At 33.8% G+C, this 106,942-nt stretch overlaps 4 protein-coding genes and 1 long non-coding RNA gene across 7 annotated transcripts in view; 2 read left to right on the top strand and 3 right to left on the bottom strand.

Moving 5' to 3' along the window:
* The first annotated feature begins 9,975 nt into the window (after positions 1 to 9,975).
* Positions 9,976 to 41,183, top strand: LOC114180169 (regulation of nuclear pre-mRNA domain-containing protein 2-like). 2 transcript variants are annotated; one of them, XM_028066509.1, is made up of 9 exons: positions 10,001 to 10,177; positions 10,270 to 10,509; positions 15,437 to 15,554; positions 18,007 to 18,254; positions 28,636 to 28,791; positions 28,896 to 29,052; positions 38,028 to 38,179; positions 38,263 to 38,298; positions 39,907 to 41,183. In XM_028066509.1, exons 3-9 carry the CDS (start codon positions 15,476 to 15,478, stop codon positions 40,675 to 40,677), a joined length of 1,599 nt encoding a protein of 532 aa, XP_027922310.1. In that variant the 5' UTR covers positions 10,001 to 10,177; positions 10,270 to 10,509; positions 15,437 to 15,475; the 3' UTR covers positions 40,678 to 41,183. The 2 variants fall into 2 exon arrangements, with proteins under 2 accessions (XP_027922309.1, XP_027922310.1); XM_028066508.1 differs by lacking the exon at positions 10,270 to 10,509 and having other exon boundaries at positions 9,976 to 10,177.
* An 8,665-nt stretch (positions 41,184 to 49,848) lies between these two features.
* On the top strand, positions 49,849 to 55,834 carry LOC114189547 (ELMO domain-containing protein A). 2 transcript variants are annotated; one of them, XM_028078144.1, is made up of 10 exons: positions 49,849 to 50,044; positions 50,665 to 50,832; positions 50,949 to 51,051; positions 51,921 to 52,033; positions 52,682 to 52,750; positions 53,228 to 53,343; positions 53,861 to 53,915; positions 54,896 to 55,016; positions 55,257 to 55,399; positions 55,491 to 55,834. In XM_028078144.1, exons 2-10 carry the CDS (start codon positions 50,695 to 50,697, stop codon positions 55,587 to 55,589), a joined length of 957 nt encoding a protein of 318 aa, XP_027933945.1. In that variant the 5' UTR covers positions 49,849 to 50,044; positions 50,665 to 50,694; the 3' UTR covers positions 55,590 to 55,834. The 2 variants fall into 2 exon arrangements, with proteins under 2 accessions (XP_027933945.1, XP_027933952.1); XM_028078151.1 differs by lacking the exon at positions 49,849 to 50,044 and adding an exon at positions 50,313 to 50,331 and having other exon boundaries at positions 55,491 to 55,798.
* A 17,356-nt stretch (positions 55,835 to 73,190) lies between these two features.
* Positions 73,191 to 73,559, bottom strand: LOC114190337 (uncharacterized mitochondrial protein AtMg00860-like). Its single transcript, XM_028079182.1, has one exon. The coding sequence runs from the start codon at positions 73,557 to 73,559 to the stop codon at positions 73,191 to 73,193; it is 369 nt and encodes a 122-aa protein (XP_027934983.1).
* Positions 73,560 to 80,577: 7,018 nt separating this feature from the next.
* LOC114176140 (protein DETOXIFICATION 21-like) lies at positions 80,578 to 83,149 on the bottom strand. The gene is made up of 8 exons (XM_028061081.1): positions 82,734 to 83,149; positions 82,083 to 82,624; positions 81,823 to 81,909; positions 81,653 to 81,709; positions 81,317 to 81,555; positions 81,058 to 81,176; positions 80,883 to 80,969; positions 80,578 to 80,773 (listed from the first exon to the last, which is right to left on the bottom strand). The coding sequence occupies exons 1-8, from the start codon at positions 82,995 to 82,997 to the stop codon at positions 80,696 to 80,698; spliced, it is 1,473 nt and encodes a 490-aa protein (XP_027916882.1). The 5' UTR covers positions 82,998 to 83,149; the 3' UTR covers positions 80,578 to 80,695.
* Positions 83,150 to 106,597: 23,448 nt separating this feature from the next.
* LOC114177846 overlaps positions 106,598 to 106,942 on the bottom strand; it is a 655-nt gene continuing 310 nt past the window's right edge. Inside the window, exon 3 of the long non-coding RNA XR_003603230.1 lies at positions 106,598 to 106,857. This is a non-coding gene — a long non-coding RNA (uncharacterized LOC114177846). The remainder of the gene's footprint in view (positions 106,858 to 106,942) is intronic.

Below are 106,942 nucleotides of genomic sequence, written 5' to 3'. Positions count from 1 at the left end.
CGAAAATGATACGCACATGTTAAAATCTTGCATCTAATATGTTATATAATATTAATTTAATTAATTTTTAACAGAAAAAAAATGCCATTTAACACGTGTCAACACGTGTCTCAATCTGAATAACCATGTGTTGCAACATGAGGAGTCTACTTGGAACGCCGTTTGCCACGCACTCACAGACTTAACGCCGTTCACAAATTAGGGACTAAAATCAGTAGTTTCAAATTCATGAGGACCAAAATGGTTTAACGTTTGCGGGAGGGACCATTTCCAAAAAATGATAATAGTTGAGGGACTAAAAACATAATTAACCCTTTACAAAAGAGTGGAACTCCTCAAAAGAACATAAGTCATTTTAGATGACTTACGAGATACCACACTTCTATCCGGTAATGGATGCATTGTACATTGACATTAAAATTTTATTTTAAGTAAAATTATTAACTTGTTATGCATGAAAAAAAGGTATTGATTGTTATTTTAAAAAATGACTGTTGTCAATTGTGCTCAAACTTCTACATAACATTATTTAGTATTGTACAAGATATATACAAATAATATTTTTTTAATATAATAATTTTTTAACATACTGGAAGTAACATATTTAAAAATAATATATTATAATATAAAAATTAATTATTAATATGTTTCAAATATGATATAACAATTTATTATTTAATATATTTTTAAAATATGATAATATCACTACAAAAAAATATATTTTTATTAATGATTAATTTCTTATGGCCAAAATAACATCGTTAAAATTAATATTATTAATTAGTGCCAGTAAGATAAACCTACCAATTCCTTATATTGTATTAAGATTTTTAAACATATTTTAATAATTTAATCAATCTAATTATCAAAATAATTTACCTTTAATCCTTTTATTACTCACTAAAAGAATATATTATTTATTAGCGATTTTGTTTTTGGCGGTTACAATCAAACGCTAAAAATAAACTCAAAATAATTATGTTTCTGTTAACTTTTGTTAACTGCCACAAATTTTAATATTATTTTAATTTAAAATTACTTATATTTTAAATTAGTTGTTTTCATATTACATTTATCTTTAAACAAAACTGTCTACAGTATCTCGTTTCTATTATTGTTGGCAGTCCGTGGTGTATTTTCAAGTAATATTTTGGAATGTTAAAATTTGATTGAATTTTTTTTGTCCATATTTTTTTCAAAATTATCAAATTGGTTATCTAGAATTTTTGTCTCAATTTCATCCGATTTTCTAAAAAATGATGCAATTTAATTTTTTTTTGTTAAAATTCTTAAAACAGAGCAAAAAAAATTCATAAAATTGACATGAGAATTATCAAAATTGACATGAGAATTATGTCAATTATACCAATAAAACAAACCATCCTTTTTTACAACTTAATTTTTTATGAAAAAACATTGTCCCGATTCAATAAATTAACGAAAAAAGAACAAAAATGCATCATTTTTTCAAATATCGAAATCAAATTGAGACTAAAAAAACTGGAAGGCCAACTTAATATTTTAGAAAAAAAAAACAGGAATCAAAAGAGTAATTTCAAAACTTTTATATAAACTAGTAAAAACATTGTATCTACTTCTTTTATAATAATATAAAATTATAAAATTAAATATAAATAATTTTTATAATTTTACTATAATTAATTTTTATTTATAATGATTAAATTTAAAATAATAATCAAATAAAAAATAGTTAAATTAAGCAAATAATCATTTAAAAGATAATATTAATAAAATAATTATTTTTGTTTAAAAATTATTTAAAAGGTAAAATCAAAAAATTAAAAAATAAATATGGAAAAAAGGAAAATATTATTCCTTAAATATATACATAAAATGAATAAAAATTTATTAAAATATCAAATATATTAAAAATATTAAGCTTTTAAAAAATATATCAAAAATTATATATTAAATATATAAATGTAAAAAGAAAAAAAGTGTGGTGGTGGGGGATGGCATGCTCTTAAGGTCCGCCGATGCTTAGAGCAATGCTTCTTCATGAACAATCACTTGCATTATTACTTCAAGTGAACCTTAATATTACAACTCTAACATTCAGAAATTTATATTTAGTCATTTCAAAAGCTTTAGAAACCCATTACCATTAACTTATTTCGGCATGTGGTCGTATTGATACAATTCAAATAATGTTCTTATTAACTTTGATAGTTGATAAATGTTTCAAAGTTATATAAGGATGATTGCTTTAACATTTTAAATGTATGTATCGTAAGGGCAGTCTACAAAACCAATGTCGATCGGTACCCAAAGTAATTCGTATGGCACTGATCGCCGCACAACAAACACGAGTCTAGAGAACAAATCCTATCCATGTGAAGGTCGAAGCAACAAACGACCAATTTTTCCTAGACGCAACAATCACTCTAGAGATCATGGAATTATGTCAATGAATGACCAGCTCTCCATGGACGTGGCTATCACTTTAGAGATTATGGAATCATGTATCAACGAGCGACTACCCACAAGCGATACCACGCGTATGACACAGTGAGTGTTGGGATCCATTATTGACCATATGAAATTATGGGTCCACACCGAGCGACTCATAGTGTTAGGTTAAGGTTTGACATAAATATGTGTTGTTTTTTTATGAATTAGACAACGAAGGGCAACCGACACAACCGAACAACATCTAGCGTAAATGAGTCAACTAGCAATTAAGGATAGATAAGACATTAATTAAGTTTTAAAAGCAATTGGGCCTTGATTAGATCAACCCTAACCAAAGGTCCGTGTAGAAAACTATAACTATAAGTCAAAGGTAATGTGGTTGAAAATTTTTCTCTTACATTTATTACAACATTAATTGTTATCACCAATCAAATTATCGCTGACTTAAGCATCAAAGCCTCTTTAGAAAGTACACAGATCGGTAGGAGCATCGAATGAAGGACAGGAACATCAAATGAGCGACCAAAGTGAATACTAGAAGATTGGACAAGTTGTTTAAGTAGACATTAGGCCCCTACACCCGAAACATTTTGGCGTCCTTCGTGGGACCGAGCATATGTTTGATAAACTCTTATGGTGACCACAAGAAACATGATGAGCAACGCAGAAGCAAGAGATGCCACTAATGACCAAGTGGACACCCGAGAGATGCTAAGGATGATTAGGGATGACAAAGCGGGAAAGCCCGATCCGTTTTGACCTGCCTCGCATTTTGGCCCACAAAGTGCGGGCCGGGTTGGCCCGCCCCATAATTTAATTTCGCGTTCACTTTCCTGGCCCGCCCCATCCCGCTGGCCTGCGGGCTGGTCCGCATTTGTGATGAGCGAAATATTTTTTTGTGTTGAGAAAAATAAAAACTTTTTTTTATTTTTTCATAATAATTGATATTCATTTTCTATCGAAATATTCCAATTAGTTTACCTAATCAAAGAGAAGAAAAATAACAACAAAGATTATAACTAAAGTACAATAACAATATGTCACCTTACAAGACATGTACCTTAAAATGCATAAAAATATATTCCATATTCAATAACTAAAATCATTATCTTATATACAATGATTATACATAAACATGATAATAATAATAATAAAAATAAAATGGACTTAAAGAAATAACGTGATGAATGATGTGAGAACTAAAAAAATAAGAACATATAATTTTATAAGCGAGCCAATGGGCCAACCCGCCACACCCCACCTTTAGCCCGCGCGGGCTGCGAACCTATGCGGGGTAGGCCATTACGGGCCAGCGGGTTCAACATCCTAGCTTGCCCCGCGTTTTTTTGTGCGAGCCTACGGGCTAGCTCGCCTGGCCCGTCCCGAATTGTCATCCCTAAGGATGATGCAACGAAGAATGGATGAAATGCAATAGAATTATGAAGCGCAAATTCGAATCTTGAAGGAGTAGAATGTTGTCATAAGGCAAGAGAGGCAAAAAGTGGATCATATGCCCTCAACCCTAATAATCCCAAACCCCCTCAAGGAAGAGTCGAGTTTAAGCGATCGGGGCAGAAGAGCAACCTTGTCCTTCTCGAGTGGAAAGATCGCAACACTCTAAGGATGAGCCCACTCACACAATTGTGGATAGTTCAGGAGCTAGTAAGGGGGATCATTTGTCTATGATGGTAGTCCATACAAAGGAAGAATTCCATTTCACCCCTTTCATACCGGAAACCCCTTTGCCAGAGTGGTGGAACATGTTGAACTTTGAAAAATATGATGGAACCACCAACCCAGACAACCATGTCAGAGCTTTCTCCAACTAGATATGATGTTCCATGCAGTTAATTAACGACTCTATCGGGTGTAGAGTTTTCTCCTCTTCCCTTACTAGAAAAGCCTTAGAGTGATTCTCTGAGCTTCCCTCTAACAACATAAATTCTTTTTCCATTCTAAAGACGTGATTCAACACTCAATTTGCCTCTCTCCGACTAGCTGCCTTGACGGTAGTCGCGATTGTCAACGTTCGGTAGGGGAAAGACAAATCACTAAGAAGCTTTGTAGATCGTTTCAATGGAATGTCAGTCAAAGTCAAGGACCTCAATTGTGAGATCGTTATACACCTCATCTCCACCGGCATACAACTTGGAGTCTTCGCTGATAAAATTAGCAGGAAATCGCCTAAGACCACGAAGGAAATGAGAGAATGAGCGACGCATTTTATGTAGATGGAAGACATGCATAACTTCTGGAAGCAATCTCAGGTCAAGCCTCAGATAGTGGATAAGAATACCCCCAAGCCTCATGTAATACCTGTGAGAATTAATTAATAAAAGCAGGTAAGGGGAGCCTTTATAGCATTAAATATTGTTTGATGTGATGTGGAAAAGTACTAGCTCAAGTGGTTGAGAGTACTTGGTTTGTGTGAAAGGACTTGGGTTCGAGTCCTATGTATGTCATGTATGTGTTGTTTGTTTTATTATTAAATTTAATAATATGTTGAAGCATGAGGAGTGATAATGTAACCATGTATTTATGGGAATTATCACTGAAGGCCTTTAAAAGGCAAATTTTGAGGGAGAATAGGGGTTTTGAGAAAATTGAGAGTGAGTTGAGAGGATTATGGCAATTGAGTGTGGAGTGAATTAAAAGGCAAATTTTGAGGGAGAATAGGGGTTTTGAGAAAATTGAGAGTGAGTTGAGAGGATTATGGCAATTGAGTGTGGAGTGAAGGGAAGATGTTAGGCTGCCTAGTGATCAAGGAGGGATTCTCAACAATCTGCATTTTTCTAAGCAAAGGAAATTTCAGGTTAGGGGAGCTGAACCCGAAATTGTATGCTTTTGGTCATATTGCATGTTTTTTATGATTATATGCTATGGATTCTGTAATGTACCTAAGGTGAATTTGTGGTTTAGGGTGTTTTAGCATTGGTTATAGGAATTCTTACCTAATGGTATGATTATAATGAGATTATGCAATGTATCAGTTAAAATTGTGCAAAACATGGATTTTTGAGGTCTATATTATGTCAAAATTGTGTTCATATGTGCGTGCACTACTTTCCAAATGAATGGTCTGAATTGGTATGAGTTTTTGGCATGGCTGTTGCTGCGTGCATAAACAGGGTTAAAGTCTGCAACTCTCGCTCAAGCGAGCCAAACTCGCCTAGGAAAGATTAGTAGAGGATTGAATTTGTTTCTGCTCGCGCGTCTCGCTCGAGCGGAGGGCTCTCGTCTTGGGCGACAGACTATCTCGCCTAGGCGAGTGTGTCTCGCCTAAGCGAGAACTCGTAAGTGTTGGGGGTTTGTGTTGAACATCTCGCGCAGGCGGTGAATGTTGTGTTGGGCGAAAGGGGCGTCTCGCTCAAGCGAGATCTACTCGCCTAAGCGAGTTTTCGAGGACTATTTTGGTACGTTGTGTGGCTCGCCGCCTAGGCGAGGTACCTTAGCTCTAAACGAAGGAGGGTCTCGCCCAAGCGAGAAAGAGCTCACTTAAGCGAGACTTCATGGGCTGCAACTGTACTAAAGGCTCGCTCAGGCTAGTGGGCCTAGCTTAAGGGAAATAGGCTGGACTGTTTGGACAAAGGCTTTTAGCCTAAATGACCTATGGTGCTTTTGAGTGTTCAAAGCAAGTGTTACTACTATGTCAGATTGGATGTGTTGGATTTGTAATACATGGTCTACTAGGCTTCTAAGATATCTCAATGGTGGGCTTGCTGGTGTTCTTTGGGTTGTGGCCCGGAACGTATCTTTGAGTTGTGGCTCGGGATAGGGGTTAAGCACGTGACATTCTATAGGTTGTGGTCCGAAATGACTTCCTTTGAGTTGTGGCTCGGGATAACAGATGAACACGAGAAACTCTTGAGTTGTGGCTTAGGTTGGCGAGTGTTGCCGGTGTGAGTGTGCTGGTTGTGGCCAGTACGGATGGGTCCAAATGGATTGCCCTCCCTAGTGTTTAGCGGACGAGTTTGGTAGTCCTGGGACGTTACGGACTATGTTTGTATTTGGGAACTCTACCTGACATTACGGTGTGTGATCCGTAGCATGGTTTCCCGCACATGCTTTATCGGTTGTGGTCGATAGGTGTGGCAGCAAGGCATCTTGAGGTACTCACAGGAAGATGTAGAACACGGTTAACATGGTTGTGGCCATGTGGAAGAAAAGGATGGGGTTCCTTTGATGCGAATAGTTATCACACATGGTTGTGGCCATGTGGGATGAAAGAAAGGATTTCTTTTATGTGTTTTGTTATAGGGTTAAGTATGTTTTTAGTCCCCGAACTTTGACTCAAAATTGGAATTCGTCCCTGTTTAAAACTTCGATATATTTTGGTCCCTAAACTTTAGAAATGAATGAATATAGTCCTTTTAACCCAATTATGTTAACTTTTTTTGACGTGTTTAACGCTTTTCATATTGATATTGGAGTTTTTTACATTGTTTGACACATTCTTGGTTCAATATCTACGGAGAAATATGTTTGAAACTTCAAAAAAAAAATTAACGTAATTGAGTTAAAAGGACTATATTCATTTATTTTGAAAGTTTAGGGACCAAAATATATTGAAGTTTTGGACAGGGACGAATTCCAATTTTGAGTCGAAGTTTAGGGATTAAAAATATACTTAACCCTTTGTTATATGTATATTTGATATATATGTGGTTATTATATTAGCTCACCCTGCTTGTGTTTGACGATGATCGTGTACGCGGTACATGTGAGCAGAGGATATTGCAGGTGGAGCTGATGAGACTTAGAGCCGGAACGAGGCTATTCGGGGATGAAAAGTTTTATCGGCAGTTTTTAAATGTTTTTGGTTTTAGTGATTTGTAAACTTTTCCTTTCTCGGATTTTAGTTATGTATTGGATTTACACATATAATTATGAATTGAGGTATTTCATTATTGCGTATTAAGTTTTAAATTTCCCACGTTTTGGGAAATGATGCTTTAATAAATGAAACTAATATAATATTTCTTTACTTTTTATTTAAAATCCGTAATATCTTGACGGGATGTTACACCTCAGGCAGGCATTGTTGGTTTTTAAGTCTTTCAAAAGAATCACTAGATCCAACATATGCAGTTCTAATAAGAAATCTTTGTTGGGATGAGAATGCTTTTGGTTTCAAATCACTTGATTTCCTTGGCATTTTAAAACAAAAAATTTCTTTGGCTTCAAATCACTAAAATGTAAGAGCTTGGTGAAAGTTCAGCTGAAAGTGATTTTGTGATAAAATGTGATGGTGACCATGTAGTTTTATATTGCTTTTGGCATGACATCAATTCCTTTGAGATGATGGATTTGAGGAGGAGTGCATGAATGAATTTGAGAGCTTGGTCAACCTTTTAATATTTTTTGTTGTCCTCGTAACTGCCTAAAGACATTTATACTCCCCTCTACTAAAACATTAAAATTGCCAAATTGATTAAAAAAATTGTCAACAACTACAACTATAATTGTCTTACTTACTGTAGACCTTGCAAAACCTTAGTTCTAGTTTTTCCTTTTTTAATGCTTACCTATAAGAGGTCTAACAGACTATCTAACACCAAGGTTTGGATCAACGTTTCCAACACAATTCAATAGTTTTTACTTTCTTTTACTATTACTTTTTATTAATAATAACATGTAATATTAGTGATAAATAATAACAATACATTAATTTTTACTATTAAGCAAAATAGTAATTTTATATTTTAATTTATTTAAAAAATTACCTATCACATCAGTCAAATCACTCACAAACTTCACCCTAAAATGTATTCACTTTCACCTCCAAATCTCTTACAAGAAACAATACAAACTTTACATCTACTTCCACCTAGAATTTCTCCTTGAAATTCTATAAGCCAAATATCTTTCCATGATCTCAGAAACACAAGAAAATATATCTATATTCATCAATTAGGTGTAGAAAACACAATAATCCTTAAATTTTACACTGGTTGATATATTGTCGAGCCTGGAACACTCGTCTAGCGAACACATCCTCTCGTTGAGCGAAACACGCATTTCAACCAACGACCAGATGGTTCGTCCAACAAGTGTCTCATTGAGAATAGGGAATTAAATCCCCAATAATTCAGCCAGCGAGAAATACTCGCCTAACGAGACTCAAATTAGAGATATTCTTGCTTTGAAAGTCGTCCAATGAGAATTACTCGTCCAACAACTCTCACATCAGTGCATTCCCCTTGATTCATAATTCGCCCAACGAGTTAGGCAATTTCTAAACAATCTCCATTACAAGTTACACACAAATTTTATACATCATAACATCAATAAACAACTCAATTTCACACATTAAACCTCATTTCAATGATGAAATCTATCAATTAACAATTACACAAATTCCAAGCAGTATAATTAACTCCGTTAACTGTTATCCTACTTAAACAACTCTATAAATGCCAAAACACCTCTAACGTCACATGATGCTTTATCTACACATAGAAATATTACAAGAACGATAAGGACATGCCATTATGATTATTGATTAACAAAGACTCACACTGATGATTAAAAGGACGCATGCAAGCTGAAGAGAACTAACATGCAACATGAAACAAAAATAGATTAACAAGAGGGTGGATCAATCCTACTGTCTCAGTTCTTCAATCAGACGACCAAAAAGACAAAACTCTTAGAGAGAAGCTTTAAAGAGATAGTGTATTTTAAAATAATAAAACTCATTTATAACAAATTTATATATACTAAAACTTTTTAATATGAATAATCGAATCTCACTGTAATTAAACTACTATTATTTTTAAAATACAATTTTCTAAAGTCTTACACTTTCATACTCTAATTTCTTTTATTTATGGTATATTTATATAGATTAAAATAAAGTACAATTTGTGTAAGTAAAATTTAGTCATGAAACTATATAATTTGTTAATAAGATATAAAAGAAAGTTGGAATTATTATAAATATAATACCAATATTATTTAAAATTTTATAATACTTAAAACTATAAAATCTAGTTGAAATCTAATTATAAAACAATAATTTGGATTAATTTCAATTTTATATTAAATTTATCAAAATTAAATCTAACAACATTTAGTTTTTATATTTAATTACAATAACATTTTATTAAAAAGTAAAACTAAATCATAATTTAAAGAATTAGCAGTGGGGTAAAATTGTACTGCAACAAATTTATTCAATTTCATATTAAATTTATCAAAATTAAATCCATCAACATTTATTTTTCATATTTAATTACAATAATCATTTATTAAAAGCTAAAACTAAATCCTAATTTAAAAAAAAATGTGCAATGGGGTAAAATTGTCCTGCCAAAATCAGCTTTAATATATTAATATATTAATATACATATTATTATTATAGTTCATTGTTCTTGATACCCAACAATCTATTGTCACTTCCTGAATTATCCTTAAGTTATACAATTTTTTTATTTTATAGTAAAGTAAATATTCAAGTAAGTATAGCAGGTCTCAGATATTTATGTACAAAAATATTTAAATTAAAAAAAAAACAGAGATAAGATCCAAAAAAAACACAGGAAACGGAACCTTGTATCCAATTTGCTGTCAATTCCAGTATCCATTCCAGTATCCAACACTGCAACAGCAATAAGTTTGGTTAAAAATAAATAAAAACTATCCAAAAGAAAAATAAAACCCCAACTTCCAAACCTCTTCCATCTCGGCGGCGGAGGCGGCGGTCGTGCACGGCGGTGCTTCACCTTCGAGACTTCTTTCATCTGTAAGTATATCGGATCTATCGACTCCTCGAAGAACTCTCCTTCTCACTGTTCATCGTGAGCCGCTTCTCTTAATTTATTTATCGCATGCTAGGTTTCGAGTTCTTCAAACAAATTGAATCGACAAAGTTTCTCTGTGTGTACTGGCGCTTTTCTTCAACCAAGTTTCGCATTTCTTGATTTTGACCAAACCATTTTCTTTACCCATTTTTTTGGTTATCGACATTATGATAGAGCCGAGACCCGAATGAGTCTTATAGCTTCCACTATGGAGAAATATGGGTCCTATTCGGTCGGTGTTATGTTACATGCGATGCATTCACATCCCTTTAAGGTTATTGCACTGTCTTCTGATTCTTAATGCATAAGGAAATACAAGTGGTGTTTCTATCACTTGCGGTTCTCAATTGTTTTGTTCGATTTAGAAATTATTATAATTTTTTGACTATTTTACCGTTCAGTTGTTGCGGATGTGCTATGTTTGCTGGTTTGTAGTTGTAGTAAATAGGGCTTTACTAGAGCGTGAGAGTGAGATTTGGAGGAGGTTGTGGCATCTTGCTATTGCAGTGTGTTGATGACTAAATCTTATTTCTGGAAGAGTCAACTGTGTTGTACTAAATTTTTGAATATCCTTTTCCCTCTTCATTAATTTCATGTAGACCTTCCTAATATTCTTTCCCTCGTATTTTTAGCTGTGTGCCATATTTTGTAATTCCTTCTTGCTTATTTTGAAGTTCCTAATCCCTTGACCTTGAGCTTTGTTAAGTGCCATGATCCTGGACCAAACAACAAATGATTTTGAAGCAGGAATGATTGGAATGTTTTTTAATTAATGAATTGATTTATTTTTTCACAGAAGGTTGATGTATTAATGTTGGTGATGTGTGCTCAACCTGAAATCTTCTTTATGTTGTGGCTCTTTGTCCAGGTTGCTTAGAGGCTATAGGAGATAAGGAGGAAATTTTAGATCTAATAGGTTTTGTCTGTCGACATGATTGACAGTAGAACATTATAGTGTTATTTGATTGATGTTTCCAATTTTACCTAGTAGGAATAAAAGCTTAATTGTTGTTACTGTTGTTGAAGTGGGAGAAAGTGAAGATTCATCTGTTTATTGAATGATTGATTTGAGTGGTAAATGTTCCTGGGTTACTAAGGGAAAGTCCTTCACATATGTTGGAAATGGGTCTAATAAGTCACACGATTGTCCAGATTCATGTAGCTATTAGGAAAATGTATTTAGTGCACTTTAACTATTAAATGTAAAACTCTAGAATCAATATAAATATAAGGTTGCTGAGTTATTTTTTACTGTAGAATTCACTAAATATTATTGTTCAACTTTGTATTCGAGTGGGTTTGATCTTGCTTTGTCTGTCTGCTCTTGTGGTCAAGTTTCTTGTCCAGTCTGCTGTTGTTTGCTGCTGCTGCGACCTGGGCTGCTCTCACTGTTCATGACACTGCTAATTAAAGTTGCTCACTGTTTATGTTCATTCATGATGGTTCACATCCCTTTCTGTTGTTATTCGTTGTTCTTTTCTTTACATTCCTGACTTGCCTTATGCTAAAGTTATGTCACATGCCGCTTTGATATTAGCTTGTCTTAGTTTCTCCATTTTTTCTTCTCTGTTGTTATAACTGAATTTCTACAAAACATATCTATTGGCCCTTTTTTTAGCACCATTCTTTCTTTCTCCCCTTGAGGTAATTAGGTGTGGAATTTTGAACTTCTTCTCAGTCATTATCATCAACTGCATTATCTATCGGATTTACAGAGGTGGCTTCTTTTTCTCTAACTAATTTCCAAAACTTTTCATTGAAACTTTTGCAAGTCTTGGTGCAAGATGCAACACTATCCTTTGCCTTTAGATGTTCTTTGGTTCTAGTAATTCCCCTCTTCATAAATGTTCACAATTACTGACAATATTGTTCAAGTCAGTTTCATCCAATAAATGTCAATAGTTTCAACCCAGGTTATTCTTGTTAGATGTTCTTGAACTATGTACTTCAATTGCCATTAGGGTGCTGGAAAATAAATGTAGTTTGTGTTTCAAATTTATATATTAGAGAATAACTATTTAGTAGAAAAGAAGAAAGAAAAAGGGGAGGGTGTGTGGTGCAATAGGCAATGCTGCTCTGCAAATAGAGGAAAAAGGAGGACAAACCATAATGGGTGGACCAAGGCGCATAGCAAAGCGATGGTGATGACACAGCTTATAGTACGAACAATGATGGGAGGCTCACTGTAGCAGAATGATGAACTAGACAATGGCGATGCTAGTGCAACAGGATGGAGGCATGAAGGGGCAAAATCGAGAAAGGAGATGCAAGGAAGTAAGGAGTGGATCATGTTGGGGGTGTTCTAATTTCGTTTGGTTTTGGTTTGGGTTGTGATTTGTATGACCCTACCTTTTTACACAACAGTGCAAAGTGAATGTTGTTTTATTTTAAATAATTATGATGCACATGTCATTTTTAAGTTAGTGCTTGAACTTAACCACTTATTGTTAATTTGATCTCTAAAAGTAGTTTTGAATTTTCGATTATGTCCTAGTTGCACATAAATTATTAACAAAGACATCACCATCTTCTTTCTTTCTGTATTTTTTTCTCATATTTGGTACCCTCCTTTCACAAAATGTATGTTCATCTTGACTTTCGTGTCATCCATCTTTATATCAAGTTCACCATTTAATATACAATTCTTACTGCCTTAAGGTGTATTGAGCACTAGCCTTAAGGCTTAATGTTTAGTTTGAGTTACTTTCTTACCATGTTGTAGTTTCTTTGACCAAATAATATGTGAAGGTAAAGGGTTGATATTGTTTGTTGTGCTAAGGAAATGACTATATTTTGTTCAATTAAAGTTAAAATTAGAAAAATCTTATAGCAGATCTTAAAGTTGAGTGCTGCCTATGTATCTAAAAAATTTGCTTGATATGTATGTATTTGATCATATTAAATTAATTTATGATTGATCACGTATAGTAGTAGTTATTTACTAAATCCAAAACAACACTTATAATATTTTATACCAAATCTTCTATCTGAATCAAGTTAGTAACTTATATATTATTAATGTGTGTAAAATTTTTATAACCTACTTTTTACACTCTTATGATATTTAAAATCATATTTTAAAGCTTACATTGGATATTGTGAGCATTTAAATTTTAAATGGTAAACTTGGTATAAAGATATATAATATGAAAGTCAAGGTGGATCATAAATGATTTGAAATGATTGTAGAAAATATGAGAAATAAGAAATTGAAATGGGGACAATGGCCATGTCTTTGATTGAAAATTTGAGTACAATGTAGGACTTAATTGAAAATTTGAAAGTACTTCCAAGGATCAAAATGACAATAAGTGGTTAAGTTTAAGGACTAGAAGAAAATAACATGTAAGGATGTCATAATTCTTGATAAAAACAACTTTCACATTGGACTGCCACACCATTTACTTGTGTAACTTCAATTGTTGTGTAGACAAACAACGGGCGACAAATGTATAGACATTAACTTTAATGGACCTCTTTTAGTGGCAGGTCATATTTGAGTAATTTTTTCACATTTATGGACTTTTTGATAATTATGTTGTTGTCAAGGACTAAAATGACAGACCACACTTTTAGGGACGAATTTTGTCGTTTACTCATTTCCTAGGGGTAGAAGTTTCAGAATTGAAGTATAGGGTAATCTCCTAGAGGAAGTAGGCTCTTGACATCCAGGAGGAAATTTGCATATTGAATGATAAGTTAGTGGACACTCCAATGAATCCTAATATCAAATTACTTCCTAATAAGGGAATCCTTATCTGATCCTGAAAACTATAGTTGATTGGTTGGTAAACTAAACCATCTTACATTCACTCATCCATATATTTTCTTTTTTGTGAGTCTGGTGAGTAAATTCTTCAACTCTCCTTGTCATGACCGTTGAGATTTAGTGTGTGTCTGTTTTAACGTTTGGGAGCCCATACGCAGGTTCACTTTGCATTGAAAGTCACACAATGATGTTTGACATTTTTTTTTTCTGTTTCATTGAGCACTAAATGTGGGCTGCTTTCAAAGCAACACCCTAAAGCTTCTCCATTGAATGAGATTTTCGTTTCATTCAACCAAACGTAATTTTTTAACTGCAATCCAAACTCACCCTTAGTGATTTGGATATTGAAGTACATGAAGAGTGCTCTAAGCAAGGATCTAATTTACTAAATCGAGGGAAATACTCAAGTAGTTGGATACTCAAATGCAAATTTGGTTGGTTCACTTGGTGATATGCCTATCCAATTTTGGATATTGTGTGTCATTGGAGGAAATTTGATATCATAGAAAAGTATGAAGCAAAATGTTGGAGCAATATAGATTGTTGAAGTAGAATAAGGACATGTCTATGGTAACTTTTGAACTGATATGGCTAAAACAATTGGTTAAAGAACCCAAGTTGGATGGGGCTAAAATGACTGTGATTTGTGATTCTAATAATTGGGTTTATGTCCTCAACTTTACAAAATCTACTTGTAAGGCGATGATTGCCCCCATTTATACATTATAATTTGGCCTTATTCCTAGTTGATGTGAGATCTCCAATATATTCTCTCATGCTAAGAAATGAATATCATGAACATGGGATTAGATATGCGTGGATGGTTTAGCAAGAGCCCTAAACTTGACTGTGACAGTAGCTTTGATATCATCTTAGTAATTGTGGATTTGTACTTTACTCAATTTCACAAAATTAGCTTGTAAGGTAAGAATTGCATCCCACTTCTATATTATATTTTGACTTTATTTCTAGTCGATGTGAGATCTCCGACTCTAATAATTAACCAACTTTGTATATTGCTTCTAATCCAATATTTCACAAAAGGACTAAAGATATTGAGGTTGATTGCCATAGTTAGGACACATTGTTACAATCTCAGTCAATTCTGCTGACTTGTTGGTGCATATGATTTATATGCTACAACTTGAGTGAGGGTGTTGAAAATAAAAAAATTATGTGTATTATTTAGTCCTGTAATCTTTATTTTAGCATGTATAATGTCCTCTGTTCATGCATTATAAATTTGAGTCTATAAACAACTTATATCTGTTTTGTATTCACAAACATGGTATTTTGTCTGATGTCTCTATGTTCTCTAGTTTAACATAAAATGATTGGCTTTCCTTAATAGTTAGATTTTGAATGTTTATTTTTTGTTTCAATATACACATTAAGTTCCGCCTGTTACTGATATCCCACTTGTAAATTATAGGTAATTCTCCAGGATATGTGAAACTTTTCAAAAGGCAGTATGAGTGACGACATATTTGACGGACAGTTGTTTGCTGAGCAGTTGTCGAAAGTCAGCAATACACAACAAAGCATTCAATGTATCCTTCATTGATCCCTATTTTTTGTATTGTTTTTGTTTTTAATGGCAATTTTCTGTTTGGTTGTATATGCATTATCAGATTGCCAATACATTATTCATGCAACTTTGTATGGCATGATTTATTCATTCCATGAAGTACAATTGCAACAACACCTCAATGTGGCTTTTTTGGATTTAGAAAAATAGATGTAAAGAAATGTTGCCTACATAGAGTTAACATTTGTTTTTGAATTAGGATATGTCTAAATTTTGGCAGACAATGGATGTGATGTGACTATGATATAACTTTGACTTGCAGTACCTATAGATTGTTTTTTTTTTTTTTGTATTTTATGTTAAAAAAGCCATTACACTTTGGTCCTGCTTGGACAAATTTCTCCATATGGCCCCTAGGAGAAAAATAAAATATATTTGTTAAATTAGCTTATACAAAAAGAAATGAGATTTTAGAGAAACTATACGGAAGAGTTCTACAAATTAACTTATTCATAAACTAATTTTAGCTTATGGAGAATGTTATTTAACTTTTTTCGTTTTAATTTAATTTCTTTGAATTGTTACGGAGAAATTTATCTGAATATATATTTTTTCATTTACTTTTTTGGTTAAGTACCATGAGAAGTATTTCTTAAATTTTAGTTGTGTTTATTGTTGGGGAGCTGGTATTTTGGTTCTTAAACAACCCTCTCTCTTATCAAATCATAGGAGGGATTGTTGCATCTTGTATTATTATTCATTTGTTAAGCATCCCTGCTTGTGTTCATAGTGAAAGAAAATTGTTGCTGCTATTGAGGCTTTCTCTATAGACGTTTTTACAGGAAATCTGTGATAATTTTTGGTAAAGATTTTCATTATATGATGGTACTGTTTGTTTCACTTGAAATAAAAACAGGTGATTGTCAGTCTTTTAAACCTCTGACTTGTTTTTAACCCTTACCAAGTACTATATTTGATCCTTTGTACAAGCAACAAAGTAGTGCATTTTTTGTTTCTCATTATACGAAATCTTATCCATTTTTCAAATATATTAGTTTTAATATCCTTTTATACCCTTCATGTATTGTGAAGTGTATTAATGAAACACCCAATACTCCCAATACGTGCAAGGGCATGCATTCATTCGCCTATTAACAATTTAAGCCACACTCATTGGTAGAAAAAATATTCATTGGATTATAGTTGTGCCATTAAATATAACTACCCTTAATTCATTTAGTTCTATGGGTTTTTCTTGAATAAAATTTAAATTTATCACATGGTTAGTTAAAATTGACTATTTCAATTGAACTTGATGAATTAACTACTTGTTATATATGATTGGAGGTAGTATAAAGCAAGAAAATTTATAAGGAAATCACCAGCAGCAAAGAAATAAAGACTGAAGAAGCAATGCACTAAGAAAAAAATTGTCAGTACAGACAATGATGGTATTTGGTCAACTGAAACTGAATTGAAGAGTGTGAAGGGGACTGGATGAAAAAATTCTGAATGTTATAGTCATATCTTTTCATGGTGCTGAAATCATCCCCAGCCTGAACGTGTAAAGAATGTTCTTCATAACACTAGATACTCTGTATAGTATGCTAATTTTTCATTAAATATTTATTGAATTTCTGGGTGGAGGGGTGAAAATTTGGGGGTGTCCTCTCGTGTAGGATCTTTTCTTGGTAACATGTTTATGAAGATTTTTTAGTATTTGCTGTTTATGCAGTTATATATTGAATTTTAGATGGGAGTAATTTATTTTTGAAAATGTCTCTTCGCTCTTCCTTTTTATTCATTATGGGGACATAAGTATCTTTTTGGCTTCTATTAATTACCCGACTGAAGTTTTGTTTATGGTTCTTGTGATGGACTTGCTAAATCTATTATGAAATTGGGCTGTAGTTTTTTTGCCCTGTTAGTTCATTATTTTTTTCTTTTGTAGAAGTTTCGTCCCCTTCCCAGTGTTTTTTTTTTTAATATTCGCATTATTTATTTATTTCAATAGCTCACAATAACATTTTTTTCGTACAATTTCTTAAATTTTTCGATGGCATTTTAAGTTTCAGCTATCATTTTGATGATTATGATGAGTTTTTATTCAGAGAAAGAGATGCGTATGAATCAAGGAGACAGTGAATGCTGTAAAACGAAATAAAGCAGCAAAACAAAAGAACTAACAGAAGATTATTTGTCCCTTTACAAATCCCTAAGAGAGGCCCCTCCCCCATCCATCCCAAGAGACAGCGAGCATATGGTGTAGGGAAGCTAAACATAACTTGTTTAAAAGTTTGTTTGAGATGTATTTGTGCCTGTCTGTACCAGAGTTATGAATAAGCTAGTAGCATTTTTCTCATTTTACTTCAGTTGTTCAATCTAATTTCCTTCACATTATTTCTCCTTCCTCTTTCCGGTTATCTATTAGTGATATTTGTATTGCTATCTGTATTTCTTAAGAAATAATTCAGCCTTGTCCCAATCGTGTATTTCTCACCAGAAGAGAGCAAAAGAAATAGTTGAAACTTGGGTTAAATTATTCAATGCTTCCCAGAGGGATCAGCGTATCGCATATCTACACTTGGCTAATGACATATTGCAAAACAGTAGACGAAAGGGTAGTGAGTTTGTCAACGAATTCTGGAAAGTTCTTCCAGAAGCTCTAAGGCGTGTCTGTGAAAGTAATGATGACTCTGGAAAGAAAGCAGTCGCCAGACTAGTAAGTCTCATTTTTACTTTATACAAAATTTCCAAATTAATTGTATAAGACCACAGTATAGTTATTCTCTTCAATCTTTTATGCTTTACTTATATTATAACTGTGTAGAATTGTAGGAGCCTGGTTTCGGTGATATCTTCTTGTTCCTTTCTATTTTTCTGGGAATTGTCCCTTTTTATTAGAATGAGTACACTGAATTGTAAGGTATATTGTTCAGAATGTTAAAACTGTTCAGGTTAAAGTATCTAACTTGTCTATATTGTGCTGTAGTTTTGAATTCAATGTTGTAATTGGTATATATTTCTCCTGCATCATATATCAAACATTTCTCCTTCCAGGTGTGGGTTTCTTTTCTGGGAATTCATTTATGCTAAGTATAATCCACTAAACTATCCTATTCTATCTAATTTTAACATGTGTTCCCATGGGATGTTTTGAAAACCCAGACCAGTCCTTTATTTGGAAGGGGATGATGGTTCAATGTTTTAACTTCCAATTTATGTACAATTGATTAAAATAGAATAATCCTCTTTTCAAAGTTCTTCTCTGTGCAAGTTGGTATTAGAGCCCTCAATTATGTGCCCTTTGTTTTTGTTGTTGTTCCTAGCCACTGTTGCAGTGACGAGTGCTAATACTAACCTAAGCAATGCAGTTTGCAACTTGCAGTCGTTGCCAAACTTGGTTTCTGTCAATCGTGCATGTAATCCACATGTGACCATATGGTGGTGTTTCATCCACTGTGGATAACTCCCCTTTTGTAGCATGAGGGCTCAGTTTCATCTTACCTTTTCTTTTGGTGACTCTTCGAAAACCATTCTTTTTTTCTTTGAACAGAATGCCATTGACTCTCATTTCTTGCTATGGAAGAAAAATGAACAGAGTGTATGTTATTGACTGAATTCTATGTTAACAGTCAATGGTAAAATTGTTGTAACAGACAACTACTTAATAAATTAGTTACATCTAACTGGTAACTAACTACTATACTAACAACGACAGTTTTATTTTGTACAATGAAGTTATACACTCACGTCTACCTGCAAACTCAAGATGACCAAGTTTGTACTGAAGAAAAGAAAATCTAGTGACAAAGGCTTAGCAAATAGGTCAGCCCAATGATCTTGATCAGGAGTGTGCTGCACCACCAGTTGCTTATGCTAATGAGATTTTTTGTTTTATGGGCAGCACATTAATAATTATGAAGAACAAGTTGGATATTAAGATTATAGGCTAACTGAAACCTAGATGTACTAGAGCTAGAAATGGTCAAACCTTAACCATTACTAATGAAGATCAGGTCCTTCCAATAGTGAGGATTTCTGTATATTTTGTGAATTATTTGTTACATGATAAGAATCAGGAAACCATGTAGAAGCTGTGGAAGGAGCAATGCTAGCAACATTGACTTAGGAATCTGGGGCGATTGAATTGCTGTGAGGATCACGACAGTCTAGGGACCAGGAAAATTAAAGTAAGCAGAGTTAGCATAAGGTGGTTGGGGAGAATTGCACTGATTTGAAGCTGGATGACACCACTGCCAAGATTCGTTCGAATCACCATTGATCAATGGAGATAGCCTCAAACTGAGAATTAAATGTTATAGCAACTTGGTGCACTATGACCACAGTCAAAATTGCACTGATTTGAAGCTGGATGATACCACTTCCAAGACTAGTTTGAAGCACCGTTGGTCAATGAAAACAACCTCATTATGATGATTGAATATGTCCATAGTGAAAATAGACTTTGTGTTGGGCTTTTGCCACTAGAACCACATGCATGACCAAAATTGCCTTTGTGAGCACCTTGGCGGTTAGAACCTATGAAATTGGATTTGTAACGTTAGGGTTTATTAAGATGCAATATTTGTACTAACATGATTTTCACTGTCAAAAGTGAGGGTTAGATTTGTAGTATCAACATGAGTGAAATTGATAGGTGTGTAAAGACATTGGAAGCTGAATTGAGAGTTTGTAGTATTCATCGTGCTTTGTAAGGAAATGAAGAATTGTTTCATTGATAACAACAACACGAATTACATTCCAATAATCCTTGTTTGTAATAATTAGATTCTTTAAAACAAGGAAATAAAAGTATGATACAATGAATTGGAAGATCGTAAACATATCTTTCCTAATCACTATGGAGATGTTGAGAATATTTTTGTCCTAATGTTGAAAGTAGTGAAATTTAGGTATACCATTAATTCCCCTGTGTATAAAAGACACATGGTAATATATTTATAATGAAGAATAATAGAGGAAAATATGGGCTAAACCCAAATACACATAATATTGTAACTAACGTAAGATATTCTAACTATTAATATCTTAACAATATCTAACACTTCCATCAAGTTGGTGCATATAAATCATATGTACCAAGTTTGTTACAAATATAATCAATTTCAGGTTCGCGTAAAGACTTAGTGAAAATATCTGCTAATTGATCACTTGAGTTAAAAAACTTAGTCTTGATGTCTCCATATACAAACTTTTCACGAATAAAATGACAATTAATTTCAATATGCTTGGTCCTTTCGTTAGAGCTAAGATGAAGAGCAACCTGATTGTCCCATATAAGTGTCATTTGAGTGACATCTAAAGTGCAATTTTTTAGGTAATTGTTTAAGTCAAACAAGTTCACAAGTGATTGAGGCCATAACTCTATATCTTGCTTCTGCAGTAGCCCTTGCCACAACACTTTAGTTCTTCCTCTTCTAAGAAATCAAGTTACCTCCAATGGAAACACAATATCCAGAAGTACATCTTCTATTCGAAGATCCTGTCCAATAAACATCTGAATAACAGACAACTTTAATATGGTTACTGTGACCATATAGCAAACCTTTTGCAAGAGATACTTTAATGTACTTTAATATACGAATGACTTCATTCCAATGATCTAAACATGTGGAAATAAGAAATTGACTCATCACACTAATTGCAAAGGAAATGTTAGGACAAGTAATAGTGAGATAGTTCAATTTTCCAACTAATCTTTTGTACTTCTGAGGATCTGAGAAAGGCCCCCTTTTATTAGGTAGGAGTTTGGTATTGGGATCTATGGGTGCATCAACAAATTTTGAGTTCATCAACCCAATTTCCTCAAAAATATCCAATGCATACTTCCTTTGAGATATAGCAATACCATTGTTGGATTGTGCTACCTCAATCACCAAGAAATATTAAAGTTTGCCAAGATATTTGGTCTAAAAGTTATGACAAATGTGTTGATTCATTTGAGAGATGCCACAATGATCACTGTGTAAGAACAATTCCATCAACATTTACTATTAAATAGATACACCTGATACTCGAGTGACGGTAAAAGACTAAATGATCTGCCTCACTGAGTGATACCAAACTGTTGAACAACACTGGTAAATTTTTTAGACCAAGCCCTAGGAGCTTGTTTCAGACCATATAAAGATTTACATAGACTACATACCAATCAAGAAGACTCCCCTTGAGCAACAAAACCTGGAGGTTGCTCCATATAAATTTCTTGTAAATCTCCATTAAGAAAAACATTCTTACATCTAGTTAGTAAAGAGGCCATTGTTGAAGACCAACCATGGCTATAAATAAGCGAACAAAAGCCATCTTTGCCCAATAATCCAAACAAAAAATTTGTGTGAAACTTATGGCCAGAAGACGAGCTTTGAAATGATCAATAGTACCATCAAGACCAACTTTGATAGCAAAGACCCACTTGCAACCTACAACGGATTTCCCAGACAATAATGGGACGAGCTCCTAAGTTCCACTATTTGAAGATTGATTTCACAAGCATGGTCTGATGCTAACTAGTATGGGCTAAGGAATCAGCTACAAATTTTGGAATTGAAACAAGTAAAATAGACGAAAGGAAGGTATAAAAAGATGGAGATAATCTATCATAACTCAAGGCAGTATAATGAGGAGATGGAATACAAGTAGAGCATATACCTTTTTGAATGGAAATTAGAAGTTCAAACTCAATTCTCAGAGCTAGAGGGATGGAGGATTTGGCACTAGAGATGAGTCATCTAGTGAATGATGAGAACGTTGTCGACTATACACCTGAAGAGTTGAACTAGACACAATAGGAGGATCACAAATAACACAAATACTGAGTGTAGTAGATGAAGACACTCACAAAGAGAAAGTAGACTTAAAGTAAAGAGAAGACTCATTAAATGTGACATTAGCTGAAATAAAATAACGGCGAATAGAAGGAGATAAACACTTATATCCTTTTTGTGATATGGTGAATCCTAAAATGACACATTTGTGTGACCTAGGAGATAATTTATCAAGACCAAGACTAAAATTATGAACAAAACATGTTGATCCAAAAACTTTTAGAGGTAAGGGATGAAAAGGTTCATGAGGAAACTAAATAGAATGAGGGATTTTGCTATCTAAACCTGAAGATAACATGCGATTAAAAAGATAACATGCCGTGAGAAAAACATCATCCCAAAAATACTGAGGAACCTCACCATGAATTAAATTCTACAAGATGTCTATTCTTGCACTCTATCATCTCATTTTGTTGAGGTTTCTAAGCACATGAGGTTTGACGAAGAATGCCATGAAAAGCCATAAAATGCTTAAGAGAATGTGAAAGGTATTCATGACCATTATCACTGTGCAAAGCTCGAATCGAAATCTCAAATTGATTTTAACTTCATTGTAAAAGGATTGAAATATAGAAAACAACTCAAAACGATTTTTCTTTAAAATTAACCGAGTACATCTCGAATAATCATCAATAAAAGTAATAAAATACTGAAAACCCTAAATTAGACTTAACACGGTTGGGCCCCAAAATGTCATAATGAACTGAGACAAAATGGGATGAAGAATGTTGAGATACTACGAGGAAATAAACTATGATTATGTTTCCCTAATTGACACGGCTCACGACTAATTAGATAAAGTGGACAAAATGGGAACAAATTGCTGCATTTTGGCAAGACTTGGATGACCTATTGATTTCGAGATGGAGCATTCAAATCGTGCCAATGTGTGTAGAAGGTCATAGATGATTTCGACCTTGAGACTCACATCTGGTGCCAATTATCTATCTTGAAATTTGGTCTTCTAAAGAAAAAAGATATTTGGTAAAAGAAATAACACAATCAAGGGAAAGCGTGAGACGACTAATGGATAATAAATTAAATGGAGATTCAGGGACATAAAGAACATTATCAATGAACAAAGAAGGGAGAAGATTAGCAGTACCACACCTTGAGATAAGACCGTAGATCCATCAACCATGGTAAAGGAAAAAGATTAACAATACCAACACCATGGGATAAGACCTTAGATCCATCAACCATGGTAACAAAAGGTAAATAACCTATTGAAGATAGAGAAGAAAACAAAGATTTGTTACTCGTAATATGATCAGTGGCACCTGAGTCAAGAACCTAAGGTCCAAGGGAAGTAAAGTGATTTAGGCCAACAAAAGATCTACTTGAAAGTGCAACAGAAGCCGTGCAACTAGGTTTTTGACGATCTTCATACCATTCGAGAAATGCAGTGAGTATAACAGAGTGTCCTGTGTTATTAGATGAAATAGGATCATTGTGAGGGAGGATTAGTTTGGACCATAGATCGAGGAGGATGACCATGTAAGTCATAACATCTGTCAATCTTATGACCGAGCTTGTGACAATGTTCACACTTGTGACGCTCTTTGCTCGCTTGCGAGAGCAATTATGCTCACTATGTTGAGATACTAAAGTAGAGTAATCATCAACGGAAGCAGGAATGCAACAATCGATTTACTTGGTACACATAAAAGGGTGGAACAAGTAGAAGAAAAATTGAGGGCAACAGGGACCCCAAAATTTGATCACAAACATGAGAATAGTCATTAAAAAGTCAAGTAAAGCCAATAACATAAAGAACTTTGGTCGTTGTTCTGGTTCTTGAGAAGGAGTAGAGGCTGGAGTAATAACTCATTAGAGTCATGAAGGAGAGAATGAATTTTACCCAAATATTCAGCCATTGGAGCCATGATGTTTCAGAGCAACAACATCAATAAGATTGTGACAAACACCAGAAGGATGTTGAGTGTCATTGTTGTATAACAATTTTGCCTATTCTCAAATTTCTAAACATGTTTCATAGGTACGAAATAGTTGTTTTCAATATGAGTAACTAGTGGGTTTGAGATTCATACATAATTGAGCATAGTTTTCAACCCACAGGAAGCTTCAGTTGCATCAATAGAAGTCACACGCTAAGTGAGATAATCAACATACCCCTGACTCTTTAGCCAAAATTTAATGTCTGATGCCCAAGTCTCATAATTAGTGCCAGTTAATTTGTCAATGGTTAGATGCTCATTAACATAATTAGTGTAGATTGACAGATCAAACGAAATGGTAGCAATAGGGAAAGGTAGAGGTTGAAGTCGTAGAGGCCATAGATGAAGAGGAAAGAGAAAAACCCTAAAATCCAAGGTTCTCCAATCAAGGTAGCAAGCACTAATATAGAAAGAGGAGGAGACGATCTTGATGCAGGTGATCGCTGCCGGAGAGGAGGGGTAACACACCATCACACGTGGTAGCAAAAGAGAATAGCTATGCGACTTCGAGAGGTGCGTGAGAGCGCGTGGTTGCTCCGACGGTGACGATCTCTATAGCGTGGTGGTTGCCTATCCTAGACGATTCGATTGATGGATCGATCTCAACGACGGCTTCGGTGGCATCTCCTACGGTGTTGGTGGCGACTCCAACTTTTGTGGAAAACAGACATAGGATAATATATTTATAATGAAGAATAATAAAGGAAAAAATAGGCTAAACCCAAGTATACATAATATTTTATATTTTAACTAACATAAAATATTATAACTAATAATATCTTAACAATATCTAACACCTAACAATCTGTTATTTACATCACTCTGCATCCTGTTGTTAAATAAATATTGGTCCTTCTCAACTTGCCTATGAGATTTTAGTCCGAGAAGGCCCTTTAGTAAAAATGTCTACTATTTGAAGTCTTGTCGAGACATGGTTTGTAAAGACTGTTGTAAAGAATATCTTTGATGAAGTGTCTACCAATTTCATTATGTTTGGTCTTACCATGCTGGGTTGCTCTCATGGATGAGTTGTTATCACAGTAAAGTTGTATATGGATATTAACCTTTATTTTAAGCTCATGGAGTATGATGTTTCTCAAATATTAGGGTAGAATGGAATAAGTTTATTGCTAAGACTACTTCATATTCATACAAATACACACATAAAAAAAAATGGAAAAGTAATTTTGAAATTTTGAAACATAGCTTTTAATCTACTCAAATTTGTATGATTTAGGGATACAATCAGATCGTTATTATTCAGAGATATAATCAAATCCCTATTATTTTGGCTTAAATTAGATCCTTATGATTTAGGGATATTTACATTATACAGTTTAATTATAGTATGCTAAATATGGAATAATAAAATATGATTGCTGACACTCTCCCTCAAGCTAGTGAATATACATTTTCCATTTCTAGCTTGCAAACAATCCTTTCAAAGTTGTTGGTATTCAGACCCTTTGTTAGAAGGTGTACAAGGTTGTTTTGAAAGGAGGCATACAGAATGCAGATTTGACCACTATCATTTTTTTCTTTGATACAATGTGGATCAATTTCAATGTGTTTGATTATATCATATTGCATTGGGTTATGGCTATGCTAATAGCAAATTTATTCTCATGTTAAAGTCTCATTGGTTTATCCAATTCATTCTTAAGTCTTCCAAGATGATTTTTAGTCATAGTAGCTCACAGATCCCCTGTGCCATAACACTAGATTTACTACTTCATTATTTTTTACTCTTCCAAGTACAAGATTCCCACCAAGGAAAGTACAATATCTAGTAGTTGATCTCCTATCCACAAATGATCCAACATTGTTAGCATCTATATATACTTTGAGATTTACATTCCCATTTTATTTGAACAAAATTCCGTCGGCAGGAGTCTCTTTCAGATATTGCACAATTCTTAGTGCAACCCGTTAGTGAATCTCCTTTGGTTGGTTTATGAACTGGTTGACTAGACTCACTGCAAATGAACATCAGGTCTACTGTGAGATAAATATGATTCAATACTTGACAAACATATGGGATCATAAGTTTCCCCGTGGTTAGTAGTGCGTGGAATGTAGTGGCATGTCGAAGTGCTTTTGAACAAAGACCACTAAGGCTGGGTCATGCTCTTTGAGGCCTAGTGGTGGATGGTGACACAATAGTGGTGGACTTCACAATGACTGCCAGAGATAGTGGACAAAAGAGGGCCAACAACAACTAGGGCTCTTAATACCAACTTGAAAAACCATGGGATGTATATTCTCACCCAGTGTGCATATATATTCATAGTAACAAAAGAAGTCTTGTTCGCTCAAATTGGGAGTTTTTTTATTTGTGTTCTTGATGTGAATCAATTAAACTCTACTAATTTTACATAGCGCAATATATCCATTTTTTACATTTGTCTTATTTTTGTGTTCGTGTTATTTTTTATCATGTCTACAAATTTGATGATGTGTATTGTAGTTGTGCTTCTTAGGTTGGCATACATAGTAATTGAAAATAAGTGTATGGGGTTTGGTCATGGAAGGGGTTTGTGTATGTGTTATTAATCCTTAAATCAACTTAAGTGAAATATGTCCTCTTTAGTGAACTAATCACTATCATTTCCACAATCAAATTGAGTAGAAGTAGATAGTCTAATGGGCAGCTCGCCTACTCCTGGAGTATAGTCTAATCCTTGATTACACTATCAAAGCGATCATCTTTTCTATTGAAAATGTTAGTACAAATAGGATTAGTTGACTCAGTTGTCTCCCAATGCATTCAACTGAGACTTCACTGAATTAACACTTAGAATGTCTGTAGAAAGCATAAAATCAGGCAATAACATTAAAACGTGGGTTTGTTGTATACCATGTAAAAATAGAACAATTATATGAAGACAAATGGATGTGAGTTCATCTTATATTTTGAATGAGTGTAAGGTGTTTGTGTTAATGTTCCTTAAGAAAGCTCTAAAGAGATTCTTACTGAACATTAAGATAATAAAGTTATCTACATGTGAAAATGCACCTCATAGGAGCTCAAAAGAGAGAAGAGATAGATTCAATTAAGAGAATGAAAAGAACACAAGATGGTAAAAACAACATTAAAAGGGCGGGAGAACTTGAAATAAAGAAGTAGACTTTAAGCCTAACTCAACCTCACAAAACTGGCTTGTAAGGTGAGGTTTGCACCCACTTATATACTATGAAATCGCCTTATCTTTAATTGACGTGGAACTTCCAACATACTTCCCTCGACCTGAGGTATATACATCTCATGCGTGAGACTAGACATTAATGGGTGGTTCGATAGTTGGTGAAATGATATGCTTAACAAACACAAATCTTGCTAGGATAGGCTCTAGTCTGACTCTGATATAATGTTGAATAGTATATGTTTTGAATGTATTGTGTGTCTAATGTAGACCACATAGTATATATTTATACTATTTTACATAATCAATTAGAATAAAAATATTAATGCAATTAAATTTGATCTTTTTGAAAGGAAAATTTAAATAAGTTGTGCTAAAATATAAATTTTAAAAACATAATCATTTACAAAAATAACTTCAATCTCATACGTCTAAATAAAAAAATAGAAATATTTGAAGTCAAAATTTAAATGATTCTTCCATGATTAATATATTTTTCACTAATAGTTTTATTTTGATCACTTGAAATTAAAAAAAGAAATACTCAAATAAAATTCTTTAATAATTATTAGGGTATAGTGGATACCTACAGGTCGGATATCATGACACCTTACTTGGCTTATCAAAAAGCAAAAAGCGAGTAATTAAATATCCATTCCCATTACCTGTGGATATCCATTAAAGATATGTATTTAGCATCACTCACATATTTTACCTTCGGAAATATGCGGGTATGAATTTTTTTTGTCATCTGTAGGTGTATTTAAGGTCGTCAGCCAAACATCTAGCATTTACCATGGCTCTAAAAACAGATTTTAATCAATGATTATTGTTAGAGCTCAATTAATCCTAATTGGACAAATTCTAGTTAAAATAGTGAATTTAAACTTAATTATAATTCAAGAAATCTAAAATTAAGTGTTTTTAATGTGATTGAAAGTGTACTCATACTGAACATCCATTAGAGGGTCGGGGCTTGGTTGTAATCCATTAATGTTTGGTTGTTAGCCATAAGTTACTAACCCTTAATTTCTAAATTTTTTTTGTCATTCATCTTATCAATTAGTATTTTTTAAGATGACATTTCATTCATTTATATTTCCTTTTTGTTTGAATCTTTTTTGATGTTGGTGTGTTGGATTGTATTTTAATAGGTTCAAGTATGGGAGGAGAGGAAGGTTTTTGGTTCACGACTTCAAGGTCTTAAGGATGAAATAATAATAATGGGTAAGGTTCCCCCTCCATCTACAAGCAATGGAAAGATTTCAAATTCTATCAAGATAGCGAAGAGGGATGCCCACGTGAGAATAGTAAGCAAGTTGCAATAGCACGTCTGAGTTTGATCTGTTGCCTGTTTGATGCTTTGATATTTCTGATTTTGAGATGTGTCAATGCTTGGTCATCTTCAATGCAGAAACTGGCTGTTGGGTGTTTGCCAGAGAAAATACTTTCTGCCTTTCAGCCTGTTCTTGATGAACATCTTAATGAGGAAGCTGCTTTAAAAAACTGCAGTGCTTCTGTTCATGGTGTGGGTAAAGTTGTGGAAGATGTTGAAAATACATTGTCTCAAGGTAAGAATATTTCTAGAGTGACTCAATATGTTCTGCCGTCTACTCTAGCTTGACTGATGGAAACATTTCTGTTAAATGGATGAAATTTTTCTAAATTACTTGCATCTATGAAATGATGATGAATCTTTTTATTTTTATTTTCTTGGTATAATTCTCCAGGACTAACTGTAGATGGTTTTGGGAGAAGGGTTATTATAACTGAAATACTAATTTTAAAATGTAAAAATATTATGTAGAAAATTTGAATTCTTAGGTTGTACTTGGTTGTGACTGAAAGAATAAAGAAAATTAGAAGTAATAGGCCTTGAAGGGGAATGGATTCCCTCCTGTGAAAAAAAAAAACAGAGATTCTTAAGTGTGATTGTAATACTTCATATTAAAATGTTGATTTTAACACTTGACTTCAATGGATAACCAACGCTTGGTGAGTTTTTTTTTTTTTTTCGTAGTTGATGTATATTATGTTGAAAGGATTGCGCATCCTTTATTTATAATATTTCAAAGTATAATATTGGGAGACTTAATTATGACCAATAATTGAGAATGTCTCTAATTATGGGTTATACATATTTTCCTATTTACTAAGATAAAATCATATTTTTTACATATTATATACTTTTGCGTACTACGCCTCAAAGATTAGAAAACAATATAGAGACAAAATGTAGACTAAGACCTTTTTTTCTGTGTTCTTTCAAGAATTGTCAACTCTGAACGCAAACATCATCTTACAAAGGAAAACTCTTCCTTTCACACAGGGCATTTCCTGTCTTAACAACTAGACTTTTTTACCCAAATGGTGGTTTAACAAATAAATTACGAGAATGGGTAAATTTTATTTTTATTACAGCTTTTTGGGTGAGTCATGCATGGTGGGGACAACTTTAGGTTAAGAAGTCGTGCCCATGCAAACGATTCCAAAGAGTGCTGAAAGTAAAGTCTTGTCTTGTCTTGGGAGAACGACTCTATTTTTTATTTTCTTTCTGAAAATCAAAAGTTGTTGAAGGGGAAGACGACTTCAGAGTAGAAAGTCGTCGTGCACTAGAACAACTTTCAATTTAGAGTATAAAATTAAAAGTCGTGCTATATATGACAACTTTGGCAGAAATTTTCGGATGAAGAAGTTGTGCCCAGGGGGGATGACATTCATTTTAATGTGATTAATCATAAGTCGTGCAAACCGAAGACGACTTTAGGACAATGCTTTTTACATGGAAGTCATCCCCAGGGGTCAATGATCTTCAATTTGGTTTTATGAAATTATAAGTCATCCCTTTGTAACACAACTTTGGCTGAAACATGCAATGAAGAAGTCGTTTTGGGTGGTAATGACTTTTCTGTATTTTATTTTTAAAACCAAGAGCTGGTCTGTAAAGGTTTATTCTTTGATTTATTATATATGAAAGTTAGGTGGAAGTTATTTTAACCAAATATATTTAATAAGTAAATAGTAGGGGAAATTTTAGGAAGAGTTCGTGACTCACTGTGGGTGTAACTCGGTGTTGGAGACTGTGTGAAAGGGTGCCCATGGTGGTGTGGCCTATGTATGCAGAGCAAAAGCTGAACAAGGTGATTTTGGTGGAGGAAATGAAGGTGGGTTTGGGTGTGAAGGTGAGTTTTGGTGGAATGAATAATATTAAGTTTAGCAAAGTGTGATTCAGCATAAAAGCTGCTGATATCTTTCTGAATAAAGAATGAGTAGGTGTGGTAGTTGCTGTAAATTATTGTATGCATATTTCCCCTTAAATCATTTTCCACTTGCACGACTTCTAATTAGAAATACGAAATTGAAAGTTGTTTTCCGCTGTAAAGGCTTTCTTGTTTTTGAATCTTCCCTGAACTCGTGCACATGCAGCACGACTTCCAATTGCATGAAAAACAATTGAAAAGTGTGATGACTATGGACAACTTCTTCAGTTTGATGTTCCAACTACATAACTCGTGTTGATGGGGCACGACTTCTAATTTCATACACTAAATTAAAATTCGTGTGCAGCGCGCCTTCTTCGCATATACAGTTTCACTCAAGTCGTCTTTCTCTTCAATGACTTCTTTGAAATCGTGTGCATGGGGCACAACTTCTTTACTTAGTAGTCCCTCCCATGCACGACTTACCCAAAAGCTGTAATAAAAATAGAACATGCCCATTCTTGCAATTTGTTTTGCAAAACTGTACCATTGAGATAAAAAACCCGAACTAAAACTCTCTTAACCAACACCCCACACTATAAGACTACATATATACTTTCTCAAAATGTCTCACCTCCCATAACAACCAACTTCTTAATTTTTTTTTATTTTTAAATTTCTTTTTGTTAGATATATTATTGCATTTTATGTTAAGTACGGAAACATGGATATTGTTTGATATTGATAGATACTATTGATATTGTTTGATATTGGTAGATACTATTGATATTGTTTGTAATAATATTTTCTATTTACCATATTTATGTTTGGTTCCCATATATACTTGTATCATTATTCATTATAAATATATTACTCTATGTGTATTTTAGACATAATGGAGATTATTCCTATGCATAGTTTTACTATATTTAACATGGTATCAGAGCCATGGGTTAGAGCCTGTCATAGTGAGATTTGCGTTTGTTAGGCACATCATTCCATCTCTTATCGGGCAACTATCAGACCATCCAGTAATGTTTAGTCCCACGCATAAGATGTATATATCTCAGTGTGGGAGTGTGTTGGAAGTCCTATATTGACTAGAGATAAAACCAATTTAGAGTCTACATGTGGGTGCAAACCTCATCTTACAAGCCAAATTTGTAGGGTTGAGTTAGGCTTAAAGTCCACTTTTTAACACACTTTTCATCCCCTCTCATTACTTCCCTTCCTAAGATACCCTCTGCTATTGGAACAACCTTGTCCCCAAGGTTGAATTCTAGAAATTGGTCTTTTATGGTGTAAATATTTTTCCATGTGGCCGCTTTGAAACCACCCACCTACCATTGCACTAGTACCTGTTTATTGGCTCACCTTGGTGTTGGATAGTCTGGTAGACCTCTTATATGTAAGCATTATAGTAGTACTTGTTGACAATTTTTTTAATCAATTTGGCAGTTTTAATGTTTTAGTAGGGGGAAGCATAAATGCCTTTAGGCGAGGACAACATAAAGTAGGAAAGGGTAGACCAAGCTCTCAGTAACTTGGGAGGTGCATTGTTCATGTTGTTGTTTTGTTTCAGTTTCGGTGTTCTATGTAATCTAGTATTACAGTACCAGTCCTAGGGAATAGAAGTTAGTACCTATTTCTATACCAATTGTTTTTTATCAATTGGTATCAGAGCAACCAGTTCTAGGGACCATTGATGGTGAAAACGCAGAACATGGAAGGGTGGAGGCAAAGTTAGTACCTATTTCTATACCAATTGTTTTTTATCAATTGGTATTAGAGCAATCAGTTCTAGGGACCATTGATGGTGACAACACGGAACATGGAAGTGAGGGTGGAGGAATTGGAGCAGGGGGCTTGAAGGCTTGTTGGCGATGTGTGAAACTATAGCCAAGACTGCTGAACAATTAAATGAGGGAAGTGTAGTAAAACCTTCTACTACTTCTTGAGGAAGAAGTTTTAGGAGTCTCATTGATGTAGAACTCTAGGAGAAGTCTCGATAGGGGTTGTGTTTTAGGTGTGATGAAAAGTTCAATCCATAGAAGATGTGATGATCACAGAATCCTTCCTGAAGGAAGGGTCTCAAATTTCCCACATTATTAGAAGAATGAAATTGAAAGGGTGGTAGATGATATGCTCAAAGCTAACATCATTAGACCGAGTATCCGTCCTTACTTTTGCCCCATCATTTTGGTGAAAAAGAAAGATGGTGAGTGGCGATTTTTGTGTGGATTATTCGGCTCTTAACAAGATCATTATATCAGATAAATTTCATATTGCTGTCATTGATTAATTGCTTGTTGAATTGGACTCACCAATTCATCAAGGACGTTCAAGGACATTATGAAGGACAAGATCACTCATGAAGGACCTTATGAGTTTGTTGTCATGCCTCTCGCACTCACGAATCCCCTTCCACTTTTCAGTTTCTCATGAACGAGCTACTCGAGCCGTTTTTGAGGAAATTTGTTTTAGTTCTTTGGTGATATTCTAATTTATAGTAGGAGTGAGGAGGAACACTATCAACATCTAAGGGTTGTATTGGCATTACTGAAGGATAACAAATTATTTGCCAACAAGAAGAAATATAATTTTTATCAATATCATTTCGTGTACTTAAGTCATATAATTTCCAAACAGGGAGTAACAGCAGACCAAAGAAAAGTTGAATTTATGTTGGATCGGCCAATGCTAAAAGATTTGAAAGTTGAGGGTATTTTTGGGCTTGATAGGTTACTATAGAAGATTTTTCAAAGATTATGGCAAGATAACCCAACCTTTAACTCAACTGCTGAAGAAGGATAACTTTAAGTGGAAAGAAAAAGCCCTAACAACAATGGAGAAGTTAAAAATCTTGGTGGCATACTTGCCTATTTTGACCGTCCCTGATTTCTCTGAGACTTTTATTATAAAGACGGATGTTTGCAACCAAGGGATAGGGGCTGTTTTAAAGCAGGAGGGCTGGCCAATGGCTTTTCTCATTCAAACACACTCAACACGGGCCCAATCCAAGTCTGTTCATGAAAGAGAATTAATGGCTATTGTGTTGGCGATATAGAAATAGTGCCACGACTCGTTGGGAAGACATTTTATCATTATTACGGATCAGAAAACCTCAAGTTTTTATAATGGGAAAAGGGTGATGAGCGAGGAATATATCAAATGGAATTCTAAAGTTATGAGTTTGGATTATCATCCAGGCAAGAAGAATGAAGAATGGGGTGGCTGATGCTCTCTTCAGAAAAATGACATTTTTAACTTTGTCAACAATTCACTTTGACCAATTCGATGATAGGGATTTGAAATTTATCAAGACCCTCATCTCTAAGGAATTATTCAATGACCCAAGATCCAACTTCTCATCCAGGTTATAATTTTTAAAATCAGAAGTTTTTATAAGGGATGGTTAATGTTTACAAAAGGGTCTTGTAGAAATCCCTTGTTATTTCAAGACTTTCACAACTCAACTACGGGGGACATTATGGGTTTTTCAGAACATATAAAAGAATTTCAGCGGTGTTTGGAAGTCAAGAAGACAAGGTGACTCTTTTTGGGGGACATTATGCACCTGTTTCCTTTTTTTCACCTCGAGGACAAGGTGACTCTTTTTGGGGAGAGAATTGTTAGACTCTTATAAGTAAGCATTATAAGTGGAGAAACTAGAAGTAAGGTTTTGCAAGGGCTGCAGTAAATAGGACAGTTATTGTAGTTGTTGTTGACAGTTTTCTTAATCAATTTGGCAGCTTTAATGTTTTAGTCTGGGGCAAGCATAACTGCCTTTAGGCAGTTACGAGAACAGCAGAAAAATGGAAAGGGTAGGAGGAGAAAAAAGAAAGAGATAGACTGGAGAGAAAATCAGGAAAGGGAGAGACCAAGCTCGGTGAATTGGAAGGTGCATTGTTCATGGTGTTGTTTTGTTTCCGTTTCGGAGTTCTATGCAGTTTGGTATTACAGTACCAGTCCTAGTGAATATAATTCAGTACCTATTTCTATACCAGTTGGTTTTTATCATAGTCCTTCTATCCAAAATCTGACTTGGGAAAAAAAATCAAAATCTGTCAATGAGTGCAAATTTTTAGGTACACCCAATCACCTACTTTAATCTGTGATGGTTTCTTGCAACAATCAAAAAATTTAACCATCTGTCCTTGTGCTCTATCTAAATGAAATTTGAGCTGTTTGAGGGCTTCATCTCTAGTCATTACGTCCTATGCTACGTCTTCCACAACCGTTTTCACCGATAATGGCAGAGAAGAAAAATAAGCACTAGTTAACACCACTCAAGCATTACTCTTTCAAAGCAGAGTTAAAATTATTGGGAAGAACTTGTCCTCAGTGCTGCATATATGATGAATGGATTTCCCTCACATATACTAGAGAACAAAAGTTCTATTGAAACCCTAAAAACCTTTTTCCCTCACTTTTAAGATCTCAAATGGCCTCATTCCTAGAATGTTTGGGTGCACAACTTGTGTACATATCCACAACCAAATTGGGATAAACTTGATCCCTATGCTGTTAGATTTGCCTTTCTTGGTTATTAAGCAACTCAAAAAGGTTAGAAATGTTGTAGTAGCCCTTCCGCTAAAAAATTGTATATCTCCATCGATATCACCTTGGTTGAAACCAAGTATTTTTTCTCCAATGTTGGATCCAAAGAAGTTTTTTCATAATATTGTGATGACCACCTTGAAAACCCTTTGTTCTGTTATATACTCCAACTGAAGCCTCCAAAAGTGAACCAACAGCTGAGCAAATTAATTCTGGGAGAATTATAAATTGAAACTAATAATATCATTTATGCTATTGAACTGCAACTAGAAAATATGGGAAGAATTAGAGATTCAGCCCCAAGAGTTAGTTAGTACCTATAGTTTTCCAAGATTCAGCAATCCAATCCAATTTCTAAAACCTAAAACTACAGACAGAGTTGAACCAGAAACTGAGAAGACTCCAAACTCTCCAAATGACCTTGATCTGCCAATAGCCATCAAAGAGGTATTACGAACTGCACAAAACAACCTTTCTATCCTTTATCAAATTATGCATCTCCAGATAGATTATTGGCTAACCATAAGAGGTTCATTGTTAGTTTGAAGTCTCTTGTTGTCCCTAACACTGTTACTGAAGCTTCGACCAAAAAGAATGGAAAGACGCCATGAAAGTGGAGATGGATGCATTGGAAAAAAAAAAACAGTACATGTGGAATAAGGCTGATGGGTCTATTGAAAGGTACAAAATAAGGTTGGTTGTAAAGGGATACACTCAAGCTTATGGAATAGATTACTAGGAGACTTTTGCACCAGTTACTAAGATTAATACTGTAAGGATTATTTTTTCCTTAGTTGCCGACTTTGATTAAAAATTTCTTTCTCCATTGGTATTTCGTCTGGATTTGCAGGAGACAAAAAAAAAAAAAGTTGTTCAAACTGCAAAAGTCTATGGACTGAAACAGTCCCCTAAAGCTTGGTTTGGAAGATTCACAAAAGCTATGAAGGTATTTGGCTACAAACAAAGTCAAGGAAATCACACTTTGTTTATTAAACATTTAGGGAAAGAGGGGGTAACAGAACTTCTAGTTTATGTTGATGATATTATACTGAATGGAAATTATGAAAAAGAAGAAAGAATTGAAACATAGACTAGTCCACGAATTTGAACTGAGAGATAGGAAGATTACTATATTCTTTAGGGATTGAAGTAGCCTACTCTAACCAAGGAATTTTCACATCTCAACAGAAATCTTTAATTGATTTGCTGGGAGAAACTGGGAAAGTTGGGTGCAGAGTAGTGTTAAGGCTGAAGAAGGAATCAGAAGTAGACAAAAAGACGTATCAGAGACTGGTTGGAAAATTAATATATTTGGCTCACACACAACCAGACATTGCTCATTAGTTAGTGTCATCAGTCAGTTTATGCATGAACTGAGGCAATTTCATCTTCAAGGTGCTTATAGAATTCTACATTACTTGAAGGGCAGCCCTGCAACGGAGTACTATTCAAAAGAAATGGAAGACTAACACTTGAAGTTTAAACTGATGCAAGTTATGCAGGTTCTTTTGTTGATTGAAGATCAACAACTGAATGTTGTGCTTTCCTAGGTGGGTAGGTGGGAACTTAGTGGCATGGAGAAGCAAAAAACAGAATGTAGTGGCAAGATCATCAGTTGAATAAGAAATTCAGGTCCATAGCACAATGGCTTAGTTATTATGGCTAAAAATTATCTTGAGTTAAATATGTTTTTTGTCCTTCAACTTTTAGTGAAAATTAGAATTGGTCCCTTTTGAAAACTTTGAACCAATTTGGTCCTTCAACTCTGTAAATGTGTGGATTTAGTCATTTTAACCAAATTTTATTAAGTTTATTTGATGTTTCAAACACATTTCATTATAGTATTTAAGTTTTTTTACACCGTTTGACATATGTTCGCTTCAATATTAGCTGAGAAATGCATTTGAAACACCGTTTCACATATTTATAAAGGCAAGGGACTAAATTGGTTCAAGGTTTCCAAGAGGGAGTAATTTCAATTTTCACTAAAAAGACCAAAAACATATTTAACCCAAATTATCTTAGATGACTTGAAGATTAATTTGGAGGGACCCATGAAGCTCTAGCATGATAATAAGTCAGCAATAGACATTGCACATAGTCGCATTCAGCATGATAGAACAAAACATAGAAATAAATAGACGCTTCATTAAGGAAAAATTAGGAGAAGGTTTATTATTCATGTGATACATTTCGTCCAAGCAACATGTGGCTGATGTGCTGACAAAAAGAGCTGACTACTTTAGACTTCCATAATCTCATAACTAAGCTGGGAATGGAGGACATTATTCCTCAGCTTGAGAGGCGGTGTTCAAATATGGGTGTAAATATTGCATATTTAATGTACAATAAATATAGATTGATTGGATAATAAATATAGATTTGTTTGTAAGAAATACCTAAAATTAAGGATTGGGATTAGGAGTTTGTTTGGTAGTTTTGCTCCAGATTTAGAGTCTTTATGTCTGGAGTTTTATTTCCTTTTATTAGGATTTCATTTTTCCTTTAAATACCAATGTGTTGTTTCCTTTTTAGATCAAGAAAAGTAATTCGGTAATCATTGCTTACTGCCTACACATTTTTTTTCAAAATTATTGCCATACAAAGAATTCACTTTGTGCTGGTATATTGCACTTACCACCTGATTTTTAGAGCATGTCAAGGCTTGTTCCTACTTGATGACTCTTCTATATTTCAAGCAGAAGCTTTTATATGATTTCTATTGCTAGCCAAGCAATACTGTACTAAAATTAGTTAGGCTGACTATTGGTTGGATATCACATCAGGAAACCAGCTAGGATCCACTTTGGTGAACGACTTGCTCAATGACTTACAAGAGCAGGAAAAAAAGCTTAAGCAGTACATGGAGCAACTAGAAAAAGCTGAGGCTGCAAGGGATTCTTTGCTTTCTCAGCTTAAACACGCACTTCAGGAACAAGTATAGTCGTTTCTACAAGTATGCTTATGTTAAAAGACTGCAATTGATGATTGTTTACTAATCTAAATAAACTGCTTTTTCAGGAATCAAGGCAAGAGCTTGTTCACGCCCAATTGCTTGTAAGAACAGCCTGTCTTTAATCTGTGCATTTGCTTTCTTGGTGTCTCTATCAGTATCACTCTTCCTAAACAATATGATTTTAAGTGTTTGTTGGCACTTAATAACGTTCATTTCAAGCATTCTTAAGATTTCTGTCTTTTTTGGCTAGTATGTTACACTGACTAAGAAAGGGGAACACTTTTTCAATTTTGAACTGAAGACATATGTAGATTTCGTCAATATGGTCAATTGGTCACCTGACATAACACAATTAATTTTATTACTGAGATGATGGAAAATAGATAGGTTTACATATGTCTTTAGTCCTTATAAAATTTTATTTTACTTTTCATTTCTGAAAAAGTTGAAATCTGGTTTTTGGTTCCTACTATTATGCAATACTTATATGTTTATGTGTTTATTGAAAGTTAGGTGATTATCCAACTTACGCCAGTTAGTTACGCCAGTTGGTGTTTTTGACATGATGTCAACATGCAATACTTTAAGTTTTTTTATAGATCCCTAAAATAAAAATAAATTTTACGGGTCACAAGTAATTTCATATTTTGGAATGACAAAAATCAAAGAAAAATATACATAGGGACCAAAACAAAATTTTAGTCATTTTATAGGAAAATAAAAACAAATTTTCTAAATTTTATAAGGAAGATAAACATTTTTTCTAAGGACCAAAATAAAAAATACTTTTTATAGATACTACTGTCGGTTGGTTGATTGAGCCCATGTATTTAAATTATGTTAGGAAATCTGGGCAAGATAAATATCTGTGAGATATTTACTAATGGGACATGAGTTAACTAAGTGAGTCTAACTTTGAGGTTCTTCAACTTGCCTAGTTTTATAACATTTCAGACTTTTTTTCTAGTGGCACTTTTTAGGACCAGACTGTATAAGTCTGCACTTTTAGGGACTAAATTAACAAATTGCCACTTTAAGAGACCAAATTGTATATTCACTATAACAGAAAATGTGTCTCAAGGAATCTCGAACTCTTTTTGTGAGCTTATTATTACTTGAATAAGTGACTCATGAAGTCACAATTGATATGCTAATCTTCCTTTTTAAATATATTTTACCTCCCACAATTGTTTGAGATTCTATGTTCTGCTTGTTTTGAAACTTTTTTCTGTTCAGTTATTGGCCTGGTTTAATTGTAGATAAATCAAGAAAAAAATAACTGTAGCTGGTTAACATCTGATAGGCGCAGTTTAAATTTTCTCTTTACATCCATGAGATATAACTTCTTAGTAACATTTTCCAAACTCGGGTGATATTTAAAAATTGCAACTTGACAGGAAATACTTCGAAGAGAAAATTGGTACATATAAAATGACACGCATAATTAATTTAAGTAGAATCTAGATAGTATATATTAGAAAATGTTAAAGAATATTAAAAAAGATATGTATAATTTAACTAATTCATTAGATTTTGTCTAAAATGTAAAGAAAGTTAGTATGTCATTCTCTAAGATAGGGTACACTTTACTAAGACCAATTACTCATCAAAAGGGTGTATTTGATGGTTAAATGTGTAACATTTTACTACTTATAAACTGATTCACGTGTATTTTATTCATATAAATTGATGGTTTTAATATTCTGAAGGTTGCACGAGGGCAGATCGAGAAAGCAGTTGGTATTAAGAAACGGCTTAACCAAGCAGCAGAAGCTGCAGATCCATCTCAGCCTGCATTCACCCAATCAGTACCATTTGCACCTTTCCAAACTACTGAAGATGATAACAAGAAAGCGAAGGAAGCAGCAGCTGCTGTTGCTGCTAAGCTTGCTGCCTCTGCATCCTCTGCCCAGATGCTTACATCTGTTTTCTGTTCTTTTGTAGCTGAAGAAGCTGCCTCCTTGAATGGGAGCTTAAATTCTACAGGATTTTCATCGGGATTACCTATTTTCAACCCAGAGAAAAGACCCAAACTTGAAAAACCAACACCTGTTCTTGATGTCAACAGTTCTGATATGACCAGCTCTTCCTTTTATGCTGCTCCTATACAACAGCCATCACTGGCAAGTGTACCAATTGCACCGTCAGTTGGCATGCAAACTGGGTCTCAAGCCAATCAGTTACAAGCTGCATTTGCTTCAGCACCCCCTCCCCCGCCTCATTCTTCAGCAAATCAACCATCAAACCAATATGTCCAATCAACTGGTTTGATGGCTGGGGCAATTCCTTATGGATATGGACCAAGCCTTCCACCTCCGCCTCCTTTGCCTCCGCATGTGGCAATGGGGTTGTCAATGCCTGGTAATCAATCGGCGCAGCAGCAACAACAGGCTTCTCCGGGGGGATATTACCGGCCACCTGGCATAGGGTTTTATGGGCAAAACCACCCCTCAACACCACCCCCGGTACCTAGGCAGTGAGCATGATTTGAAGATCATTGGCCAACATTGTTGAAAAACCTTGTAGCAAGATCATCCCTGGGAAATTGCTGTGTAATAATGTAAATTGTTAGAATTAGATGTGGCCAGAATTAATCTGTAGTCTCTTTACACTTCTGCCTTTTTCCGCCTGCTGTCTAAAGTCTGAGTAGTAGTAGGCTTTGATAGCAATAGTTGAGATCTACCTCAGCAGTTTTAACTGTTAAGAGAAAGAACCTCTTGGTGCCTTAAGTATTTATCTGAAACATCACGGAGGCCCTTGTTACGGTGCATGTGGACATCTTGTTTGTACGAAGCTGCCTATGGGGATAAACATTGGCAGATGGTGTTATTCACCTCTAGATCATTTTCAGCGCTTCACCTTTCTAACGCCTTCGAGGTTGGAATGTTAATGTAGATTAATACCAATTGACAAATGTTGATATTCTTATTGTCTGCTTGGTGTGTTAGGATCTTTGTTTATGCTTAGAGAAATTTGATTGACACTATCTAATACTCCCTTCCTGATCCCCCCTCACTCCTGTTAGACTAGTTATGAGTAATTTTTACTTGGTGCGTCCTATTCCTAAATTTGTGACTCGTGATTTTAACAAATAGATTAAAATGTGTTTCAAAGATGACGTCAGATTCAGTGTTGGTTGAACTCTTTACAAAGTTTTCAATGAAAGGACAACCATTTACCTACACACAACTGCATGTGTTAGTTCATGAAAATAAAGTGATGATACCTCACTTTACATATTGTTGAAATTAACTGATTGACGTGAGGTGATTTTTAATTGATGGTTTCACCAAGTATTTTATTTTACCCATCATGTCTCTAGCTTGATATGAAATGTAAAAGTTGAGATGAAGTCGTAGAAAATATGGATTTGATTTTTCATATGGAAGTGTATTTTATATTTTAATATATGTATATATATAGTTTTATCAATAATAGTTGATTTTTTTTATGAATGATTGCAAATACACTTGGTATTTTAAAAGTATATCGCACTTTAAAAGTAAATTTTAAAAAAATATCTTAAAGTGTTTGTTTCAAGTTATAGTGACAAAGAAATACGGATGAGAATTAAATTATTCATTAAGGGTGCATTCAGTGGAAGATAAATATCTTTTTGTGTGTGGTCATGACTTTTGCAAGTCTTTAATTTCAATAATTATGATTTTCTTAATGTTTAATTATAACTAAATACCTTTTATACATTAAATTATGTTCTAAATGTAACATGGTATTCTTACTATATCAAAACCCCTTTCTCAATTAAAAGTTGTATTCTCAAATCTTTCGGGAATAATTTTTAAAGTCAGAAACTTCTGTTAAACAACCAGATTTGGAAGTGTTATAAGAAAAAGTCTAATACGATCTGATGCACGCTAAACAGATAAGACCTTTATCATTTCTAATTCAAAATCTCAAAATGTATGTTAAGAAATTGTTTGCTTGTGCTTTGCCTGTTGCTTGTCACAACACTTTTCAATGTTAGTAGGATATAGTTTTCTCATACAATATTAGTGTTTATTCAACGTTTTCATCACAACAATGATATATACTTGTTTTTAAGGCATATCAAAGGGTAATGTAACTGACATGAACAAAAATCATTTTCTCAATTAGGAAAAAAATAGATTGATGTATCCAAGAATAATTTTGAAACGTGAGCATCATTGTTAAAGTTGTTGAAATTCTATAAAATTAAGCACTTTATACAAACATTCACTCCAAATGTTAAAGTTGTTGAAGTGAATGACTAATCTTATTTTACAAGTCTTGCGATTAACTCATTATTAATAACTAATTTTTTATTAATTTATCTTATAATATAATTTATCTTAAGTAGTGTTTACTTATACAAGTAACACTACGACATTTACTCTAATGGTAAAACATGGTAAACAACATTGCTTAACTTTAATCAATCAAACCCTACAAACTTGTTTTTCTTTTCTCATTAAAAATCATATTGAGACTTTATGCAAAAATATGATGAAAAGAGGTCACTTTGACACAACCCCTTTACCTATTCTACAAGGCATCAATTGACCAAACAAACATAATAGCAAATGAGATAAATTATCTATTATGTTTCCTCCATTTTGCATGAAACCCCAAACATCATCAAATTTAGGAAACCCGACTCATTTTTTTAGTTATACACCTTTTCAAAGTCAATCTTGAAGGACACTAACTTTTTTTCTTCCACACTTTACCACATTAACTTTTTCATATTGTATCTTTTTTTTTTTTTTCTTTCACCAACTACTCTACATTCCTCTATGGTTGTTATTCCTTCCATGATTAATTTGTCTTTTAGGAAATAACAATTCTTTAGTGTATGTACATGACCCACACAGTTCCACCATAAACAAAACACCTTTTTTCTCCCTATCTTTAGGTATTCAGCAAAAGACAACTTTTTCCTTACACTTCCATAAATTTAGCCTTTATTTTCATAATTTTTTTTATATCATATTGATGTAAGTTTTACATTTTAAATTGTCTAATTTAAAATATATTTTTCGTTTTATATTTTAAAATGTATAGTTTAAAGTACAACTTTTTATGTTTTGAAAATCACCAATCTGAAATATAAAAATTGTACTCTGAGTTATATAATCTGAAATATATTTTTATTTTATATTTTATAATATGTAATTCAAAATAAATAAAAAAATGTTTTGAAATACAAAAATTTATGGAGATAGATATTGAAATTTTGACCATGTATGATAAAGTTGCCATGAGAAAACCCCTCTCATTTGTCTTCATTGAGATGTGTATCTCTTCACTTTTTCCCACCTTTAAAAGTTTTCTTCATCAACTTGGTCCCAATAGTTTGAAATAGAAAAAAAAAAAAAAGAATTGTTTTGTCTTTGTTGCTTTGATATGATGTTTGGTCCTCCAATCTTATTCTAACTCCTTAGAGTTGAACTTTGATTCTTTCTTTTCATGGTTACTCTCTTATCTTAGATATTTCCTCAAGTATAATCTCATACTCACGCGATAGGAATAATTTACTTATAGGGTATGTTATGTTATAATATAAACATTTGTTTCGTTGTAAATAAAGTTTTGGTAAATATTTTCAGATATTTATATTATTATATTATAATTAATTTTTTCAATAAAAACTTTAAAATTTTTAAATTATATTTTAGATTTATGGTAATTAATTGCAAGCATGATGACAATATTTGTTAGTTATTTAAAATTATGGAAGTCTAATTATAAAGGAAATAAATATGAGGTTAATGACATCAAACACTAAAAAATATATTTATGGAGGTTAAAATTATAAAATTTAACAATTAAAATTGTCACAAATAAAATTATTAACGGTTAAAATAATCATCAAAATTACATGTGTCAAAATAATTTGTGACAAAATATTTTAATTGCTGATTTTTTTGTTAAAAAAAATAAAAATTTAGTAATTAAAAATCATCATAAAATTTAATTTAATTTTATAATTTTTCATCATTTTCTAATAATTAAAAAATTATCGCAAAATATATTATATTTATTATTGTGTATCACTAAAAATTTAGAACTGTCAGAAATTATTTAATTTTTTTTTATTTTTAACTATTAATTACTTTTTGAATAATTTTACAGTGAATAATTAAATTATTTATTTTATTTAAAATTATTTTTAAAGATGATGCCAATAGTATTAATAATAAATTTTCATTTAACCTAGATATGACAATTTTTTACATACCACATATAACATTATTATAGATTATAAAGTAACTGTACTATTACATTAATTAAGAGTCAAAATATCAGCAGAAACAAGAAAGTGTCAATGATAGGAGAGTTGTGAAACAGTAAGATCGCGGATGGTATCAAAGAGTTGTTATATAAAAGTATAGTTTTTGTGATCTTTACATTCTTTAATTTGTTAAAAAATTTAGATATTCAAAATAATTTATCATAAAGTTCTTGGAAAATTATAAATATATTTTAATTATATCAAACAGAGTTTTAACAGTAAAATCTTAATACAATTATGCAAGTAAAAAAATTAGATTTTGGGTTCTTTTCATACAAAAATTATATATGAAAAGAACTCAAAATTGTATTGTACAACTAATTAAGACGTCTATTGTAAAATCCTCTTTTTCTGTTCTAAAAATTTAAAGAGCTCAGTCCTATCTATTGGGTCAGCCTAACCCATCTTATTTATGTCATTCTTGTAAAAACAGTATCTTATTCTCTCCTTTTTCCCTCAACAGAAGCTTTGCTAGGGTTTGGATCTCCTCCATCTTCAAGCTAGCTCAATTTCGTTCTTACGTCACGTAAGTTAGTCTTCAACTCGTATCCTCTCCCATCTAGTTATATTTTTGTGATTTCAGTTAGGGTTTACCGTAGTGAGCTTGTCCTAAATCTGTCGCGCTATTTTTTCCATCTTCAAATATGCTCTTAGAGCTACTGTGCTCAACTATTTGAGTGCCCGAGACCTTGGCTAGTATTTTTTCAGATAAGGGAAGGTAGGGTTTATGTTTTAAAAGTTATTTTGCTAATTTTTTGTCTGGTTGTATGGCTGTGATGCTTGAATGAGGATATTGGTCGAATAAAAATGTATGGTGTGCGTGTATCTTTGATTGATGTGGTGCTACTCTTTTTTTTATATTGCACATTTTTCGTAAAATGAAGGTTCCTACTACATTAACCGTTGGATTGAGCTGAAATTTTAACCGCAGATCCTTAACACACAGTTCTTGACTTTGACCGTTCGGATTTTGAATTGGAGCTCTGTAGTGAGAGCAGTTTTTATCGCAAGATCACTTTAGTTTGGTTGTTGATAACATTGCACACTTTTCGTAAAATGAAGGTTTCTACTTCGTTAACCGTTGGATCAAGCTGATATTTTAACAGATGATCCTTAACACATAGTTATTGACTTTGACCGGTCCGATCTTGAATCAGAGCTCTATAGTGAGAGAAATTTTTATCGCAAGATCACTGTAGTTTGGTTGTTGACAGCATTGACCTTTGTTGCTTGTTTGGTGCATAACTTTCTTTATAGTTATTCAATTAAGTTGGTTCTTGTTTAATTTGGTTCTTGATTCAATCATATTTAATTTGAATATAAATACAAAATTTTTGGAGCTTTACACAAGCTTCAGTTTTATTTCTAAAATTACAAAATCGTTTGCATAATGTGTTGTTAAGTTGGATTGCTATGTTAAAGCATGAGATGAGTGAATATGCATGAGTAAAATGGTTTATGGGTTGTGAATGATGAGTTTGACATGATCTTGGTGTGTAATGAATATGGGATGGTTGGTTATAAAAGTGACATGGAATTTGTATGAGCAATAATATTATATTGATTGATGGAACATGATGTTGGTGTGGTCAGGACGTAATTCCACGATAGTTTCAAGGTGGTGCCTCATTTGGTCAGGATGTAATTTCATGACCCCTGTTAGTGGGAGTTCGTGGTGGTGCCTCATTTATATAATTTAGTAAGGATTCAAGGTAAGGATTGCATCTTGACACTCTAAAGAGTCAGTGAGTCTCACGTAGAGCGTACTCATTCAAGTGGTGAGAGTAGCAGGAGGCCTGAAACACTTTAAGGTTAACCTTGTGCGTGGGAAGGAAACACTGTAACAATTAGCTTGGTAGAGTAGCTTGGTAGAGTAGCTCGTAGATCAGTAAAGGCCACTACAAGTGCAAACATCGGCTGAATTCGATTAATTATACTTATCTGGATAAGTCGTGTCTTCAGTCTTAGTGTATTGGTTGCGAGTCATCACATTATTGGTTGATGTATGTATCTTGGACTATGAAAATGTATGCACTTGTATGATGAAATCATTTTCTACTATAGCTTACCCTCTCTACTTGTTGTATGTTCTGTGTGTGTGGTTTTCTCTTTTTGCGATGATCATCAATTTATTGATGTGATCCTCGTGGTCAACAGGGTAATGGATATTCCATTGCATAGTCTATCTGGATTGAATTCCATTGTCCAAGTTTCTTTAGGGTTATAGCTCATGTATTGATTGCCCTTTGGACATTCATTTTGAATACTATCGATCCTCGTACTTTATTTTGTATTGGCATCTATGCCTCAATATTTTTATTTTATTACCTTAAGTATTGTAAGAAGTGACGTTATATGCCTCTTATATTATTTTGTATAATGTTTTCCTTTAATTATTTTATTACTTAAATTGGACGTTACATCACCATATATATATATATATATATATATATATATATATATATATATGTATATATACGTAATGTTGTAGAAATGAGTTCGTTATTTGTAGAAATGAGTCCGTTATTTAAGTTTTCTTTAACTATTTTTTAAATTTGTTTCTTATAACTTTTCAAAATAGTCTTAACGAAAAAATCTCATTATAATTATGTTATTTAAAACCATTTATCCAAAAATCAGTTTTTTTTAAAGAAATAAATTTTCGTCAACAACATGAATCAACTTCATTTGTTTTTTTAAATTCTCTCTGTATATACAGGGGTTCAAAGAGATTGGAATGATTAAAGCAAACTTAAAAAAAGAGTAATTTTAATTAAAAATAATTTTTTGAGTTTTTTTTATGCAAAATTATTATTTAAAAAACGAGTCCTTTCTTGAAACATGGTTGATCTTACATAAATTTTTATTATCTTTAATTTTGAGAAACTCATTTCGACTTAAGCAACTAACACCGAAATTATTAACATTATTCTATAAGTTATATATGCATTTAAAAAAAAATATTCTTTTCTTTTTATATAATTAAGAATATCAAGTGATTTATCATTTTCCACACGTATAATTTTTTTTAAGATATTTAATTTTGAAAATAAATTAAATCCATCAATATCCAACAAATTATCATGTTTTAAAATTTTTTCAAGATTTAAGCATAATTGGGTCAAATTCTACAATCTTGTCAATTAGACTTAAAAATTTTCATTAGCTTCTTGATAAATCTTTTCATTTTTCATTGTTTCCACGGAAGGCTAAGTTATTTTTACCAAGAGTTCTAACAACTGCAATAATTCTTAACAACACATTTCTCCAATGTTCTTTATCTATATTTATTTGTTCTTGAACATATTTGTCTATTGTTTTATTTTTTCCAATCTCATTTCCAAATCAATCCATTCATTCATTTTAGTAATATGCTCATTTGATATTTCATGTCTCTTTAACTTATTACTAAGATTTCTCCAATCATTACTACCTTCTTTAGCTAGTTTACTTGTATGAAAAACAACATTAAATAATTTACAGCAAAAACAAAAGACTTTATCTAAATGTGTAAAATAAATTAGGCATCTTCTTTCATATTTCTCTCTATTAGGCAATGTTTGAATATAATTTGATGAAGAAAAGTGTCTAGAATGTATATCATTAGAAAAATACATATCAGTGATCTCAATAGGACATCTTTCTACTAATAAATCTCTCAAATTTGTATCAATATTCTTCTATTGGCTTGGATCATATATATTTTTGTCAAGAGTACAATCATTATCTAGTCTCTCAATCTCCTCCTCATTGTCATAGGTTTAAAAATCCGAATTATCATCATCATTAACTATTTTTCTTTCTCTATTGTTGCTTTTACCTATATCTATATTGTTATTATATTTTTCATTCAAAGTGCACCCACCTGTATTTTCTAATTCATTTTTCTTTTATATTTTTATAAATTTATTCATAGGTCCTTTTTGTGATGCAATTAATTCCTTAAATCTTCTCTTCTCTTGGATTTTTGAATAGTCTAATTCAAATTTTCTAGTTGACATATCTATATATTTTTATATGAAATCAAAAATTATAATATATAAAACACTACTAAGAACAAGTATATAAAACAAGTGAATTAAAACAATAAAACCTGATTTTGGTTGTTAAGAAAGTAAACTTGATAGTAGACTTGTAGTATCTTGATGTCTCAAGCCTCTTTCTCCTTTTCAAGTCTCAATTTTTTCACAAACCTGTAGAGTTTATTTTAAGATTAATCATTAATAAAAAAAATTCAAAAAAAATATTGTTCTTCTCAACTCGATAATAGATGAGCAAGATATATGAAAAAAGATACTCGAAACCCGTAAATTGGAAAGTACCGAAAAACAAAATCGGACAAATGAAACACATTTATAATTCTAATACAACACCAAAACAAAATAAAGATAACAGTAACACAAATAGAAAGAAAAAACACACTAACTAGAAATGAGGATGAAAAATTGATACACGCAAACAACATGAGATCCAAGGAATGTAATAGAGTAAAACCCCTAAAAAGTGACTCTTAGAAGGAAAGAAAGTAAGGAGAGATAACATAGAGATAATAGAAGAAAATAAAATACAAAATGATTGTATGAGAATAAATATGCCTAATAATTCTCTTTTACGGAAACAAAATTATAATTTATTAATTTTTTTAACTCATTAATTATCATATTTAATATCAATAAAAATTATCACACAATACTAATTTAATTAAATTTTATTTCAAACATAAATTTATAATTAATTTAATAGAATTATATTAGTAATAAAATATTTTCTTGGAATTTTTTTTTCTTAAAACTTAATTTTATTATTAATTTAATAGAAAAATATTAGTAGTAAATTTTTTTTTGAAATCTTCTTTTGTTTAAGGCCTACAAGAAGTGTTTTACTCGTTTTTTACTCTTGAGCCGGTCACACACACATATATATATATATATATATATATATATATATATATATATATATATATATATATATATATATATGAATTTTTTCACTTAATGCATAAAAGTTATTTTTCTATTTTACTTTTAAAATATCTTATATTCTGAATATAAAAATATGATGAAAAGAAAATAATAGAGAAAACTACTACTTTATTTATTTTTTATTATTACAATCCATATTAAATGATGATATTTATTACATATTATTATAAAAATAATATATTGCCGGAGTATCACTGCATTGTAAATATAATAAATAAAATTCTCTCTCTCTATATATATATTAACATTACAAATAATAAAAATATTAAATTATTAAAATGAAATAGAAAGATAGAAAACTGGAATATAATGGGTACTGGTTTTCGTTTTACAGGAATTTATTAGTGTTACAGAACAGTTGGCAAATAGTATGTTTTCTTGAGGAAGTGACACACAATATAAATCACCGACTAAAATAGAGCATGATGCGGAAATTGATACGAGTATAAATTGGTTTTCATGGAAGAAAAATTTGGGAGTTTCGTTTCATTTCATACATGTAGTATTTCTCCCCTTTCCTCAATGCTCTTCCTAAAATTGAATCATTCGCAAGTCAAGAGTTAGCACACCCAGAACGTTACTGTTGATTTGGTAACACACCATAACACACAATCTCTCTATTAATTTCTTTATTCTTCTGTTTCCTTATCATCCACGAAAACCATTGCCAATACAATTAAGCAAACCCTTTTTCTTTTTAATTCATTTTTCTCATTCATCACCACAATTTTTATTATTTTCATTTCATTCCAAGATTCCTCCCCTTTTTAAAATTCAGGTATTTAAGAACGCCCCAATTTTTGTGTTTTACGTTTCAACTTATTCGTCTCGGGTTCAATTGAGAAGAGAAGAGTTTATTTTATTTTTTATTATTATCGGTAAATGAGACACTTTTAGGGTTTATGCAATTTCTGTTGTTATTCATTTCTGGACGTACTCTGTTATTGAAATTCAGTTCTTTTGTGGCTCTTGTATCCGGGGTTAGGGCAATCAGGGGGAATTAGCCCTTGCGTTTGTGTTTATCAGCATCTGAACCGAAATAATGCTTGTGATGTGGGTTATGGAAACAATAGAGAGCTCTAGCTGGTGTGATGCATGTGTGATGCATGAAAATTGAAATTCATGGAGTTTTATTGAGAACATTGATGATCATAATCTCCTTTAACTTGATGGTTGTGTGCTCTGATAAAGGTTACTTTTTTGACTTGTAGGCTTGAACTATATAGTAAAGAGGCATACTAATGTCTTCAAGATCGTTGAGGAGACGACTCCATCACGGGGATGTCGATGGCAAAAGGAAGGAGCATTTCGATTCTTCGGGATTAGATTCTTTGAGTGAGCCCTTGCTGGCTGATGATGATTATGCCGAGAATAAGAAGGTGAGGAACTATTTATATTAATTTTGGTGTGTGTGTGTGTTGGGGGGCGGGTATTTTGAATTCATTTTTAAATGTGTATACATTTTTGTGATGTTATGTTTTTCCTTGTCTTACAGATATGTACTCTTGAAGATCTATGGGATGACGAGAGGAAGAGGGCGCAGTTTCATTGGACATTCATATTCTCAAACATCATTGCGCAATGGGCTCAGTGGTTAGGTGTGTGGTGGATGACTGTTTTGGACCTTTCAGATGCAATTAAGTCTGATAGTATCAGTAATTGAGTTGTAGGCTGTTTCACTAATGTTAGCATAGAGCAATACTTGACTACTTTTTTCATCATGAGTGTTTTTTCATTAGCTGCAACTAATCTAATGATGTTATGTTCATTTTTTCCTATGCGAAGTTGTCTTCTTTTAGTGCATACGTTGACTGACCCATGTTTCCCAAACATTCTCAGAGGGAGCTCTGCATTTAACGTTAAACATGATTCTTGTGGTAATAGTTTACACATTTTGTGCGAAGTGCTAGTTTAATTTTTCTACCAGTGGTAATTATTGGGAACCAATGCTTTTGGTACTCTTCAAGTGAAGAAATTCAATGATCTTTTTCCCTTGAGGTCTTTCATTTATATTGGTAACTAAAAGGATCAGTCTTCGGGCTGTGAAGCATTTCTGATGGATCTTCTAAGTATTAGTTGACTGAAATGATGGAGATAGATGATTGATACTAGGTTAGTTATTGAGTTTTGGGGCAGAATCACATGTTGATTGGATCACTACATATGAGGTTTGAAATGTAAAGCCTAGAGATAAACGGGAAACAGTGCTTGGGATATTTAGTTTTTGAAATACACGAACTTTCTATCAGAGGACTGTTATTTATTTCATGTATTTTTTTTACGCTTCTGAAAAAATATAAACCTATACTGTAAGTAGTAAACATCAGGATTTCATGTATTATTATCTGTATCCTTTCTTCATATCTGACTGGTGTACAAATGGGAATACAATACATGCAGCATGTCATGATTTTAACAGTGATTTTCTGACCTTTAAGCTTTTATTTAATTCATATTGTCTTTGCAGCAAATGTTGTACTAGGATCTGGATCTATTATTGGGCGTCTTTTGTCTTTTCCTTCTTCTGCCTTAAATTTGCCAAACAATAGGATGCTTCCTTCATCACTAAGCCCTCTGCAGGTATGTCTAGGGAAATCTTATCTGGAATTCTTGTGTGCTTGCTTATGCCAAATCAAGTACCCAAATTCTAATTTAAGTCTTTGGAAAATGAATTTATACGAATGATTTTAAAATTTGTATTTCCTAAAATATAAATGTCTTAAATTTATGAACCTATCTGAAATACAGTTGATCAAAACAAATCTCCTGAATCTACCACCCCTCTTTTATGAATGAAATGATGCCAGGGAAATTCTGATAATGTAATCAAGAATTTGATTGGATTTAGTTTAATATTACTGCACGGCTTCTTGAATGTTTTCTGTAAGGCATAAGTGGGAAGTCAATATTTCTTCAAAATTTGATATTTATTTGGTTCAGTTATAAATGGTAAATTTTGCATGGAAAAAAGAAGCAAACTTTGAAATTTGAAGAAGTGTACTCCTTTTGTAATTGTGTTTTACTCAAACATCTGATCTGTGGAGATTTTTTGTTTTGTTTTGTTGAGCTTCTGTAGCCCTTTTAACCGATATGATTGTAGTTGAGGTATTTGTTTGTTTGCTGCTTGTTATATGCTATATATTGGTAGTTATTGTTTATAGCTTCTGGCTGCCTGCTTTTCTTGTTTATAGCAATTCATAGTTATTTTAACATGTATTTCTTTTTTAGGAAGTAAGACTGAGACACCTACGACAACGGCTTGAAGTTCCCTTTGATGGTTCCAAGGCTGAGCACCAAGTATTTAAATAATGCATTTTCTGTTTAAATTTTCATATCACTTTACTGACATTTGCTACTATATCCTACATCCTATCTGTTTTATTTTTAACTTGTCTTTTATTCTGTTGTTGTCTTCTTGTGTATCTTTTGATATAATGAAGCTGATTTTCTACTTTGTTCTGCAATCTGCATGCATGCTTGATATGTGATCTTATTGTGTTTGAACTGGAATGTGAGCATGACAATTTCTTGACTTGCAAATGCTTGCACACGAAGATAGATAAAATTTAAAATTAAATTCCCTCACATGGATGAACTGAAAGGTGGACAAGCAAAATGACTGTGTTGCATGTCTGTAGTATATAGTATAGGTATCTAATCTACCGATAGGATGTCTCTAAGAATGTACAATATAAATAAATAGTCAATATAATATGTAATATACTTTTTATTATACTGACAGTAGGATGCCATTTCAATCTTTTTTGGTTGCAGGATGCGCTTAAACAACTGTGGAAATTAGCTTACCCTGACAGGGAGCTTCCTCCGCTTAAATCGGAACTTTGGAAGGAAATGGGATGGCAAGGTTCAGACCCTTCAACTGATTTTAGGTGTGTGATAAAAAAACAACGCGTTATACTTTTAAGGAGAGGTTAGGAACTTGGGTATGGATAGGGTTTCATTAACAACAAGTCAAAGACTCAAAATATTATCTCAGACTGTTAACGCTTTACTGGTTTACAATAGTAAATGAGTGGTAGCATATTGACCCTCTCATCCGTTCTGTTGATTTCTGTAATAATCGCGGGCTAACACTCCTTTCAGGTTTTGTACTCTAAATGTTTGATAGTTCGATTTTTTGGAGGGGTAGTTTATCGTGTACCTTTGGGATTAATGTGCTACGTTCTCCCTACATGTTCTTATGGTAGCGTGTACTGATTCTTTTTTTCTATCCAGAAAAATGTCTCCTGAAAGACAATTTTTTGACAAGATATTTCTCAATCATAATCTTGATTTTCCAACAACAGTTTCTTTGAAGTCTCTGATCTTTAGACAGTCGATTGCATATTCTTTGTATTTTGAGGAATTATGTTTAGTTAATATTGAACTTCTAATCATGGTCTGCAGGGGTGGAGGATTTATTTCATTAGAGAATCTCATCTTCTTCGCAAAGACGTATCCAGTAAGTTTCTTCTATTGCATTTGCAGTTATGCATTCACTTCTTACTGATTTTTCATCATATTTAAAGTTATAATTTGCTTACATATTTTTCTCTCAAGGCCAAATTCTATCCCTATCCTTGTAAAGAGAGTGCTTTACTTTGTATAACCTTTGTTGATTGTACTCTTCTATCTACTTGTGCATGATAGAAATTGGCCCATAATTTATCAACTTCGATTCATAAATTACCAGATTGCTAATTAATGTCCCGTTGTGATTTAGAAAATAAGTTATTATATGTATATAGGAAGCCTTTTTTTGCCTATGGTTGATGGAGCTTTAAAATCCTGCAGATCCATATACCTTGCTTCTGTTTTCAAGCTTAGATATTTTCTTTTTCTTAGAAAATATTCTGTAAAACTGTGAAAATTTCACGGGGATGATAAGATATCCCCGTGAAAGGAGAAACTAAAAGAAAATAGAAAATAGAAAAATACTCCCTCACCCTCCAGCTCTTCTATAAGCATTGCTCTGCCATATTTTACTCCTTTTTTTCATCAAAGCCAATGCTAGTAAAATTATATGTTGCTGTTTCTGAATTAGAGTACCAAATTACTCCCGTAATTCAATTTTTTTTTTTATTTGAGAAGACTTTTAGAAATTCCTAACAGACATATAAGAAATATTATGTAAATTTATTCTTGATGACTGAACTGCTACCGGTGTACCAACTTTTCCTTGTGTTTCTGGTTTGGAATTTCTTGCAATTATATAAATTTTCAATATACTGTTGATAAAGTCGTTCTTTCCCCACTGCATTTCTGCTTTCATGTCTTTATATGAAGCAGAAGTTGATTATAAATTCATTGTGCACAATTAAGTATGTTTTTCTGCATTACAATAATGGTTTGAAAACAACGCGTATACACAATGTATTGCATACTTCAATGAGTAGAATGGTTTTGGTTAATTAAGCTCGCTTCTACCTGTCGCTGTCATAGGATTCATTCCAGCGATTATTGAATAAACAAGATGGAACCAGAGCAGACTGGGAATATCCGTTTGCAGTAGCTGGAATCAACATTTCTTTTATGTTGGCTAATATGCTGGATCTTCAAGCAGGTACCGTTATATTCTCTCTAGAAGAAATCAGTGTTCGGTTGTTGTAATGGTGCTGCTGGTTATTTCTCTCCTCTTAAGTAATCAAGTTATTGTAGAATCATGTTTCACCAATGCACACATTTAATAGATATTTTAGGGGGTTTCCTTATTTGCACTTAGTGTTGATCTTTGTTTCTTGCTCAGTCAGATACATCATATTCATATATGTAAACTCTTCTGATGCAACTATTTTCCTTTCAGGGAGTCCATCTTCTTTGTCCGGAATCCGTTTTCTCAAATTGCTTGAAGAGGATGAAATGGCATTTGATAACCTTTTTTGTATTGCTTTTCAAATGATGGATGGTCAGTGGCTAGCGAAGCGTGCGACATATATGGAATTTAATGTAATGTAGCATCAAAATTTATCTGTTCATTTCTTCATTATTTCTATTACTCTCTGATAATCTTGATTCATTTATAATTTTTTTTCACTAGGATGTTTTGAAGTTCACCAGAGCGCAGTTAGAGCGCGAGCTTGCTTTGGAAGACATCTCCAGCGTTAAAGATTTACCTGCTTACAGCATGTTGAGATGATTGACAATTGTGATTTAGTTCCAACATTTCTCTGTTTTTCTTTTGACGGAGAATATTAAGATGAAATGTGTCTAAAGCATTTGCCACTTTATCTGTATACAGAAACGGGAAAATGAAGAATTGCAAATATCAGATAAATCTTTTTTATTGATTTCCGTCATGCTTGTATTTAAGCATGTGTATGAGCATGTAGGAAGTTCTTCATAAAATTTCAGCTCCCCAATAATTACCATAATTCAAGTGTACGAGTGCCGGAATATATACTTTTAAAAATATTCAAGTCTGAATTATGTTCTCGTCGTCTTATTCTCACAAGATAATATATGATTATAATTAAACTATTATAGGTACTAAGGAATCGAGTAAAGTGATGAATTGAGAGATAAAATACTTTAAGAACTATTAGATCTAATTCTGTCATCTTTATGATCTTCTAAATTTTTATGTGGAGATTAGCTTTGTTTGGACTAAAGGACAGTGGAAAAGATGAGAGAAAGAAGAAAATAATGTTAAATTAAGAAAAATTGTGAAGAAATGTGTAATATAAACCTTTGATTTAGTTAATAATTGCTCTCTTATTTATTTTATAATATATATATATATATATATATATATATATATATTTATTCCAAGTGTGCTATGGAATTTAAGTTTGATAATTAAGTTGAGGTGAATTTGTTTCAATTGAAAGTGAAAAAAATGTGTCAAACTCATTAATATATGTATGATATATATTATTCCCTCGTACCTTTTGTGATACCCCTCTCTTTTGCCATTTTTCTTTCCTTTAAAAAAAAAACAGAAACACTCCCTCTCTTCTTTCTCATTCTCTCAAATATTCTCTGCAACCCAACCTTCTCCCTCTCTCATTTATGTGCTGCCACCTCCCTGTTTTAGCCTCTCTATACTCAGACTCTGGAAGGACCAGCCAACAGGACCCTCCGCAGTTCCTCCCTCAGCTTCCACCCTCCTAGATAGGTTATATCTCCAAATTGAGCTCAATTCCTGTTAGAATCCACTAGGCACTCTCTGAATTATGAATCTGATCATGTTAATCTTCGTCTCCCTTGTCTTGATGATGGATTCTCCTAGGTTAAACGGAAGAATTTTGCTCACTTGCTATCCTTTGACTCCACCAATCTAGTTCTTGGCCAAAAAGGTAAGGGAAGCTGACTTTAATCTAGTTTTCGCATGAATTGTGTTTGGGAGTGATTGAATTGCTTGATTGTATGTTTAATTCGTGTTTGAAACTGCCCTTGCGTGATATTGGATGTTGGATGTTCTTGAGCGAGCTTGCATGTGCAGAACATGGGGGATTTCCTGGTAGTTTCGCCTAGGCGAGTTGGTCTCGCCTGAGCGAAAATACCAGAAGCTCACCCCTGTCATTGTGTGAAATCTCGCCTAGGCGAGCTGGAGTCGCCTGAGCGAGATAGCATCTCGTCCAGGCGAGCCAGTTTAGCCTGAGCGAGAGGTCGCCTAGGATTTGTAGTTCGCCACTGTATGATGTCTCGCCCAGGCGAGATCAACTCGCCTAAGCGAGATAGACTCTCTAGCTTAGGCGAGACTCTCTAGCCTAAGCGAGATTCCCTGCAGAAGTTAGTTTTCTCACTGTTTGACTTACATGAATGCTATGTTGATTACTTTAACATGATGATAGTTGTTCTTGTACGTGATCTTTATGCATGTTAGACTGTGTGACGAAATTGAGTGCGAATTTGATGTGAATGAGAATATGTTGGAGTTAGGATCTCAAGGGAAATCCTAAGGAATGTGGTTTTAGTGAATGGAAGGGCATGAGGACTCAAATTTGGTGACATCCTGACGCTCCTAGTAACCATTAAGACTCAAGTAGAGTATGATGGATTACGTCGGGGGGAGTAGCAGGAGGTCCTGGTCTATGATTCCGATCCATCATAGAGGTGATGGGATTTACCTTGAGAGTGGTTGGGTGAATACCCCTTGTGCCTAAAACTCTGCAGAGTTTAGGAACCATCTCAAGTGCAAGTTATCAAGAGCTCCAATGCCACTTACATAATCCGGATATCGAGTCTAGAATGATGTGTGGTGTTATGGTCATGATAGATTGGATGATTTATTGGATTGTGAAATGAAAGTCTATTTTCTGCCTTAGTATGAAAATTGCATGAATTGTTCTTTGTTCAAGTTAGCTTACCCTTCTAGTTCTATTGTGTTCTGTGTGTCTTTTACTTTTGCAATGATTGTCCTTATTGAATGGCGTGGGCAGATAAAAGTGCAGGAGAAGATACACCCTCCCTTGGCAGGCGTTGATGGGGTTTCCAGGACGTTTTCCAACAGTAGTAGTTACACGTTTATTTAGTAGATACTTAGGGTGTTTTGTAACCCTTTAGTAGTGTATGGGTTGTATATGTTGATCAGCGTATGTATAGTTATTTTTGAAGATGACTGTATTATATCATACTAGCCTATGTCATCATCTGCTTCTGAATTATTAAAATTTAAATGTTTTGTTTAATAGTTTAAAAACTATGAAAACGGGATGTTACACCTTTTCTACATATATGTTTATTTTTTACTAACTATTTAAGAAGAAAATATATTCAATTTGTTCATTTTTTTTACTAATCCTTTTAAATGATTAATAATAAATCATGATGGTCAGGTGTTACTTCATAATTCTTTTGATTTTTTTTTTCAATTTTAGAAAAAGATATTTAAATGTCAATCCCACAATGTGTCATGTGTCAGAACTAGGGATGGCAAAAATATCTGCATCCGCAGATATATACGGATAAAATCTGCGACGGATAGTTACTACCCGTGGATATTTATTACCCGCGGGTAGCGGGTAGCAGGTATTTTAATACCCGCTTATAAATGGGTCGGGTACGGGTATCATACTATCCGTATCCGCGGATACCCGTTACCCGCAAAAAATTAAAATTAAAATTTAATTTATATTTTATTAAATTAAATTAAATTAAAATTAAAATTAACAGTATATTTTATTATGTCAAATTTAATTATAATTATAATTTTATTTTATTTATATTTTATTTATATAATTTTATATTAAAAATTTATAAAATATATATATTTTTAAATATTTGCGGGTATCGGGTATCCACAGGTACCCGCAGATTTTAAAAATTTTCGCGGATATTTTTTAAGCGGATACCCGGCGGGTAAACGAGCGGGTAGCGGACGGATTTTTTTTTGGCGGGTCGGGTTGCGGGTAGGCACTATCCGTGCCCGATCCGACCCGTTGCCATCCCTAGTCAGAACGAGTTTTTATATTTATTATTTTTGTTCAATTTGATCCCATTTTTTTTAAAAAAAAATAGAACAATTTTATCTCTTTTCAAATTGAGACATTTAATTTTTATATAAATTTTACAAGGTTTTTATTAAAATTTATATTTTTATTAAATATTTTTGGTTTAAGGATGAGAACTAATATCATTGGTATAAAATTTTAAACTAATTATAACCATAAACCAAATTTTTTTAATAAAATATTGAATTTTAATAAAACATCTTTATAACTTTTATATTAAAATTAAATTTGGTCTCAATTTGAAGAGGATAAAATTGTTTTATTTAAATAAAAAAAATTGAACTAATGAACAAAAATGACGAATATAGGAATTAAATTAAGTATAAAACATTAACTCTGACACGTGGCAATCACTGCTTATTACCGTAATAATTTAAACTGAGTTAACAAAAATAACCACATTGAACAAAAATTAAAACTTGATTGAACAAAAAAATAATATTAGAACTAAATTAAAAAATCTGAACAAAAATAAAGACAAATATGTAATTTAATCTTATTTAAATAATTCAAAAACTATATAAATTGAAAGAATCATCTCATTTATTTAAATAAAAACACCCTAAAAAAAATTATTAAGAAAATTTTTCACACAAAAATAGGAAGTCATTATATTGAGGACAACTTCTGAATGAAGTCACTAACCTCACACGACTTTTGAATGAAGTCTCTAATCTCCCACATATAATGGTGAACATGGATTGAATTTTCTCAAATTTCCGTCAAGATTCAATATAAATTCAATAAAATGGATTAGATCTACAATCAAAATTTATTTGATCTAGTTATAATAGATATGAAGTTTAATCTAAATCCATTTTAACTACATCAACTAAATATGGAATTTTTTTAATCCAATTTAAATTTAATTTAAACTATATTTAATCTACTTTGTCAATGATATTAAATTTGATAAGATCGATCTAGTATACTGACTATTAAATCCATTTGATATAGGCATGGTGTTAAGACTTTGGCAAGCGTGCCAAGTCGTGTAAGTAGTAACTGGTAAGACCGAAATATAATTTCCCAAAAAACTCGTGTATATTAAATAATTGTGCAATTAATAACTAATTTAAACTAAAGAATAAATCTATAATTTGAGTTTTTGTGCATGAAAGTAAGTTTTGCATAAACAAATAAAAGGTGAACTTGAATATTTGAAACTCTTGAGTATGAAAAGGATAGAAATGCAATGGATTAATATTGTTGGGATTAATATTGTTGGATAGAAACTCAGAGGTTCTGCTAAAATGCTCCCAGACCCCGGAGGCACCATAAGTCACAGGCCGAGCCTAAACCAGATGCATCTCCCACTTTGGTTATGAGGCTGGAGGTGTTAGAGGCCAAAATAGACAATCTTCAACTTTTGGAACCATAAATGTAAGCCCCCTACCGAATGGGAATGACGAACGTAAAAATGCTGAGGGGCATCTCTCTCACAATTTTATAGCTAAACACTCCTTCAGCTGAGGAGTTTGCTACAACAGTGGCTTGGAGATGATGATGATGAGGTGTCAAATGGAGAGGGCGAGGATGACGCTTAGAGTTGGAGGGATTGTACCTTTTGTAAGACTCTTTTTGTGGATAGTCCTAAGTTTATTTATGCTTTTAGATTCCAATTTTCAAATTTCATATTTAATTTTCAGTTGATAGTTGTTAAACTTTATAGCTTGGCTAGTGAACTAATATTTTGCAAATGATTTGGTACTTTGATTGAATAACTTTTGTGCTTGGGTCGGATGATTATCTGTTGTGCTTTTTGTGGGATGATGTTGATTTTGCTTGTGAGCATGAGCTTGTGGTTGCTCTCATTATGTTATAGTGATGTTTGATTTTTAATCGAGATCAATGATTTTGGCATATGTTGACAATTGTGAAACCCAAAAATACCCTGTGAAAGGTTGTGCCCCAGAGTTAAATTGTGTGAATGTTATCACTAATGAGTGGTGTTGTGAGTGTATTAAAAATATGATAAGCACTATTTTCTTAAGTATTCTATCCTTTGAAGACATTGGAATGAGTTTCGAGTCCATAAGAAAAGAGTAAAGTGATGTTTAACTTAGTCAAAAATTGCATCAACATCATTTAGTAAGGTTGAAAATTAAAACAAGACTATAACTTTTCAATCTAATGAGTGGTGTTATGAGTGTATTAAAGATAGGATAAACACTCTCTCTTCTTAAGTATTTCATCCTCTAAAGACATTTGAATTAGTTTTGAGTCCATAAGAAAAGAGTTAGGTGATGTTTAACTTAGTCAAAAACAACATCAATATCATTTAGTAAGGGTGAAAATTAAAACGAGACTATGACTTGTACTCTAATAAGTGGTGTTGTGAGTGTGTTAAAAATGTGATAAACGCATTTTTCGAGTCCTTAACAAATGAGTTAGGTCATGTTTAACTTAGTCAAAACCTCATTCAACATCATTTAATTAGGGTGAAAATTAAAATGAGATGACCTAAGATATTGTGCAAGTCACATGATAACCTATTGTAATGTGCAAGTCACATGATTACTTAGAGTAACGTGCAACTCACATGACATGTTTAATTCTCACTATAAACAAGGGACTTCACCACCATATTCAAAACTGACACATTCAATCTTCAAATTTCATCTCCTTCTGTAAATTCTCTAGAAGTATTCTTCCACTACAAGTTCAAATGGAAGGTTCCATGTTTGTTTGTGTATATGACAATGGAGAAATGGTTAACGACCCTGAAACTGGAGTGTCCTTTGCATCTACAAAGAAAATCATGATCTGCATCCGTAGAGCTTTTGGATTGTCACAGCTTCTTTAGATAATAATGGAGAAGGCAAACAAAGATCCAAGCAATGAACCTTCAGTCATCCACTTCAGGCATGTCACCTACACTAGCACTCAAATCCAAGATGACAATGACTTGGATGACACATTCGAAATGATACTGACCACCCCAAATCTAACATCTATTGAACTGTGCACGACTTATAACTTAGGTACGACAAATTCGCAACAAAATTATTTAACAGTGTAATGAGCATCACCCACAATCACACACCAAATCCACATAACAATCGTTTGACCTTAACACCACCTACCTAGGGGAATGGGGAAATGACAGGTTCATATACCCAACTATTAATAGGTCTATCAAACTCAAATATTTTTCAATCCCAACACATCAGAACACGTAATGGTTGTCTCCTCTTGCTATACAAGAAGTTGAAACACTTGATCTACCTACTGCGTCCTTAGACCCTTTTAGTGAAGATGAGGATGGAATATTTTTTTAGCAACCCGAAGAGGACAGCAAAAACTTAAACATCCACCCCACACAACAACACCCTCATACATATGTCCCATACAACTCACCCTAACACTTTCAATCATATGAAGAATTCACCCAAAACACATAGTAAGAATTTTCAAATGCATACAACCACCATACAGTGTTGCATGAGAACCTCGACCATGATGCCTCTACATTAACCCATGAAATGAGGTTCCAAACAACAGAATAAGTGGTAGATGCTCTAAACAAATATTACATAACAAAACATTGCACATACAGAACCACACACTAAAACACAACAAGGTTGAGGGTGCAATGCGTCCAACAACTATGTCCTAGAAAGTGTCAAGCAATATTACGTACAATAGACAAAGTTTGGGAAATAAGAAAAATTGAAGGTGTGCACACATGTGCCACACAACTTATTACACATAACCACAAGAACCTGAGGTCACGATTCATTTTCCAACATGTTCGTCAAATGGTGAAGTCTGACCCGTCCACACCAATTGCAACTATCATTTCTTCCATCCAAACCTCTATGGGGTACAACATCCTACATAAAGGCTTGGTTGGCTAAACAACAGGCAATTGAAGATGTCTACGAGAATTGAGAACAATCCTTCAACAAATTGTTGTGCCTCCTACAAGCCATGCAAACTCATCTTTATGAGTTTGTATACAAACTCAAAACACATACAATTACAAATGGGGACGTGGTCCTACAAAACTAGCAACACTTTGGAAGAATTTTTTAGACCTTCAAACCCTACTTTAATGGATGTGCATACTGCAAATTAATAATGCAAATGGACGGAACCTTCCTATACAAAAGATATACAGGCACCCTTCTAGTGGTTGTAGCACAAGATGAGAGAAACAAAATAATTCTCCATTGCTTTTGTTATAGTAGAGGGTGAAACAGTGAAACTTGTTTTTCTTTTCTTTAAAAACCTTTGGAGGCATGTTACGACTCAAGAAAATTTGTGATTAATGTCAAACCGCCACAACTCTATCAGTGCAACATTCAACAAGCCCACAAGTGGCTGGACTTAAGGAAACTACTTGCATGTGTATTGTATTCGACACATTGCACAAAATTTCACATAAAAGATTTTAGAATTCAACCCTGAAAGAGGACTTCGTCAACATGGGAAAGTTCTTACATGAATATATTTTTATTACCTATTATATGATCTTCATTATTCATCCTCATTGTTACTAAGTAATTTTTTTAATTAAATTTGACGCATATGTAATGACTGAGCCATGATGCAACTATTACTACAACATAATTAGGAAAAACAATCTATAAGCAATAACATGGATTGACCATATTCCAAGAGAGCAATGAACCCTTGCGTATGATCAAGGCAGAAGATGGGATCACTTAACAACAAATCTGGGAGAAGCAATCAACTTTGTCCTAAAGAAGACAAGGAATTTACCTATCTCTTCCATAGTGTTGGCCACGTACACCTGATGCAACATCTACTTCAACAAAAACGGGAACCAAATAACTGCAATGGAAAGTGCTGGTCATGTCTACTTTAAATATGCCACGAGGGTCCTACAAGATGCGGACTCAAAATCAAACACCCATAGGGTGGTTGAATTTGATAGAAATACAACAAGATTTTGAGTGGAGGAGATGGTAAACTCGAGAGAAGTACGTCCTCTAGGAAATTTTTTGTTAGACTAGATGAACGGTGGTGTGATTGTGAAAAGTTTCAAAAAAAATATGTCTATCATGTTCTCATATCTTAGCAATTTGTAAACATGCACATCACGACTTCAACATGTACATCAGTCCCTATTATAGGTTGGATATCATGATAAAAGTATACGACCATTTGTTTGACAAATTAAGGCGTGAAGAATATTGACCACCATACCAAGAGTTACAGGTTTGACCTCATCCAACCACAAAGAAAAGTGAAAGGGATCGGCCAAAATCAACTGGAATAAAATCTGAGATGAACATCAAGAAAAAACAACAACAATAAAAATGTTCGTATTGTAGAACAGCATGACACACAAAAAATAATTGTCCTAACAATGCTGAACTTAAAAGAATCAATATCTCACCACTAAATTTATCTTCGATAATTATATTGAATGAATAAATTTTAGCTGTATTAAATCATATATCTTTTATTGTTAGTTTCCATTATATCCATCTTACACTTTTTATATTTTAATCTAAATCAAACACAAATAATATTAATTTTTTAATAATAAAAAATAAATATGAATATAAAAAACTATTTTTTTGTAATAATAAAACACTATTTATTTCTTAACGTTTAATTTTTAATTTCATAATTTTTACTGTCATTATTTACTAAATTTTATAGTTTTTTATTTTGTTTAATTTTAGTGTTTTTTATTATTTTTTACTTCTTTCATATATTTATAATTTTTTTATTTCTTTAATTATATTTGTATATATAACTTTTATTTTATTTATATTTAAATTTTATTGAATATATTTATTATTTTTTTAATTCTACTACTTTTTAATAAATCAAGTTAATAATTTTTTCCTTCATTTTTAAAATAATATTATTTAATAAATTTTCAATCAATTACTTAATTTAATTTTTAATAATTTATTTATACAATATTAAATAATAAGATTATTTATTTATTTTAAAAAATTACATAAATTATAGTATTATAAATTATTACATTAATCATTATTAAATTAATTTATTATATTTCTTACATTTCTTTGTTAAACTTTTCTTATAAAATACCCAAATTAAAAAGATAAAAATAAATTTTTTAACTTTTTCTTTCCCTCCATTTAAAAAATGTGAAAAATTAATAAAAAAAATAAAAATCCAACTCTGAATTCGATTTTTCGATAATCGAATTCGGACCTGTTTTCAGACTAACCAGATCATAAACGTAATTTAGAATTCGGTTTAGAATTCAATTTTTCGAAAATCGAATTCTGAATTTAAAACAAAATCATGTTAAATTAGTAAATTTAATGTACATTATACTATTTGTGTAATATTTATGATAAACTGTGCTAAAGTGAAAAAAAAAAAAAAAACTCTAGAAAAGGAATCGCTTTGAAAATGTATGGTAGTAGGAAAATGAAAGTGAGAGTAAGAACGTAGCAGAATACCAATGGCGAAGCGTGTGATGACAGTGAAGACGAGAGGCAAGTTCCCAAACAAATGTTTGGCTTATAACATTGAGATCAAAGGCTGCTGCTCTGCCACTATCCACGTCATCTTCATCTCTTTCCACACCCTCTTCACCGATGATAATTCCTCCTATTCATATTTTTCTGAAGATGTTTTTTTTTCTTTCCAGCAACTTTGCAAGGGCAAAGCAGAGGAAGAACTTTGCGGATGACAATATAATGAAAATAATAAAAAAGATGATAAGTAGGTATGCAGCGGTAACTTGATAAAAAATTTAAGGATTATAAATTAGATTTTTTATATATAATTTTTTTTAGTTTAAAAAAAAGTTATTATTTTTTTTATTTTGTATGTTTAAAACAAGTCCCATAATAGTATATTTTAAAAAATATAATTATTATTCGTTATTATATCACGATATTAAATTATGAATACCAATTTTATATCAATTCTCGGTACTTCATCAATTTGATTGGATGAATATTATCAAATTTGAGGACATTTTTTTCAGATCGCGTTCTAATGAATTTTTAAATTCATTATATGTAATTTTAGAAATTTATTTTTCGTTGTCTTGAATTCTTGATTCTAGTGAAATTTTTCAAGTTTAGTTAACATGAATACATTTTTTTTTTCATTTTTATCACAAACCTTCATCCTTCAGAAAAGGAATCCATTATTTTACTCTTTATTATAATCTTTCTATATAAATTTAGGTTTAATTATGTCTTTGGTCCCCATTTTTGAGTCAAAATCTCAAAATGGTACCCAAATTTTTAAAAGTATCAAAATGGTCCCCTTTTTTGTTGAAACGTCTCACGTTTGCCCTTGCCGTTAAGTCAACGTTGACGCCGTTAGAGGGAGTGCCACGTGTCAGTTCCTCGATTTTTTAAATTTTGTCCCTCTCCAAATTGAAATCAAATTTAATTTTTGTATAAATGTACACAAATATTTCCATCAAAATTGATATTTCAAGTAAATATTTTTAACCAAATTAAGTTCATTTAATTAATATTTTACATTGAACTTTATTTAAAATGGTTTAAAAATTGTTAATAGAAAATAATGTTAATAGAAAAAAAATCATAAATTACCTAGTTCATGTTACAATAAAACACATATAAATTTAAAATTTTAAAACAATTTTAAGTAAAGTTGAATATGAAACATAATTTTAACTAAACTTAGCTATGTTAAAAATATATAATAAAAATATCAATTTGAATACAAATATCAAATTTAATAAAAATATTTGTATAATATTTATATAAAATTAAATTTTGTTTCAATTTGAAGGGGGACAAAATTACTAATTTTTACAAAAATTAGGACTAAATTGAGACAAATTAAAATAAAGGGACCAAATTGAGACTAACAAAATGACATGTGGCGTAATACTGACACGTGTCACTGTCATTGCCACGTGGCACAATGACAGCTTGACACGTGGCAATTTTTTGATTTTTTTTAAAAAAATAAAAAATCAAAAAAAAATCAAAAAAAAAAAAATTAATAAAAAAAATCAAAAATCGAGGAACTGACATGTGGCACTCCCTCTAACGGCGTCAACCTTGACTTAACGGGAAGGGAAACATGAGACGTTTCAACAAAAAAGGGGACCATTTTGAAACTTTTAAAAATTTGGGTACCATTTTGAGATTTTGACTCCAAAATGGGGACCAAATGCATAATTAAACCATAAATTTATCACTTCTCACCTATTTAAAAAAAAATAAAGATAAAATTTATATTCACAATTATCACATTACAAAACATAACAAAACACATAATTTATATTCACAATTATCACATTACAAAACATAAGCAACCCTGTATAAATTCAAAACTTTAAAAAATTTACCATAGACAGAAAAACACAAAATCCCTAAATTTCATAATTAAGAATTATACTAATTTGGAAAAAATTATAATTAAGGTTGATATCAATTTCATAAAAGAATTCCTAAAATCATAATTAGAGTTTATACTAATTTGAAATAAACATCCTAAGAAGAATCATAAATTTAACATATATAAATCATTATAAGATACCTTGATATGTAAGAGATCATGCAAAAAATATATATTTCAATTTTAATATATATGTTCTTCAACATCTGTTTTTCAATTTATCTTTTTGTATTTTTTTTTCTTCTCACACACTTTCACAATAACTTTGGAAAGATCTTATAATAAAAAAATTCTAATTTTTTTATAAATTAATGTTTCCATAAAATTTTTTATTTTACTTTTTATTATTATTTTTTATAATATAAACTTAATATAAATAATATGCAATTATAATTTAAAAAAGATATAAATATATATTAAAAAAATTCCAAAAATTTTAGGAGCCGGCCTCCTTGTCCGTATAATGTTCCGCCATTGTAGGTAACAATCTTAGTTTTGCTCTTGCATGAAGCGAGAAAGAGCCATCAGAGACGTTATAAACAAGACAACTTCTGTGTATCACTAGTAGATAAAATGAATGATTTCTATCACCTTTTAGATTTTCTATGTTGTTTGTTTGATTCTGGGCCGTGGGCTTGCATTTGTGCATTTTTGAAGCCCGTTTGGTACTGCAATTTCCTTTTTTATTGGTTGGAAGTTGTGTAACATGCATGTGATCTGAAGCATAAGTCTTGTCCATCGGCAGTGGGGTCTGCTGAGCCTTCTGCAGCGTATTTTGTCAACTCGACGCACGGCATTAATGGCTTTGTTGTCGTGTTTGCCGACTTTTGAGTATGTGGTATAAAATGGGTCAGTGAAGACACGTGACGAGTATAGTACGATTTTGTCATTGTTAAATGTTACAAAATATTTAAAATATAGAAAAATTTTAGACATCGACTTCGTATTTAAAAGTAAAGATTAAATATTTTATTATTTTTACAAATTCCTTCGAAGGAAACGCCTTCTATCTAATGAAAGGTTCTGACAGATAAGGTTGCATTGAGATTCCATAACAAATAGCGGATGGACGAAATTGAATGTGGTAGCCAATTTAATATGTGAACCAGAGATATTAAAATGGATTTATAGATTTAAATATGTGAGTCAATATGGTTTATTTATTATGGGTTTAAGTTAAATTGGGTTAAATAAAATTGAGTGGATTTAATATTTTCTTACAATTCTTTTCTTAATTTCATTTTGGTTAATAATATTTGTATCCTTAATTAATTTGATTGTTAAAAGTTATATACGTTGATATTTTAATTTTATAGTAAATTATTTAAACAATCATTTTATAATTTTTTTTAAATTAATATAATAAAAATGTGTAATTTTTTCATTTATATTTTGTTGAATAACATGACACAAAATATATAATACTAGTCATATTTTCTTAGACTACATGAACACTTTATTAGAAACAATTCATAATTAGTGGTGAACATGATAAAGATATTGGTTCTTGATCTTACTATGATTGTCATTTCATGAATTGTTTAAAAATTTATTAAAATATTTGAATACTTAAAAATAAATAAATAAATAATTTTTTTATGTGGGTTGGTGAGTCAATCCACTTAATTTACCAACCCGTGATAAGTTGAATTCGGTTGCAAAATTTTTGGCTCACTATAAAATAAGCCGGATTGGACTCACTTAATTTTTAATTCAACTCATTATAAGTTAATCTGTATAATTAGATTGACTCACTTTAACATGTCTTATATGAACTAATTTGATCCATAAATTATCGGTAAACATACTCTAGAAAAGTAAATATATAATTGAATACATAATAACCTTTTTTATGATTATCTTTTAGAAATATAGACATTCTCGGAATGCACATTTTAAGTAGAATTTATAATTACATTAATATTTATATGTATATAATAATATATTAATGTGACTAACTTATATTTAATACAACATACATAAACTTGAACAAAATGGTGTATCTTTAAAATAGACTTGAAAAAAAAATCATAATTATTATACCTGATAATCTATTAATCATATTTGTCATCTTCTCAGGAAGAATAGTCTTTTTTTTTTTTTTTAAATCTTTTGAATTATTTTCATGTATAGCTAAATGAAGTTTAAACAGCTAACTCAATATTAAATATACTTGACTTTTGTCGAGAGATATAAGATGTTCCTTTACTAAATACTTATTTCAGAATATGCAATTGAAGATAAACATTTTTGTTTGATAAATTTTCCAAATTCTGAAAATATATTTCTCTACCGTCTAATTGTTTTTACAATTTTTAGTTTAATTTTGGGTTTAATTTGTAACATTTCATTTAATAGTTTTTCACGTTATCAAATAAAACATTATATTATGATTAAGCACACTAGATAGTAAAGAGAGCAACAATATAGAATATACATCTGATACAGTCATCCAAAACATATTCTATGAATTCCTTGTAAAGAACATATGTATTCAAACATAAACTAAAACATCCCAAAACTACAAGGTATCTAATCCACGAGAACTATCACGGAACAGCAAATCAATCACTCAGCTCTTGCTAGAGAGAGGGGCATCATCATCTGGACTCGGCCCTGCTCACACCAACAGCAGGTGATCATAGCAAGGAGAAAACATAAGGAAAACAGACATAAACGATAAGGGTGAGCAAACTGAGATTTGAGAGAAAAGCGTACAATTCATATTGAAAATATCAATCATAAACATATTGCAATTATACATAAAATTCTAGACCCGATATCCGGATTGTGTAAGCGACATTGGAGCTCTTGGTGGCTTGCACCTGTGAAGGTTCCCAAACTCTGCAGAGTTTGGACACAATGGGTTATCACCCAACCTCTCACAGGGTAAATCCCCTTCGCGTCTAAGGCTCTATCGAGTCTAAAGACTAGGACCTCATGCTACTCTTCACGACATAATCCATTCTACTCTACATGAGCATGAATGATTATTGGAATTTCAGGATGCCATCCAATACGGATTCCTCATGTCCTTACACACACTAACAAGCTCTTATGAATTTCCCTTGAAACTCCATTACAAACACAACTTCTCATCATTCACAATCATCAACTATTCAATTCTCACTATGTTCATAACAACATTTCAAGCATATATGAGAGTAACTGCACATAATTACAATACTTCATATCATTTCACTCATTAAAACAGGACTCCAAGCCATCCACTGCAGTGGCCCTCGCCCAAGCTAGAAAATCCAGCCTAGGCGAGAGGCCGTCTCGCTCAGGCGAGTCAATCTCGCCTAGGCGAGACTCTAACAGTGGCGAAATTAAAAACCTGAGCGAACTCTCGCTCAGGCTAGGCTGGTTCGCTTAGACGAGGACAACTCTCGCTTAAGCGACTCCAGCTCGCCTAGGCGAGACTTCGCGCAGGAACAGGGGTGATTTCTCTGATAGTTTCACTCAGGCGAGAGCCACTCGCCCAGGCGAAAATACCAGTTTTCAAGCCTGTTCTTACATGCAAGAGTCCAGATTCATCACAAGATCATCAACCCATAGTGATCACGCAATTCAATCATCAATTTAATAATTAAACATGCAATTCAGACTTATCAAGACAAATTCTAAATAATTTGAGTAAAAATTCGTTAACCCCCCTTACATTTGGAATTTCCACAAGAAATGACTCTTCAACCAAAGAGAATACCTCAACCTCCCAACCTAAGGCACTGAATTACAATTGCAATTGGTGAGAACAGATTCTACCACAACCCAAAATGCTGGAATTACTTAGAATTCGAAAATCAGAATATGAGGAGGGATACAAGTTGACTTACACGTAGGAAAGGAAGACTCAGCTTGGGGAAGTGGTTCTGATCTTGCTTCAACCCTAAATTCTGCAACAGGGAAGAGGGTTAGACCTACTGCAGTAAATCTTTGGGTGAATTTGGTAGAGAGAAGCCAAAGAAAGAGTAAGGGAAGGAGAGGGTATTAGGGAGAGATAGTGGGTTTTGTTTTTGTGAAGCGGTGGCAGAGAGGGGTTCTCACATTCTCGCCATCAACAAAAAGTTTCGACCCGAAAATTGAGACTTACCAGAGAATAGATGTGGATATGATTCCTTCACGTCCTTTTTAAGTTCCCAAGTGGAATGACTCGTTTTCTTGTCCCAGATGACCTGAACTAGGGTGATGGTTTTTCCCCTGTGTTGTCTTGTCCGGCTATCCCCTAGACCAACAGGCTGAACCTCTACTGAAAGATCACTCTTGATCTGCAAATCCTCTGCTACCAGTACATGAGAGGGATCAGACACATACTTCCGAAGCTGGGAGACGTGAAACACCGAGTGGAGGTTGGCCAATTGAGGAGGTAAGGCGATTTCATAAGCAACTAGTCCAATCCTCCGCAGAATCTGATATGGACCAATGAATTTGGGGGATAGCTTTCTCGAGCGAATAGCCCTTCCCACACCAGTGGTCGGGGTAATCCTCAAGAATACATGGTCTCCGACTGCAAACTCTAACGGTCTTCTCCTCTGATCCGCATAGGATTTTTGTCTACTTTGGGATGTTTTCATCCTTTCTTTTATTAACTTAATCTTCTCGGTAGTTTGCCTCAGCAACTCTGGTCCCACTACCACTGACTCTCCATCTTGGTACCAGCATAACGGAGTCCTGCATCTCCTGCCATAGAGGGCCTCATAGGGTGCCATGTCAATACTTGCATGAAAACTGTTATTATAAGTGAACTCTACCAAGGGCAGGACCTCATCCCAAGCACCTAGATGATCAAGTATGCATGTCCACAAGAGATCCTCAAGAGACTGAATGGTCCGCTCTGATTGGCCATCCGTCTAGGGGTGATAAGCTGAGCTCATAGTCAGCCTGCTGCCCAAGGCACTTTGTAAAGTCTGCCAGAATCGGGAGGTGAATCGTGGATCCCTATCAGAGACTATGCTCGACGACACTCCATGTAATCTCACGATCTCACTGATATACAACTGTGCCAGCTTCGTCATGGACATCCTCAAATTCACTACTAGAAAGTGAGCACTCTTAGTTAGGCGGTCTACCATAACCCATATGGCATCATGACTCTTCACTGTCCGTGGTAAATGGGTCACGAAGTCTATAGCAATGCTATCCCATTTTCACTCCGGGATCTCCAACTGTTGCAGCATCCCTCCAGGTCACTGATGTTCTGCCTTAGCCTTTTGGCACGTCAAGCAGGATGACACATACTGAGCAATATCTGACTTCATTCCCGACCACCAGAAGGATTCTTTTAGATCATGGTACATTTTAGTCATGCTTGGGTGCATGCTAAAGCGACTCTTGTGCCCCTCTTCAAGGATCATACCCTTCACTTCCAGGTCTTCTGGTATGCAGACTCTGCCTCTGAACCTCAACACCCCATCACTTCCTAGCATAAAGTCCTTGGCTTTCTCAGTGCCAAGCAACTCCATTGTTCTCCGTAGCTTAGGATCGGATAACTGCCTCTCTTTTATCAGGACTAGGAAATCACTAGATATTGTGAGATGATTGCACCTAATGACATTCTCTCCCAATGTCACATGCAACTGCATGTCCCTGAACTGTTCCACCAATTCCAACTCTCTAGCCATCATAAAGGATGCGTGGACTGTTTTTCGGCTTAGGGCATCAGCCACCACATTTGCTTTCCTTGGATGGTACAACAACTCAAAGTCAAAGTCCTTTAAGAACTCCATCCATCGCCTCTGCCTCATGTTCAATTCTTTCTGATCAAATAGATACTTCAGGCTCTTGTGGTCACTAAAAACTTGGAACCGTGCGCCATACAGATAATGCCTCCAGATTTTTAGAGCAAACACCATGGCGGCTAGCTCTAAGTCGTGTGTGGGGTAGTTCTTTTCATGACCCTTCAGCTGTCTCGAGGCGTAAGCAACCACTATTCATTCTTGCATCAGAACGCACCCTAACCCCAGGTGTGAGGCATCGCAGTAAACCTCAAAAGGCCTACTGGTATCAGGAATCACCAACACGGGCGCACTAGTCAGCTTCTGCTTCAACTCTTGGAAACTAACCTCACAACGGTCAATCCAAGCAAAAGGCTGATCCTTGCGAGTCAGCTGGGTTAAGGGGGCCACGATCTTAGAGAATCCTTCAATGAACCTCCTGTAGTAGCCTGCCAGCCCCACAAAACTCCTAATCTCAGTCACTGATTTCGGACGCTCCCATCTCAACACAGCTTCCACCTTAGATGGATCCACAAATATGCCCTGAGCTGAGATTATATGCCCCAAGAATTGGATTGTGGTCATCCAAAACTCGCACTTGGACAATTTTGCATACAGCTACTTCTCCGTCAAGATGCTTTGAACTGTCCTTAGATGTCTCGCATGATCTTCACGAGTTCGGGAGTATATTAGGATGTCGTCGATGAAAACCACTACAAACTTGTCTAGAAATGGCCTGAAGATTATGTTCATATAGTCCATGAATAAGGCAGGGACGTTAGTCACGCCGAAAGGCATCACGACGTACTCGTAGTGTCCATAACTGGATCTAAAAGCGGTCTTCTGTACATCATCAAACTTAACTCTAATCTGATGGTACCTCGATCTCAGGTCGATCTTAGAAAACACCGCAGCACCGTGCAACTGATCCATCAAGTCATCTATCTGAGGCAGAGGATATTTGTTCTTGATGGTTAACTTGTTAAGTTGCCTATAATCCACGCAAAGCCTGGAGCTGCCATCCTTCTTCTTAACCAACAACACCGGCGCTCCCTAGGGTGACACGCTTGGTCTGATAAACTGTTTCTCAAGCAACTCTTCAATTTGTTGTTTTAACTCTACCAACTCAGCAGGAGCCATTCTGTAAGGTGCCATTGATACTGGTCCTGCTCAAGGCACCAAATCAATGGAGAACTCTACCTCCCTAGAAGGGGGTAAGCCAGGCACATCCTCAGGGAAAACATCTGAAAACTCCCTCACCACTGGCGTCTCATGATGTCCATCCCCACTCTCAACGGATAGTTGGATCAAAATCAGAAAACACTGAGATCCCTCTTTGATGGCTTGATCTACCTGTTGTGAGGACATCAGTACATCTCTCTCCTCTGAGCTAGGGAATAACACTTTCTTCTCATTGCAATCAATGAGAATGCGATTAGCAGATAGCCAATCCATTCCCAAGATTACATCCAGCCCTTCCAGGGGTAAACAGATAAGGTTTACCCTGTACTTGCGTCCCTCAACCTCGATCAAACGCCTAGCACACAAAGTTGAGGTCTTGACCATCCCAGAAGCAGGCGTGGACACTACTAGGTCATACTGAAGTTCCCTCATCGGAAGACCCAACTCTACCACTACTGACTCCGACACAAATGAATGTGTCGCTCCCGAATCATATAAAACACGCAAACCCCTACCAGCAATCACACAAGATCTGATGATGAGGTTACCTGATCTGACTACCTCTGTACCCGTCACGGCGTACACTCGACCAGTTGCTTGAGGCCTTGCACCTCCCTTTGCCTGCTGTGACTGAGACTATGCCGGAGGCCTAAGAACTGCACTCCTACTGGTGGGGCACTCTCGGATAAAGTGACCCTCCTGACCACACCTGTGACAAGTCCTCTTGCCCACCAGTTGAGGGCAAGCATTCTTCATGTGGGGTCCTCTACAATGATAACACTGCGGCCTAGAAGACTAAGACTGTTGTGGCTGATGCGAAAATCTCCTAGGCTCCTAGGGGTGAGGCCTAGAGTATGGCCTCCTCCTATCATCCCGTCTGCTCACGGACCCAAATGGTCCTCCCACCTTCTGCTGGGATCGTTGCTGAGCCTCAACTTCAGCTTTCAACTTCTCCATTACCCTTGCCTTCTCCACTAAAGCAGGGAATTCCTGAATAGAGAGAGGGGCTACCATGAGTTTGAGGTCACCCCTCAACCCATTCTCAAATTTCCTACACTGTCAATCTTCTGCCATCCTCAAGGTATGAAATCTTCCCAAGTGCTTAAATTTTTCTGCATATTCAGACACTGACATCTTCCCTTGCATCAGCTGCAAGAACTCAATCTCCTTGGCGTACCTCACACTGTTTGGGAAGTACTCAGCATAAAACTTTTTTCTTAAACAACTCCCAGGTGACAATCTCCCTACTGTCCTCTAGCATCATCTTCATACTCGACCACTAGTGGACGGCCTCTCCAGCAAGCAGATACTCTGAATATGCCAGTCTATTCTCTGTAGGACACCTCTTGGCATCGTAAATCCGCTCCATGTCTCTCATCCACTGATCTGCTTCATCAAGGCTAGTCTTGCCATCGAAGCGGGATGGAAGGTGTTGAAGAAAGTCCTCCAAACTCCACTCTTGTACTCGTGGTGGTGGAGCTTGGCAAGGTCCAGCTGCGGAACGATTCTCTCCCATCTGATGCAGGGCTTCCAAATGCCTCTGCTGAGTCGCCTCTGCTGCTAACCTTGCAGACTCCATCTGCTGCAAGGCCAAGTTATGCTGATTCACCATATTAGTATTCTGCTGCTGCATGGCTGCTATCATTGCCTCGATGGTTCCCACTAAGTGAGAGTTGTCCGGGTTTGGAATAGGAGGAGGGGGAGGTCTGGGCGCCATAACTCTGACCACACAAAGAGATAAACCAACAAGTTAGCTAGCAGATACTACAACTATACCCAAAACGCTTCGAGAAACACACAACAGAAACTAAGCAAGATCACACCTACAGACCCCAAGGAACTATTGCTCTGATACAAAAAATGTAACATCCCATTTAATAGTTTTTCACGCTATCAAATAAGATATTATATTATGATTAAGCACAACAGATAGTAAAGAGAGCAGCAATATAGAATATACAGCTGATACAGTCATCCAAAACATATCCTATGAATTCCTGGTGAAGAACATAGGTATTCAAACATAAACTAAAACATCCCAAAACTACAAGGTATCTAATCCGCGAGAACTATCACGGAACAACAAATCAATCACTCAGCTCCTGCTAGAGAGAGGGGCATCATCATCTGGACTCGGCCCTGCTCACACCAACAGCAGATGATCATAGCAAGGAGAAAACATAAGGAAAACAGACATAAATGATAAGGGTGAGCAAACTGAGATATGAGAGAAAAGCGTACAATTCATATTGAAAATATCAATCACAAACATATTGCAATTATACATAAAATTCTAGACTCGATATCCGAATTGTGTAAGCGACATTGGAGCTCTTGGTGGCTTGCACCTGTGAAGGTTCCCAAACTCTGTAGAGTTTGGACACAAGGGGTTATCACCCAACCTCTCAAAGGGTAAGTCCCCTTCGCGTCTAAGGCTCTATCGAGTCTAAAGACTAGGACCTCTTGCTACTCCTCACGACATAATCCATTCTACTCTACATGAGCATGAATGATTATTGGAATTTCAGGATGCTATCCAATACGGATTCCTCATGTCCTTACACACACTAACAAGCTCTTATGAATTTCCCTTGAAACTCCATTACAAACACAACTTCTCATCATTCACAATCATCAACTATTCAATTCTCACTATGTTCATAACAACATTTCAAGCATATTGGAGAGTAACTGCACATAATTACAATACTTCATATCATTTCACTCATAAAACAGGACTCCAAGCCATCCACTGCAGTGGCCCTCGCCCAAGCTAGAAAATCCAGCCTAGGCGAGAGGCCGTCTCGCTCAGGCGAGTCAATCTCGCCTAGGCGAGACTCTAACAGTGGCGAAATTAAAAACCTGAGCGAACTCTCGCTCAGGCTAGGCTGGTTCGCTTAGACGAGGACAACTCTCGCTTAAGCGACTCCAGCTCGCCTAGGCGAGACTTCGCGCAGGAACAGGGGTGATTTCTCTGATAGTTTCGCTCAGGCGAGAGCCACTCGCCCAGGCGAAAATACCAGTTTTCAAGCCTGTTCTTACATGCAAGTGTCCAGATTCATCACAAGATCGTCAACCCATAGTGATCACGCAATTCAATCATCAATTTAATAATTAAACATGCAATTCAGACTTATCAAGACAAATTCTAAATAATTTGAGTAAAAATTCGTTAACCCCCCTTACCTTTGGAATTTCCACAAGAAATGACTCTTCAACCAAATAGAATACCTCAACCTCCCAACCTAAGGCACTGAATTACAATTGCAATTGGTGAGAACAGATTCTACCACAACCCAAAATGCTGGAATTACTTAGAATTCAAAAATCAGAATATGAGGGGGGATACAAGTTGACTTACACGTAGGAAAGGAAGACTCAGCTTGGGGAAGTGGTTTTGATCTTGCATCAGCCCTAAATTCTGCAACAGGGAAGAGGGTTAGACCTACTGCAGTAAATCTTTGGGTGAATTTGGTAGAGAGAAACCAAAGAAAGAGTAAGGGAAGGAGAGGGTATTAGGGAGAGATAGTGGGTTTTGTTTTTGTGAAGTGGTGGCAGAGAGGGGTTCTCACATAATTATTAATGTATTCTTGCATTAGGATTGAATTTGCAATAGAAAAGAGAAAGCTGAAATACAAAAACAAATAAATGAAGAAAATGAACATAAAAATAGAAACATGGAAACTAAAATGCTCTAAACAAATGTATATATATAGTTAAAGTACTTCATGCATGTTCTAGAATTTGAGAAATGTGTGGCCTTAAACCATCATTCAATAAAGATGTCACTCTTTCGAAATTATCATACTTTCGTTGCCTTAACCTTTCCAAGTCTTTTCACCTGATCGGTTAATGCGATCGATGTTCTTTTATTTTCGATATCTTACTAACCATTTTTGTTAAATCTTTTTGCAGTTCCAAAGCTTGTTACCAATCGAATGCTTGATGGTGCACCATCAAGGGTCGAAAAGAAAAAAGAAAGCCCCTACCATTAATGAGGGAAAAAGAAGTAAGTTACCTCTTCTTTATTTTTTTTCTTTCCTTTTTTATGTCCTCCAATTTTTGTCTAATACTTGCTCTTATTGTTTTGTTCAACTTAGAAAAAATTCACAAGGTTGGTATCTCTTCTTTATTTTTCAAGGATTTTGGTTTAATACTCATTTACTCTATTTTTGTGAATCAAATCAATTCGAAGTGATTCTTGATCAACAAACAATTTTTTTTTTCGATCTAAATTAGAGTGTATTATGCACTATTAGGATAAATTTATATACATAGTACTTATGTTGTGGATCAATTTCAAAAATATATTCAGCTTACTGAATTCTCTTTTGATGTGAATTTCAATCAAAAGATTTATACATTGTTTTCCAATAATATATTTTTTAACTTTTTATATGAAGAGGAAATGATATATGAAGACTAAATGGTATGTGAATTTACACATTTTTATCTTTTAAATAATTTTTTTGATTATATTTAATTATTTATTTATTTAAAATTAATTATTTTAAAACTAAAATAAATATTTTCAATAAAAAAAATTATTTACAAAATATATAATAAAATTTAAAAAATTATTTATATTTAATTTTTAAATTAAAAAAATAGCATACAAGGGCCAACATATATTTTCATTAGTAGATTAAACATTTAAACATTCGTTTAAGTTCACATTTTGATCTTGAGAAACTTAATTGAGATGTAGACTTGTGAAATTTTAAGAAGGGTTAAATATGTTTTTGGTCCCTCAAGTTTGAGCGAAATTTGGGTTTAGTCCCTCATCAAAACTTTTGACCAATTTAGTCCTTCATCTTCCAAAATCCGTGAATTTAGTCCTTTTAACCAAATTTTGTTAAGTTTATATGACATTTCAAGCGCATTTCATGATAGTATTTAAATTATTTATACTGTTTGACACATTTTTGCTTCAATGTTAACTTAAATACTATCATGAAATGCGCTCGAAACGTCAGATAAACTTAACAAAATTTGGGTAAAAGGACTAAATTCACACATTTTGAAAGATGAAGGACTAAATTGGTCAAAAGTTTTGATGAGGGACTAATTTCAAATTTCGCTGAAACTTGAGGGACCAAAAACATATTTAACCCTTTTAAAAATTATATTATAATATGAAATATTATAGGTCATATATTACAATATAAAATATTCCAAGTGTTAAAATTTTGTAGAGATTATAAAAATATAAGAAATATAAGATATATATTGCAGATGACTTGTTATTTTATTTTATTCATATATTTTATTTCTCTCTATATCTATTTATATATATAAAACAAAATGTTATAAAATATAAAATCAAATAACTTTATGTAATTTTTTAAAAAAATAAAGTTATAAATTATTGATCTAAAAGAATTTTCTTTTCAAATGCGGATTTTGATGAAATATCAATTTAAATAAACGAAGTCTTAAGCAAATATTTCCTTTATATATAATTCCATTTAAAACTTGAGACTGTTTAAGTGTTTATGGGTAAATTTTAGCAAAAATAGTTTTAGATATTTTAGAATCGGTATCACTTTAATATCTTTAATAGATCTATCCATCTAAATAAATAAAAATAAAAATTGTTATTTCTAACGGCAATAAATAAATAGATAAAGAAGAAACACCTAAAATAAATTAAATTAAAAAATCACGTCAATTTTTAAATTGATTATTATAATAAAAAATGAATGCAAAAATGTGTCATTTTACATAAGCAAAGTAAAGTCTTCTCTTTCCACATACCAAGAAAGATAATATAGTATATTATATATGATGATAATGGATGTTGTAATGTAACCGTCCCTCCCCTTTCCACATGTATAATAGCCACAATAATTTTACAATTAATTTGAAATAACATATGTAAAAGGTGTTTTCCACAATTATAATGGCCACAATAATTTTGCAATTAATTTAAAATAACCTATGTAAAAGGTGTTGGTACAATACTGATGGACTTTTTTCCTTGGATCTTCCATGAAAACTTTTTTGGTCTTTTAATTTTTTTCCTTTTATTTTGCTTCCAACATGATAAAAGTTGCAATTTAAAGTACTATTTTTTAACCCTTAGCCAACAAATAGTGACGTTTAACGAACCACATGCGAACAATCAAATCAGAACCGTTCAATGGAAAGTGAAAAGTGTTTTTTTTTCTAATTTATTGCTCCACCTAAAATTAAGCCGAATGAATCGAAGGAGAAGGTAACCTAATCTACTTCCATTTGAACACCTCAATATTTTTAAATTTCAACACCTTTTATGATTGAGATGCACAACGCAATAGAAAATTAGAAATAATCGCAGATAGTTTAAATAAATTGCTAGCTTTCTGGTAAAGTAACGGATAAATAAAATAATAAGAAGAACAATAAACAATGGCTATTGGAATATACCTAACACAGAAGAAGAAGGAAAAAGAAATGTTCTTTGATAAGGGTTAACAAATAAGCATCAAATAAAGATCAATTAATCTTTTAGCTGTAGTAAACCAGTGAAAAAAGAAATTACAGATAAAAGTAAGAACCTAATTATCTGATCTAATTGTTTCATTATCAGGATCAACTTTAGACCACCTATTAATTCGGATACGGGCTATCATTACCTGCATGGGAACATAATGATTTCGTCAAGTTTTATATATAATTCAAACTCACACGAAAGTAAATATAATTAATTGAGTAAAAACTAGAGAAAAATAGATCAAATAATACCTGTTCATCCCAGTTAGTTCTGTAGGTTAATATAATTAGAACTATAGTTTGAATTAGTGTCCCAAACAACATTCCAATCCAAACACCCTACATAGAACAAAGGTTGTCCAATGAATAATATAGAAATCAAGTGAAATTTGAAACTGAGACAAGAAAAATACTATAGAAGTTTTACCTTAACTTGCAAGTGGAAAACATTACCAAGCAATATTCCAAAAGGAATACCTATGATGTAATAACACCCTATGTTAACATATGCTACAGTGCTCTGCCACCCTGCTCCAATAGCAACCCCTGTTGAAATCAAAGAATTTCATATCTTTCAGACTTGTCCAATTCATAAACTAATTTACTTAGTCATGTAAAAACACAACAGGATTCAAAAATCTTGAATAAATTCTTCAAACCAAGATAACAAAAGTTATGAAGCATACCTGAGAGCACTGGTTGAACACTATTTAGTAACAAAGAAAATGCCAACAAAGGTGACAAATCCCCAACAGCAACAGCCACGTCTTCGCTTGTTGTAAATACATAGGCTATTTTTTCTCTTAAAAGTAAGAAAATTATAAACAAGATTAACCCAATTGAAAAGGATGTAAAAACAGTCACAAGTATAGAAAACTTTGCAGCTTTGGAGCTTCCTTTTCCGAGTTCGTTTGCCACGCGAACACTGTGAATGAAGAAAGATAAAGTTAACATTCCTAAGTAGGTGTGTGTATTCCTTTAATTTGTAATTAAGAAAGATAAGAATTTTCATTACTCATTACCTTGCTGCAGCCATGAAACCAAGTGATATCATCATTTCCCATCCATTGACATTGATGCTGTAAGAAAAATGAAATTTTTTACATCTTCAGTTTAATAATTTTGGAAAAAAATGTGCTTGCATTTCTCATCTTCAAAGAATGTAATGTGAGGCAATGTAAAAGGAACATACCATATAGATAGAGCATCAATTTGAATCTCTGCATTTTCCATGTTACCCGTTAACAGAACCAATATTGTGTTGTACCAGAGCTCAAGACTGTAAATTAGACAGTAGAAAAAGTTAGAAATACTGATATATCTATTTAAGAATGTTTACTTTTGGGATAAATCGCATAACAGGAATCTGGATAATCAAATATTTTCCTAGTACATTAATTAAGGAAAATCCAAATGAGTTCAAATGATTAGATGATAGAGAAGAAATCAGACCATAACATGGCACCAGCAGAAAGGGACATCTTGACAACAGGCCAGAGGTCTTTGAATGCGAGAAAGGAGAAACCATTCCATGTATCAGAGCACCAACCACATGTGACAAATATGAGTTGACCAACGTTGGGAATCCAGTATGCCAAAATTGTCGAAATCATAGCACCAGGAATCCCGAGATTGAAATTCATAGTCAAAAGCCATGAGAGAGACACATGAATCACTATGGCAAAAGCTGCCAAGAATGCAATGATGACGTTCTTGCTTTGAGATTGCAGAAACATCTGGGTGGTGAAAGAGAAAATGAAAGAAAACATGACAGGAATTGCCCAGAGAGAAATGGTTCCTGCAACATGTGCTATGCTCTCATCTTGGCCTAAAAGGATCAAAATTGGGCTTGTGAATATGAACACGGGAACAAGAACAAGTGCAGTCAACAACAAAACTATCCATGATCTTTGAAGATACACTCCCATCATGCTATATTCTTTTGCCCCAAATGCTTGTCCACAAAGTGTTGACAATGCACTCGCCATTCCTAACTGCAATTTTCAGTTCACAGACACAAATAATTTTTGTGATATCCTATGAAATACCTTATCATCAAATAAGTGCAAAAAATTTTGAAGGAAGATGAAAATTTGTACATACCAGAACACCATTGGCAAAGCGAATGAGAACAGTGAAGACAAGGGCAAAAGCAGCAAGTTCCCTTGGGCCAATATGACCAACAAAAGCTTGACTTATGACATTGAGACCGAAGGTGGAGAACCTAGTGAATATGGCTGGTGCTGCCACTATCCACATCGACTTGCTCTCGTTCCACACCCTCTTCACCAACGATGAATCATCTTCTTTTTCTTCCTCTGAGGTTATTGCTCTGTTCAGCAACTTCTGCTTTAGATTCTCCTCCATTTTCCCAGTTTTTGGTGGGGGCTTCTATGATCAAAGAGAACAAGAGTTTGAGCGTATTTTTGTATACAAAAATCGAGAAAGAATTCCTGAGAGTCAGTGATAAAACACAGAACATAATGAAGAAGTTTTGTTTATATCCACGAGGTAAGCCACGAGGAAGAAGAATTATTCTGTTGACTAAATATTTAAGTGTAAAAAGTAGTTCGGTAAGTGATCGTAATCACATAGTCAAGATTCAAAAATGTACACAATCATTAAGGAATATATATATATTTTTTTGGGAAATGATGTTTATACATATATTTTAAACTTACTTTTTGACTAGTTCACGTGTCAATATTTTTTTTATTTAATTTTTCTTTTTAAAATTGAAACACATGTGGAGAAAATTGGAAAAAGGTTCACCAGAAAATCTAAAGTTTTCTCCTTTGGCAGAGAGAACTGCGACTTGAGAGAAGAGAGAAGCAATGTCTCGCGACTTCACCAAACAGAGAAGTAGGATGTGAGGTTTGGGTTCCTAGCAGCGATCGGTCGTGGTTCATTTTAACTTTGTTCTTTGTTTCGCTCTCACAATCGCCAACGATTCATTTAAGTTCAAATACCATAGGTGATTGAAATGTTTGTGGTTGGTTGTTTTGTAGGCGAGTTGTAGGGTTTTCCCATTCCATTGTTGTTGTTGGTGTAGATATCGTTTAGAGTTTAGGTTTTTCTAAGTTGAAGATGACGACAACAGACTCATTCTTAACAGAAAAAAAAATGACAGTAGGAGTCACACACATGTGGGGATCTATGTGCAATTAAGTTGTGAGTTGCGTTGGGGTTTTCGAATAAATATTGGACAATTATGTAAGTGTGAGAAATCATGTTTAATGTACTTAATATGGACCACAAAATGACATTGCAGTCCTCATGAAGGACTAAAAAGTTTGTTAGACTCAATCTTAATGAAAAAAATATGACAACGGGAGTCACTAACATGTGGGGAGCCATGTGCAAATAAGTAGGGAGGTGCGTTGAGGTTTTTGTACAAATACTAGACAATTATGCAAATATGACACAACAACTTCAATAAACCTAATGTCAACCACAAAAATCACATTGCAGTCCCTATGAAGAACAGAAAGCTTCATTGGACTCAGTCTTAACGAAAAACAAAATATAACGGTAGGAGTCACACACATGTGGGGAACCGTGTGCAAATAAGTGAGAAGTTATGTTGAGTTTTTTGTACAAATACTGGATAGTTATGTATTTATGAAACAACATGTTCAATGTACCTAAAATGGACCACAAAAATGACATTACAGTCTTCATGAAGAATAAAAGAGTCCGTTGGACCCAGTCTTAACGAAAAAAAATATGACAGAGGGAATCATAAACATGTGGGGAACCATGTGCAAAGAAATGGAGAATTGTGTTGGAATTTTAATACAAATACTAGACAATTATGTAAGTATGAGACGACATGTTCAATGTATATAATATAAACCAAAAAAATGACATTGCAGTCTTCATGAAGAAAAAAAAAGAGTCCGTTGGACCCAGTCTTAATGAAAAAAAAAAATATGACAATAGAAGTCACACAAATGTGGGGAACCATGTGCAAAAAAGTGGGGAGTTGCATTAGAGATTTTGTACAAATACTGGACAATTATGTAATTATGAGACAATATGTTCAATGTAGTTAATATGGATGACAAAAATGACATTGTAGTCTTCATGAAGAACAAAAAAATATGTTGGACTAGTCTTAACAAAATAAAATGACAGCAGCAATGACACACATGTGGGGAACCATGTGCAAATAAATGGAGAGTTACGTTAAGTTTTTTGTACAAATATTGGACAATTTTGTATTTATAAGACAACATGTTCAATGTACCTAATGTGGACCACAAAAATGACATTGCAGTCTTCATGAAGAACAAAAACGTTTGTTGGACCCAATCTTTACGATAAAAAATATGACAGAGGGAATCATAAACATGTAAGGAACCATGTGCAAAGAAGTGGCGTGTTGCGTTGTGATTTTAATACAAATACTAGACAATTTTGTAAGTATGAGACGACATGTTCAATGTATATAATATAAACCAAAAAATGACATTGCAATCTTCATGAAGAAAAAAAAAAGAGTCTGTTGGACCCAGTCTTAATGAAAAAAAAATATGATAGTAGGAGTCACACAAATGTGGGAAGCCATGTGCAAAAAAAGTAGGGAGTTGCATTGAAGATTTTTTACAAATACTGGACAATTATGTAATTATGAGATAATATGTTCAATGTAGTAAATATGGATGACAAAAGTGCAATTGTAGTCCCCATGAAGAACAAAAGAATTTGTTGGACCCAATCTTAACAAAAAAAATGATAGCAGGAGTCACACATATGTGGGGAACCATGTGCAAATAAGTGGGGAGTTACGTTAAGTTTTTTGTACAAATACTGGACAGTTCTATATTTATGAGATAACATGTTCAATGTATCTAAGATTGGTTACAAAAATCACATTTTAATTCTTATGAAAAACAAAATAGTCCATTCGACTCAATCTTAAGAGTCATGTTGTATGTATAAGTTAAAAATTTATACATGTTATGTTCTATACAATTAAGATAAACGACGTCCAACAATACATATCGAAGTGTGTTGCTGCAAATCTTTTATTACAATGTAAAAACGACATTTGATACTATTTTATACAAATCATATTGTTCAACAAATCTGAAAAATCAAACTCATTTACAATGCATTATGCATCCAAAAATATTGTGAACAACATTGTTTCATCCTATACATCTGTCATTTACAATTGCTCCAATTAATAAAATTCATCTAAACTTCCAATTACATGTTTTGTAACTTAAACGTCTTCTATCGTCATCCTCCTACATTATTATGCGCCTCTTCAAACTCTACGTCATCACGAATATCCAATGTTCCACAAATCATTTTATTGCCCAAGCCCTCTACCGTTGAAGTCCAATCCTAAAAAATCTGAATGCAAATAACAGATAACAAAGTATTCTTAACAAGAGAACTATATTTCAATAATGAACTTTGTATAATAGAAAATACGTAATTGAACATACAAACAAGACAAGGAAAATATATTTCAGACAACGTAATCCAACAATTTTGAATTACCTTTTCATTATGTTCACTCTTCTTAGCCATCACTTATACAAAATCTATCAACTACAAAAAAAAACAAAAAAAATCAACAACAAACACAAGCAAATGACATTTGTAACACAAGCCCAAAACAACCAAACATTAAACCCACTAACACAATCACAAAGGCGAAACCATTGCCCAACAATCAAAACATACATGCGTGAATGCCCTAAGAACTTCATGAGGACTGGAATGTCATTTTGTGGTCCATATTAGGTACATTGAGCATGATGTCTCATACTTGCAGAACTGTCCAGTATTTTTACAAAAACTCCAACTCAACTCCCCACCTATTTGTATATAGATCCCCACATTGTGTAACTCCTATAGTCATATTTTTTCCCGTTAAGAGTGGTTCTAGTGTCGTCATCTTCAACTCAGAAAAGACCTAAATCCTAAACGATATCTACACCAACAACAACGATAGAATGGGAAAACCCTACAACTCACCCACAAAACAACCAACCATAAACATTTCAATCACCTATGATATTTGAACGAAAATGAATCGTTGGCGATTGTAAGAGTGAAACAAAGAACAAAGTCAAAACGAACCACCACCGATCGCTGTTGAGAACCCAAACCTCAGACCCTGCTTCTCTGTTCAGTGAAGTCACGAGGCATTGCTTCTCTCTTCTCTCAAGTCGTAGTTCTCTCTACCAAAAGGAGAAAACTATGGGTTCTCTTTGCTGAACCTCTTTCCCCTCTTCTCCCACAAGTGTTTCAATTTTGAAAAGAAAAATAAAACAAACTTTTAAATAAAAAAATTGATTAACATGTCAACAATGTCAAAAGTAAGTTCAAAATATATGTCTAAATATCATTTTCATTTTTTTTCCCACAATCGACTCATTTTAGAAGTAAAATTTGAAAAATAATAAGATTTTTAATATTTTTTTAATTTATGTATAATTACTGATTTAGTACCCCAACTTTTTCGTTAAGTTTAATTTGATACCCAAACTTTTGGTTTGTTCAATTAGTACCCTAATTTTCTAAACAGATTCAATTTGGTCTTCTCCGTTAAGTTAGAGTTAACATCGTGTCTGTACAGGACACGTGTCAAGCCACAAAAATTTTTATTTTTATTTTTAATTTTTAAATTTTTTTTTTTCAAAAAATTTAAAAACTGCCACGTGTCAGTTTATCATCGTGCCACGTGGTAGCTTGCAATCATGACATGTGACAGTGATAATAGTTGTTTTCAATTTAGTACCCCAATTTAATTTTTTTGTTCAATTTAGTACCCAAAATTTTTAAAATGATTTAATTTCGTCCTCTCAAATTTGAGACCAAATTAGTAAATAAGCTTAATTACAACCTATATATACATCTTACAATAACTTTTTCTAATAAATACATCAAATCATTTCACCTAAATACTTAAATTATTTTATTTTTTACATTTTAACATTTGTAATTTTTTACACATGAAACTTTTTACACTTGTAAAATATAAAATAATTTGAATATTTTGGTGTAGTGATTTGATGTATAAATTCAAAACAATTATTTTAACATGTATATATAAGTTATAATTAAACTTAGTTACTAATTTGGTCTCAAATTGGAAAGGACAAAATTGGATCATTTTAAAAAATTTGGGTACTAAATTGAACTAAAAATTTAAGTTGGGGTACTAAATTGAAAATAACTATTACCACTGCCACGTGTCATGATTGTAAGCTGCCACGTGTCATGATTGTAAGCTGCCATGTGGCACGATGATAAACTGACACGTGGCAGTTTTTTAAATTTTTTGAAAAAAAAAAATTTAAAAATTAAAAGATTCATGGCTTGTACGAACACGGTGTTAACTCAAACTTAACAGAGAGGATCAAATTGAATCTCTTTAGATAATTGGGGTACTAAATTGAACAAATCAAAAGTATGGGTACCAAATTGAACTTAACCAAAAAGTTGGGTACCAAATCAATAATTATATCTTTAATTTATTATTTTAATCATTTTTTAATTATTTATTTTAATTTTTTTAGTATGGTGTGATGATAAAAATGATTGGAGTGATAAGTTAAATATAAAAAAAAAAATTAAAATATTATCATATATACTAGAATAGGTCTCTTTATTTAAAATTTTGATTTTCACAAATACCGTCATTCGTGTTAAAAAATAGTCTGAATTTAATATTTGGAAAGTCGAAATTTATTTTTTTAGTTCTTTATCCATTTTCATTAAATTTTAATAAAACTTTTAATAAACTATCGTCTATGCTTTAAGAAAAAAAACTTTTAATAAAACTAATTTTACGAAAATTCTTGAGTGTAAATATTTAAAAATATAGAGAAGTTGTTGATGTAAAAGCATGAAGTTAAACCTTAGGTCGATTTCCCAGCACCCAATATTAGATTGTCTACTATTAAACAAATGAAGCATACAGACAACTTATAGATGGGTTCACTGTTAGAATTATAGTGCTTGATTTAGTCCCACATCGCTTAGAATAGTGAGTTGTGGTTCTCTATTTTACTATATAAGAGACTCTATGTAAAGCTTTAAGATACACCAAAAATACAAATACTTCCTAGTGTAGTCGTGGACGTAGGCATACACATTGTAGCCGAACCACGTTAAATTCTCTGTGTCTATTTTTCTCTCCTTTATTCTTTCCTTTATTGCCTTGTTCCTAACAATTGGTATCAAGAGCCATTTTTCTTAGTATGCTCTGTGGTTGCAACATTGTCTGATCTTCCACATCAGAAAAGATTTGGTTTCTATTTTTTTCTTCTTGGGGATCTCAGTTTAGAGAAGTAGTGGGAGCTTTGGTCAAAGGCAGCAGAAGCTTTGGTCAAAGGCAGCAGGAGCTTTGGTCAAAAGCCGCAGCAGGAGCTTTGGTCAAAAGCCGCAGCAGGAGCTTTGGTCAAAAGCCGCAGCAGGAGCTTTCGTCAAAGCAGCAAGAGCAATGGCATTGGAAGAAGGGAAGGTGAGGATTGAGAAGTTTGATGGCAATGACTTCGGGTTCTGGAAGATGCAGATAGAGGACTACCTGTATCAGAAGAAGTTGTATCTACCCTTAACAGGGCAGAAGCCAACTGACATGGAGCAGGCGGAATGGGATTTGTTAGATCGGCAGACACTCGGTGTGATCCGATTGACATTAGCCAAGAATGTTGCGTTCAACATCATGAACGAGAACACAACCGTAGATTTGATGAAGGCATTGTCAAATATGTATGAGAAGCCATCTGCAGCCAATAAAGTGTATTTGATTCGCAGACTAGTCAACCTAAAAATGGGTGAAGGTAACTCGATTACTAATCATATTAGTGAATTCAATACAATTATTGCGCAGTTGACATCAGTGCAGATAACATTTGATGATGAGGTGAAAGCATTAATTTTATTATCATCTCTTCCGGAAAGTTGGAGTGCAACTGTTACTACAGTTAGTAATTCTGCAAGTAATAGTAAGTTGAAGCTTGATAACATCCGTGACTTGATCTTAAGCGAAGATGTTCGCAGGAAAAGTTCAGGGGAATCTTCCAGTTCTAGTTCCGGTTCAGCATTGAGTACTGAAACTAGAGGAAGAAGTAGCCAGAAAGGTCGTAATCAAGGCCGAGGCAGATCAAAGTCTAGAGAGAAATCAAAACCAAAATTCCGGAATGATATCACTTGTTGGAACTGTCAGAAAAGGGGTCACTTTACAAATCAATGTAGGGCTCCAAGGAAGAACAACAACAACAAGAGGCAAGATAGTGATCAATCAACAAATGCAGCAACTGATGAAATTGAAGATGCACTATTATGTAGTCTAGATAGTTCTATTGATTCATGGATTATGGACTCAGGTGCGTCATTTCATACTACACCTTCTTTAGAACTATTATCTAACTATGTTCCAGGAAAGTTTGGGAAGGTCTACCTTGCAGATGGAAAATCTCTTGATATTATAGGAAGAGGTGATATCAATATCAGAACCTCTAATGGAAGTGTGTGGACTTTGAATAATGTCAGACATATTCCTGCCTTAAAGAGAAACTTAATATCTATAGGGCAGTTGGATGATGAAGGTCATTACACCACCTTTGGAGATGGACACTGGAAAGTAATGAAAGGTAATCTTGTTGTTGCTCGTGGAAAGAAGCGAGGATCTCTTTACATGATTGCAGATGAGGATATGATATCAGTTGCAGAAGTTGGCAACAGTTCCTCTTTGTGGCATCAGAGACTTGGGCATATGAGTGAGAAAGGAATGAAGCTCATGGTCTCAAAAGGTAAAATACCTAACTTGAAGCATGTTGACGTTGGACCTTGCGAACATTGTATCTTTGGAAAGCAGAAAAAGGTTAGCTTCTCCAAAACAAGTAAGTCGTCTAAAGTTGAAAGACTTGCACTAGTGCATACAGATGTTTGGGGGCCAGCTCCAGTGAAATCTCTTGGAGGTTCACAGTATTACGTAACCTTCATTGATGACTCTACAAGAAAGGTATGGGTTTATTTTCTTAAAAATAAATCTGATGTGTTTTCTGTGTTTAAAAGGTGGAAACAGGAGGTTGAGACTCAAACAGGTTTAAAGATTAAATGTTTGAAGTCTGATAATGGTGGAGAATATGACAGTAATCAATTCAAGGAGTTTTGTTCAGAGAATGGGATCAGAATGATCAAGACGGTTCCAGGAACACCAGAACAAAACGGTGTGGCAGAAAGAATGAACAAAACCTTGAATGAAAGGGCAAGATGTATGAGAATCCAGTCAGGATTACCCAAGGTATTTTGGGCAGATGTAATAAGCACAGCAGTCTATCTCATAAACAGAGGACCATCAGTTCCTTTAGGCTATCAGTTACCTGAAGAAGTATGGTCTGGAAATGAGGTAAACCTTTCACATCTGAAAGTTTTTGGTTGTGCTTCATATATTTTGTTGAACTCTAATAGTAGAGATAAATTGGACCCTAAGGCAAAGCGATGCTATTTCATTGACTATGGATCTGACATGTATGGCTACAGGTTTTGGGATGACCAAAACAAGAAAATTATCAGAAGTAGAAATGTTACTTTTAATGAAAACATGTTCTATAAGGACAGAACTGCAGAATTTGCAAATGCAAATAAAAAGGCAGAGCAGGTATCATTGGAAGAAATTTCAGAAAGTGATGTAGCCAACAGAAGGCAGAATACAAATGTAGAGCCTGAGTCAGAGCCCGAGTCAGAGTTTGGGTCAGAACCTGAACAGATAGTAGAGTCAGTAACTCCTGAATTACCGACTAGAAGGTCTAGCAGAACCATTGTAGCACCACAAAGGTACTCCCCTTCATTGCATTACTTGTTGTTGACTGATGCTGGTGAGCCAGAGCATTTTGCTGAGGCTATGCAGGGAGGTGAATCTATTAAGTGGGAGCTAGCAATGGAAGATGAGATAAAGTCTCTTCAAAAGAATAAGACATGGTCTTTAACCAAGCTTCCAGAAGGAAAGAAGGTTTTGCAAAACAGGTGGGTTTATCGGTTAAAAGAAGAACCAGATGGCAGTAAACGATATAAGGCCAGACTCGTAGTGAAAGGGTTCCAACAGAGACAAGGAATTGACTTCACAGAAATTTTCTCTCCTGTTGTCAAGATGACTACCATCAGAGTTATCTTGAGTATAGTAGCTGCAGAAAATCTTCATCTGGAGCAGTTAGATGTGAAAACTGCATTCCTACATGGAGATCTTGAGGAAGAAATCTTTATGGCACAACCAAAAGGTTTTGAAGTACAAGGCAAAGAGAATCTTGTATGCAAGCTTCATAAAAGTTTGTATGGGTTGAAACAAGCACCGCGACAATGGTATAAGAAGTTTAATGAGTTTATGAGAAACTCAGGATTTCACAGATGTGAAGAAGATCATTGTTGTTATGTGAAGAAATATATTGATAGTTATATCATTCTTGCCTTGTATGTTGATGACATGTTGATTGCTGGTGCTAATATGACAGAAATTGACAGGTTGAAGAAACAATTGTCAGAAAATTTTGAAATGAAGGATCTTGGTCCAGCCAAGCAAATTCTTGGTATGAGAATTTCCAGGGATAGATCTAAAGGTATTCTAAATTTATCTCAGGAAAAATATATTGAAAAATTGCTTAGCAGGTTCAATGTTGGAAATGCTAAAACCAGGAATACACCTTTGGGAACTCACTTAAAGTTCTCAAAAAGGCAATCTTCTCAGACAGAGGAAGAAGAAAATCACATGTCTAAAGTGCCATATGCATTTGCAGTAGGGAGCTTGATGTATGCTATGGTTTGCACCAGACCTGATATAGCACATGCAGTGGGAGTTGTGAGCAGGTTTCTATCCAATCCCGGAAAGGAGCATTGGGAAGGAGTGAAGTGGATATTGAGATATTTGAAAGGCACTTCAAAGATGCATTTGTCCTTTAAAAGAAGTAATCTCACTTTACAGGGGTTTTCTGATGCAGATTTGGGAGGTGATTTGGATGGTAGAAAGAGCACAACAGGTTATATTTTTACGTTGGGTGGCACAACTATCAGTTGGAAGTCCAAACTTCAAGGAAGAGTCTCCCTTTCAACCACTGAAGCTGAATATATAGCTATCTCAGAAACAGCAAAAGAGATGATATGGTTGAAGAATCTTCTAAAAGAATTAGGAAAAGGGCAAGATGAACCTTCATTGTTCAGTGACAGTCAAAGTGCCATTTGTCTTGCTAAAAATCCAATTCTTCACTCTAGATGCAAACACATTGAATTGAAGTATCATTTTATCAGAAACTTGATAAATGATGGAGATTTGATTTTATTGAAGATTCCAGGTGCAGAGAATCCAGCTGATATGTTGACCAAAACTGTCACAACAACTAAGTTGAGGCTTTGCATTGCCTCAACTGGCCTTCGAGAAGATTGATGATGAAGGCACTACACTAGGTGGTAATGTAAATCAAACCCCAAGTGGGAGAATTGTTAGAATTATGGTGCTTGATTTAGTCCCACATCGCTTAGAATAGTGAGTTGTGGTTCTCTATTTTACTATATAAGAGACTCTATGTAAAGCTTTAAGATACACCAAAAATACAAATACTTCCTAGTGTAGTCGTGGACGTAGGTATACACATTGTAGCCGAACCACGTTAAATTCTCTGTGTCTATTTTTCTCTCCTTTATTCTTTTCTTTATTGCCTTGTTCCTAACATTCACCCCAAACACTAAGCTAAGTACAATTATTTCTTAAGAACTGTGTTTTTCACTAATTAAATAAATTGATTACAAAGAGTATACCAACATATTTAATTATACTGAATAGACAAATTTCTCCCGGATAGATCTAATACACAAATTTCTCAAGATTATACCCTTTTAATTCTCCCGAAATTAATAACTCTCAAAAATAAAAAGAAAAACTCTCGATAAAAAACATAATTTAAGTTCATAGGAAAATACTTCACAAAGTGAATAATATTGAATGACTTTCACACTCCTACTTATAAATACGCTAGATGATTGGTATATAGACTTGTAAGACACTTTGTAAATCTAGTGTTAGTGTAACTTGTTGTAGCTTGTTGTTTTTGTTTTCAACTTCAAGTCTTATATATCTTCTAGAAAATGACTCTGAAGCTTTAAACTAGTTATCTTTTGATTCTCTAAATTTGGATGTAAACTTTAAATCACATATCTCATCTTTTTCATGGTAGACACTTGAAAAGGAAAGTTTTAATAAGATTCATGCACTCTTCAAAGCAATTTAACTTCTTTCCTACTAACAGAAATAATTCAAATATATATATATATATATATATATATATATATATATATATATATATATATATATATATATATATAAAATTAAGAGAAATCAAATACGCAATCATTTGATAAAAAACATTGTGTTTCCATATTCATGCATAAAGAGATGCATAAAGAGATTGTTAATCTCTCACACACACACATATTATCTAATAATGCGTTAGACGAGGTTTTACGGATATCAAATTAGAGATAAAAACTGATTTGTCTAAGAGACCTTTAGTTGCATGAATTAAAGAGATAGTATATATAAAATATTATTCATATCACTTAAAGTGTTAGTTATCATAAAAATTAGGTGATTTTAAGCAAATTATACTATCCGATGAAGTGTATACATGTTGTCTTCTCTTAATATTGTTTGATCGTCTGATCTTAACAAATAGTCTAATCTTTCAAGGAAATTGTTAGACTAAGTACGAAATATTTAACAACAAAGTCATTCATCGTTCGATAATGATCAATGAAGCAAGACAGTTTTGGAACAATAAAAGTATAGAAGAATAAAGAGAGAACAAATAACTTACAAGAAAACCAAATATGATTTCTCATTGATGTCTTTTCTTGTAGCTTTGTAAAATATGAACAAAAGTTTTAATAATTTTAAAGAGTAAAGAAACAAATAAAAGGTAAAAAGGTAGAAGAAGAAAATGAAAAAAAAAAATTAAAAGATAAAACAATAACAATATAAAATTTACATACTATACTATAGTGTCATTAATATAAAAGTTAATAATGTGTCTTAAAAAATAATATCACTCTTAATTACCGTTTAAAAAACGAACAATATCTACCTATCAACAATAAAATTTATTTAGAAAATGTCATGTCTAATATACTTTTATCCTTTTTCACTATAATGTCGTGTCTTGATTGCTTTAATGCATTGTGTTGCTTCCTATTCTTCCTAAGCTCTTATCTATATTAGACATATCACCACATAACTTTTCTAACATGAGAATTACTATGCGAAGGGCTGAAAAGAGTTATCAAGGTTTCCCTAACCGTCTCATCAGGCCTTTACCGATGTGGGGCCTACCACTATAGCTATTAATATTTATTCACCAAACCTCCAATTGAAGAAAAATTAATCAAACATGTTGCCTTAGTAAAGCTTTATGAGTGCTCTTTTAATAATTAGAAAATAAAATAATTTAATAATTGTTAATTCATGTTTTCATATTTAAAAAAATAATTGAAATGAAAAAAATTAAAATAAAAAATAAAAAAATATTTTATTATTATATGTTATCTATATCTATACTATTATATAAAGAGGATTTTCTCTTGATGTACACATTTTGTTTACAATTTAAATATTCATTCTTTAAGTTGGCTTAAAAAAGAAATACTCAAAAAGTTTATTTTGATTTTGTCTAATAGCATAAACTGCATTCAACTCTTAACCAATTACTCAAGTTTCATTATTTATATTATTGTTGCAAAGTAAAAGCAAGTATTAGTTCAGTTATTAATTACTTTTGGCCGACTACATTCAAGTATTCTTTCGACTCCTATCATTCTTGACTAACTCCTTACAAGTATTCTTTTGACTTTCAATCACTTCTTGTTGATTCGTACAATTAGTGTTTCAACTCCCAACCAGTTTTGGTTAATCTCGTACAAGTATTTTTGTTTAACAAGTCACTTTTATCTTAACATAAGTATTAATTTCAAATCAAGTCACTCTTGGCTTAGAACAAATACAACATTTTTGTAATCAACAAATTGTCACAGTTAAGCTTACTAGATGAGGTGTAGAGTTTTTGTTTATGTTTACAGTGCTTAGGATCTCTCTTCAAATTTGGTAGAGTGATCGGTACAATCTTTTTTTTTCGGTAGTGGAATTGCTTTGAATTTATTTGGAATGCCTTCTTCTTCTTCCATATGTTGACCTTGAATGTTGAGAAGCATTGAATGTGTTCCGTGCAACATTAATTACTCTAGTCATTTTTACATAACATTTTGATAATTGGAAATACTTATCTTTTCAAGTTGAATAACATTTTTCTTCAAAGAGTGGTAAAAGTGCACATTGAACTATGCAGATAATTGGGCTAGAGTTAATTCATGTTTATGTTAATATAGTCAACAAACTACAACTTTTTCTTGAATCTTAAGAGATATTTCAATGAAACATGTATTTGACGTGGATCTCTTTACTAACAAATGATGAAGACATATCCTATATCATAGACAAGGGCGACTCTTTATTATGAAAAGGGGAGCCACGACACCTCCAAAGTTTTTTCATTTTATTTTTTATATATTTTTTAAAATTATATTTATATATTATTATATTATTTATAATAAGTTAGTTTAGAAAAGTTTTCTTAAAATTTGCAAACTACGTTTCCCCCTCCTCAACAATTTATTTTTCTTCTTTATTTGGTTTCTCTATCTTTCGTAACTCCATTTCTTTCTCACCTTCCCTTTCTATCTCAATTTTCACCCTCAATCACTCATCATTTTCAAAATCAAATTGTACGACGGTGAAATTAAGGAACTAAGGAACATTTTGGATCAAACAATTTCTTCTTTCGAGTAAGTTCATTTTTGAACCTTTTTTAATCAATTTGTTTTCCTGTTGCATGTGGCTTTTCTACGCTAAAAAATCATGATCTAATTTTTTATCATACTATTCTTTGTGTAGATAGAGCTATTTTAGGCTTTAAAATTGTGTAAGAGAAAGATAGTACTACAAGAAAAAATGGTTTTAGCAGAGGTTTGTTTTTATATTACCTAGGGTTAAAACCTCTGCTAAGATTTACCCTGAGTTTCAATTTCCCCACAAAATTGTTCCTAGGGAATGTGTTCGCCAAGGTTTTTACGAACCCCAAGAAATGTCAATCAATAACTGGTGTTTCTTATCCTCTTGTATTTAACGAAGGTTTTAAAACCTTTATTAAGTTCTGTGGGTTCAAAACCTCGATTAACTAGTATGGGTTTGAAGCCTTCGTAAAATATCATGGGTTTCAGAATCTTCACAAAATAATTACTTTTAGAACTTCCATAAATTATCATAGGTTTTAAAACCTTCGTAAAGTACCATAAATTTTTAAATTACTATTATTTTTTTTACTCATTTACCATTTATGCATTCATATCTATATTTTTTCAACCACAATTATTTATATCTATTGTATTTGTTTATCTATATTTAATTATACAAAAATAGATATAACACTTAAGAAGATAAATATAGATAACTAAATTTATACCAAAGTATAACAAATACACACATTAAAATTAAAATTCAAATAAAATATGAGTTAAGAAAAACTAGCATAAATTGTCATAAAGTAATATTGGTTCTCAAGACACGAAATTTGTTGTATTAATTAGTACACTCTAAAGCCTGCGATATAAATATATATCATTATTTGAAATGTACATTTTAAAACGTATAGTATAACAAATATACACATTAAAAGAAAAGCAAATTCTGAAACCTACAATATAAATAGAGGGGACTAGAGAAAATAGTAGACATTTTATTGTATTTGACACTTAAGTTACCTGATTTAATGCAGTATAAACAATAAAGTAATCCAAAGTCCTTAAGACTTTTCAATTTGCAGACTAATGTTGTGTTCACCTGGAGGAGAGTGATTGAGAGAGAGTGAGTGGATGGGTTTGAGTTGATTTAAGAGTGAAATTTGTGTTTTTTTAAGGAATTTAGAAGTGATGATGAGTAAATTTAGAAGTAATTTTTGTGAAAGTTTAGAAAAGATTTGATTGATGTGATAGATTAAAAAATATGATTTATTAGAAGTAATAATCAAATTACCATTTAGCCCTTAGTTAGATTAGTATTGTAAATTAATTTCTTAATTTTTTTAAACACAACAATAGGTCAGCCACCACAGTTACAAGACGTCCTAAGCCTTTGAACCCGTGCAAGACCACCTCTTGAATCCCTTGCACTGCCGTGTTCGACCACCTCCTGCACAAAAAAAATAATCAAACATCATGAAACCAAGTAGCCATGGCGGGAGGGAGGAAGATCGGATCTGAAAAGGACACAAAACATGCCGTATCAGATCCCATAGAAGGTATCCGATCCACACCACACACTCGTATCCTATCCACGCAAATGGTATCTGATCCAGGCTGCCTGTATTCGATCCAGCCTCAGCACGTATCCGATCCAGCTGACCACGTATCCGATCCACTATCTAGCGTTTCCGATCCACACCATGCATGGCACGTGAGAGAGATGGTAGGGGTAAATATGTAATACCCCAACTCATTCCCACCAAATCTTCGCATATAACCCGCGATTAAAAATGTGATGGATTCCTCGCATACTCGCTATACCATCTGAGCACATACCCTTAAGCGAACATCATAGAAATTATGATTTCTTTCCTCGCATTTCATCTCTCCTTAAAACAAACACAGCGTAAATGACAATATAAGAATAATGCTCCTTAACTTTCACCCCTTCATCTTTTAATACTAACTCACAAATCCTTGTTTTCTAACTATAATTCTAACAATAATTAGGCCCAATTGGCGTATATGTTGAGAAAGAAAGCAATCCAGGCAGATCCAATGGCACCAGAATCAACACCTAAGGAATAAGCAACAAATCTACGTCAACATACCAGCCTTGCAATCATTAGCCAAACATCACATTCTATAAGAAAGTTTTCACAACATTTTAGATAAATTAGAAGAAAAAAGGAAGCTATTTTAGAGTTGAGAGATCTCAAATCCTAGAAGAAATAAAATAGAAAGGATGACAATATGTCCTCAGAGTTAAAGGTTATAAATCATACGAAGTTGCGGAATGACAATCATCATCATCATCATCTTTATTTGGTTTTGCAGATTTTGCTGTGTTTGACACGTGATCAACATGTTGAGTATTGGGCTCCCTTCCTATGTGAGGAAAAGACCCAAAACTTAAGAAGTTCATGTCTCACTTAACCTAGTGAAGAGGAGATGCAAAATAAATAGAGAGGCAGAACAATAGAGTCAGAACACACCGAAAACCCTAACACATAGAGGGAGAGGTAGAGGGAAATTCTGCTCACGTTTTTCACAGAGCTGCTCTCGTAAAATTGGTGCTGCGGATTCGTTCACCGTTGGATCGGGCTGAAATTTTTACAGCAGGTTCGAAATGCATTGTTCTTCATTCTGACTGATCGGATCGTTGATACCAAGTCTGAGTTGGGAGATATTAATTTCGCACTGCAGCAATGATTTTATAGGTTTTTCTTCTCTTGTTCTTCCTATTTTGAAAACTTTGTTGTTTTGTTATTTGGTTGGGTGTTGGCATGTATTTATTTGTGTTGTTAATTGAGACTCTTCGTACTCTTGTTGATCATAGTGAAGCTATTTCTTTGGTCTGGACGACTCATGGTTTTTACCCTTGATTTGAGGGGTTTTCCACATTAAAAATCTTGGTGTCTTTATTTGTGCCTTTGGCAATTTATTATTGTTGCTCTTTGATGGTTGCTCCTCATAGATTCTTGCAAGTTAGGGGAAATTATATCTGTTACATTCTCTGGTATATTGTTTGTGTTGTTGTTTTCCCCATCACAACAAGTACGCAATAGTGTAAAAACCATAACGTGATAATTTCATGATTCAATTCAGCAATCTTCTGAACATAAATTTCCAATACATTTGTGTTACCTCAAACCGAATTATTGATAGCCACAATATAAACCTTGAGATTGAAACAAAATCGTATAAAAGGATTTAGTAAATCTTACGAGGTTGGTGGCTACTTACAATGATGCCTCAAAAATTTGGCTCTTTGTAGCTGGAGAAACTGTAGTAGTCCTCCCAAACTGTTAGACAGAACTAAAGTCATGAACATAGAAACCAGTGATAAGAGGCAATGAAGTTATGAAAAGAAATTCAATAAGGAATTAAAAATCTCTACTGCAGAGCGCTACAAACCAAGTAGGGGTGATAATGGATTGGATTTTTAATGATCCAATCCACATCCATTTTGGATCCAAATAATTGGATTAGATTTTCGATCCAAATCCATTTTTTCAAAAAAAGTAGATTGAATTTTTTTAAAATCCAGATCCAAATATTTAGATCAAGTTTAAATCCAGATATACATATTTGGATCAAGTTCAAAATCCAAAATCTATTTTTCATAAAATAAATTCAAATTAAATTTTTTAAGACTTGTGTCCATAGGGCTGACACCATAGAATTTGGTAGATTTTTTGTCGCGGCCAACGAGGCCAAATTTCAGCATGGGATGAACTTGGATGACTTTCGAACGGATTTCGGTCGGGGACGACGTGACCAAATTTGGGCCAAGGTCGACTTGACAAAATTTCATTCGAGATCGACTTGACTGGATTCAACTGAATTTCGGTCAGGGCCGATTTTGCCTAATACGACCAAATATGGCCAGAGTCAAGTTTCGGTCAGAGTTGACTCCACTAAATTCGTCGGCCGGGACCGACTTGACTGAACATGGCCAATTTTCAATCACAGACGACTAAGTTGAATATAGTCAAATTTCGTTCGAGACTTACTCGACCGAATACGGCTAAATTTGGGCTAGTTTCGACTCGACTAAATTTTGGTCACCAACTCGATTGAATTTGGCCAAATTTAGGTCAGCACCGACTCGCCTAAATATGACCAAATTTCGGTCGCGATCGACTCTGCCAAATACGACCAAATTCAGGTCAGGACCAACTCAGTCAAATTTTGGTTGAGGCCAACACGACCGAATTTTGACCGGAGTCGACTCGATTGAATTCGGCCGAATTTTGGTCGTGGTCGACTCAGTTGAATACGACCAAATTTCATCCTTGGCTGTCTCAGCCGAATACGACCGAATTTGGCCAAGACCGACTCGGCCAAATCTCAATCGGGGCCAACTCGATTGAATTCGACCAAATTTTGACTAGAGCCAACTACGCTACATACAGCCAATTTTTGGTCGCGGTTGTCTCGGCCGAATACGGTAAAATTTTGTCTGGATTGACTCAGCCCAATGCAGTCAAATTTGGGTCGGGGTGAACTCAACCAAATACTTCCATATTTTGTTCAGTACCAGCTGGGCCAAATTTCAATCGGGACCGATTTGACAGAATTTGGCCTAATTCAGCCAAATTTTGTATAGGGTCACGCCAACTCAATCAAATACGACTAAATTTGGGCTAGTTCGTCCCAACCTTTAGCCTAACCTAACCAAAAATATAAACTGAAAATTTGGATTGAATACTTTGGATTATCCATTTTGAAAATCTAGATTTAGATTATGGATATACAATCTATAAAATATATAAAATGTAGATCAGATTGATATCGAAATCCAGTAAAATGGATTGGATTTTTAATAAAATTAATATTAAATGGATTCGATCATAGCAAAAATGGATTGGATCATGAAAATTATATTTTTTGCCCATCCTTAGTTCAACTTTTCAGATCATCCTCTGCTTCCTTCCGTTCATTTAAGAGTTCAATAAATATAACTTATTGTTGTTATCCTCATAATTTTTATTTTTATGTGTTAAATAAACATTAATTATTACTTTTACCCTCATATTTTTATTCTTTCACTTTTATATGTATTTAATTTCTTTTCTGTTAATACATTTTTTTACAAAAGTATAATTTAAATTTCTTAGCACAAATTTATAGATACATTAACAATACTTTTATTAAACTTTAAAATTTTCAATTAAATTGTAAGGTTTAAAGTTTATGAGTATAAATTTTGAGGTTTAGTGTTTACGGACGTCTCACGTCTCACGTCACACGTCGCACATTGCATGTCGCACGTCGCACGTCTCTCGTCGCATGTCGCACGTCTCTCGTCGTACGTCTCTCGTTGCACGTCGCACGTCTCTCATCTCACGTCCCACGCAGTACGTCGCATGTCGCAAGTTTTTCACGTCTCACGTCTCACGTCTCACGATTCTCACGTCTCAAGTCTCATGTCTCTCATGTTTCACGTCTCATGTCTCTCACGTCTCACGTCTCACGTCACACATCCCACGTCTCACGTCTCTCACAACTCTCACGTCCCACGTCTCACGTCCCACGTCTCACGTTTCACGTCCCATGTCCCACGTCGCACGTCTCACGTTCCACGTCGCACGTCTCATGTCGCACGTCTCACGTCTCATGTTCCATGTCGCACGTCTCACGTCTCACGTCCCACGTCTCTCGTCTCACGTTTCAAGTTCCACATCTCATGTCTCAAGTTACACGTCTCACGTCCCACGTCTCACGACTCACATCTCACGTCCCACGTCTCACGACTCACATCTCACGTCGCACGTCTCACGTCTCACATCTCACGTCTCACGTCTCACGCTCACGTTTCACGTCTCACGTACTACGTGTCACGTCTCACATCTCACGTCCTACGTCCTACGTCTCACGTTTGACGTTGCACGTCCCACGTCTATGTATCACGCCCACGTCTCATTTCCTATGTCCTATTTTTCACATCGCACATCCCATGTCCTGTGTCCCATGTCTCACGTCCCACGTCTCACGTCTCACGTCCCACGTCCCACGTCCCTCGTCTCACGTCTCACGTCTCACGTTCCACGTCCCTCGTCTCACGTCCCACGTCTCACGTCCCACGTCTCACGTCTCACGTCTCATGTCACATGTCTCACGTCTCACGTCTCACGTTCCACGTCCCTCGTCTCACGTCCCACGTCTCACGTCCCACGTCTCACGTCTCACGTCTCACGTCTCATGTCACATGTCTCACGTCTCACGTTTCACGACTCAAGTCCCACGTCTCATGTCCTACGTCCTTCGTCCCACGTCCCACGTCTCACGTCCCACGTCCTTCGTCTCACGTTTCAAGTTTCACGTCTCATGTCTCAAGTTTCACGTCTCACGTCCCACGTATCACGACTCAAATCTCACGTCGCATGTCTCACGTCGCACGTCTCACGTCTCACGTCGCACGTCTCACATCTCATGTCTCACGTTCGTCTCACGTCCTAAGTCCCACGTTCCGCGTTTCATGTCCTACGTCTCACATTCCACGTCTCATGTCTCACTTCTTACGTCTCACGTCTCATGTTTCTTGTCTCTCGTCTCAGGTCTCAAGTCGCATGTCTCACGTCCCACGTTGCACGTCTCACGTCCCATGTCTCACATCTCATGTCTTACGTCTCTCGTCTCACGTCTCACGCATACGTGTAACGTCTCACGTCTCACATCTCACGTACCACGTTCCACGTCCCACGTCTCACGTCCTACGTCCCATGTGTCACGTTCCACATTCTACGTCTCACATTTGACGTCCCACGTCTCACCTTCCACGTCCTACGTCTCACGTCTCACGTCTTACGTCCCAGTTTTTACGTCTCATGTCCCACGTCTCATGTTGCATGTCGCACTTCCCACGTATCACGTTCCACGTCCCACGTCTCACGTCTCACATTATTGCACTGAAATACTTGATTCTTTCATAAAATAATGGTGTTTTGGTTGACTGGTTGCGGTATAGCTAAGGTTCTGCTTTGCTGTTTATCCTTCTTCAGATAATAGTTTCTTATTAATCGAAAGAAGGAAGAGAAATGACATTATTTTACCGAAAATAGAAAAGCTAACCTTATGCAACAACATTAATTTGAAGCTTTTGCAGATGTCTGTTATCAATACATGGATGATTTTAGAAAAATATTTAGATGTTGGCGGACAATATTTTTTTATTGGTTTTCTGTTCTGACATTCAATATGCGAAGAGATATGTCAACAAATTCTAATCAAGGGTAGGCAAAAAATCCATTTTTTATAATTCAATCTATTTTTTCTATGATCTAATCCATTTAATATTTATTTTATTAAAAATTTAATCCATTTAAAATCCATTTTATTAGATATGGATATCAATCTGATATATATTTTATATATTTTGTGAATTGAATATTCATTCTCTAAATCTAGATTTTCAAAATGGATAATCCAAAATATTCAATCCAAATTTTCAGTTTATATTTTTGGTTAGGTTAGGCTAAAAGTTAAGACCGACTAGTCCAAATTTAGTCGTATTTGATTGAGTTGGTGTGCCTTATACCAAATTTGGCCGAATTCTGTCAAGTTGGTCTCGATCAAAATTTGGCCCAGCTGGTCCTGGACAAAATTTGGAAATATTCGGTTGAGTTCACCCCGACCCAAATTTGACTGCATTAGGCTGAGTCGACCTAGACAAAATTTGACCGTATTCAGCCGAGACAACTGCGACCAAAATTTGGTTGTATTTAGCCTAGTTGGCTCTAGTCAAAATGTGGTTGAATTGAATCGAGTTGGCCCTGACCCAAATTTGGTCGTATTTAGCTGAGACGGCCTAGGGTGAAATTTGGCCGTATTCAAATGAATCGGTCACGATCGAAATTTGGCCATATTCAACTAAGTCGGTCACGACCGAAATTTGGCCGAATTTAGTCGAGTCGGCACCGGTCAAAATTCGATCGTGTTGGCCTCGACCAAAATTTGACCGAGTTGGTCCTGACCTGAATTTGGTCGTATTCGGCAGAGTCGATCGTGACCGAAATTTGGTCATATTTAGGCGAGTCAGTCCTAACCTAAATTTGGCCAAATTCAGTCGAGTTGATTATGACTAAAATTTGGCCAAGTGGGCACTTGCCCAAATTTAGTCGTATTCGGTCGACTAAGTCCCGAACGAAATTTGACTATATTCAACTTAATCGGCTGTGATCGAAAATTAATCATATTCAGTCAAGTCGGTCCCGACTGACAAATTTAGTGGAGTCAACTCTGACCGAAATTTGACTGATCAGGCCCTGACCCAAATGTGGCCATATTTGGCCAAGTCGGCTCTGGCCAAAATTTGGTTGTATTAGGCAAAATCGGCCATGGCCGAAATTCAGTCGAATCCAGTCAATTTCATCCCATGCTGAAATTTGGCCTCGACAAAAAATCTGCCAAATTCTATGGTGTCAACCCTATCGAAAATCTAATCCACATCCATTTTGGATCCAAATAATGGATGTGGATCCAAATTTGTGTCCATAGGGCTGACACCAAAGAATTTGAAAGATTTGACCGAATACTTCCAAATTTTGTCCAGGACCAACTGGGTCAAATCTCGATCGGGATCGACTTGATAGAATTTGGCCTAATTCGGCCAAATTTTGTATAGGGTCATGCCTACTCAATCAAATACGACTAAATTTAGGCTAGTTCGTCTCAACCTTTAGCCTAACCTAAAAAGAAATATAAAGTGAAAATTTGGATTGGATATTTTGGATTATCCATTTTGAAAATCTAGATTTCGATAATGGATATCCAATCCATAAAATATATAAAATGTAGATTAGATTGATATTTAGATCCAATAAAATAGATTTTAAATGGATTGGATTTTTAATAGAATGGATATTAAATGGATTGGATCATAGAAAAAATGGATTGGATCATAAAAAATGGATTTTTTGCCCACCCTTAAAACCAGGCATGTCAGTGTGGCTTTTGCCCTATAATAAGCATTTGAAACACACAATCATAAGATTGAATAAAACTCCATACAGATTATAAAATCTTATTACACAAATTCATTAAGAGAACTCTTCTATACAAACAACAAAAAAAGTACAATCCACAATAACCAAATGCAAGTTCGTGGATGTTCAGATTAAGTGATGATACAACAGATGAATCAGAAGCAGAAAGAATATATACCTTTATTGCAAAAAGATCACCGATTGTTCCCTTTTTAGCCAAGAAAACCCTCCCAAATGCACCACGACTGATGGGTTTTATAAATTCAAAGTCATCAATAGAGGTACGGTTCCTTCACTACCACAAAAATGGATTTTGATGTTAGTTATTTTTTACTTTTAATGTCTGAGTAAATTTTGATATCATATTGGAAGACGTCAATTTAACGTTATTGTTGAAACTCGATGTTTAAGAAGATCTGATACCACAACAGTCTGATATCCCTTTGCTCCGGCGCACTTGAGAACACCTACAGCGAGGCGTTTTTGCAATTTCAATGAACATGTTTGCTGCAAATGTTGGTGATGCCAATCTTATCACAGACGGAGAAGATGAAGTACCTTAAACTCTAGTGTTTGAATATTCTACTTGTTAGGTTAGGTTTGCAACGAGATTACCAGAGAAATCCATGAAGGAAAGAGTAAGAGAAGAAAACAACGAGATTACGAGAGAAATCTACGAAGGAAAGAGTCAGAGAAGAAAACAACATAGATGCGAGAAGCAGAAACCAAAAAAAGAAAGAGAAATATAAAAAATGATAGAACAAGGAGAAGAAACTGCTGTATATCGAAAAAGGGAACAACTTGTCTCTTTTGTACAAAATGAAAGAACAATATATAAAAAAAAAAAGGAAAAGCTAAAGCAATGCAACAACTCAAGGGCAAAACTGATAGTATTTTGAGGTTGTGAAAAGAATAGTTGATGAGATAGATAAAATTGTGAAGATAGTAGAATGTGGAAGTAGAAGTTGAAAGTAATATGTTATGTAGTTGTGAGTGGTGTGTTAGATATTGTCTTATTTGTTATCATACATAAAATGGTAGAGTACATGAGTATTTATAAACTCCATCTCACTTACATAATTATTCTAGAACATTCTAATTAGAACTTAAGTAGAATGTTCTAAATTTTTAACTATCCATAATGTTCTTGATTTTTTTCTCCTATCTTAGACTTTTTTACAATATTTTAAAATTTTCATTACATTTCAATATTTTTTTTCTTAAGATTTTTAGATTCTTCTAACATTTACATTACACTTTATAATAAACACAACCGACAGATGGCATGCGAAGAGGAATGGATGGCGCTTTAGTGATAAATGCATAATTTATGAGTTTGTGTTCCATGATTATTTTTCACACTGACTTTCAATCTAGAGTTCCATGAATGAAATTGCCGCTGAGTAGAGAATGTGGTTGCCGCCGCTGCATAGCACCTGCACGAAAACAAACAGTCAAAAATGAAAAATAATATTACAACCAAAGCACCAAACAACCTGCATTTTAGTTAAATGAAACAAA

Source organism: Vigna unguiculata, chromosome 1, assembly GCF_004118075.2.
Source record: "Vigna unguiculata cultivar IT97K-499-35 chromosome 1, ASM411807v1, whole genome shotgun sequence".
In the NCBI taxonomy this organism is placed as follows: Eukaryota; Viridiplantae; Streptophyta; class Magnoliopsida; order Fabales; family Fabaceae; genus Vigna; species Vigna unguiculata.
The sequence above is the reverse complement of the archived record's forward strand: the minus strand, read 5'-3'. Positions and strand labels throughout refer to the sequence as shown.

Coding starts and splice junctions, on each gene's coding strand:
- LOC114180169 (XM_028066508.1), top strand. CDS start 15,476: ATGAGTGACGACATATTTGACGGACAGTTGTTTGCTGAGCAGTTGTCG. Junction 29,053..38,027: donor TGAAAATACATTGTCTCAAG/GTAAGAATATTT, acceptor ATATCACATCAG/GAAACCAGCTAGGATCCACT. Junction 38,180..38,262: donor AACACGCACTTCAGGAACAA/GTATAGTCGTTT, acceptor CTGCTTTTTCAG/GAATCAAGGCAAGAGCTTGT.
- LOC114189547 (XM_028078144.1), top strand. CDS start 50,695: ATGTCTTCAAGATCGTTGAGGAGACGACTCCATCACGGGGATGTCGAT. Junction 50,833..50,948: donor ATTATGCCGAGAATAAGAAG/GTGAGGAACTAT, acceptor CTTGTCTTACAG/ATATGTACTCTTGAAGATCT. Junction 55,017..55,256: donor TATGCTGGATCTTCAAGCAG/GTACCGTTATAT, acceptor TTTTCCTTTCAG/GGAGTCCATCTTCTTTGTCC.
- LOC114190337 (XM_028079182.1), bottom strand. CDS start 73,559: ATGACCACAATCCAATTCTTGGGGCATATAATCTCAGCTCAGGGCATA.
- LOC114176140 (XM_028061081.1), bottom strand. CDS start 82,997: ATGGAGGAGAATCTAAAGCAGAAGTTGCTGAACAGAGCAATAACCTCA. Junction 82,625..82,733: donor GCTTTGCCAATGGTGTTCTG/GTATGTACAAAT, acceptor TGAAAATTGCAG/TTAGGAATGGCGAGTGCATT. Junction 81,177..81,316: donor TGTTCAACCAGTGCTCTCAG/GTATGCTTCATA, acceptor TGATTTCAACAG/GGGTTGCTATTGGAGCAGGG.